The sequence below is a fragment of the Pseudorca crassidens genome, chromosome 2, assembly GCF_039906515.1.
Source record: "Pseudorca crassidens isolate mPseCra1 chromosome 2, mPseCra1.hap1, whole genome shotgun sequence".
Taxonomy (NCBI): domain Eukaryota; kingdom Metazoa; phylum Chordata; class Mammalia; order Artiodactyla; family Delphinidae; genus Pseudorca; species Pseudorca crassidens.
In genome coordinates, this window is record NC_090297.1 from 83,097,612 (window position 1) to 83,241,790 (window position 144,179).

Here is a 144,179-nt window from a genome sequence, read left to right on the forward strand (position 1 = left end):
AGGTAGGTAGGTATGGGGAAGGAGGGCTTTCCAGGTGCTTGAAAATAATTCCATCCATTCTAAGACCCTGAATATTTCAACACAAGTTAAGTTTGCCATGTTCTCCAAAAATGTATAGTCCCTAACAGCACTTCCCAAAGCAGTGTTATAGTTGTTGACACATACACACACATACATTGTGGTCCAGATACACTGGTGCACAGTGTGATGCTCTGAGAAGGGTGTAGAGAATACTTCCAAAACGTATCCAACCACAGGACATCTCCTTCAAGTAGCATCTGCAGGTCTGCAGTGGGTAAATAATGGCACCCCCTCCCCCCAAAATAAAGACACATCTACCTGGAACCTCAAAATGTGACTTTACTTGGAATGAAGATAATTAAGGTAAGAATCTGGAGATAAGGTCATTCTGAATTGACTAGGGTGGGCCCTGAATCCAATGATGGGTGTTCTTACAAAAGACAGAAAAAAGACACATTGCGACCCAGAAAAGAAGGCCACGGGAAGAGAGGCAGAGATTGGAGAGATCTCCACAAGCCAAGGGACACTAAAGCCACTAGAATCTGAAAGGAAGACTCCTCGCCTTCTAGAGCCTTCGGAGTGAGTATGGTCCTGCTGGCACCTTGATTTCAGGCTTCTAGGCTCCAGAACTGGGAGAAAATAAATTTCTGTTGTTTTAAGCTACCAAACGTGTGGTAATTAATTGCAACGGCCCTGGGAAAGTAATACAAGGCAAGAGGAATCAGGTCATAAACTTCCTTCCGCTCAGTCTCCAGCCCCATCAAAGAACCATTCTGAAGGCTTTCCTATGGCTTTGCCCTTAGAACTCTCAGTAACCATCATAAGACACAGAAAGAAGGAAATGGTTTCTGAAGACCTGCATGGACATAAAAGGCTTTGGCAAGTGGTGTCCTAGAGACAGGTACAAACGCTTGGTGAGGGGAAGCAGGAAGTGTCTCAAAGTCATTCATAGGATGGCTCTGCACCGCCCAAATATAGAAACCTGGGAGGTAAGAGATCTGATTACTACACAACATTACAATCAGACTAAGTGAAAGTGGTGGGACAAAGGAAAGCCAGCAAATGAGACCCAGCAGTCAGCCCCTCACAGCACAAGCATTTTATCTTCAACAGAATTTGAGAACTCGGGAATCTGATTGTCCTGCTCTTCCACATTAGTCAGAAAGTCTGTGCTTAAATTGATTAAGCCTGTGAAGAACCAGCCTCACTTTTAAAACCAAGCATGAAAAAAAAAAAAACCCAATTATGAGTGAAAAAGTTCCAAATAACTCTATACCATATACCACCATTTTTATAACATCCCCTGAAAAGCAAACTAAATTATTATAAGGAACAGGATAATGTGAGATAAGTAGGCTCCAGCAGGAGATTGATAAACAAAATTCAGAACATTGTTTACCTCTGAGATTGAAGGTTTGGCAGGGGTGTGTTCAAGGAGGAACATCATGGTAATATTCCAGCTCTGAGATTGGCTGGTGGACTCTGAGTGTTCATGTTAACATGCCTTAGAACTCGCACATGTGAAATATGTAACATATATATGTTACATACAATGCTATTCAACACTTGATGCATACAAAGGAATACATTAACACAATGTAATTTAATATATAGAACATTTTGTAATAAAAAAAAATTACCAAACTGAAAGCCCTTTGGGCTTGAGGACAGCTGTGTTCCAAGGACCACATTTCGTTGGGAGCCTGGAGGCTGTACTATCTCACTTCCCCATGAGAGTTTTCTCACTTGATTATTGCTGCCCTCACCAAGCCCAGCCCCAAGGTTGTCACTCTTGCTTCCGGCTCTGCTGAGGTACAAGGAGAACACAAGCCCCCCTCCTTCAAGTCCTCTGAGCACAACCAGGGCAGGGCAGCATTCTCTAAAAGCTGTCCTACAAAGTGAGGGTGAATGGGAAAGACATAACCACAGGACAAGCAGCTCCTTGTTGTGGCAGGCCGGACCTGACACTCTCTGCCGTTAGACTCACCACACCCTCCTTCCCTCACTTCACACTCCTCCAATCATGCTACACTGCTTGGGGTTCTCTGTGTGGTTCCATGCAGCCAGGCCTCTATCCCTGCTGTGTCCCCTGCCTGGAATGCCCTCCCTACCTTTCTGTGTCTCGCCATCTCTTACTCATCCTTTGACCCTCCACTCAGGCAGCCTTTCCCAGGAAGGTTTCAAGAAACATCACGCTGGGCAAAGAACCCTCATCACGTGTCTCATATCTCATCACCAACCCTCAAGTAAGCGTGACCTTGAAGGGCCACATCTTCCTGCTTGGTGTTTGTGCCCCTAGGGTTGGCCAAGTCCTGGTACAAAGTAAATGCTTAGTCAATCCTTGCTGAACAGAGATGGGCTAAAAAGAATCAAGGTCCCAGAGACCAGATTTCTGTCCAAAGATTTAAAGGAGAAAAGAAAGACTTTTCTGAGCCTCCAACTCTTTCATCCTGAAATTACCTCAACCCAGCTCCAAAGGGCTGAGACTCCTTTACACATACCTTTCGTGGCTCCCTTCTCCCACCCCCTTCCCTATCTCATAGCCAAATGGCCTCTTGCAGCCCCCTTATCTATCAAGTGCATCTTGAACCATTCCTGGACCAACTACAAAGACCAAAGTTCAAACCCAAGACCCCTTGTATCCAACTTACTTCTGGCTTCCAATCTGAGGGATGAGTCTTCACAACTGACAGGAAAGGCAAGAATGATGAAAGATCCCACAGGCCTGGGTTGACAGTCCTGGCCCCCCTGGAGCCTCTACTAATTGCCTCTCTAAGGTGAGCCATAATTCCTGGAAGGGAAATTGCTTTATCACAGTCCAACATCACAGTATTTTAACCATAGGGTGTCAGGCTATGGTTCAAAGCAGGCTGGGAACTCAGCCACGGGAGCTGGTGAGGAAGGGAAGGAAGCTTGAGAAACATGGAATGAAGGCTGGGAAACCAGACCTTTCCCAGGTGCTGGCCCCAAAGCACAGCATCAATAAGACACACCAGCTGAAGCTTAGCTCAAGCCTTAATCTGCACCTGGAGTACCTGACCCAAAGGGTAATGGTCAGACACTTGAAAGCAAAGCAGGCAACTTGAGTGGTTCTAGTTGCATCCCTGGCTGGACTGGGACAGGAGCAAGGGTCCAGGATCTTTGGCTAGAAGTTAAGGAAGGTGCCAAAGCATTGGATTAGAATATCAGGAAAGACAAGTGCGAGAATCATGAGAAACCTAGGGATAGATTGGCAAAAGAGGCAGCGTGAGGGAGAGGATGAAGAGATTCACGTAGAAGAGGAGAAAATGTTACGACCAAAGTGCTCCAGAAGCACTGGGGGCCCAGATGGGGTCGGAGAGGAGACTGAGGGGGAGGGAAACCATGAGAGCTGGCACCTTGGCTATGCTAAGAGCCAGACACAACCATCCTAAGGCCCAGCAGGGAGTGTTGCTCCTGAGGAACGGATGGGCTCAGGTTGAGGGAGTAGGGAGTAAAAAAGGAGAGAAGGCAAGTATGTTCAATAACAGGTACATGCATACAGGTTAGAAGCTTCCTATGTGGAGACTAGGAGGTGGCACGTGTTGTTATTTTCTCTCTGTGTGTGTGTGTGTGTGTGTGTGTGTGTGTAACACATAAAAGTAGAAAAAAAAATTTAATGGACCCCCATGTATACTGCTCCCAACTTCAGCAAGTATCAATTGATGGTCCATCTTGTTTCCCCCACACCTCCACCCATTGCCCTTTGCCCTGGATTTTTAAAAGCAAATCCCAGATATTGTATCATCTTGTAAAAGTTTCAGTATGTAAATCTAAGAGATAAGGACTTTCCTTTTTAAACTTGACCCCAATGACATCATCAGATCCCCAAATTCCTTAATAGAAGTTACTTAAAGTTATCAAATATCCAATCGGGATTCACATTTCCTAGACGGTCCTCTGAATGGTCTTCTTTCCTTTTATTTTCCCAGTTGTTTAATCTGGATCTAAACAATGGCCATACATCGTCATTAGTTAAAATATCCCCCAAGTCTCTTTTAATTTACAGGTTTCCCCTCCCTGTCCTTTTTCTTATAATCTTTTTGCTGCTGTTGCTACTGTTGTTTTTGTTGTTGATGTTAAAACCCTAGGTCGTGCGTCTGAAGATGTTCCCATTCTTGGTTTTGCTGATGGCATCCCTGTGGTGTCATTTGACTTGTTTCCTCTATTTCCTATATTTCTTATAAATCGATAGTCAGATTCATGTGAACTTTTCTGGCACAATTCTTTCACAGGTGACAGTGTGTTCTTCACTGAGAGGAGGCTGATGTCTGATTGTCAGCCTTCCAAACATTGTTTTGTGATGTTTGGAAAACTGTGAGGTCCTAAATTCTATCATTCCTTCTGCACTTAGAAGCCAGAATACTTCTGTAAAGAGAAGCCTCCTTTATCAGTTATGTGATTACCCTGATGTATGGTTCAGGTAGAAGAGACAGAATATGTGCTTGATTCTTTCCCTTTATTTACCAGTTTTTGAAATAATAAGTTTGTCCCCTAGAACCTTCTAAGGGCAGTCAATGCAGCTTTATTTCTATTTGGTATTACTGTAAATTCATGAACATAAATATATTTGATGTGTTTCAAGAATAGGATATTTATAAGATTTTTAGGGTCTGGTATAAGATGGGTCTTTCAATGCAAGGAGGCTGATTAGATTGGGCAAGTTTGTCATTCAACAGTTGAGGATTGATGGTCACAGCAAGGGGCAGGTTTGAAGTGAGCCTTGAAGGGCACAGTCATGGGATCACCCAGTTGACTGATCTATGGTTCTGAGGAGAAGCTGTAATTCTGATGAGAATTAGTTGGGTAGTCAGTCTATTGCTCCAATGAATGGATTTTTAAGAAATTCCTAAAACAATAAAGATATTTGGCTTGAGACCTGCCCTTTCAATCTGAGGTTTATGTCTTTCTTTCAACCTTGAAATTTATCTCCACAGTGTCTTCAAATATTTCCTCCTCTCCATTTTTATATCATTCCCTTTCTGTTCTAGTTCTATTCTTGATATTAATTAGAAAATTGTAAAATAAGCTGCCTTATTTGTTTTAACCTTTTCCTGTTGCTTCTGGAGAGCTGCTGAAACTACTCTTTCCAAGCACTGATCCCTCTTCAGCTGCATCTATTCTACTATTTATCCCATGTTAATAAATAGCATCAATGAATATTCATTCCAGTTATCATACCTTTCATGTTTAATGTTTCTATTCATTTTAGTTTTATGATTTTTTTTTCCTGATTCATATTGCTATTGTCATTCCTCACCTTCTTGAATAGATTTATCACGCTTATTTAAAAATCTTGGTCCATCAGTTCTAACAAATCAGTTTCAGATGGTATGCATTGTTCAATTGTGGTTGTTTTATAGTAGTTGTACTCCTCACAGGTCTAGTTATTTGGCCTGTGAATCCATGTTCGCTTGGAGTTTCAGCTACTCTGATAAATATACAACCAGAAGGCCCAGTGAGTTAGGGGTGGGAGGGCGGTGATGAGCCCAGAACTTAAGTCTCAGGCACCAGAGAACCACCGTCTGTCCATCCCACTCTCTGACACTACATCAGATCATTCCTCAGCCAGGTTTCTCCCCTCAGGGAGAAGCAGTGCTGAAAAGAAACAGTAACCTAGCAGCCGTGGGGGTGTGGATGGGAGGAGTAGAGAGTGAAAGGGGGTAGGGGGCCCATTTTCAGTTGTTTTAATGTCTCACCCCGATAGCACTTTTGCACCGGTCAGCTATTACCCGAAGGACTCCTCCACCAGTGGCTTCTGCAGTGGCTATCATTTCAATTGTAAACAGCCTGACAATGATTGTCCCATTATTGGGACAGAGAGGTGAGAACAGAACCTGAAATTCCTTCATCCCAACTAACTCTTTGGCCTCTCCTCCCGCCACCCACTGCCCACATGCTCACAGATTACGGCAGTCCTCAGACTCCCCAGGCTTTTTATTCTTGTTTTACTTCCTGGAACCCGTGGTTCCTCCAGCTGCTTTAGTTTCTCCAGGTCACGCGTTATGGGAGAGAGCCAGCAGCCCCTGGCCGCCATCCTGATGGAAAGAGGACCACCGCGAAAACTCCTCGAGTGTTGTGGCGGGGTTCAACTCCTAGCTCTACGGTTTTCTCGCTGTGTGTCCCCAAGCAAGTTACATGGCTGCTGTCCGTGCCTCAGTTTCCCTCATCTGTAGACTGGGGATAACGGTAGTTTCTGCCTTTTTGATTGTTTAATAATGTCTTAAATCAGTTAAAACAGAATCAGGGGCAGGGTAAGGGCACTCACCTGTTAGCTATGTAGATGTAATTCAGCACCCCACCCCGGCCCGCCCTCTGGAAGGGTTTGTTGAGACTTTCGGCTTCCTGCTCACTGCGGTGGCCGCCGGCTCATTACGCCCCAGAGAGGACGCGCCCAGGGTCGTGGTGGGGCCAGCGGGGGCCTCGCGCTTCAGCGGGCGACACGGGCTTCCCGGGCGCCCCACCGCGCGGAGGTTGAGGCGGGCGGCCCGGGTGCTCGCGGGGGCCGGGGGGCCGGGGGGCCCTCGGGGCAGCGCCAGGGGCGAAGTCCGTGGCGCTCGAAGGCGGCCGCGGGGCGGCGCTGCGCCCCTTCCCCCCGCTTGACTGCCGGGCCCCGGGCCGGCCCGCCGTGGGCTCTGCGTGGGCTCCCAGTGCGCGGACCCTGGGGCGGAGCGCAGGATGCAGTGCCTCCGCACCGAGCACCTGGTAAGGCCTGCACCTGGCCCCGGGGGAGGGACCGGGGGGGAAGGGCCGCGGGGGAAGGCTCGGGCCCCTCCAAGCACCTGCTCGCCCGGACGCTTCCGCCTCCCAGGATCCCCTCGGATCAATACCCACCGCCCCGCCCCCCCCGGCGCCGCCGCGTCCTGGGGGCACCTGGCGGGGAGGACCTCGGACCCCAGTCCTGGGACGGAGGCGCAGGAGAGGCTGGCCGCCCAGCACCAACTTGGGGCCGCCTCTAGGCGCACCTCCAGGTAAGGACTCAGCGACTGGGACCTTAACATCCACTCTGCACAGGACAGGTGTTTCAAAGGCTCCATGAGAGCTTCAGGCGGCCACGTTTAAAAAAAAAAAAAAAAAAAAAGGAATGGGTTATTCCTCAGATTCCTGAGCAGTCTTCAAGTAAGTTTCGATTCATTTTCCAGGTTGGGACCTATATGATTATCCTCTTTTCCTCAATACTCTTCCTTCTTTTTCTGGAAGGTTTCCACGGAGACAACCCCCAGGCAAAGACAGTGGCGACCTCAGATTTATAGGAAATGCACAGATAAGGCCTGGTTGTTCCTGTTCTTTCTCTTTTGGGCTGGTTTGGTAAGTGTGAGCGCCTGGCAGGGAAGAGACCAGAGTATGTGTGTGTGTCCTGAGATAGCTGTGCCCCAAATGTAAATAGCGTCCCCAGGGCCTTTCCTGGGGAGAAGGCTCCGGGTGGTACGAGGTTAAAGTTTGTGCTTCAGGGAGCGATCTATCTGCCAGTACCGCAGGGTAAACAGCAGTTCTCCGAAATTCCTGTCAGGTGTCTCAACCTCCTAGGCTCGGTGAATTGGAGAGGCTGGCTTGTTGCCGTCAGTCACGTTCTAATGCGAGACTCCATTAGGAAATGAGAACCACCGTTTGCAGTGGCATCGTTATTTAATAGGCCAATATGTGGTCTCTTATTATCCCAGCTCACTGAGGGGAAGTTCTTTTACCATCTCATCTCAGCCCCCCCACATATTGATAAAATGTTCCTCTAACAAAGGGAAATCCAGTGCAAGCCTAGAAATATCAATACATTCTTCTTACTTTAGCTGAGTGTAATGCCCTCTCCATATGTTGCGTTTAGCAGCTAATAGGTAAACAAGCCTTTGCTATAAACCCTCTAGTTTGGTAGGTAATGGGATTCCCCCTTCCTACTGTAGTTTCCAGGTGCGTCTGATTGATGGTAGACCTCATCATGCTGTGCCATTTTTGTCCTGGGAGGGTCTCTTGGAAGCTGAATCTTGTAGCCTTTGTACTTATTTTAGAGTTGTAGTTAACAGCAGAAAAAAGCTCACTCAACTTCTTCAAAGAGTATGTTCATGAAAGCATCCATTCCAGACTGAGCCGTGCTATTTGCTGCATGGTAAATGATCAATCTATAAAGCTGGACAGTAGCTATCACATAATTACCTCTGTTGAAAGGAAACAAATTTGAATAAACCCTAAAATATATTTGTTCTTCTTTCCAAGTAAGAAAGGCATTTATTCAGTTGTTGACTTACCGACTGGTTTCTCACAGGCAGATGGGTAACAGGCACAATGGAAGGTTGGTCCTTAAAGGCATAATTGAATGTTCTGTGTTGCTTCTATTATGACCCTTGGAGCTCTTCTCTAGGAGCTGCGAGAAACTGTGCCTACAACACCTCCACCTATACTTGCCCACAGATGCTGGTATTTCTCTCTGGATCTGCTATTATATAAATGCAGGGAGCAGCTGTTCTGCCAGTACCTGGCAGCTTTGAACCTGGGCTGTTAATGATCTTCCCTGGCCCCTCTACAATGCAAACCTAGTGCAGCACTACCAAACCTTCAACCAACGGCTTTCTGAGGAGAGGATTTGTAGATGGCCCATCACAGCCTGAAGAATTAAGAACCATCTGAGAGGTGGTACAGAGCTAGAAGCTGCTTTAAATTTATATGTCCTTTGCAAAATAAATCTGAAATGCCCACATTCTCTTTACTATATTAAATTTGAATAATAATAGTTCTTCCTTAGGTGACTAGCTTTTAGTATCTTTGCAACATTTTTTTAACCACAGCCAAGATAGCAAGGAGTGTTTTTTCTGCCTCTCTGCTGTTCGGCTTTCTGGTCGGTCTTGTGACATCCTGACCAGTGACAAGGCACATGCGGGATGGGATTACTGATGGTGCTGCCCTGAGTTAGGGCTAGACGAAGGAGGTTTGGGGTGAGGGGCCAGAATTACAAGCAGGGACAGTCTATTATAAACAGAAAGAGTGCCAGCCTTTCTTTATATGTGCGTAAGACACAGAACAGAACGGCTCAAATCCTGGACCATCTCTGCCTCTACTACCTCTCCAGTGTCCTCTCCCACCTTGCCTTTTCTTACTCATCTTTCAACACTCCTTTTTCCAGATCTCCCCCAGTACAGTTGACAGTGACCTCCTTGATAACCCACTATAACTGCTATACACGCCTACTCTTTGGAATTGCAATTGTGTGTTTGAAATTGGAAAAAACTTTTGATGGTTTAAAGTAGTAGTAGTATGACAGGGACTCAGGATTACCCAAATCTGTTCCCCCCAGAAACCACCCCCCCAAAAAAAAACCTTCTACTCCTCCCCACAAGCTTCCCAAGGGGGACATTAACATAAAGAATGCTGATAAATGGGAAATATCACTTCATTATTAGATCTCTGGTGAGCCGGGCAAAAGCCCAGGACTCCTTTCCTCCCTCTAAGTCCAAAACCAATCAGGATCTGACCACACTCCAGAAGGAAGGGCAGGAAGGGAACACCCGGGGGCTGGGTCAGCCTATCACGTCAGCCACATGGGCCCACGGTCACACGCAGAACCACAGCCTCAGAGTAAAGGGTAAGGGGTCTGTCCGCCGGCAAGGGTGACCCACTCATCCTGCAGTTTGACCTCAAGACTGAGGAGGTGCTGGCAGAGTAGGAGGGACAGAGAGCCTCCTTCCCCAGGAAGCCAGCTGTTTATAAGCCCTGAGCCCTGCCTGTCTTCTAGGCCGAGTTCCTTGGGGGCAGGGGCTCGGTTGTGTTTGTTTCTATGTCCCTCCGCAACAGAGTCTCTAGCACACACTGGGCACTGTAAGACTGTTATTTTGATTCCTAAATTAGTAATGAATGTAGAGTATCTGAAACATATTTGACTTTGGGACAATGTACCTTTGGAACATATGGTACCAGTGCTATAGATTCCAAGTATTAAATGGTATTCTACTCATTGTAGATTGAGAAACTTACAACACTAAGCTTATGTTATGGGAAGATACAGACTCAATCCGAGTAGAGGGCCCGTCAATGCATATTAAGGGAACAGTCGTTTGAGCTGAATATTTTAAATAGTCCACATTCATTCCGGAATTGGACAAAAGTGACTATAGATCGCGTGATGTTCTTGTCCAGCAGAATTCCTGAGATTCTTTATCTTGTGTATTTTTAAGGACTTACTCCAAAACACCATTTTCTCACTTGTTATGGACAGAGGGTTAGAATCCCCTAAATACAAGACAAAAAGAAAAGTTGAGGGAGGTGGAAGGAAGTAAGGGTTGGACGGATGGATAGAACCTCAGGGAAGGCAGCATAGCCTTGCTTATGACCTTAATAAAACAAGAACCTCAAGTGGAAAAAAATTGAATTATCCTGGTGAACTTAGGCCAAGAAGAAAAAAATGACAGACTCTTGGAGAAGAAGGTGAGAAGCACAAACTGGTGAGAAAATAGAGAGGAATCTGCTTCAGTGTTTTAGAATGTTCTCCCTCCCTAACCTGGTAAAGCACGTACTAGAGGAGCAGCGCGCTAACTGCTCTGATTCGCTGGTATTACTGATGAAGGAGGAAAGTGCAGTGATGCTGGGGAGATTCGTTTCCACCCGGTTCCATTTTATATCAACATCCAAGGATGTGGGGGACCAGTTTCCAGCCCTTGGCCAGGCTCTCATGGCGGCTACTTGGGTTTTGCCAGATGTTCATCATGGGCTACTCAGTGACGGCTGGGGCCACAGGAAGACTCCTCTTCGGCTACGACAGCTTTGGCAACGTGTGTGGCAAGAAGAACTCCCCAGTAGAAGGGGCCCCTCTTTCGGGGCAGGACATGACCCTAAAAAAGTAAGTTTTCAAGTAAGTCCCCAACCTACAGAGGGGCTAGATTTCAAAACTTTGTATCAATTAGTCGTTTGAGCCTGGAAACTGTTTTCCCACTCAAAACTCTGTCCGCCCAACTCATGAGAGGGAGACGTGTGTGGTAGTAAGGACACAAGTTTTAGAGTCAGCCAGCCCTAAATTGAAATTGGGCAGAGTACTTAACCTCTCTGAGCTGAGTTTTCATCTTTTTAAACTGGTTATTAGACCCACCTCACAAGATTGTTTTAAGGATCCACTGAGACACTGCATGAGCTAAGGCTTAATAAATGTTAGTTGTCACTATTATTATCCATAATGTATCAGAATCATGTTACTAATTATACACCATCCACAGTATTGTTTCAGTGTGGAAATACCTGAATCCCACCTGGGAATGCTGGGAACCTGTGTCCCACTCCCTCCCCAGCCTACACTCTCAGCTACGGCACTCTCAGCTTTGGTGTCTCACTTTTCTCCCACCAACTCCAACACAGAAACAAAAAGGGGAGAGAAGAGACGGGAATCCCTGAGGGGAGAGAAATCCCTGGCCATGATTTTCTAAGATGGATACAGCTTTGTGATAATTTCAAGACTTGATAATCAAAAGCAGCTCCTAGGAAAGAAATCTTAAAGGTCTAGATAGGTCCTGAGTATAAGTTTGGAATCACCAAATACAAATCTGCGACCAGGCCTCCTCTACCCCTGAATTTGCTCTTGAGGAGGGGGGCTTTGCACTGCTGAACATGGACTGCCTGAGGGGCATTTCTCCCTGCACTTGTGGGTGTCACTCACAAAGAAGACAGGAGAGGAAGGGGCTCCCCAGATGCACCTGTGCTCCTGTTTAGACATTGTATTCATAATGCAATGCTGGGAAACAGTCATCCTCTTTGAAATGAAAAGTACATATTTTATTATTCTCAATAGCTAAAAGGTAGAAGCAACCAAGTGTCCATCAGCAGATGAATAAATGAACAAAATGTGTATGTATATATATACTGGGATACTGTTCAGCCTTATAAAGGAAAGCAATTATGACACATGTAACAACATAGATGAATCTTGAGGATATTATGCTAAGTGAAACAAGTCAGTCACGAAAAGATATTTTATGATTCCACTTATATGAGATATCTAGAGTAATCACATTCATAGAGACAGAAAGTAGAATGGTGGTTGCCAGGGTTTGGGAGTGATGACTTATTGTTAAATGGGTACAGAGTTTCAGTTTTGCAAGATGAAAAGAGTTCTGGGTGGTAGGGATTGCTGCACAGCAATGTGAATGTTCTTAATGCCACTGCGCACATAAAAGCTTTAAGATGGTAAAATTTTATGTGTATTTTACTACAATTTTTTAAAATTAATAAGTAGAATAAAATACGTATTTATCCTACACCAAGGAAATCTGTTCCCCCATCTCCTGTTACACCACCCACCGTTCTCCCAACCCCAGTTGGAGGAAGAAGAAGCTTCTGGCACCCCTTCTCCAGTCCCTCCCCTGGAGGACTGCCTACAGGGCTCTTGGTCTGACATTCCTCTGATCTCAGCAACCCGGTTAAGTGTAGGGCATGGGCCTGAGAGCTGCCACTGCCAACCAGCATGTGACCCTGTTAATGTCAACAACCAGTTTTGTTCTTGTGCCCAGTGGCTGGGCAGCTGCAGCAGGAAGGGTCTCATGAGTTTCCTGTCTCAAACTGGGAGGCAGGGGGAGGGGTAAGCCTTTAATTCACAGCCTCGGTCTCCTCCTCTCCACGTCTCACTTCCCTGGGTTCAGCTATTCTCTGAGGTATAATTGAACACTCTGGGTGCAAATATGCTTTCTGTGGACTTCATGAGTCGTTCCTGCACTGGCCTCACCTAGCAAACCAGGGACAGTTTAATCAGTCCTTTCCCTTCCTCAGTGACTTGTTTGGAGAACTCCCTAGTGTTAATCAACATCCCAGAAAATGCTGAATCTGGAAAAGGGAAGTTTTGTTAACATTTGAGTATGGTTGCCAAGCTGCACAACTCCATAGATGAACCCAGGTAGGCATAATACATGTTAAATTATGTGGAAGTATTTGATGATGAAAATTTGCCTTAATTATTCCCACATTTGATAGCGTGTGGGTATTTTTAAGTCCCACAATCAAACTCAATGACAGGAAATGCTCTACGACATTCTTCTCCTGTTTCATTTGTCTCCTAGACACGTGTTTTTTATGAATTCCTGCAACCTGGAAGTCAAGGATGTGAGGTTCAGTTCCACCGTTCTCTGTGTGTCCAGCTGTCCTGAAGAGCAGCTTAATACCCTGGAAGAGGTCCAGCTCTTTGCAAACACTACTGGTAGGTACCGAGGGATGGGGTCACTCTTCCTTCTGAGGCTGGGGACCACAGCAGGGTAACCTGTGCAGACCTAGATAACTTGCCCTGCCCTGGCTTTCTCTGCAAAACTGGAAATTGTCCTTCCTGTGGGTGCCTCTCCTTGTGTAGAAAGGGCCATAAACATTTTCTCCTGAGCTGTTCAATTTCATTCAGGTTTATCTGGAATTCATCTGAAACCCTAGCTGTTCTCTGCTAACTGCCAGGGACTGGTCTGCCATAGAGAGCGGGAGGAGACAGCAGACATTTAGGGCCCAAAGGCAAGGTCAGATGGAGGTCAGAGAGCTCTGTGCACTTGGCACATCCAGTCCTAGAGAGGCACCCACAGGCTTTGGGTTGAATTGCCGACAGGTATGTTCTTTCATTAAGATGTTCGGGCCATGGATAGTTTCACTGACCAGTGGGATAGCCTTAAGCTGTTCCAAAAGCATTTGTGTAACTTGCTCTTAGCCTGCTTTTCAGATTTATATTTTAAGCATTAAACAAGCAAAGGAAAGTAAAAAGAAATTCGAGACAACCCACTGCAAATTTCATCTGCTTGTGAAATGGGGTGCCAGAGTTTTAAAAACTGTTTGCAAGGCTGGGTTAAAAATATGAAGCCTATATAATAATTCATCTTCCTATCGTTTTAGTACCTATCGTATAACTTTCAGTTTTGAATTTGGCATTTTGGAGAGAGAAAAAGAGAGGACCTAGCTCAGTCTCAGTTGTGATGCTGATTCTTTTTGTCTTAGGTCACCCAGAGACCTGTTTTCTAAACCTGAGTGATTTATTGGGTTTTTTTTTTTTTTCCTGGTTTGGTAAAATGACTATGGTTTCCTTACTGGCTCCCCTAGAAAGATAAGCACAACGTAGGAAGGTGGTACAGTCTGTGTGTCTTCTGCTTCCAGGGTCCTTCCTGTGTGTTTATAGTTTGAATTCCTTCAACTACACCCAGAATCCAAATGCAGACTCGCTGTGCCCCAGGCTACCAGTTCCTCCAAGGTAAAAGCTTCCATACGTTTTCCTTATCCATTAACAAAAGTTATTGGGTACTTGGTGGGAGGCTGTTACTCCTCTGGGTATCACAGAAAGCAGCTGCAAAGGAGATATCCAGTAGAGCCCCTGCCTGCAGGGAGCTTACGGTTTACAGAAGGCCAGGGATAAACAAGGAGGGGCTGTTTGCAATATACGTATTGGTTTAGGACAATGGATTAGAAACCAGGCTAAATAAGGAGAAAACTCAAACAGTAAAAATACACGTAGTCTTCAAATGACAACCCTGGAGCTAGCAAAAAGTACTATATGAATTATTACCAAATGAATGATTTTATCAAGTAGTTGGTGTGTTTTTTCTACTCCAGCTGTTTATCACAAAGTAGAAATCATTTACTTTTGCTTTTTTATTGCAACCAGACATTGTTAGTTTTTTTTAGCTCTAGATTCCTCCATAAGAAACAGGCCTTGGTGGGCAAGGCCAAATGAGTCCACACCTTTCTTCTCAATGAGAATAGAAAACAGGTCCTTCTCAAGAACACCACTCAGTGAACTGCTTTCAGCATCTTATTCATCCCAATCAACTAGGGCAGTACTTGGCACAGAGGAGGTCCCCTATAGTTAAAGTTGTAATGGTGAAGCAGTAGTTGCACTGCCATGGTAAATGCCTCATGTGTGAGCCATTGAGAAGACTAAAGGGAAAAATGCAGTGAATAATCATTGCCACCATCAGGATGCTGAGATGTACTGAAGGAGGACTTGGGTTTATTTTGCATTGCCATTCTTTTGAAAATTGTACATATGTTTACAGTGAATGAGACCTCTGTGCACAATCCCTTCAAGATAATGACAATTTAAGTAGAACCAAGGCATCATGCCAACCCCCTGCTATAGTGTTCATCAAACTCGTGACTGGGATTCACAGTAAGACATGTATTACATCACAACCCCAGTATACATAGCTTCATGCATACTTCTGTATATAGAACAGAAATAAAAGTCTCACAAAACAAGACTTCCCCTTACTGCATATGATTCACACTAATAGTTTCTATTCTATTTCACTTTTTTAAAAAGTAATCTATTTCATAATCTTCTAACAGGCTGCAGATGCAGCTTGAAAAATGCTGAGATAGCAGGTGCTAAAAAATGAGATTTTAACAGAATAGGAGGAAGAATATAGTTAACCATCCTTGTGCCCTTCTTTTCTAAAATAAATACTTTGTGTTATAAGTAATTGAAAGAGGGGAGAATTATTTCCAGAGGAGAATACCATATCGTTTTTCTATAATATCTTATTTTTTTAATTCTGATTTTTGTTAGATGTCATAAACATGTCTCAATGAAACATAACTAAATCCAGGGGAAAAAACCCAAAAATGTTGTAGTAACTTGAAAGAAAATTATTTAACAGGCGGAGAGAAGTTTTTTTTTAACTTTATACCCTTTGACCAACATCTCCCCTTTTCCCTCCCTCCCCTGTGGTGACTACCATTCTGTTCTCTGCCTCTGTGAGATTAACTATTTTAGATTCCACATATAAGTAATGTAGTGCAGTGTTTGTGTTTTGAGAAGGATTTTTTAAAGAACACTATTTGTAACTGGACCTGCAGAAGGAATTGAAAGAGAAGAGAATTTTTAAGGCTGTAATTTAACCAGAGTTGGATAAACTCTCCTCTTACTGTAAATGGGATGGTAACTGTAATTCCATGGGAAGCTTATATCTTGATATTGATGATGATAACAACAAACATCTATTGAGCTCTGATACTTGCCAGGTACTTTTCTAAGCTCTTTACATGTATTAATTTACTTGGACCTCATAAAACCTCTGTGTTGTGGATATCGTTTCAACCCTATTTTACAGCTGAGAAAGCTGATGCAGAGGTAGGTTAAGGTTGCACAAGTGGAAGAGCTGGCCTTCAAACCCAAACAGCGTCCATATTTGTTCCTATAACCCAAAACAAACAGTCGAGACTTCGTTGGTTTTCTTTTGCCTGGCAAATGGCCTCCTTAGGCTCACACCAAGCTTGGGGGGGGGGGGCGGGGGGGCCGGGAGGTTGGTCCTGTACACTGTGTCCTCGGGGCACCATCTTTTCTACCGCTCCAGCCAATCCTACGCCCTTCACCCCTTAAATGCAGACCTTTCCAACACTAACTTTTCAAGTGAAGACAAAACTGCTGATTGGCTTTTCTTGGATGGAGTTAGGGAGATAGAAATAGGCTCGAGGGCTCCATTTCCTTTTCCTACACAAGCAAGTGGTTGTTTTAAGATGGAAATTATCATATTTATCATGGAAGAGCAGTGCCAAGAGTGAAAAGCTTGAGAACATGAGAAGTGTGGCTATACAGCCAAAGCACATTTTCTAAATACCTCTTTTTGACTAAGCCAATTGTTTCTTCTCTCTGGGTTGGTCACATGAGGTATAACATACCCTTTTAGAGCAATGACTGAGTATCAAGAAGATTTGTGTACCTAGGAATGAGCTTCTAAGAGCAGTGAAAAAATACTGCAGAAGATAACAAGCAAGCATATCTTTTTCCTTTTGGTGTTCAGCGTAATATTTGTATTTTGAGTCCCCCATATATTTAAAATGTAAAAGGCTTGGGCTTTTCTTTTCCCTCCAGTAAATTCTAGCCTCTCACCTTGGTGCCTGTGCATGTCACTGCATTGTTTGCTTGAATAAATTCCATATAGAGAGTCACCTAAATATACAGTCAGCTCTCCAAATTACTTCCAGCATATCTGAGTGGCTTTGCTGGTGGGGAGAGGAAAAGCAGAAGTGGGGAAGAAATCACAGTTTGTGGCCAAGAGACACATCCCCTGCCCCAGCTCATGAGGTACTCCGTAGGCAGCTACCTGGTCAGCCACCTACCAGCTAGCTGGTCACTAGGGGTGACCCACACTTTACATGCCTCTCTCCATCACTCTCTGGGGTAAGATGGGTCATTCTTTACCTGTACAGGGAAGTTAAATGCCTAAAAAGCACCATGTTTAACAAACTATGTTGACAAAATTAAGCTCTTAGGGAAAATTATGTTTGGGGGAATATAAAATGACATTGAATCTATACATCTGACCTTATTTTTCAGAAACACTAAATGAAAGTTCAGAAAACATTTTCTTTCAAAACAGTTCAGATTCTTTGGTATTAAGACTGTTTAGTAAAAGCAAAGAAAAAGAAAATAGAGGTTTAGAAGTTGGAAAGCAGGAGGTAAAATTATTACTCTGTAGGTGGTAAGAAAATTAACTGAAAAGCTACAAATGACAAGAAACTTTGGTGGCAGGGAACAAGATAAATATACTGAAATCTGTAGCATTCATATGTTTTTTGAAAAGACTCCTTTTACCACAGCAAGAAAAAACACCTACAAAAACACAAAAGTGCCTAGAAATAAATTTAACAAGAAATATACAAGAGCCACAGGAAGAAAACTTTCATATATTCCTGAGCTACAAAGAAAGCTTGAACAAATCAGAAGACAGAAATTGTTCTTGACAGTATGACTCAACATTATAAAAATGTTACTTCTCCCTACATTATTAAGATGTTATGTCTGTCTAAGTTGAGCAATAGGTTTATCATGATTAAAATAAAAATAATAGCAGGATTTTTTCAGTAGCTAGATAAGCTGATGTAAGTTTGCAAGGAAAAAAGTTTCTTAAATGGCCAAGAAAAATCTGAAAAAGAAAAACAATGAAGGAAAACCAGCCCTTCCAGTTTTTAAAACAATCTTTAATAATTAAAATGCTGGGTACTAGTACATATGTAGAAAGATCAGTGAAAGATATTATATAATCCAGGAATAGACCCAAATTCTTACAAGAATTTAGTAAATGATAAAAAAAAAAGGCACCTCAAATCAGTGACAAAAAGATGGACTGTTCAACATGTAGGTTGGGACAGCTGGGTAGGCATCCAGAGGGAAGAGCTGGATCTACACCTCGTGGCTTATATGGATAAATTGCAAATGGGTTAAAGATTTTAACTTATAAAGTGAAACCAGGAAGTACTAGAAGGCATGGGAGAATTCTCTTATAGCCTGGAAGTAAGGAAGGCTTCTAACCATGACTTAAAACTCAGGAGGCATAAAATTAAAAATGCATTGACTACATTAAAAACAAATATTTCTGCATGGCAAAACACTAGAAGTAAAATTAACAGGCAAATAAATTGCTATTCATATAAAAAAGATTAATCTCTAATTTATGACAGGCCTTACTAGTCAACTTTTGAAAGACCAATATCTCAATATAAAAATGAAAAAAGAATGTGAATAGATGCTGCAGAGAAAAAGCACAATATTTTTTAAAGATACTAAAAAAGAATGAACCTCCCTCATGATAGGGTAAATTCCATTTAAGACTCTAATGTTTTCACCCCATAGCCTGGCAACATGTTTAAAAACACACCTTTGGCAAGAGTGTAGGGAAATAGGCACTTCCATACAATGCTGAGGCAGGATCCTGAGGGTAATTCATCAATATTCATCAGTCATGAAGGTACATACATTCATTAATTTTTTTACTGAAGTATGGTTGATTTACAATATTGTGTTAGGGGACTTCCCTGGTGGCACAGTGGTTAAGAATCCGCCTGCCAATGCAGGGGACACGGGTTCGAGCCCTGGCCTGGGAAGATCCCACGTGCTGCGGAGCAACTAAGCCCGCGCGCCACAACACTGAGCCTGCGCTCTAGAGCCTGCGAACCACAAGTAATGAAGCCTGCGAGCCTAGAGCCCGTGCTCCGCAACAAGAGAAGCCACCGCAATGAGAAGCCTGCTCACCGCAGCTAGAGAAAGCCCGCGTGCAGCAAGGAAGGCCCGATGCAGCCAAAAATAAATAAATATTTAAAGAACTCTTAAAAAAACAATATTGTGTTAGTTTCGGGTGTACAGCATAGTGATTCAGTTATTTTTTTTCTGATTATATTGATTATATCTTATAAGATATTGAATATAATTCCCTGTGCTATACAGTAAATCCTTGTTGCTTATCTATTTTATGTATAGTAGCTTGTATCTGTTAATCCCATACTCCCTTTCTCTCCCCTTTGGCAACCACAAGTTTGTTTTCTATGTCTATGAGTCTGTTTCTGTTTTGTATATAGATTCATCTGTATTATAATTTTTTTTAGATTCCACATTATAAGTGATATCATATAGTATTTGTCTTTGTCTGGCTTACTTCACTAAGTATAATATTCTCTAGGTCCCTCCATGTTGCTGCAAATGACAGTATTTCACTCTTCTTTATGGCTGAGTAATATTCCATTGTATGTATATACCACATCTTCTTTATCCATTCATCTGTTGATGGACATTTTAGGTTGCTTCCCTGTCCTGGTTATTATAAATAGTGCTGCTATGTACACTGGTGTGCATGTATCTTTTTGAATTAGAGTTTTCATTTTTTCTGGTATATGCAGAGGAGTGGGATTGCTGGATCATATGGTAGCTCTAATTCTAGTTTTTTAAAGGAACCTACATACTGTTTTCCCTAGTGGCTACACCAATTTACATTCCCACCAACAGTGTACAAGTGTTCTCTTTTCTCCACACCCTTTCCAGCATTTATTATTTGTAGACTTTTGATGACGGCACTTCCAACTGGTGCAAGGTGATACCTCACTATGGTTTTGATTTGCATTTCTCTAATAATTAGTGATGTTGAGCATCTTTTCACGTGCTTCTTGGCCATCTACATTTCCTCATTGGAAAAATGTCTATTGAGTTCTCTGCCCATTTTTTAATTGAATTGTTTATCTTTTCAGTATTAAGTTATATGAGCTATTGGTATATTTTGGATATTGACCCCTTGTCAGTCTCATCATTTGCAAATATTTTCTCCGAATCCATAGGTTGTCTTTTCATTTTGTTGATGGTTTCCTTTGCTGTGCAAAAGCATTTAAGTTTAATTAGGTCCCATTTGTTTATTTTTGCTTTTGTTTCCTTTGCTCTAGGAGACAGATGCAAAAAAATATTGCTAAAATTTATGTCAAAGAGTGTTCTGTCTATGTTTTCCTCTGGGAGTTTTTTAGTATCTGGTCTTACATTTAGGTTTTTAATCCATTTTGAGTTTATTTTTGTATATGGTGTTATGGAATGTTCTAATTTTATTCTTTTACAAGTAACTCCAGTTTTCCCAGCACCACTTATTGAAGAGACTGTCTTTTCTCCATTGCATGTTCTTGCATCCTTCGTCGTAGATTAATTGACCATAGGTGTGTGGATTTATTTCTGGGCTCTGTATCCTGTTCCATCAATCTATATGTCTGCTTTTGTGCCAGTACCATGCTGTTTTGATTACCGTTGCTTTGTAGCATTGTCTGAAGTCTGGAAGGGTTGTACCTCTAGCTTTGTTCTTTTTTCTCAGTATTGCTTTGGCAGTATGGGGTCTTTTGTGGTTCCATATAAATTTTAGGATTATTTGTTCTAGTTCTGTGAAAAATGTTATGGATATTTTGATAGGGATCACATTAAGTCTGTAGGTTGCCTTGGGTAATATGGCCATTTTAACAATATTACTTCTCCCAATCCAAAAGCATGGGGTGTCTTTCCATTTCTTTGAATCTTCTTCAGTTTCTTTTTCAATGTTTTATAGTTTTCAGCATATAGTCTTTCACCTCTTTGGTTAATTTTATTCCTATGTGTTTTTTTAATGAGATTTTAAATGGGACTTTTTAAAATTTTTGATATTTTGTTATTAGTGTAAAGAAATACAACAGATTTCTGTATACTAATTTTGTATCCTGCTACCTTGCTGAATTCATTTATTAGTTCTAGTAGTTTTTGTGTGGAAACTTTAGAGTTCTCTACATAGAGTATCATGTCATCTGCAAATAGTGACAGTTTTACCTCTTCCCTTCCAATTTGGATACCTTTTATTTCTTTTTCTTGTCTGATTGCTGTGACTAAGACTTCCAATACTATGTTGAATAGAAGTGGTGAGAGCGGGCATCCTTGTCTTTTTCCTGAATTTAGTGGGAAGGCGTTTGTTTTTCACTGTTGAGTATTGTGTTGGCTGTGGATTTGTCATAAATGGCTTTTATTATATTGAGATATGTCGCCTTTATACCCACTTTGGTGAGTGTTTTTATCATGAATGAATGCTGAATTTTGTCAAATTTTTTTGCATCTATTGAAATGATTATGTGATTTTTGTCTTTTGTTAATGTGGTGAATCACACTGATTGATTTGTATATGTTGAACCTTTCTTGCAACCCTGCAATTAATCCAACTTGATCATGGTGTATGATCCTTTTTATGTATGGATTTGGTTTGCTAATATTTTGTTGAGATTTTTGCATCTATAGTCATCAAAGATACTGGCCTGTAATTTTCTTTTTTGGTAGTGTCTTTGTCTGGTTTTGGCATCAGCGTGATGGTAGCCTCATAGAAAGAATTTGTGAGTGTTCCTCTCTCTTCAACTTTTTGGAATTGTTTGAGAAGGATAGATATAAGTTCATCTTTACATGTTTGGTAAGATTCCCCAGTGAAGCTGTCTGGTCCTAGACTTTTGTTTGCAGGGAGTTTTTTTTTTTTATTATTACATATTCTATTTCACTTCTAGTAATGTCTGTTCAAATTTTCTGTTTCTTCTTGACTCAGCCTTGGCAGGCTGTATGTTTCTAGAAACTTTACCATTTCTTCTAGGTTGTCCAATTTGTTGGCGTATAACTGCTCATAATATTTTCTAATGTTTTAATATTTCTGTGTTATTAAGTTATTTCTTCTCTTTCATTTCTTGTTTTGTTTATTTGGATCCTCTCTCTTTTCCTATTGGTGAGCCTGGCTAGAGGTTTGTTGATTTTGTTTATCTTTAAAAAAACTACCTCTTGGTTTTATTGATCTTTTCAATTCTTTTATCTCTATTTTATGTATTTCCTCTCTGATCTTTATTGTTTCCTTCCTTCTGCTGACTTTGGGTTTTGTTTGTTCTTTTTCTAATTCTTTAAGTGACCGGTTAGGTTGTTTATTTGAGATTTTTCTTGTTTCTTGAAGAAGGCCTGTATCACTATGAACTTCCCCCTTAGAACTGCTTTTACTGCATCCCATAGATTTTGTAAGGTTATATTTTCATTTGTCTCAAGGTAATTTCCAATTTCTTCTTTGATTTCATCATGGCCCATTTTTGTTTGTTTTTTGGGGTTTTTTTTTTTTAGTAGGATGTTGTTTAGTATTTTCCTCTTTTTCTTTCTGTGGTGGATTTCTAGTTTCATACTCTTGTGGTCAGAAAAGATGCTTGAAATAATTTCTGTCCTCTTGAATTTGTTGAGGCTTGCTTTGTGACCTAGTACGTGGTGTATCCTGGAGAACATTCCATGTGCGCTTGAAAAGAACGTGTATTATGGTTTTTTTGGATGTAGTGTCCTGTAGATATCAGTTAGTTACAACTGGTTTATTGTGTCATTTAGGACCTCTGTTGCCTTATTGATTTTCTGTCTGGATGATCTGTCTATTGATGTCAGTGGAGGGTTGAAGTCTCCTACTATTATTGTATTCTTGTCCATTTCTCCCTTTATGCTTGTTAGTATTTGTTTTATGTATTTAGGAGGTCCCATACTGGGTGCATAATATTAAAGAGTGTAATATCCTCTTCTTGTATTGAACCCTTTATCATTATTTAATGTCTTTCTTTATGGCCTTTGTTTTAAAGCCTATTTTGTCTGATATGAGTATTGCTACCCCTGCTTTCTTCTTGTTTCTAGTTACATTAAATATTTTTTTCTATACCCTCATTTTTAGTCTGTGAGTGTCTTTTGCCCTGAAGTGAATCTCTTGCAGGCAGCATATTGTAGTTTCTTGTTTTTTTTATTCAATCTGCCATGCTATGTCTTTTGAGTGGAGCATTTGGTCCATTGACGTTTAAAGTAATAATTGATAGGTATGTATTTATTGCCATTTTAATCCTTGTTTTCCAGTTGTTCTGTAGTTCTTCTTCATTCATTTCTTCTTTTTGTATTTTCTTTTGTGATTTGATGACTTTCTTTTGTAGTATGCTTGAGTTCCTTTCTTTTCGTTTTTTGTGGATCTGTTCTGCTTTTGATTTGTAGTTACCATGAAGTTCAAGCATGTTGACCCACAACTATATCTATTTACTTGCTTTAAACTAATAGTCATTCAAGGTCAAAGACATTCTAAAAGATCTACATTTTTATACTCCTCTCCCTCACATTTTGTGCTTTTGATGTCATATTTTACATCTTCATGCTTATCCTTTTCCTATTTATTGTAAGTACAATTGCTTTTACAATTTTTTATTGTTGTTTAATCTATGTACTGGCTTATTTAAGTAATCGTCAATCCTTTTATATATTTGCCTTTTCTATTATGATTTTCCCTTTCCTATAAATTCTTGCGGGTTTTCTATTTAGAGAAGACTCTTTGATGTTTCTTTTAGGGTAGGTTTAGTATTGCTGGATGATTTTTGTTTTTGCCTCTCTGGGAAATCTTTCTCTCTCCTTCTATTCTAAATGATAATCATGCTGGGTGGAGCATCCTAGGTTTTTCCCTTTCAGGACTTTGAATGCATCTTGCCACTCCCTTCAGGTCCTGCAAAGTTTCTGCAGAGAAATCAGCTGATAGCCTTATGGGGGTTCCCTTGTAACTGACTCTTTGTTTTTCTCTTGCTGCTGTTAGAATCCTCCCTTTAACTTTTGCCATCTTAATTATGATATGTCTTGGTGTGGGTCTGTTTGGGTTCATATTGTTTGGGACCCTCTGTGCTTCCTGCACCTGGTTATATGTTTCCTTCTTAAGGTTTGGCAAGTTTTCAGCCATAATTTCTTCAAATACATTTTCAATCCCCGCTACCTTCTCCTTCTGGAACGCCTATTATGTGTAGGTTGGCACATTTTACATTATCCCATAAGCCTAGTATGTTGCTTTCATTTGTTTTCATTTGTCTTTCTATCTGCTGTTCTGCTTGGGTGATTTCCATTATTCTATCTTCCAGTCACTTATTCATTCTTCTGTGTCATTTATTCTGCTATGAATTGCTTCTAGATTGGTTTTTATCTTGGCAGTTGAATTGTCTCTTTTTGATTGTTTCACCTTTATAGTTTCTAGCTCCTTGTTACAGTGATTTGCATTTCTATCAATAATCTTTCTTAATTCAGTTATCATTTTTATTGCCAACTTTTTTAACTTGGGGTGTAGTGGATTGGAGAGGTCTGTTTCATTGTTTGTTCTTTCAGGGGATTTTTCTTTTTCATTTAATTGGGAGTAGTTCCTTTGCCTTTTCATTTTATTTAACTTTCTCTGTCTTTATAAATCTAGGAGACACAATTATCTACTGTGGTCTTGAAGGGGTGTTTTTATGTGGGAGCATCTCTGTGTAGACTGTCCATGTCCAATGTCTTTGGTGCAAGTTGCTGGCTTGGGTATGGCTGCCAGCCAGGTCTTTCCTCAGAGTTTGCTGGCCATTATCCCCTTGATAGGAGGTGTAGTTCGTGTTGTTGTTTCTAGACCCTGTGCAGGATATGAGGTGGGGCTTCTCTTCTGTTCTGTGGCTGTTGTCACCCTGTCAGGGGCAGGGTCTGCTCCCCAGTTGTTGGATTAGAAGCCCTGAAGGTCAGGTTCAGTCAGGCTCTATTGCTCTTGAGTGCGTGCCCCACCCCTAGGGAGGTGAATACTAAAGCAAGTGAGGCCCGTGCGGTCACAGAGGACCTGTGGGCCCCCATGGCTCTGCTTAGAAGCAGCCCAAGATCGCATCCCTTTCTCTGTTGTGTTCATCCCATATCTAGTGCAAGGCTGTGGTGTGGAGTGGGCTGGGGCTGCAGGTCAGGACGTTGTGGCTGCAGGAGTTTAGGTGGCTATGCTCCTGCCTGCCATCTGTGCTGCTTCGGTGCCAGTTTTCTACCAGGACCTGTCTGCCCCAGGTCTAGGCTAAGCTGTGGTGTGAAGCGGGCTTAGCTGGGGTGCTCTCACTGGGAGATAATCTGCTACTCCTGAATGCACTGACAGTGGCCATCACCGCCCCACCTGGACCGCATTCCAGGCCCTCTGGGCTGTCTCTGTGTAGCTAGATGAATTCCCAGGGCCTGTCTGCCCGAGATTCAGCCCTTAGCCTCTGTGTGCTCTTGTGGCACCTCCCTGTGCTCACCCTGACAGTGGCCACTATGGCTCCACTCGCCCCATCCATGTGCAATGGCCTCTGTGGCTTCCCCTGGATCACCCCCCAGGTGACCTGGTCTGGTTCTGCATAGCTAACCTGAATCATTGCCCTAATCTCGCAGCAGACTGTGGTGTGGAATGAGCAGGGCCAGGGTGTTTGCCCCTTCTGTTTAAGAAGTGCGACGAGGCAGCAGCCACCCGTGCATGGCTCTCTCCACCCTGATTGTCAGCAAGACAGCAGTCGCATACTCCTTGCAAGCAGAGTCTAGGCTTCTCTAGCCCTTCTGTCTGTCGCAGCAGATTTTCCAGCAGGAAAGGGGGCTTGTCTTCTCCACACAGGAGCCCAGGACTCGGATGCCCAGATTGTGGCTTGACCTGCTTGCTTCTCAGGGGCACAGGTCCCAACCCAGTGCCTTTTCTGTCCCAACTGGTTATGTAGAAATCTTTCTTGCAACCTTGGTGGTATAGGAGTTCTTCTGCTGGTTTCCAGTTAGTTTTCCATGAGAATTGCTCCACATGTAGATATATTTTTGATGTGTTTGTGGGGGGAGGTGAGCTCCGCATTCTCCTGCCCTGCCATCTTGATCCCCCTCCCTACATTCATCACTTTTTAATCAAGCATTTCTACTTCTAGAAATTTAATCTTCAGGTATACATGTACCAGTGTGAAATGACATTTGTATAAGGTTATTCACTGCAGCGTTTATAATAGCAAAATAATTAAAGCAATCTAAATGGCTTTCAATAGAGGGCTGCTTAAATAAATAATGGTATATCACTTAATGTAACACTATTTAGCTCTTTTTTTTTAATAAGAGACTAGCTGGGAATAGCTGAGAACTTTCTCAGTCTGATAAAGGGCATCTATGAGAAGTCTGTAGTTAATATTATACATAATGGTGAACTATAAAATGCTTTCTACCTAAAATTAAAAACAAGGCAAGGATATATGCTCTTACCACTTCTACTCACCACTGTAGTAGAGGTCCTAGGAATTGCAATAAAGTAAGGGAAAAAAATAGATTGGAAGAGGCGAAACCATCTTTATTAATAGATGACCTAATTGTTTGCATAGAAAATCCAAAGGAATCTACAAAATAATTACTTAGTGAATTTAGCAAATCTGCAAACTGCAAAGTCAAGTTACATTTCTCTGTATTAGCAGCAAACAACTAGGAAATAATTTTGAAGTCCATCTTCAGCACTATCAAAAATGTATAGAATAACTAGGAATATATTTAACAGAAGACATGTGAGCCCTCAACTGAAAACTTTGATGAGACATTGCTGAGAGAAATTAAAGAACACCTAAATAAGTAGAGAAATATACCTAATTCATGAATTGGAAGTTTTCATATTGTTAGGATGTCTCTTCTCCCTAAATTGTTCTATAGATTCAACACAGTGCCCCAATATAATTTTTGTAGAAATTGACAAGTTTATTCTAAAAAATATAGAAAATGCTAAAGACATAGGTTTACACACACACACACACAAAACTTGAAGAAGAACCAAGTTAGAGAGTTCATAACACCTGATTTCAAAAGTTATTATAAAATTACAGTGATTAAGACAGTGTGGGGGCTTCCCTGGTGGCGCAGTGGTTGAGAGTCCGCCTGCCGATGCAGGGGACAGGGGCTCATGCCCCGTTCCGGGAAGATCCCATATGCCGCGGAGCGGCTGGGCGCGTGATCCATGGCCGCTGAGCCTGCGCGTTTGGAGCCTGTGCTCCGCAACGGGAGAGGCCGCAACAGTGAGAGGCTCGCGTACCACAAAAAAGTGGAATGAGGATAGACAGATAAGTGAATCAGAATAGAGAGCCCAGAAATAGAGTAACATATACATGGCCAATTGATTTTTAGTGAAAGTGGCAAGGCAATTTCATGGGGAGAAGAAGCCTTTTCAACAAATGGTGCTAAAATCAGTGGGAAGACATGGGGGAAAATGACTTGGTCATTTTGATTGAGGACTCTTACCTTATACCACACACAAAAACTAATTTTAGATAGATCCTAGACCTAAACCTAAGAAGCTAAAACTATAAAGCTTCTAGAACAAAAGTAGAAGAATATCTTTGCCGCCTTGAAGTAGGCAAAAATTTGAGAGGGCACACAAAGCACTATACATAAAAGAAAAAAAATGATACATTGGACTTCATCAAAATTAAAAACTTCTATTCATCTAAAGATACCGTGAAGAAAATGCAAAACAAACAAAAAGAAAGAAGCAACAGTCTTGGAGAAAATGTTCACAATATGTATATATGACAAATGCTTAAATCCAGAATATGTGTATAAAGAATTTCTTTAAATCAGCATCTGCAGTCTTTTTCTTTAAAGGGCCATATAGTAGATACTTTAGGCTTTGTGGGCATTATCATCTCAGGAGCCACTAGTACTTAACTGTGCCAGGGCAGGGCAAGGGCAGCCATAGAAAATACATAAAGAAATACATTGTGCTGTGCTCCAATAAAGCTTCATGTACAAAAACAGATGGTGGGCTGAATTTGGCTGATCCCTACTTTAAATCAATAACAAAAAGTCAGACAACCCAATAAAACCAGGCAAAAGACTTGAACAGCCACTTTTCAAAAGAAGATAAACAAAGAGCCAATAGGTACATAAAAAGATGCTTACCATTGTTAGCCATCAGGAGAATGCAACTTGAAAATACCGTGAGATATCACTACATGCTTACTAGAAGGGCTCCCATTGTAAAGGTGAACCATATCAAGTGCTGGTGAGGAGGTAGAACAGCTAGAAGTCTCAGCCATTGCTGGTGGGATATAAATGCTGCAGCCACTTTGGAAAAAGTTTGGTGCTTCTTATAAAGCTAAGCATACACTTTCCATACGACCCAACAATTCCACTTTTAGGTAGTTACTTGGAGAAATGAAAACGTATGTCCCTAAAAAGACATATACGAATGTTGCTAGCAGCTTTTTAAAACTGATGATGATGCATCTTTTTTTAACTGAAGTATAGCTGATTTACAGTGTTTCAGGTATACAGCAAAGTGTTTCAGTGATACACACATATATATGTATGTATATAAATATGGTTTTTTTCAGGTTTCCATGATAGGTTATGACAAGATACTGAATATAGTTCCCTGTGCTATACAGTAGGTCCTGGATAGCAACTTTATTTTTAATAGCTCAAAACTGTAAACAACTCAAATGGCCATCAACAGGAGACTAGACAGACAAGTGGTAGTATATTCATACAGCGGAAGAGTACTCAGCAGTTAAAGGAATGATCTGCTGATACATGTGACAGCTGAGTGTCAGAAGCTGGACACAGAAAAGTGCATACTATGTGATTCCATCTCAATGGGATTAGACAAGAGCCAAAACGAATGTTTAGTTATAGAAATCAGATTAATAGTGCCTGTAAAGGCATGGAGATTGATTGGAAGGGGGCATGAGGGAACTTTCTGGGGTAAAAAAGCTGTTCTGCACCTTGAAAGGGCTGGTGGTTACATTGACATATGTATTTGTCAAAAGCCACCAACTGTATGTTTAAGATCTGTACATTTCACTATATGTAAATTTTACCTCAGTAAAAATAAGAGGAGTCTCTTATATTCTAATATGAGCAGAGCTACAAGATGTATTAAGTTAAAAAAAAAGCAAACTATAAAGCAGTATGCAGTGTACCACCTTTTCCATAAAAAGGAAATATCATAAGTGTGACTTATGTGTTTATATACATATAAGTATGTATACGTGTGTGTGTGTATATTTGCCTGTATAATCATTACATCAAACATAACCTATAGGATGTAGTTAGAAAGCTACTCTAGTTTTGTTTCTCTGTCCCTTTAAATTTATTCAGCCAGACTAGTTTTTTCTCTGCCCCTGAATGAAAACACAGTTCGCAAGACTTCTCTGGTTACTTTTAGGTAGTAAGGACTCAGTCACTTTAAGTGGTAAAAGACACTTTCAATTCAGGGATTAAAATGTTCAGCGCTGTGTGACAGACTTCAAACTTGACCGGAAGCTGAAGCTTCTCCATCCCCCAGGTTGGGTCAGGAGCAGGGGGACGGCTTGGGTCAGGGGAGGTGCAATCCTCTGCTTCTCTCTCCTCTCCTACTTCCTCACCCCTTCCTTTCCCAGCTTTGCTAAAACGGGCTTCTGACTCTTGGGGCTGGCACACCAAAAGTGAAGAGAAGACAGAAGGAGCCAGGAGCATTTTTACTTGACTAGTACTGATTCTAGGATGAGTCTTCTGGGCTTGGGAGATGTTCCAGCCAGCTTTCTCCATGAAGCACTTTTTGGGTTATTTGGAAAGTTCCACCAATGGGCTTTCTCACCAGCAGTGCCCCTTACATGGTCGAGTGCATCTCTGCCCTGGCTGATCATTTCCCTATTCCTCTGGTCGGGCCTTCCTTCCCCTTTCCCGAGGCACTGAGCAGCTACCCACAGCTTCTTTCCGCTGAGGTCCCCACAGTCGTCCATGTAGCCGTCCTGGAGACCAGCCCCACCCCGTTCTCAGGGCTCAGACCTTAACCCATGGGTTAAGATCTGTAAAGCCTCTGAGTTTTCCAGGAAACACTTCTCATCTGACTTAGGAGTAGTATCCCTCGCCCTAAGGGACAGCGATAGACTCACATGGCAGTTCTCTCTCTCAAAACAAAAACAAAAACATCTCTTTAGAATTGCTCTTGTACGTGAGTCTATGCAGTTGCCAACACCTGTACACAGTCAACTGTATCCAAATAAAAAATACAATCAACCAAGGTATCAGGAGATCTCAGGATAAAATGTTGACTGCAACAAATGAATTTAACTTATTATAAATGTGTGACATAACCTAACTGAAGGGGGTAGAGAGAAAAGGAGCTGGCCTAGGTAACTTTGAGAAGTAACCCTGTGACTACATACTGTAAGCTAAAGCCAAAAAAAAAAAAACCACCAAAAAATTTAAAATACTGTACATAAACACTGTGCTCTAGTTGGTAAATTTGTTTCTCATGGGATACTATTTAGCAATTTTGAAGCTACGTACTAGGGTTGATGATAAAGTAAATATCCATGAGTCCATACTTATATAAATAAATGACTGATTAAGTAAATAAATAAATGGGAGAAAGGAGATAAATCTTTACAGAGGATCTCAGATAATGTGTGTAGATATTCCTCCTCCAGGAGGTGGAACTTAATTTCCCTCTTCTTGAGAGCAGGCTGGATTTAGTGAATCACTTCTAAAGAACAGAGTGTAGAAAGAGAAAAATAGTCACATTCCAGTGGAGAAAACTGGCAGGTATCAGCCACCTTAACCAAGTGATTTCGGGCAACTTCAGCAGTGGGGTCATGTTGCTGTCGTGTCCCCTGATGTGATCCTCTGAGAATAGCTCTTCGCCTCTGTGGTTTTCTTCCTATAAACCCATAACTGCAGCCTAATCATGAGAAAATGTGAGGGTCATTCTATAGCTTGAAGGACATTTTATAAAATACCTGACCATGAATCTTCAAAAGTGTCAAAGTTATGAGAAATAGGGAAGAACTAAGAAACTCTCACAAACCAAGAGAGACACAACAAATAAATGCAGTGTGGTGTCCCGGAACACAAAAAGGAATTGGTGGAAAATGGTGACTTCCAAATAAAGACTGTGGTTTAGTTAATAGTGTAGCACCAATGTTTTTTTTGGTTTTTGTTTTGTTTTGTTTTTAGCAGTACGCGGGCCTCTCACTGCTGTGGCCTCTCCCGTTGCGGAGCACAGGCTCCGGACGTGCAGGCCCAGCGGCCATGGCTCACGGGCCCAGCGGCTCCGCGGCATGTGGGATCCTCCCGGACAGGGGCACGAACCCGCGTCCCCTGCATCGGCAGGCAGACTCTCAACCACTGCGCCACCAGGGAAGCCCACCAATGTTGATTTCTTAATTTTCACAAATGTACTGTGGCTATTATGTCAGATGTTAACATTAGGTGGAGGTGAGTGAAGGTCCATGGAAACTCTCTGTACCGTGTTTGCAATTTTTCAGTAACACTAAAGTTATTCCAAAATTAAAAGTTTATTTTATAAAATGCTCTTCTAATCTCCAACTTCCAACACTCTTATATTCAGTGTGGGTGAAGGTTTAAGAGAATAACCAGTTTTCTCCTACCTGTCTTTTGACAAGCCCTGCTTGGTGGGGTCTGGCATCTCATTTGGGGATATAATTTTTATTTTCTTTGAGCCCCAGCAGCAGACTCCTATTTAAATTTCCTGTTACATTCGTGTATGCTAAAAACGTCTCTAGAATGATATACAAGAAACCAAAACAACGGTCGCCTGTGAGGAAATGTATTTCCGTGGCCCAAGGAGAAGAAAGTGCAGTTACTCACAGTTTATCCTATTGCACCTTTTGGAATCTGAAATGTGTGAATGTATCACCCTTGCAAAATTTTTAATGTAAAAAAAAACAACGGCTCGGTTGTATTACTGTTCTCTTAAATCACCATTCAGCGACTCGGGAACTCTCACATACTGTTGTGACTCCTGAGAAAGATCCTGCTGTATGTTCTGTGTTGAGCTTCCCTGGGGTTTCAGAAGGCATTTTGCCTTCATGGCAATGCGATGTTGGCGACCGCCTAATGTTTTAGCAACTTGTCGGGTAATTTAGCACTTCTTGGATCAGGATTATTTCCACTGTTTGGGGCCCACAGAAGGAAAGAAGAGCAGGATGCTGTGAAGGTATGTGTGGCCTCATTAAGATTCATTAGGATGAACATTCCTGGGCATTTTTCCATTTCAGGAAGGGCCCCAAAAGAGGTCAGCTTTTTCATCTACCCAAGGCAGTTATCAACCACAGCTTCGTTCATACATTTATCACTCATTTATTAAGCACTCACTCTGTTTGTAACAAAACTCTCAAGGCTTTTACGTCTTCTTAAAGAGGATAGAAATAAAGCTGGTGGTTTCATTAGTACAGCTTTTGATTGAGCCAGTCCTTATCTCTAATAGTTCCTAAAAGAAAGGTGATTCTTGGCGTTGGAGTTGGTAGTTTGTTATCCAGGAAGGGCCAAGACATGAGAGTCAGCAATGTCACTCCCCAAGATGAGGTTCCTGGTGTCTACGGGTCTCCATAATCAGTTTCCCATCCGGGCATCAGCTGAACACTGTGGCAGCACAGATGCCTGGCTTTGTAAGGTGTAGACTGCAAACAAGATGTTAAACTTCTTTTTATTATTGTAGATCTTATACATTTTGGTTGCTGAGAATTTTAAATAAACATCTTTTTTTAAGATAAGTAATTAAGTAAACATCTTTGCCACTTATTCTTTTATTTTTTAGCAAGTCTTTTCCCTTGTTTAATCGATGCATCCCTCAAACTCCTGAGTGTTATTCCCTGTTTGCATCTGTTTTGATCAATGATGTTGACGCCCTCCATCGAATTCTAAGTGGAATAATGTCAGGAAGAGACACAATCCTCGGTCTCTGTGTCCTCGCCTTCGGTAATTTTCAATTAATTTTATTTCAGTGACTATTTATACCAAAGTTTCTAGCACTTATATATGTTGTACAATGGAAATTAGCCTCTTGACTTAAATATAAAACTTCATATATTTTCTTTGTAGTTATTTTCAGTGTTTCAGGTTCAAGTGGAGCAGGGGGCAGTAAGACTGGGGAGAGGCCAGCTGGCTCTCTGCCCCGAGGCCTCAGTAGGTGGGGCTGCCTTAGAGAGTGACCGCGTTCCAGGGCCTGCCCCTCAGCTCTGCATAAGGATGGATGTGCAGAGCAGATTGCCACTTTGTGAACTGGCCATGATAAGTACCAGGAACGCACGTCCTCTGGCCCGTGTGCCCTCTTCCCCTAGGCAAGCCCGATCACAAGGCTGCTTGGTGAGCAAGGGAAGGAGGTGTGTGCATCACTGCATATAGCATAGAGGGCATAGCATCAGAGGGCATTGGCCTGATGTATCCAGCTCCTCCTAGGAACAGGCCTGCTGGGTTGTAGGAGGGTCAAGGTCTTGAGCCAGACCATGCCTTTTCCCGGCCTTTCTGGAAGCAGCCCCCCAGGCGCTCATCACCATTGGACTTCCCATTTGCTATTTCAGCTCGATGAGCTCCTTTAAGAGTCGACCTTCTCTTTGAACGAATTAGTTCTCTCTGCTGCTGTAGGCAATAGTAGTGGCCTCTTATTTACCCCGTTATTTACAGCGGCTGCCTCCCAACCTTGGAAGGTTGAAAGAAACTCTTTGATCAGCCATTAACATAATTTTGCCAGTTTACAAATTGAGTTTTCCATAATTTCATTACCTAAAGGTTACTAATTCCTGAATGCTTGGGGATGCTTAACTAGCCACCGTTATGTAACTTCCAGACTTCTTATGACCCAGATGGGCCAGACATCCTGCTTGCTGTTAACACATTAAACCTCATCAGAACCCTATCACCATTTGCAGGAGAGGAAGCTGAGGCTTAGAGAGTTCTGAGGCTTGGCCAAGCAGAGGTGCAGAGCTGAGACTCAGCCCCGACCTATCTGATTCTAAACCTATGTTCTTAACCACTATACCCAAATATCTATATGTAATCTTGAATTGTTGTTTAGAAAAAAAAGTAATATAGTATTTATAAATTCACTGAAGTACTTAGAATAAATTCATAGGCTTAAAAACCCCCGAACTGGAAACTGATGTGCCGATTTTTATACATACATCTTATAATCTTAAATTTTTCATTTTTAAAGGCATTCATCTTTCATATTTAATGAGAGTATCTGAGAACACAAAATTAGAACTTTAGGTAAGTTATGAAATCAAAAGAGTTAAGTTTGATAAAAAATTTTAGATGGTTCGTTTGGACTTAAAAGAAAAAAAGAAAGTTTAGGGGTTTTTGGGAATAATACCTGCTTTAAAAGAAATTTTTTTTAAGTCAAGAAGAATGCTAGCACCTTCAGGAAGTGGCACTGTCACAGACCTAACTTGTGTATGCTTCAGAGAGGGGCCTGGGTGTGTCTTGTTTTTTTGTTTGGTAGATGTCCAAGATATCTAGAGATTGAAGGAAGTCCTCAGCCCTCACTCTTTTGGAAGGTTTAGGCATTCCAGCCCCATCATCATCCCCCTCATGCCTTGGTGCTTGTTAGAATTTATATGTTTTGCTTAATTTTCTAGCCTTGTCTTTGGCCATGATGTTCACCTTCCGATTCATCACCACCCTTCTGGTTCACATTTTCATTGCACTGGTTGTTTTGGGATTGCTGTGTAAGTATTTCCACTTGATTGATTTCTTCTTGATTAAATGAAAAGCCTTTCCATTAAGTGTAGAACTTAAAAGCTGGCATTGCTGAGCTACATGGGGTCTTAGAGAGTCTCTCGTCCAACTCCCTCATGTTACATATGAGGAGACCCAGGCCCAGAGAGGTCAGGGAGGACCACAGGATTGCTTCTGTCTCACAGATCACAGCAGAGTTCCTGCTCAGCCTTCTGTCTCTTCTGCACTGTGCCGCCTCTCAGATGAGCTGGCCAGGTGAGTGGTAGTGGTTTCCACACCATTAAAAGTCAGTTCCAATGCCTGTTGGAAGCCCTTTAAAGCAGAGGTCCCCAACCCCCGGTCCGAGGCCTGTTAGGAACCGGGCTGCACAGCAGGAGGCGATGGAGCGAAGCTTCATCTGCCGCTCTCCATCCCCCCCCACATCGCTCGCATTATGGCCTGAACCATCCCCCCACCTCCCACCCTGTGCGTGGAAAAAGTGTCTTCCACAAAACCGGTCCCTGGTGCCAAAAAGGTTGGGGACCGTTGCTTTAAAGGATGTCTTCTGAATTTTCACATCACCTGTGGGTACCCACATTGTCGTGCAAAGGCTCCGGCCAATCTGAAGAGACGCAGGCCCTGAGCTGGGGCAGGGTCCTGGAGACCCTGCCCGGTGCCCACTGTTTTCCTTTTCAGTGCTGGATCCTGGATCCACCCAGAAGATGTCGGGGAAGAAGGTCCGAGGGGCAGAGGCATGCAGGGAGCTCAAGGCAGCAGCTGTTTCCAAACGAGTATAGGATATTTTAATTTTTAATAATTGGCATGACCGTAGGAGTTTCATCCCCTAAACAGTCAGTTCTGCAGCTCACAGGTGCCCAGCGTGCAGGTGCTGGAGGACACGCACTGTGGCTTGTGAGGGTGCCTTCCCCACCTACGGCTAGGAAAGACGACTGTGACCTCCCTGTCGTCGCTGTGGATGCGCTGCAGGTGGTACTGAGTACCTAAATGCAGAGCATGTGCAATGTCGAGGCGTCCGCCCAGTTTTGTAGGTGCCAAGCCAATATCCAGGCTGCCCCTGGAGTTTTCACCCGCAGAGCTCACTTGGAAATTTTAGACTTTAGACTCTAATATTGTTCCTCTCACCATCCCGTCAGTGTGGTTTCCTCCCTGCTCACACCCAGCCCCACCCATGGGCTAGGCTGACAGGACACATCTGTGTTCCGGAGTTACCTCCCTGCATCTCCCAGAGACAGGCAGCCACCCCAGGTCTGGCAGGTCCTCAGCTGGCCCCATCCAGCTGCTTCAGAGGGCCGGTCAGTGCCTGCAAAGCCCCAGGGGTTTGGGACCCACTGCCTGAGCAGGGCCGCCTGGTGTGAAGGGAGGGGCGGGTGCTTACCTCATGGCATGCGCGCTGAGTTCTGCTGGTGTTTTGCTTTCCAGTTGTCTGTGGTGTCTTATGGTGGCTGTATTATGACTACACTAATGACCTCAGCACAGAATTGGACACAGAAAGGGAGAACATGAAGTGTTTGCTGGGGTTTGCTGTTGTGTCTACAGTTATCACGGTAAGAAGCACCCTTCCAGCAGTAGGTCAAGTAGCCAGGCAGAACTCTGAAATCCAAATAATTAGATTTTAACCAAAAAGCAACGAGCACTTGTTTTCTTTCACTGCAGAATGTATATACATGTTAGTGTAGTGAGTGTACACACACGTCTAGTGCCTTTGTGTTTTATTTGAGATACCTACATAGGAATGCATTGCAGCCTTAAAAAAGATGAGTAAACGCTCTGACTTCGTTCCGTCACGTCCGCCATCTCAGAGGTTGGTTCGTTACCCTTGCTGACTCATTACCCTTGAACACAGTAGAACCGCTTGCACCCACAGGTGGCTATAGGGGGGATGCCGCAGCGCGGAGAGGGAGCCAGACATACAACAGTTCCCATTTCCTGGTTTGCGGAGAGTTGCCACCCCTCTAGCCAGTGGATGCTCTGCTCTCAAGGCTGTGACAACTCGCACTGCCCTTGAACACAGAGAGCCCTTTGTTTCCAGACGTGCGGCTGCTAGGCTAAGTTGGTTTGAGAGAACCGCCGCCTCCTTGGTGAATTCCCTAGTTGAGAGCAGGCAAACAGAGAGCATTGAGCCTGGAGATCCTGGTTGTTGGGGGAGGGTGGTTGGCAACTGAAAATCATTCTGGGCCCTCCCCGGGTGCTGATAGCAGTTCTGGAATCATAGGGTCCCGGAAAGGGTCGGGAACTGATTTCAGGTGGCCCACGGGCATCCTTTGGTGTGTTGCTTGCTAACTGTTTCACGCAGGCATGGCAGCCGGGGTTTCCACACGCCCATTAAATCTTTCAGCAAGGGCAGATTCTCCCACCAGCTCAGCTCTCTCCTCTACGGGGATCCTTCGGTTCTCATGTTTGGTACAGGCTTCCCGTTTTCTCCTTTCTAGTGAGGTGTCAGGTTTGCGTTTGTCACGTGAACTGCATCTCAGTGAGCAAGTATCCGATAAAGCAAAGCTCCTGGTTCGTCCCGGGACCAGGCCCGGAGCTGAGCCAGGGCATGTGCAGGAGGCTGGAGAAGAAAGGCCCCCCGCACCCGAGGCCGCGTGCTGGGCTGTTGGCACTAGGGCCAGGGAGGAGAAGGGCTGGGAGCCGGGAGAGCTTGCTTCTCCCCTTCCCCCACCCCCAGCCCTCCACAGGGCTCCCTTTGTCTTCACACACTGAGCCATTAATGGCCGCCCGATGCCAGGGTCGGGGGAATGCTTTTCACCAAGCGAAAGGCTAGGGAAAGGGCAGACCGTGAGAGCAGAGTGAGGAAGCGCACCGCGGCTCGCACACCGTTCATTTAACACACGTGTCACTGCCGCTCAGTCTACCAAGGACTGCTGCTGAGGAGCTGTTCTCATAAGAGCCCTAGCTTCTTCGTCACCGTCACCGTTCACTGAGCGCCTGTTACGCCCAGGGCCCTGCACTAAGCAATGGACCTGGCAAGACACAACACGAAGGTAGCACACGCCCCACGATGAGACGAATTACAGGGCTAGCAACGCCATGACGTGGTACACGGGGAGCGATGGCGGCCTATGAGGGGGGCTGCCTAGGAATATTATTTCAGTGGTTTCAATAAAACCACTAGCAGCGATGAAGAAAATGGGATGAATGGCATCGAATGCTCGCCTCAGTGTGCCAGCCTAGGGGTGCATCTTAGAGCCCAGAAGGGTGAAGTTGAGGCTTGACCCCTGTGGTGAGTCAGCTCTGCTGTCCACCCCGCCCAGCCAGCACCCCTAGCACCATCCCCAGTGGGTAATGCTGATCTCCCTTGAGACTGGGGAAGTGACGGGTTAGAGTTAACTCATCACTTGTGGTCAATATCCTGGTGTACTTTGAACGTGAGGGGAGCATTTTATATATATATATAATATAGTTGAAAGACACACACATTTAAACACACACATTTTACCATTCCACTCAGGAGCTAGAAGCCAAGTTTATTTGCCTAAAGATTGTATCATTTTGCCTCATTAAAATTTTTAGTAAAAAACGATAACAACAAAAAATGTCCCTCTTCCTTGTTGGTTGTGCTAGGCATTGAGGACACAGAGATGGAAATTCCTACCGTCTCCTCCGGGCATCTTCCCTGGCTCCTCAGGCCAGTCCCCACAGCTACGGCAGGAGGCCCTGTTCCCAACCCCTGGAGCAGTTTTGCACAGTTTTATCCCACTGCCCTCTGACTTTCCTCCACTTGATTATGAGGTCCCTGAGGGCAGCAATGCCCAAGCCCAGCTGGAAGAGGAAGGGCATCTTAGGCCAAGGGAGTAGCATGGGAGGGGTCACAGAGACAAGAGAGGAGCCTGCAGAAAGTTCTCTCGACAGGAAGGGACCATGCCAGGAAGATCCTGATTTACAGTGATGATGATTTCGATCTTTATCCAGGAGCTTTGGGGAGATGTTGAAGGATTTTGAGCAGGGAGATGATATCCTTGACTCTACCTTTTACAAAGATCCCTTTAGCTTGGGTTGGAGGAGGGATTGAGGCAAGGGTAGGGGGCTAAGGGGATTAAAAGCAGAAGGTAGTACAGAGGCTACTGGGGTCTGGGTGAGAGATGTTGAGACTTGAGCTGTGGCATCAACGTGGGAATAGAGAGGAGAGGAGAGATTGAGAGCTCTGTCGGGAAACTGAGTCCAAGGTGATTGAGACTGTGCTGTGCGCTGGGACTGTGCCAGTCCTTGGCAGTAACAGACGGCCCTGCCCTCAAGGAGCTTGATGTAATGTGAAATGCAGGCAATAAACATCTACAGGAGAGTATGTTGAGTGCTGCGGTAGGGTAAGCATGGGATAAGATGGAAGCATGCAAGAGAGGAGCCTGATTTTTTTTGGAGAGTCCAGGAAAATTAGGGCCACTGGAGTAGGGAATCCAGGGGACATAAGTTTTTGTATGAAGATAATGAATTTGGTTCAGGACAAGTTGAGTTTGACACACTGTAGGACACCCAACACCTGGTCAGTAACTGAAGTGCTTACTCATCCAGCACCTAGAGAAAGGTGAGGCTGGAGATTTTTTTTTTAACTGGCTGCAGGATCTTAGTTCCCCAACCAGGGATCAAACCCGTGGCCCTCGCAGTGGAAGCGTGGAGTTCTAACCACTGGACCCTGGAGATTTTTATTTAAAGGTTATCAGCATCTAAGAAGGATTCTAAAACCACAGAGGAGTAGGAGAGGCCACCCAAAGGATCCCAAGAAATAGCAACTGAAGAAGTAGAAGGAGAGCCAGAGGAAACAGCAGTCACAGAAGTCGAAGGAGAAAGTTTTAGGAAAAGAGGAGGGGACAAGAGATTCACACGCCATGCTGAGGTCAAACAAGATCTGGAATGTTTGTGGGATTTGACATTCAGGAGGTCAGATGAGGTGACCTTGGGGAGAGCAGTTTCAGGAGAGTCTTGGGGTCCAGAGGTTTACAGGCAGCTGAAGGATGAGTGCAGGTGTGGACGTGCAGATGGCTAGTGTGCACTAGAACTTGAAGAAGCTCGCCTGTGAAGGAGATGAGAGATGACGGTGGCTGGGCCGCGGTGTGAGGGCAGAGGGAGGTTTGTTTCTTTAATATGATATTTATATACAGGGAGGCCAAAGCCAGCAGAGGAGGAGGCACAGAAGGTTGCTTTGAGGCACGATCACTGTCCTCTTCCCTCATACTTGTGTCCCCTTGACCTTCTGCAGTCCTTCTGCATTCTCTGAGCATATTGGGTGCTGTGGAGGGAAAAAGAAATAGACGGTTCCCTGACCCCAGAGGACCTTATTCTCGTTTTCTCTCATTCTCTGACCAGATTGCAAGCTCCTTTAGAGCAGGGGCTGTGTCTTGTCCACTGTTGTAGCAGCAGGATCTAGCATAAGTATCAGCACATAGTAGATGCTCAGTTAGTATTTGAGAATATGGCTCTTCTATTATAATAAAAGTAGGGAGTAACTATCTTAAAAGAGTTGTTTGCTGAGATGTCAATAAAATATTAGGGTTTGTTTTCAGCTCGTCTCAGTTCTTCATTATTTTGAATAATTTAACCCCTTTCTCACCAGGCAGTTCTGCTCGTCTTGATTTTTGTCCTCAGAAAGAGAATAAAATTGACAGTTGAACTTCTCCGAGTCACAAATAAAGCCATCAGCAGCTCTCCTTTCCTGCTGTTCCAGCCACTGTGGACGTTTACCATCCTCATTTTCTTCTGGGTCTCCTGGGTGGCCGTGCTCCTGAGCCTGGGAACTGCAGGTAAGGGCAGTGGGAGTGGGGTCCGTCACCCTGGAGTCGTGCACGGAAGGCCTCACCATTCTGGAACCATTGGCCTGTTTTTGTAAGGACCGAACTTCCCATGCAGCTAAAGGCATCTGATGCCAACAGTGACAGTGCCTGGGTCTCTGTAATGGGAGAAAAAGCAGGAAATTCTTTTTCCTCTTTTGTATCAGTATGTGAAAAAAAGAACCCAGGAAAGACCCTGTTAAAACGTTGTGCTCAGAACAAGCTTTAGTTTAAAGCAAGTGTGCACAGATGTTCACATTGCTTTGCTCCTGAGAAGACAATACTACCCTCCATTCTGCTATCATATCTATACAGTGGTTTTCCACCAGAGATATTCCTCAGAATCAGCTGTGGTGCTTTACTAAAATACAGATGCCTGGGCCCCATCCTCGGAGACTCTGATTCACTTGGTTTGTGGTACGGTTATGTTTTTTTGGATCCCTGTAAGAGAGCAACCACATTCCAGAACAGTGCTATTCAAAGGGGTGTCTGACACCGGATAAGGAGCTTATGCCAGAATGTATATCCCTCCATCACTTCCTCCATCAAGAAAGTCTTGCTGTGAAAAAAAAAAAAGTGAGCAGAATGAGACGATAGGCCTCGTGATGCAGCTGACCTAACTTCTGGCACGAGCTCCTTATCTCACTGTGGACTAATCACATACAGGGTGAGCCCAGACCACTAGTCTGTGGCCCCCACTTTGAGTGATACTGCTCTAGGTCTTCTCTCACTCACTCCTCCATTTGATTTAGTTAAGGCCCAAACTCATACTCCGATGTGAGTACAAAGGGTAAGTTGCTTTTGGAGACTTTCACCAGGCAGATAAGAACCACAGCAGATGTCAAAGCAACAGGCTAACATAATTTCTTAATGTTTATCAAGTTTATTCTGTTCCCTGTAGGCTCCAGTTGTATATGTAGGAATAACTACATGTAGTAGATTCTTAGTAAACTAGGTTCTCTTACCTCTCTTCTGGAGTCAACTGCCCCCATGGAGATTACTTCAAGATGGGCAGCCAGCTCTCGGGAGGTCCAAGCCCTTGAAAGCCCATGTTTCCAGCTTAGAGATGCTCTAGGGGCAGTCTCTTCTGGCGGGGGTCTCTGGAAGCTTGCTGAAGGCCTGCAATGCCCTTCCGAAAATTATCCAGCAGGGAACCTTGTTCAAATTGATTACAGGAGAGTAATCAATCAGGATGAGTTTTGTGTGAGAGTGACAGAAACCTCAAAACAGTGGCTTAAACAAGATGACGGGCAATTCCTCTCTCATGTAAATGAAGCCCACGGGAGGAGACCCCATGCCAGCATGGGCTGCCGGAGGTCACAGACCCACGCACCTTTTTTCTTGTTGCACAGCCTACCACTTGCTTCCAGCTCAGAGCTGAAATAGACACTCGAGTTCCAACCACCCCGTCTTATTGGGCTGTGAGGAAGGTAGCAGGGAAGTCATGACAACACTTCCACCTACACCCATTGGCCAAATCGCAGTTACATGGCAACTCCTCTGTGCAAGGGGGGACAGGAAATGTCATTTCGTTGGTGGCGGCCATGCACAGCCTAAAAATAAGAGGTTCTGTTACCAAGAAAAGATGAAAGAACAGAAATTGCAGGACAGTTGGAAGTTTTAACTAGGGCAACACTGAACAAACATCTTCCAGCTCATTCCCTTGATGTGGTCTTAGTCCTGGCGGAAAGGGAAGCAATGGCTTCAGTGCCTCCAGGAAAGCAAGCGTTTATTGAAAATTTCCCAAATTCTAAGCTCTGCACTAGGTGCTGTCTTATGTTCTCTCCTTTAAGTGTCGCAACCCCCTTTCGATGCCTGTGTTGTTATGTTCAAGTTACAGGCAAGAAAACTGAGGTTCTGAGAAAGCAATTTGCTGAAGGTCCAGCTAGAAAGTGTGATGGCTCTTACTGACGCCAGAGCTCTAGAACAGAGCCTGTGCTCTTTCCACTACGTCGCATGTCCCTTGTGTCTGGGATACAAAGCTAGGAGATCAAATTAGACCTCCTCAGGTTTGTCTGTTCAAGTTGAAGCAGTATTGTGACCACAGCAGCTGGCTGGTGAATGCAAGCTGTGCCTGTAATGTGGTGTTTGGGACCTGTGGCCAGAGGGCAACATGACAGGGCCAGAAGCTAAAACCAGATCAGGCTGGGAGTGAGGTGTGGCAGGAGGTGGCAGGGCTTGACGCCCTGGTGGTGGACTGTGGTGCTGGGCCCTCGCCCTAAAGAATCACAGAGGAGGGCTTCCCTGGTGGTGCCGTGGTTGAGAGTCCTCCTGCCGATGCAGGGGACGTGGGTTCGTGCCCCGGTCCGGGAAGATCCCACATGCCGCGGAGCAGCTGGGCCTGTGAGCCATGGCCGCTGAGCCTGCGCGTCCGGAGCCTGTGCTCCGCAACGGGAGAGGCCACAACAGTGAGAGGCCCGCGTACCGCAAAAAAAAAAAAGAATCACAGAGGAGAGGTGAGGCCCTGGGAAGTACAGCTCAGGACCAGGGAGGGACCTTGCTACTCCAGCCTCCAGGGTACAGCTGCCCGCCCCGCTGTCGTTATGGGCTCTGAGTCTGAGTGAAGGGAATTGTCTCTGTGGTTAAACCCTCAATGATTTGGAGCAGGACACGTTCTTTCGTTCTTTAATGCACAGACGTTAGGTGAGCACTGGGGGGACGAGGCCCTGGCAAGGCGCTGGGGAAGAGTGGTGACCTCTCCCCACGGTGTGGATGGCAAAGGCCGATGAGCATCGCAAGAGGAGACATTTGGGGAGCTGTGGAGCACCACGGTGAGGCTCCAACCCCCTTTGCGAGTCAGGGAAGGCTTCTCAGAGGATGGGCTGGAAATTACCAGAAGATCGGAAAGTACATAAAAAGGCAAAGGGGATTTAGTGGGGTCATGTCCAAGCTCAGGAGGGAGCCTGCTCACAGGGGACAAGGCGAGAGCTGGTCCTGGGAGTTGGGGATATAGCTGGAAGGAACACGCCCCAGGGCCAGCTTGGGGGTGAGCTGCTAGTAGGGCTGTCCTTCAGTTCCCCCACTTCGGCCCCAGCTGGGCCCAGGGCCTGGGCCACAGGACTGAGAGGAGGGGCCGGGAGAGGATGGGCTGCTCTGTAGGGCCGAAGGCAGCACATCAGAGCGTCACATATTAAAGCACAGCCCTTCTCTATCTGTGGAAGGAGCAAAATGAGCAAAAGTGAGAGGAGTTGAAGGGCAAGAAGAGGAAGCCGGGTGCCCAGGACCTACTGTAGGGGTCTGTGGGCAGGTGATGTTCCGCTTCACAGGAGAGGGTGGCGCACAGAGCGACTGCCTTCCCCCTTCCCCGGGGCTGGGCGTCATAGAGACCAGACCCGCCGTCCCCTTAGGCCACCTGCCTCTTCTTTCCACTCACCTGTGGGCTGACCCAGGTGCACAGAACTCCCTTTGACTTCAAAGGCCTTTTCATGCAGGGCCCGGACGATGGGCTCTGCGCCTGGGCAGGTCATCTGCTGCTTGTTTTGATCTTCAGCAGGTGCCCAGGTGATCCGGGTGGTGAGAGATGCCTGCACAGCACCTGACTCTCTCATTTCATGTCCCTCAGGAAGTCCCAGGACCCTCAGGCTCTCTCTTCAGTCTCCACCCAATGTTCCCAATGCTGTGGGGTGTCCTCAGTGGGTAAATACTGTAAGACTTTTATTGTGTCAGATGATTGAATGAGTTAATATTTTAATGTGTAAAAAAGAAAAGAAAATGCAGAAAAAGTGAACTTTAGGTTGATCATTTTTTGCCATTTTTTTGATGAGCTGTTTCTCTAGTGACTGTCAATCAGTCTCTTAACTAGTTGACAAACTCTGGCTTGTTTGAGGATTGTTTCAGTGGAGCATAACCAGGCCCTCAGTAATGATGGTAACGAGTCAGTTGGGACTTGTCTGCCACCAGCAATGTGACAGTGACTACTAAATCCAGTGAAAATAGTAGTTACAGGAAAACGGAAATAACCTTGGGAATCCAGTAGGTGCAGTTGGCAGGTTGGAAAGAGCCCAGTTGATCTGATGACCCCCAGTTACCGTAAGGTGGTCAGGATGCCCCACAGTCGGAACAGTAGAAGAAGGAGGCCCATTTGGGGAAGGGGGGGCTTTCTCTCGCAGTGGTACTGCAGTTAGAAGAGGTCATCGCAGGGATGTGCTCAGCGTGTTTAAAGGCAAAGGACCATGCTTGGAAAGGAGGCAGCAAGGTCAGACAGAGGGTCTCCAGTCAAGGGACCTGGGATCCAGGATGGCTCCGGCCTTCCTTGTACGTTAATCCTCTGGGCTTCATGTTTTCCTTTTATACAGTGGAAAAATGGTGCTTTCCCCAGGCTGCCTCATAATGATGTTAGGAGGCTGAGATGGGACAAGAGCTTTGCTCTGCAGATAAGGGACAGTATGTGTTCCTTATATTAGGAACTAATGTCAACTAGACAATGTCTAGCACTCGCTTCAGCTTTGTGGTTTATTCTCTGCTCTGCCTGTTATATTTGAGAACACAGTCTCAAAGAAAATTGTCCTTTTTTAAGTTATCAGAGATCTAGAAGATGATTAAAGTTATTTCACAAAAGTTTCCTAGTGGCCCAATCCTGTCCTAGGAACAGGGGGAAGGGAGATTGCTCAGGAGAAATTTAAAACAGCCCCTGCTTTTCAGAAGTTTATGGTCCCTGTGGGGAAATGTGAGGGGAAACAATCTCTGTGAACATCTCGGTGCCTTTGCACCTGCTGTGGTCTTTGTCTAGAATCTGCTCCTCTTCCTAACTTTCACCCCAACTTTTTCCCCCAAACTTCATGGAAAACTAGTCATTATCCAAGATTTGTTTTGAGTAATATATTTCTTGGAAAATCTCCGATAAATTGCCCAGGCATACTTAGATATTTCTTCTTCGTTTTTCCCTGCATTTTTTATATTCTTCATTCTTTCAACGGATATTGCTCAAATGCCTGCTATGTGGCTTGGGTACTGAGATACAGCGGTGAACCAGATAAAGGTACTAGTGAGTGGGGAAAGAGAGCATAAATAAGTAGATAGATTATGTCAGGTAGTGATAAGGTCTATAAAAAACAATAATGCAAGATAATGACTTGTGTGTTGTCTTCCCTCAAGAGAATGAACATCTGGAGGGCCTGGACTGTGTCTCTTTCTTTCTGTCTCTGCGGTCAGTGCACAGCCCTTGAGTGAGTTCAGTTACGTGTGTGCTGAGTCAGGAAGTGAATTCACATCAATGTTGTGTTAAATGAGATGTATACACAGAAGGAACTAGGTGAACCACAGGTGCGCTGTCAGTGAGATTTTCTTCTCTTTTTCCCTAACCCTCGTGCTGTCAGAGCAGAAGCTGAACCAGCAGGAGGCACAGGCAGGATGGGTGTCAGCAGAACACTGAGCCCGTTTGCTGGACGAGGCCAAGTGCACAGAATGTGCCAGAATACGGAACCCTTTTAAGTCGGGCCTGCATCCTTTGGGAAATTATCCCAACCAACTGGACTGCCTCCCTTGAGAAACTGCCATTTACATTGATCATTAATATGATATCAGTATCACCTCAGTCTTTCAAAATGCTTTAAAACTTGCTTGTAATACCCAGACTTATAGCTAGCTGCATGATGCATTTCCTCCAGGATATAATGATGATCTCTAGGAAGACTTCTAGAAAGTTGTCTCAAATCTCTATGATAGGATGTATTACTTGAGGAAGGTTGGTTCATTCATTCATACAGTCGTTCATTCAACAAATACTTATTGAATATTTATTATATCAGACCCTGTTACAGATGCTGGAGATACAGCTCTCCTTCTAGTTTGGAAGCTAGAGGAAGACTGGCATTAAATGAGTACGTGAATCTTATAGTATATTAAAAGTTGATAAGTGGTAAGGAGAAAAATAAAGCAGAGAAGAGTAATAGGAAATGCTTAAGGAGGGGGGTCCAATTTTGAATTGAGTGACTGGGGAGGGCCTTGTTGAGAAGATAATTTGTGAGCAAACATTTGAAGGGAGTGAGGGCAGAGCCATGAGACTAAGCAAAGGAAGGGAAAATGTTCTAGGCAAAGGGAACCGCAAGAGGGAGAGGTGCTGGGGACACAGCAAGGAGGCCCATTCAGTGAGAGTGACCTGATCGAGGGAGAGAATGGTTCAGGTGAGTGTCAGAGAGAGCACAGGGTCAGATCCTGGGGTGTTGTAGACCATTGTAGTTACTTTGTTTCTGAAATGGGAAGTCATTACAGCATTTTAAGCAGCATAGTGGCATGACCTGACTTACATTTTCATGGCAGTGCTCCAGGGAGGAGGTGATGGTGGCTTAGAACAGGGTTGTAATGATGGACATGGTGTGACATATCAGATTCTGAAGGATTTCCGGATATTAGATGAAGGGTGTGAAAGAAAGAGGAGTTGGGGATAAAACTGAGGTTTTTTAGCTTGAGCAACTGGAAGATGGGATGGCCATCAGCTGAGATGGGACAAGACTTTGGAGCGTTTTCGGGGAAGAGCAGAAGTTCTTTTTTAGTTGTGTTGATTGAGATGCTTTTTAGACGGCTGGATGGAGATGTCAAGTAGGGAGTTAGCTGTTTGAGTCTGAAGTTTCTGGAGAGGGCGAGCTATAGACCTCCTTTGGGAATTGGGGAACACATGAATAGTATTTAAAACCATGAGATTTGAATGAGTGTAGATAGAAAAGAAATTCAAGGACTGTGCGTTGGAGCATGTCAATGTTAAGAGGTCTTGGAGACGAGGAAGAATAAAGAAAGGAAACTGAATGGGAGCAGCCAGTGGGCAGGAGGAGAAAAATGTGCTGTCCTGGAATTGGGGTGAAGGGTTCAATGTGTCAAGTGCTGCTGACAAATCAGGTAAGAACTAAGTATTGACCATTGCAGTTAGCAACATGGAAGTGAAACAAAGCAGTTTCAGAGAAGCGTGGGGGCTGGATCAGGATTAGAGCCGTTTAAGAGAAAGGTGGAGAAAAAAGAATTGGAAAGAATAAGAGACAGTCTTAGAAGTTTGGCTGTAAATAGGAACAGAGAAATAGAAAGGAAGCTGGAGGAGGAAAGGGAGTCAAAAAGTAGGGTTTGGGGGCTTCCCTGGTGGCTCAATGGTTACAGTCCGCCTGCCAATGCAGGGGACACGGGTTCATGCCCCGGTCCGGGAAGATCCCACATGCCACGGAGCGGCTGGGCCCGTGAGCCATGGCCGCTGAGCCTGCGCGTCCGGAGCCTGTGCTCCGCAACGGGAGAAGCCACAACAGTAAGAGGCCCGTGTACCACACACACACACACACACACACACACAAAAGTAGGGTTGTTTTCTAAAGATGTGAGGTGATTAAAAATGATTCAGTAGAGAGGAATATTCTGATGAAGCAAGAAAGAGAGGGGAAATTTCTGGAGTGATATCTTAAAGTGGGTGAGAAAGGGGATCTAGTGCAGGGGTTGGCCTTAGGATCACAGACAGTTTATCATATTAAGGGGGGGTCCGATTATGGACACATGCCGATAAGGGGTAGAGATGGGGGTAGGTGCTAGCAGAGATTTTCCGATTGCTTCAGTTTTCTCAGAGAAACCGGAAGTGAGGCCACTGACTGAGCGCGAGGATGGGAAAAAACTCTTAGAGGTTGGAGGAGGAACTATAAACAGTCCAGAAGAAGGGGAGATGAATAAACTAATGTAGCAAATGTGATATTCACTCTGATGATATCTGATTTTTGTGTTTGCCTTTTTCATCTTTTCCCCTGATAGCTCATGTCCAGCATAATTCTAGCATGCAGTATATGCTAAATAAATATTTGCTCATTTCAGAACTGGAATCATATCTACTTGTACCTCTACTATAGCTAACCTTATATTGTACTCACTGTTCTAAGCACCTACCTGTTTAATCCTCGTAACAGCTATGTGTATGGCTTTTAGAGCCGTGAGACTAGATGGAATCAACAAGGGAGTGGTGTTAGTGTCTTCAGATTACAGATGATGAAACAGAGATTTTAAAATGTCCCACAACCTCATAACTTGCCTGAGGTTGGTCAGCCATCAGGAGACAGAACGGAGATGTGAATCTCAGCCTGCGTGACTCTCACACTGTATAACTACTGCCCTGGAGTTCATCTCATCTTCCCGCTTCATCTTTAAAATAAGAGAACCGAGGCCCAGGTTGCTTATCACAAACGTCAAAGCTGAGATTGGAACCACGCCCTCTTCCAGTTCAGTGTCCTTTCCACCACCATCCCCCTAGATCAATCTTATCTTGGGATCCAGTTCCCACGCGCGTTAGCTACACTTAGTGGTAGCTATCCACGCGCGTTAGCTACACTTAGTGGTAGCTATATGGTAATGGTCCTTAGTAACCAAGCGACTGGTATTTTGATGAGAGGCTCTTGCCTGCACCGACCCAGCCATCCAGGAGAGGGCAGTCCTGTGCGCATAAACACGCCTGCCCCACCCTAAGCTTCTTCCTGAAGCCAGAGCGCCTGATTCTTCGGAGAATGTTTGCCTAAAGCAGTGGTTCTGAAGCAGCAGTTCTGTCCCCCACCTGGCGTTTGGCAATGTTTGGAGACATTTTGGGTTGTCATAACTGGAGGAGGGGAGGGAAGAAGCTCCTGGCATCTAATGGGTAGAGGCCAAGGAAGCTGCTAAACATCCTACCAATGCACAGGACAGGCCTCCATCCCTCCCGCCCCAACAAAGAATTATCTGACCCAAAATGCCAGTTGCTACGTTGAGAGGTTGAAAATCCCTGTCCTAAAGGAAAACCTTTAAACAGTCTGGTATAATGGAACCAGAAAAATAAGTAGATGATGGCTTCAGTAAAGATGTTCAAAAACAAGTAGGCAGTCAAGAATAATTTATGAATTCTTCTTCTGTGCAGAATGCCAAGGGTGTGAAGGCCTGCGTGGATCATGATTTATCCCTTTAGCCATTCTCTACTTGCTGACTGTCGCCATCTGTGTGCCAAGCTGGGATGTATGTGAATGTGCCCCTGGCAGCACAGGGCAGCCCCAAGGAGAGACGATCCCCCCTTAGCACCCAGGGCCTTTGTACTTACTTGCCTTTTGTCTGTCAAGGAAATCATCCCTCCTGTTCTTTGGAAACGTCGTCCACCCTCCGAACCATGTGTGATGTCATAGACCTGTTCTTGCAAACTGTAGTCTGTCCCCATCACTGGCGACCTTGTGGGGGCATCAGCGTGCATGTTGACTGGCCCCATCACTTCTGCTATTCCAGGAGTGGCTCTCCAAGTCTCCACTCACCTGATCTACCTACACTTGCTCGTTAGTTGGGAGGGGTCACCTCGTTTGGGATTGGGAATGCTTTTCTGAAACACACCCATTTTGGAAAAGCATAAGCATTTATCAGCGCCTTACCTGAATCAGAGGTTGCTTCCAAGCCAGAATGAGCCAACTGTTCAATAAAATATTAACTTCTCTCTGTAAACCAAGCTGCTGCACTATGTCTCACAATGTGACTCTTGTTCAGCAGAACACAGAGCGTGAGTTACTAAGACCAGCCTTAGTCTGTGGAATTAGTTCGCTCTACAGCATGATTATCTTCTCCCACTTCCTTTGCACAGACCCTATTGTGAATGTCTAAAGACGCATGAATTGTGAACCTAAAAGCAATTGATAGCTGTGAAAGGAAATATGAAACTATCTTTAAATTTTCTTCAAGCTGTAGGTTTTGCCAAAGAGCGAAGTGCCGTCTTCTTTCTCACAGTAGTTTATCTAAAACACACAGCAGAGGACGCCTAGAGGTCAAATGCAGCTGCAGAGCTGGGATTTGGTTTTACTAGATCCAAATGGAATTGAACTGAATTGCAGAGCTAATTCAAAGGCTTCTTTAGATGGGAGCAAATAAAGCAGGGTATAACCAGTGAATGGCAGAGCATTGCTGGGGTTGCATCACTGGCCTCGCTTTAATACAGTGTTGTGCTCCTGAAATTTAATAATAATAATAAAAATCGTTAGCACTTACGTAGTGATATTTCTTTGGGCCAGCACTGACCAGGTAATCCCACTCTACTCTCTCTTGAACTACCACCAGCATATGGGTATTACAGATAAGGATACTAAAACTCCAAGAGGCCGAATAACTTGCCCCAAGCTACCCAAGAAGGGGTGAAGCTGAGATTTGAACCTAGAAGCTTAACACTGAGGCCCAGTAGATATTTTAAATGTCCTAGAAGAGTTTGCTCTTGAAATGAAATCTGAAATGAATCCCTTTGAAAAAATGAAGATCCTTGTCTCTTTTATTAAGTCTAAACTTCTGGTGAAGTGGGGTTCTATAACAGAGTCCTAATGGCTTTGTGTGCTTCCATGAACGTAATTTTTATTTGCATCACTAAGTGTTGTGGTAGAAAAACCATGGGTTTTAGAGTCCAGTGTGTCCAGGTTTATATTCTCCCTCCACCAGTCATGAGCAATGAGACTTTGCAAAAGTCACTTGACTCTTCCAAACCTCAGTTTTCATATCTGTAAAGTGGGGCGAGTGTTAGAGTATAGGTCAAGTGTCTTGCAGATTGCCTGCCAATCAGTCATCATAATTATCCCTGTTAATATTATTCATAAGTTAAATGTGTGTGCTCAATTTTTAGTTTTGCTATGAAGATCTTATATCATGGTGGGTATTTCAAAATTTACTTTGGCATCTGTGTTTTGTGTAATGCCAAAGCCCAGGTATGAGGAAGCATGGCCTGTTGAACCTTCTTCCATACTTAGGAAAACATAGGTATAAAGCATGTTTGTGTTTTAAACTTTAGGAGCTGCACAGGTCATCGAAGGCGGCCAAGTGGAATATAAGCCTCTTTCGGGCATTCGGTATATGTGGTGGTACCATTTAATTGGCCTCATCTGGACTAGTGAATTCATCCTTGCATGCCAGCAAATGACTATAGCTGGGGCAGTGGTTACATGGTATTTCAACAGGTAGGTCTAGCATGTTATTCCTATTGATTTGTCTATGTGCTTCATGTTGTGTATCTCAAAAGATATTTTGAAATTTTGACATGACCTCTCAAAAAGGATTGGCAAGAGTAAAAGACCAAGCTCAAAATTAGGAGGGATATTCATTTGGTAGTAAAAAGAAATGTTGTATCTTAAATCTGTCACATTTCCAACCTCTTTTACTTTAAGCTAGAAAATCCAGAAGGAAGCCCAACAGGGAAGTATTTGTACCGCTTAGAATTGAAAGATATCCAAAAGAAGGGGTTGACTTCTCCTGTAAACATCCATTCTTACGGACTTCAAACTTTAAAAACATTACTGATCTATTTGGAGCACACTTCAGGAAATTCTGCAAGCTTCATTTCATCCTATGCAAAATGAGGAGAATGTTTTCTTGAAAAACAATTTTAAATCCTAAGGGAAGTGTACATGACTATAAAATATAATTCATGTTCATATAGTTAAGTGCTAGTGAATTAATTACTTGCTTCTCTGTTCGCTATGATACTTATTTAAGTGTTCATCCTCCTTTACCTCATCAAAATAATTGAGGACATACACACACACACACACACACACACACAATCTCAACCCTTTACCTCTTTTGTGTATGCTACTCTCCATGAGGCAAAGAGAAAGCCACAGGCAAGAAGAACACGGCCAGTAGAATGACAGGGTTGGACTCAGAACAGGAAGTTTACTCCTATGGGGCTGATCCTCCTCTAATCTCTCAGCCTAAATGAGCAGAAAAACACGAGGGTTCGTGGGGGTAAGAAAGTCAACCAGGGATGATTCATGCCATTGAGCAATTACCTCCTGATGGTAAGGGGTACTGTGGGTTTTATTACAGAGGTGCTGTTGGGAGCCTCCGTCATTAGAGAGCCCATAGAACGCACATAGGGCTGTAGACCTTGGCATTGAGAACCTTTGAGCCGTTGGAGGGGGTGATGTGTGCTGCTTACTCCTGAGTAGAGGAGCAGAGATTATTCTAACCAAATTGGCCAGCAGGTCATATCTCTCTGACAGCAGTGATTTTGGGCTATTTTAGTACCACAAAATCAAAGCATTTTCAATGAGAGCTTTTTATTTAAATTCCAGTGAAATGAATATCTCCCTATCTCTGTGCATTCGGTGGGAGAGGAGGCTGGTTTGAGCCACAAAAACTAGAGAGGCTCAGGAATTCAAGTGTAAAATGTGCTTCCAAAGATTAGTTTAAAAAGGTCTTCCTAAGGAGCAGTTGGGCCCCAGGGCCCCTCCTTCACACCAGCAGAAGACAAGACGGGAGCTTTGCTCTCTGGAGAAGTCATCAGAGAGGGTCTGGACGTGGGGCATCTGGCACAGCTGAGGCTGGGGCAAGGCTCTGCACTGAAAGAAGGGGGAGCAAGTGAAAGTCTAAATACTGAATAGTGTTCTACCTACTACCAACCCACACTCCACAGCTTAGCCTCCAGGATGTTGACAGCCAGGTTGATATTTCCTTGGCAGGAGATTATCGGATTCTTCTTTGGAGAAATTGTCTAACCCAAAGAAAGGACCTACAGATGGTGCCATGTGGGGGTCCCCCAATGAAATGGCCTGTTTCCCTGACTCTGAACCAGGTCGTGGAACTCACCGGTCAGCAGTCACCCTCATATAGAACCTCTAATTCACTTTTCAGTGCCTCACTCTTAAATGTGAGCTGATAACCAGTGATTGTTAAACATTAGAAGGAGCCTCTAGTGAAAGAAAAAGATCAAAATGAACAAAACAAACAAACAAAAAGAACTTAGGGAAAATAGGGACAATGCAGGCAGCAGAAGAAAACTACAACAACGACAACTATAATATCCTCAGAAAGAACCAAGAAATGTTGCTTCCATAAAATAAGAATTAAAAAAAAAGAATATTGAGACAACAAGAAAGACCTCTTTGTAGTTAAAAATATGATTGCAGAGTGATATTTTTCTATTGAGGGATTAAAATATAAAGTTGAAGAACTCTTTCAGAAGGTAGAACAAAAAGATAAAGAGATGCAAAATGGGAGAAAAAGGATAAAAAATCAGAGGCTAATTTAGGACACCCAACATCTGACTAATATGAGTTCCAGAAATAGAGAACGAAGAAAAAAGAAGGGAAGAAATTATCAAAATTTCCCAGATCTGGAGGACATGAGTAAAGAGAAGATCCCAGAAGCTTTACAGAGAATAACAGATCACAGGCAAAATATCAAGAACTAGAATGGGTAAAAGACCTATATACTGAAAACTATAAAACTTTGATGAAGGAAATTGAAAATGAAACAAATAAATGGAAAGATATCCTGTGTTCATGGATTGAAAGAATTAATATTGTAAAAATGTCCATACTACCCAAAGCAATCTACAGATTTAATGCAATCCTGATCAAAATACCCATGACATTTTTCACAGAAGTAAAACAAATAATCCTAAAATTTATATGGAACCACAGAAGACCCCAAATAGCCAGAGCAATCTTGAAAAAAAGAACAAAGGTGGAGGTTTCACACTCCGTGACTTCAGACTGTACTGCAAAGCTACAGTAATCAAAACTACAAAGCTACAGTGGCATTAAAACAGACACATAGATCAATGGAACAGAATAGAGAGCCCAGAAATAAACTTATGCACTTATGTTCAATTAATTTATGACAAAGGAGGCAAAAATATACAGTGGGGAAAAGAAAGTCTCTTTAATAAGTGATGCCAGGAAATGGACAGCTACATGTAAAAGAATGAAATTAGAACATTTTTGCATACTGTATACCAAAATAAACTAAAAAGGATTACAGACCTAAATGTAAGACTGGAAACCATAAAACTCCCAGAAGAAAACAGGCAGAACACTCTCTGACATAAGCCATAGTAATAGTTTTTGGATCTATTGCCTCAAGCAAAGGAAACAAAAGCAAAAATAAACAAATTAAACTTAAAAGCTTTTGCACAACAAAGGAAACCATCAGCAAAATGAAAAGACAACCTACTGAATGGGAAAGATATTTGTAAATGATATGACCAATAAGGAGTTAATATCCAAAATATATAAAGAAGTCATAAAACTCAATATCAAAAAAAAAACCCAATTTAAAGATGGGCAGAAGACCTGAATAGATATTCTTCCAAAGAAGTCATAGAGATGGCCAACAGGCACATGAAAAGATGCCCAACATTGCTAATCATCAGAGAAATACAAATCAAGACCATGAGAGATCACCTCACACCTGTCAGAATGGCTGTAGTCAAAAGGACCACAAATATCCAGTGTTGGCAAGGACATGGAGAAAATGGAACCCAAGTACACTGTTGGTGGGAATGTAAATTGGTGCAGCCACTATGGAGAACAGTATGGAGGTTCCTTAAAAAACTAAAAATAGAAGTACCATATGATCCCACAATTCCACTGCTGGGTATACATCCAAAGAAAATGAAAACACTGATTCCAAAAGATATATGCACCCCAGTGTTCAGGCAGCATTATTTACAACAGCCAAGATATTGAAGCTACCTAAGTGTCCATCAGTAGATGAATGGATAAAGAAGAGGTGGCATATTTATACAATGGAATATTAGCCATAAAAAAGAATGAGATTTTGCTATTTTGAAACAACATGGGTGGACCTGGAGGGGATTATACTTAGTGAAATAAATTAGAGAAAGACAAATACTATATGTTATCACTTATATGTGGAATCTAAAACATAAAACAAGTGAATGACTATAACAAAACAGAAACAGACCTACAGATTTAGAGAAGAAACTAGTGGTTTCCATTTGGGAGAGGGAAGTGGAGAGGGTTAAGGTAGGGATAGGGAATTAAGAGGTACACACTGCTATGTATAAGATAAATAAGTTACAAGATATATTGTACAACACAGGGAATACAGCCAATATTTTATAATAACCTTAATGGAGTATAATTTTTAAAAATATTGAATCACTGTGTTGTACACCTGAAACTAATATTGTAAATCAACTGTACTTCAATAAAAAGTAAAATTAAATTTAAAAAAAACTAGAATGAGATCTGATGTTCAACAGCAACTCTGAAGCAGGGAGACAGTAGGACAAGGCTGTCAAAATTCTAAGGAAAGATTATTTCCAACCTAAAGTTCTAGACCTACTCATACTATCAGTCAAGGGTAAAGGAGGATAAAGTCCTGTTCAGACATACAACATCCCAAAAGATTTCCTCCCCACATCCTTTCTCCACTGAAACTAATGAGTAAGCCAGGGAGGAAAACATGAGCTTCAGGAAATGGGCTCCAACACAGTGAAGAAAAGAAGGGAATCCCCAGGAGGGTAGCTAGTCAGCAGGTAAAGAGCACAACCAGTCCAAGAAGGAGCTGGAGAGCAGTGGGCTCCAGGAGGGATGTCTCTAAGAAAAAATAAAAAGCAAACTGAGAGAATATCAGATGTGTTGTTTGAATATGTGGAGAAAAAATTTATACTTTGGTGAAGCATTTGGTGAAGTCCATGGAAAACCAAGCAAATAAAAAGTGTGAAACATTATCAACTTAAGGAAAAACCAAAAGTTGTACAGAAAAGGAAATATAATCAGAATACACTGTTTGGATCAGTTGTATTTTTTTTTATGTACTGATTTTAGTTTATTTATGTACTGATAATGTAAACCCTAAACATTAACTAAAACATAGTGGTGAAAGATTGAAAGTTTTTTCTCTAAGATCAGAAACAAGACAAGAGTGCCCACTCTTACCATTTCTATTCAACATAGTACAGGAAGACCTAGCCAGAGCAATCAGGCAAGAAAAAGGGGGGGGAAATGCATCTAAATCAGAAAAGAAGAAGTAAAATTGCCTTTGTTTGCAGATGATATGATCTTATATATAGAAAATCCTAAAGATTTCATCAGAAAACTGTTAGACTAAATCAATGAATTCAGTAAAGTTTCAGGATACAAAATCAGCATACAGAAAATGGGTGCATTTCTATACTCTAAGAACAAAATACAACAATCCCATTCACGATAGCATCAAAAACAATAAAATATTTAGGAGTGAATTTAACTAAGGAGGTGAAATATGTGTTTACTGAAAAGTACAAGACTGATGAAAGAAAGACACAAACAAATGGAAATATATCCTGTGTTCATGGATCAGAAGAATTAATATTGTTAAAATATCCATATTACCCAAAGCCATCTATAGATTTAATACATTCCCTATCAAAATTTCAATTATATTTTCCACAGAAATAGAAAAAGAATCCTAAAATTTGTAGGGAATCACAAAAGATCCCAAATGGCCAAAACCATCCTGAGAAAGAAGAACACACCTGGAGGCATCATACTTTCTGATTTCAGACTATACAACAGAGCTATAGTGTTGTATGGTACTATATGAACAGTATGGTACTGGCATAAAAATAGACCCATAGATCAATAGAAGAGAACTGAGATCCCAGAAAGGAGAAAGGATAATATCTTCAATAAATGGTTCTGGAAAAACTGGATAACCCCATGAAGAATAAAAAAATTAAACCTCTGTATTATACTGTTCACAGAAGTTAATTCAAAATGGTTTAAAGACTTAAAACATAAGAACTAAAACCATAAAACTCCTAGAAGAAAACGTAAGGGAAAAGCTCCTTGACATCAGTCTTAGAAATGATTTTTTGAATATGACACCAAAAGCACAAGTGACAACAGCAAAAATTAGTGAGACTACATCAGACTAAAAATCTCTACACAGTAAAAGAACCAGTCAACAAAATGAAAGGGCAACCTATGGAGTGGGAGAAAATATTTGCAAATTGCATGTCTGATAAGCTGTTAAAAACCAAAATATATAAAGAACTCACACAAATCAATAGTAAAAAAAAAAAAAAAAAAAAAAAAATCCAGTTAAAAAATCGGCAGAGGAACTGAACTTCTTTTCCAAAGAAGACATACAAATAACCAACAGGCACATGAAAATGTGCTCAACATCACTAATCATCAGGGAATGCAAATCAAAACCACAATGAGATATCACCTTATACCTGTCAGAATGTCTATCATCAAAAAGACAAGAAGGCTTCCCTGGTGGCGCAGTGGTTGAGAATCTGCCTGCTAATGCAGGGGACACGGGTTCGAGCCCTGGTCTGGGAAGATCCCACATGCCGCGGAGCAACTAGGCCCATGAGCCACAACTACTGAGCCTGCGCATCTGGAGCCTGTGCTCCGCAACAAGAGAGGCTGCGATAGTAAGAGGCCTGCGCACTGCGATGAAGAGTGGCCCCCGTTTGCCACAACTAGAGAAAGCCCTCGCACAGAAATGAAGACCCAACACAGCCAAAAATAAATAAATAAATAAAGCCAAGCATTTAAAAAAAAAAGACAAGAGATAACTGTTGGCAAGGATGTAGAAAAGAAGGAACCCTTGTGCACTGTTGGTGGGCATGTAAATTGGTACAGCAATTACGGAAACAGTATAACAGTATGGAGGTTCCTCAAGAAATTAAAATCAGAACCGCTATACAGTCCAGCAATCCCACTTCTTGTGTGTATATCCAAAGGAAATAAAAAAATTATCTTGAAGAAATATCTTCACTCCCATGTTCACTGCAGCACTAGTCACAGTAGCCAAGGTATGGGAACAACCTAAGTGTCCATCGAAAGGTGAATGGGTAAAGAAGATGTGATATATATAATGGAATATTATTCAGCCGTGGGAAGGAAATTCTGCCATTTGCAGCAACATGGATGGACCTTGAGGGCATTATGCTAAGTGATATAATTCACAGAAAAACAGTTACTGGATGATATCACTTATATGTGGAATCTAAAAAAGCTGAACTCACAGAAACAGAGTAGAATGGTCGTTACCAGGGGCTGGGGGTAGGGGAAAGGGGAGATAACTGGTTAAAGGGTACAAACTTCTAGATAGAAGATGAATAAGTTCTGGGGATCTAATGTACAACATGGTGATTATGCTTAATAAGACTGTATTATATACTTGAAAGTTGCTAAAAGAGTAGATCTTAAATGTTCACAACCACAAAAAAGAAATGGTTAAATATATGAGGTGATTGAGGTGTTAGCTAACGCTATGGTGGTAATCATTTTTCAATATATAAGTGAATCAAATCAACACATTATGTACCTTGGACTTACATAATGTTATATGTCAATTATATCTCAATAAAGCTGGGAAGAAAACATTAAAAACTTCAGTGTAATTATGTTGAGAAGAAGAGGGGTGGGAAAATGAGTGTGTTGGGGAGTTTAGGCTGTGTAGGAGAATAAAACCTGCATCTTCCATGGTGGGAAGTCAGTTGACAGTCTCTGAGGCTGAAAAAAAAATCAAGAAATAGCAGTAAGAACAAGTAATTTAGAAGTGTGAGGGTGAGTTCCAGAAGAAACAGCTAAAATATTACCTCCAGGGAGAGAAAATTAGTGGTGGGGAAAGAAAACTGTTGTTTTTCCTGTTACGCCTAGCAGTACTATTTGACTTTTTAAGATATTTCATATATTTGATAAAAATAAACAAACTAATTCAAAGTAAAATGCATGCTGATTTATTTTTAGCACTACTGTTTCATTTATTAAAGAGCTCTGCATTCTTTTTGACCGTGTGCTAATTTTGAAACCTCAAGGTTTTTCTTTATCTCAGGGCTCACCATTCTTTAATCTCATGTTCTAGCCTGCACTCAGGGTGAGAATTAAATATAGCCAGAGTGCATTCATCTCTGTCATTCATTTAAGCAGTAAGAGGGCTGAAGAGTTCATACAAAGACCATCAAGTACCAGGACATGGGCAACCTATGTCATTTCCCTCTTACAACCATTTGCTTGAAGAGGGGTCAACTGAGAGCCATAAAGATGTGGCTGAGATGTGATAGGAAGGAACCAGCACCGCTCAGTTTGGAGAAGGGACGCATGAGGCATGACTTCATCGTTTGCAACTATACAAAAGATGGTTTGCAGCTGCTTTGGATTTGCTGAGGAGGAAGTGAGGAAGTGGAATCACAGCGGAGCCTAAGGAATGTAGGTAGGAGACAGATGAGTTTCCTAACCCTGAGAAGAGCCGCCGAGGACCTGTTCCTCAGAGCAAAGAGCTTCCATTTTCTTTGAGACTGGAAAGATGAATCTCACAGCTTCCCCACAGTCATCACAATCCCATCTTGCAGTAGTTTTGCTGAAAGAAATATCAGGAAAGGACAAGGTCTCTGCAGGGACACACCATGCTCCTTTGCTCAGGACCAGGTTGGCACTGGAGGCCATCCATCCATCCTGTGCAGCCCAGTCCTTGTCCAGGAGCCATAGCACAAAATGAATTTTCCATACTGTTGAAGAGTTCTCAATGAGCACTAGGCTGGATCTAACTGGAGCTAAAACGTGCCTCTAGGACCCCGAAGTTGCTGGATTCGACTTATGCTCTACGGTCCCAGCAAATAGTAGTTGCAAAACAGCGCTTACGTACCATGACCCAGAGGAGCTACAGACTTGGATGAATGGAACCATTAAATGCTTTGTCCAGTGACTTGAGCTGATGCAGTGTCCTGGGGCCCTGGCTCCACTGCACAGGGCCAGGCACCTTTAGCACTCAGCAGCCACAAGTTTAAAAGTAGGGGAGCTAGGCGTGTGGGGCGCATCCTCGAGTCTCCTGCTCTCTCACACTGCCCGGGGTCTTCCTACTGCCACCACCCACAGAACCCAGTGGAAGAGGCTCAGCGTGCAGTACTCCCTAGAGACAGAGGCACAGGCCTGACGGGAGGCCCTAGCATCCTCACAAGCCCATCACTGAGCTGCCCAATACACCCCTCGCTGCACTGCAGTCCCGAACGCCAATTCTCAAAATATGGTGAAGTCTCAGTTTAAGCTTCACCAGGTGTAATCAGAGCCTCTTCCTGAAGGCAGTTTTTGCTGGTTGTGAAGGTAACAGAGGTGAAGGCCCCAGCCACATGCATAGCGGAGGAGGGCTGATAAGGTGATGTTACCTTTGAACATGGAAAAAAGGTCTAGGGAGAGAAAGTGGGGACTCCAAGACCCTCCACTGATTGACCTTTCCCTGTGGGGTGGCATTATAGTTCTCAGGGTGGGTATCGAGTGACTCCTGGCTCCACAAGCTAGCCTTCTTTTCAGGTTTTCTCTCTCACGTGGTAACTCAGCTTCTGGAATGTCTACATCTTCTTCCAGCCAAGCCCTGGAGCGGCTGGAGCCATCACTGGGATGCAACATGGATAAGGGCAGTCCAGACAGTGCAGACACTCCTCTGCCTGAAATGGTTAATCCCATCCCAGCAAAGCCTTGGCAATCAGGTGCCTAACCCCAAACTTCAGTACCTGGAGGACCAGCCCCCAAGGCCCAGTTCACAGTGGCCTGTGAATCCTTTGTTTCCCTACCAGATGGAAAGCAGGTGCTGCCTTCTTCTCTCTGCATCCCCTCTTGAGCACCATAATATGTTCTAAGGCACATAAATCTCCTAAATGGGAAAGTAAACATTCTTCCTTTTAAAAAAAAGAATGAGGAAAAGGAAAAAAAATGTGTCAGATTTTCCTGGCTGTGCTACTTTTCTAGTTTATCAGATCTAAATGAATTCATATCAGCAATAGCTTCCCTGGTATTTCCTATTTTCAACAATATTGAGTTGAAACACACATCGCCCTTTTTGTGGCACAACTGGATTGCAGTTATTCTGCTCGCAATATTACTTTCATATTCTCTATTCCTTCCTGGATGATTTAAGTAACAGCAAAATACGGCTGTTGCCAACTCTTGAAACATTTCTGGACAATTTCCTTTTCTTCCCTCAAAACCTAGATTCTTGTCAAAACCTTAATTCATAGTGACTTATTAGCAACCAGAGCAAGTTGTAGAATAATCCATTATGAAGAAAGCAAGCTTCACTTGGAATCAGTGAAGTGGCTTTTCGGAAAGGGCCTCATTTTCTAGAACTGGCATCAGAGTGTCGGGGGAGGGGTTGCATCAGCCCTCCCTCCTTTGTTTTATCTTTCAGGCTTGGGTAGGGGATATGCCCATTCTGTTCTTTTTCACTTTTTTTCCTGCCTGTGAAACTGACTTTTGCATTCTTGAGAGCTGTGTCATGAAGTCCGGTAAATGATTCATAGTGAAGTGACCTTTACAGAGCAGAGCAGAAATCAGCTGGGTTTCAGGAGCTTGGAGCTGTGTGAAAGCCAGAACATTTCCTCCCTTCGCTGTAAGCTGGTTCCTCTCTGGCTGCCAATCCTGGTCATGTGATTTGGTGGTGATTTTAATCACCGAGCTAATACTGGCAATATTTACAGATGCACGTGTGTAATTTAAACCTTGGGGATTATTATATAATTAAACTTCTGAAAATGAAATCAATACGCAATTTAATGGATTGGTGGAGGTGGTAGGCGTGGTAAAGAGGAAAACTTGTTTAACTCATCAGTATTTTTTTTTTAATTTTCTGTTCCATGTTTGTAACATTGAGCGCCACCAAATGGAATTAACTTCGTCCAAGAAATCATTTAACCTTAGCTACCAAGGAGTGTAAAAAACTTGCCAAATGCGGATGGCATCCCTGCTTTCTAAATTGTTAGTACCACAGATGATTTGAACCAGAGAGAAGTTTCTCGTTTCTTTCTAAATAGTGTTTTTTAAATGCTGTCTTTTTTTCTCCTGTTCCCAGAAATAAAAATGACCCTCCTGATCGCCCGATCCTTTCATCTCTCTCCATTCTTTTCTGCTACCATCAGGGAACAGTTGTCAAAGGGTCATTTTTAATCACTGTGGTGAGGATGCCAAGAGCCGTTCTCATGTACATCTATAACACTCTGAAAGAGAAGGTAAGGCAGCACCCTAAAACAGAGTGCGCTCCGTGTTTGGGTTACAGAAAAGTTAATCGCTGGAAAACTACACTGGGTCCTGGGACAGGAATGTGACCTGTGCCAGTGGCCGTTCAGAAAGCTCCAGTGTTCTTCAGGTCCCATCCCCCCACCCCCAGCAATCTTTTTGTCCCGGTCCCTGTTTTGTTCATAGCTTTGTTTGTTGGATTTTCTCCAATGTGGTGGCAGAGGTGGGGTGGAGAGGGCATAGCTCTGAGTTTGCTGGTTTTCCTTCTTATTTAAATGCTGAAAAAATGGGAGGAATTCTTAACATGCAACTTAAGCAAGTTTTTACGGACATTTATCATGCTTTATTTTTTAAAGAAAGAAAAATGCACTATAAGATAAGAATAATGTTTGTTTGTTTCTGTTTTAATGCTAAAATATTCCCCACCTTTTGTGTTTCCTGGAGGGTGACCTGGGAAGTTGCTGGTGTGTGTGTGTGTGTGTGCGCGCGCGCGCGCGTGCACACACACGCACGTGCTTGATAGTTAGAAATGGGCAAGCTGACCTCAATCTCAGCTCCAAAGACAGAAAACTGTGGAGCTTTTGTGCCTGGGGTTTTTTCTCCTCCCTGGTTTTTATTTCCATGCACATTTGGTTATGAATGGCAGTGGAAACCAAAACACCAGGAAAACAGCTGTTCTCATGGTATTTCTGGCCTGCCAAACAAGGGAAGGTTGGATTTTCCCCAACTTCTCTGTTCTCACACAATGTTAATCTCGACCCCATCCCCACCTCAGCGCTGGTGACTTGGTCAGAGTTTCTCAAACGTACATGAGTCCAACCTTTTGGGTATACGTGTGTGCTCTTAGTTAATTGGGGAAGTTTTACATGTGGGTTCATAATTATACTTTAGAATTGTTTTTGTTTGCTCTTTTAAGCAGAAATCTGAATTGTTGATATTTAAGTCTGTAATCAAGGTTTAAGATTAGTATATTAATTAGGAACAATTGATTGAATTTCACATAAAATTATCTAGCTTCCTCATCTTGAAATGCGTGCTAAACCGTTGCCCCTGATCAGAGAGTATTTTCTTGTATTTCTGTTGAAGCACTGCTTAGCTACATGTCTGTGACTTGAAGAAGCATTTGCACATCCAGGACAAATCAAGCTACTCCGGCTCTTGCATTTTGAAATTGATCCTTCAATCTTAGGAAACTTGGGAGAAGGATTTCTTGAAGAACAGAGCAGCTTTTTTATTTTAAATATATTCATATAGTTTATATATATTAAATATATTCATATTTAGGTATTATAGGTATATGTATGCATTAGTAATAGATACTCACAAATTAATGAGCAGCAGGGGACTAACTATCTCCCCTAGAGCTAGACACCTTAAATTCTTTGGGGAAACAGCCTCCATAAATCTGAAAGAGAAGTTACTGGTTCATCCTCTCCGGCAGAGGTCTAAAAGGTTATTTATTACTCGCCAGATCCCATAAGGACTAAGGGGCCAAACTCCCTTTTAGTGGTGTCACTGTTGGAGAAATGTGTCCTTTCTTAGGTTAAAAAAAAATGGTCTTCCTAAGCAGCCTTACAGCCCCATACTGTACCTACAAGTGAAACATTTCACACGGCCACTGTGAGACCCTTCTTACATTAAGTGTCTTATTTACAACCATGGCCAGGCTGAAAAGTATCCAGGTCAAATTTCATCCAATTGAATTAACATTGAGACAAGAAAATGTCCAGGTAAGGCTGAGTTATTCCTGGGGTCCTCAAAGAGAGCTATTTCAGGATTGTTTTCAGGGATCCTCCACTCTGGGTCTGGGCACATTCAATCACCCCTCCCCGCAACAAGTTTCGTTAAATTATTCATTCCTGAGTTATACACAAGTTCAAGTTACATTTCGAAGGACTGATTTATCCCTAAAAATTTAGCCCTGAAAGGCTCACTATAGGATGTATTTCCAAAAAAATTAAACCTGACTCTTTTTACGTGAACACGTAACTAGTATCTACAGTGCATTCGCTTTATTGTCTCAGGGATGTGAATTTTTCATGAATACAGACTTTGGTTTGAAAAAGCAGAGTTTATAATTGAAGACACTTAGGGGAAGGTGAAGAGGGAAGAGAGATTGATTCTTTTTTTTTAACTAGAACCAGGAGGTCTACTTCACCTTTGCTAGTACATATGGACTAACCCATTTCCCTTTCTGCTGAAGTTAACAGCAGTCCTAACAGGTAAGCCCACAGGAGAGAAATCATGCTCATCAGCAGTAGAAATGATAATAATTAGTAGTAGGAGTAGCCTATACAGAATAGAAGAACTTCTCTACCGAGTGAGAACTGCCGCAGTGCTTCCCCGGGTACGTGGGTCTCCAAGTAGGAACACGGTATGTTCACAGAAACTGCCTGCTTACCTCTCTCCTGTGTTGTTTCTGACACTGATCCTTTCGTTCTTAACCTGACCCCAGCAGCACGGCGCCTGGTCGAGTTGTGTGTCCCGATGCTGCTACTGCTGCTTCCGGTGTCTTGACAAATGCCTGGGCCATTTCAACCAGGTATGTCTCCTGCCACGTGCCCCAGGGACACACGGAGGGGCCTGCCAGTGGGCGTCATCTCTTAGGTCGGGGGTTGGCCAGTTTTTCTGTAAAGGCCAGATTGTGTAAAAGTTTTCAGCTTTGGGGTCATTCAGTTTGGGTCACGACTACTCAGCTCCGCCGCGGCAGCAAGAAACAGCCGTAGGCAAGGTGTAACTGGATGGGCCTGACTGTGTTCCAGTAAACTTTTACCTATGGGCACTGAAATCTGAATTTTGTATTTTTCATGTATCAAGAAATATTCTTCTTTTGAATTTTTCCAGCTATCTTTAAAATGTGAAAATTATTCTTAGCTCCGGCCAGAGGGAAGCACTCTGTGTCTGATGGATCTAGTTCCTCAGCTGTAGTTTGCAGACCTTTACCTTAGAACTTTAGGTCATTAATGCCATTCTTCAAATTCTGAAAGAAAAGTGTCTCTCTTTTCAGAAATAAAAAGAGGAGGGGGCTTGAGAAACTCTAACACAAGGCGTGTGTATCAACTGAGAGCTAATTTTCAATGTCTTCTCCAAGAACTATAATTTTCCTGAAATAGGAAAAGAATTGCCTCCCTAATTTTTACATATTTTGCCAGCCTTTCCCTTTCAAGCTATAAATACTCCTTTGAAAATCAGAAAACTTGCATACTGTGATTGTTTGAATTTCGGATTTTTTTTCTCCTGAGTCTTTCAAACTGATGGAAATTTAAATATATGTTTTATTTTTCTGTAGATAATTTAGGAAATTTTAATAACCCTTAGTAAAATTTACACAAAGCATTATTTTTATAAGTCAGCAGGCTGTTTTATACTTTGTCTCACTTAGAAAAGTACTTCCTATTATTGCCCCTCTTCCCAATAAATATGCCAGTAGCAGTAAAGGGACTAATGAGGCCATCTATGTTTAATGTCTTGTAAGTGGCATTAAGAATATCTTTCATTGTTCTGGGGAGACTGTAGTCGTCTTGTTGTAAAACCCTATATTTAAGGCTCTTCTTAAGAATCTTGGAATACATTTTAGAGTGTATTTAGTTTTCACTTGGATCACTTCAAGCCAGTATGTATAAAACACAGTAAAATACCACAGCACCTTCAGAATGGTGGGTCCTGTAGCAAAGTCAGGCCAAACCCTATGAGTGTCTTGTCGCAGTGTAATATGCCAGCCTCTCTCTCCTAGAACTCTGTGCACATATCCAGATACCAACTTATTCCACAAAGATTTTGAGATGCATTACAAAAAAGTACTGTGATAAAATATACTTACATGAAAATCAAGCTAAGAAACATATAGACAGATGAGAAAGACAAAAGCAGTGGGACCGTTGATATACTAATATGTTGGCCACATAGCCCTTTAAGAACTGAAGGTTGAGTTGCAGTGCCCTCATTGTATTATGTAAATTCAGGTTCTTTCCATGTCCCTCGTTCACTGCCCCATGGAAGCCTAGGGGCTCCCTGTGGGTGCGGCAGGGACCACCACTCAGGAGGGGGAAGAAATGGGTGAGGAGGAGGAAAGGTGGGTTCTGGGCCCATAGCGCCACCACCACCACCAGCACCAGCAACACTACCAGCAACACCACCAGCACCACCGGCACCAGCACCAGCACCAGCACCAGCACCACCAACAGCAACAACAGCAACACCATCACCACCACCACCACCACCACCACCACCAATACCACCACCACCACCAGCGCCAGCAACACCACCAGCACCAGCAACACCACCAGCAACACCATCACTAGCACCACCACCACCAGCAAAACCACCAACACCATCACCAGCACCATTACCACCATCACCAGCACCACCACCACCAGCAAAACCACCAACACCACCAGCACCAGCACCAGCACCACCAGCACCAGCACCACCACCAGCAAAACCACCAACACCATCACCAGCACCATTACCACCACCACCACCACACCATCACCACAACCACCACCAGCAGCAACACCATCACCAGCCTCACCAGCACCACCAGCACCAGCACCATCACCAGCACCACCACCACCATCACCAAGACCACCACAACCAGCCTCACCAGCACCAGTACCACCACCAGCACCAGCAACACCATCAGCACCACCAGCACCAGCACCGCCACCACCAGCACTGCCACCACCACCAGCACCACCACAGCCAGTACCAGCACCACCACCAGCACCAGCAACACCATCACCAGCACCATCACCAGCACCACCAGCACCACCACCAGCACCCACCCCTGCCTTGCAACCAGAGCAGCTTCACTTTTATCTGGTTTAGGAGTGGGATTCCACTGAAGGTTTCATTTAAAGACAGGCTCTGCTGCTTGAACATGTTTGAAAGTCACTGTCTCATACCATGTTCATGTTTGTTTTCGCTGCCCTCTTATCCTAAGGGATGTGTTTGCTGCATTCTGAAGTTTCAGCACCTTACATTAGCCCAGTACCTTTTCTTTGGGGAGTTCAAAATGTTTCCAAGATCCTAAGTAGTGTTAGATTTAATCACACTATAATTACCATTATAAAGGGGAGGAATCCTTATAACAGATTTACAGTGGGAATGGTTGTCCCTGAATCACAGGAAGGCTCAGCGAGCCTCGAGGATCCAGCTCATAGTGAATCAGTGCTGCAAACAGGGATAGGTCTTCTGGATTCTGTTCATGGTGCCCGTGCACTAGGCCTGGGCCTAAACCAGCTGTCGGGGCAGCTTTAACGTGGGGTGACTCCTACAGGACTAAGCACTGCCAGCTGATGTGGACACCACTGGGAGGCCTAAGGCTTAGGAGATTGAGAAAGAAGAGAAGGAAGGATGGAGAAGAAAGAAAGAATGCCGTGACTATTGGTGGGGAGGGAAAGGTCACCTCTAGTCTAAATCAACTACTGGAAAGCAGCGTGAACTAAAGATTTGTAAGAATAAAGATAGTTGTTGTATAATGGTAGTCAAAGCTATTGTTGATCTCATTTGGCAGTAGACAAAGGAAAGTGAGCTCAAAGTGAGGGAAGGAATTTAGATTAGCCTCTTGAAAAATGTCCTGGCACGGGAATGAGTTGCTAGGAAAAGGTTTGCTCTGGAAATCAGATTCATAAGAGTTGAGGCTTATTTTTTATTTTGCTAGTTTTGTGCAGAAGGAGCTGGGAAATGCTAGAAGAGAATGAGATCCATTTGTTACCAACAGAACCCAGATGCTCTTCTTTACTTAAGATCAAGTAGCCCGCTGTGTTTCAGCATTGCTGCTTAAAAGCCTAATCCGTCTTCACGGGTCCTGGGAGGGAGGGAGGGAGGCTGGTGGCAGTTGCCACATTTGTGGACACCCAGCCTAAGGCTAAGCGGTAATTCACTTGCGGGGTGGGGGATGAAATCCCACATCCCATCATTTTTCATGACTTGTCTCTCTACATCATAAATACCGAATGTGTAGATAGCTGAAAATATTATGTGTGTACACCTCACACGTTTATTTATCCAACATCTATTTGTTTATGCTGTATTCAAGCCATTTGAACCAGGTTAATGGGGGAGGGGACCGTGGTGAAACAGAGTCAATATAAAGCAAGCCAGGCCTTCAAGGAGCTGACAAGCTAGCGTGGGGAATGAGGAAGATCATGAGGCGCTTGCATGAGACGTTTAAAGAGCAACATGTGCTGGAATGAGGACTGCCAAGTTCAGAAGAGGGGAGTCGGTATGGGGAGGTACTGATGATTAGGAGAGCTTGCACAGAAGAGGTTGGATTTGTCAGGCGTGAGCATAGAGCACCACCGGAGGTCACCGGCTGATAGCGACAACAACAGCCATGGCCTCCTGGCACTCACTGTATGGCCAGTTGTGTGCTCAGCACTTCCCCTGCATTGGATCAGTTTTGAGTTTTAACTGCAGCCCCTGAGCTAGTTATCTCCAATTTATAGGTGAGGAAGCCGAGGCTTAGAGAGGGCGCATAGTTAGTTAGTGGCATAACTAGCGTCTGAATCCATATCTGCCTTGCCTCTGGGACCCAAGCCCATACTTACTGTGCATTTTGAAGCAGTCAGAGCGGGAGTCACACCCACTGTCTGGGGTGGATCGCTTGAGCGCCTGCCCAAGCCAGAGTCCAGACAAGTCAGTTGCTGGCTGTTGAGCAAGCCTGGCTTCAGACAGACTTTTGTAGAGGAGGACAGGAAAGGTGTGGGGACAGTGAAGGCGTCGAAGGCTGCATCGTGCAGAAAAGGCTAGTCAGGGCGGTCTGAGCCCACCTCCTCCCCTCAGGCAAGTCTGTGTCAAAGCTTCTGGGAGGCCAACTGGCCTGGGTGTTCTCAGAGATTTTCAGACGAGGAGATCCTGCAGCCTCCCCGCCCCCCAGCACTTCCCAGGAGCCCGACTGAGAAGTCCCCTCATGGGACTCTGGAGGCTAACCCTTCGGCAGAAACCGCCTGCCCCTTATTCTTTCGGTCCACGCACGGTTCCTCGTGGAAATGTCTCCCTGAGTGCATGTCTTGTTCATGGAGGACACAGATGTCTGTCCCAGAGCTGATGGTGGCTTTAGGTCAGTGTTCCTCTAGGTTTGAAACCCACTGGTGGGCCACAGGACTCTTCCTGATGATTCCAAACTGACTGAATATTCCAGAGTGTTCTTTCTTCAATTCTTACAGGCAAATTCATTCTTCTTCAATTCATGGATTTTCATTTTCGCATACAACTAAAGGCTTTTTACCAATCAATAAAGTGCATAGTGTGTTACTTAAAGCTTACGGAAATGTGTCATTTATGAACCAACATTGATGTTTTACTTGGTTTCCTGAGGACTCAAATTCGTAATTCTGTTAAGATGCCTCTGACTGCCAGGGCGATGCCTGGTGACCATGCAATGCTTGTGAATGAGCCCAGGCAGAGCTGGGATTTTGCAGACTGGGGAGGGAACCCTTTGCTATGAGTGCCACCAGAGTCGCCTTGGATTGGCTGTGTTATTCAACTGCAGTTATACTTGCCTTGTTTACCACCTCACTTCTGGTGCGTATTTGGCTCTTGTTTAATGTGTTGTACTTTTATCATGGTGAGCATTGCGTTCCTTTTCAATTCTTCCTTCTTCCAGCAGAAGTGGGAATGGGTATAGGAAGTGAGCTGTGGACTGAGGTCACACAAGTTTGAGAACGACGATTTCCATTCCGTCTCCTGGGAGGAGCTCTTAGGTAAAGGCGACCCCTAGTCAGGTGTGGCAGCAGTTGGCTTCTGCCGTCTTTGTGGAACTTGGGTGAATCCCTCCGCCTTACTGAGCTTCTGCAGAAGACGATCAGCTTAAATGATCTGAGGTCCTCGTGGGGCGTGCTCAGCCTTGCCGTGGTGCCGGCCAAGAGCTGGGGCACACGGGTACCATGTTGCCGCATCATATCCGTGACACGCTTGGTGCGGGACGTGGGGCAGGATGTGTCCTCCCACTGTGTCCTGAATGGCAGGATCTATTTTTTTTTTAATGTTGGTTTTCTTATCCATGTTGAGGACTTACCCGGGGATCACAAAGGTTAATGATGCTTTATGTTGCCCGGATCTCAAGCCTCCAGAATCTTTGTTGAGTGGACTGAGAATATGAGTGGACCGCTATCTGCATCCCCTTACAGCGATTCTCCCAACACTGCTGCTGTAGTGACAGCAATAAGTACATTGAACTGGTGATGAGATGCTGGTAAAATGCCAGTCAGCTCGGTCATTCTCAACAGCGGAGGGTACTGTGTCGCAGCTTTCACCTCCCATTTCTGCCGTGGGCCATTTGCAGGGTAGCTGGGTGCCCAGTGGATCTCTGCTGTGTCTCCTGGTCAGATCTGCCTTCATGCAGCCCATCAGGCTTCCAGCCTGCTCTATTGTAGCGTCCGTCTAGATACGAGATACCAAGAAATGCATAGATTATTGCCTCTTGGCATTTGATTTGAAATGCCCATAGCTTCCTGGCTTCCTAACTAACAAATATACTGGTCAGAAAGGCTCCAGATAATCTCGTCGAGTCCAGCGCAGAGAAAAACTTGCCGCTACTAGGAAAATATACACATCTCTCCCCTCCCTGCTTCATAGCCCACCCCGACACCCCAGCCCACACTGCCTGCCAGTGCTTGTTTTTCAGGGCACGTAAAGTCGGTCTCTGTCTTCTAAGCCTTTGTGGCAGACTTGACTCTGTAATATCCCAAAGCCTTCTCTCCCCCCTCCACTTCCTTTGCAGTTAGCTCGACTTCAATGCTTCTCTTTCTCACAGTCCATCAGGAGCAAAGGCACTGGGTAACTTTTCCGTGTCTGATTTTGGTTCATCGTCAGCCAGCTGGCAGACCTCCAGGGACTCCTCTCCTCTCCCCAGAAAAATGTGTGCAGCTCAGAAAAGAAAAGTCATGAATATTGTGCAATTTCTCGAACTCGATTATGAAAATGATATAAAGGTTCTTAAGAGGACAGAGTTCTTGGGGTAGTTGACATTGCCTCATCACAGAGCATGCAGACAGCTGTTCTTTCCATGACAGCGGCGGTTCCGAATTCTCCTGCCCCCACCGACTGGCTTAGAGCTATTCTGGGGCAGCCAGCTGATGCTGAGAGCCCCGGAGAGATGCCTCCGTGTGTGCATGTAGAAGAAGCTCGCATGTGTGTCAATATGATAGTTTACATTAAAGCCCATTTCTAGATGATGGTAATCCTCACAGCCCAGCTGCTTTGTGGCAAATGCTCCTGTCCTGACTTTAGATAGAAAGGAATTGAGACGCCTATTTGTCAGAGACCCCAGGCTGTCTGGGAGAAAACCAACTGTATCCTCCTGTTTCCTGGTGCGTGGCTCAGGAGCTACTGGGCTCAGCGCTGTGGCTTTAAGTAGCTTCCTGGGGAGCAGCCTCTCTGGAGCCCGGCTCCCACCTGCTGTGGGTGTGTTGCAAGGCTTGGGGCTCAAGAGGGGGAGCTCAAGCTCACTTCCTATACCCTAAAGCCCTCTGCCCTAAATGGGCCTCAGCAGCCTCTCCTCCTTCTGGGCAGCTGCCATCTGTCCTTTCTGACTTGAAATTCTTCTACCTTCTCGGAGAAACAGTTAATGTTTGTCGAATGAATGATTGCCCCACTATAGGGAAGGGAGGGTGAGTTTTGCAAGGGGCCCTCAGCTAATCAGAAAACCTCTTGGGAGGCAACTGTTAGGCTCCCTCCAAGGTGTGCAGCTCCTCAAGACAGGAATTCCTACCACTTATTGGCCACTTCTGTGCAGCAAGCACCAGGCTAACTGCTTTACATGTATTAACTCCCTTCATCCTCACAAATAATCCTGTGAGAAAGGTACAATCATTATCCTTTTTCTTTTTTTGATAGATGATGACACTTAGGTTCAGAGAGGTTAAGTAGCAACCTGCTCCAGGTTAGACAGGAGGAAAGTAACAGAGTTGAGTGTTAAGGTTTGGGAGCCATAATAAGTCATCCCCTATTCCTCGTAAAGTTCTGAACAACTGAGAGACCCAAGAGGCAGCAGGTGAAGATTAAAAATATCACCTTGAGTACCTAATGGCCGGAAAATACAGTGTAGGAGCAGCTTATTAAAGTTTCAACCTTGAAATGGAGAGACCAACTCACCCTGTCCCAGGCCCAGCCAACAATGTAGACCTGCCCCTGGGGTCTCCCCCGCAAACTCAGCTGAGAAGCTGAGGAGGTGTGTCCTCAGTGCTAGGTAGATCCCAAAGACAATGGCAAAGGGCTGAGCCAGCCTGTGCTCTGCTCTTCCCTCCAAACTCACCCTTAAGTCCCTCAAGTCATCTACCTCCTCTGGGAACGAATGGCCATGGAAATACAAACACAGGGTTACCTCCACCAGGATTTAAAACCAGGTCTTTACCAGTCCACCAGGGTACCCCTTCCCCAGGGAGGAACTCAGACCCCAGAACTTAAGAGATCATGGAAGCCCTGCCCCTCATTACAGCAGAATCTGGGGTCCAGAGGGCTTGAGTGCTTCAACCAGGCTTACACAGTGGGCGGGGCTCTTTCTGATTCTCCTCTTCTCTACCTCGCATCTTCTCTCCCCCCACCCTCCCGAGCTTCACTGAGACACTGGGGACAAACAAGTATGTCACAGTACACAGAATGTCGATGAGAGCTGCCCCGGCTCACCTGATAAAAAGAACTATACGTAGATCACCCCACTCCCTTGGGCAACATGGAAGTCAGGGCCCATGCTCACAGGGCAGAGGGTGGGGAACGCTTGGATCTGGGAAGGATGGGATCGCACCTCTTATTAATGGTACCACTCCTCCAGCTTCCCTCTCCAAGCATCCTCCCTTCTTACACCTTAGCGCTCCCCTTCTTCTGGAAGATGTTTGTCCACCTCTTATGAGAGCTCTTCCTTCCTCCCCCTCCTCCCTCTCTGGACCTGGACCCTCTGTTCATTTCCCAGCAGTGTGATGGAATGGGAAGAAGGCAGACAGGTCGGGGTTTGGATCATAGCTTCTCCACTTACTGTGTGACATTGGGCAGGTCACTTCACCTCTCTTACTTAGCCTTGGTTTCCCCATTTATAAAGCAAAGTTCTTAACACCTACCTCATAGGCAGCTGAGAGGGTTAATTAAACTAATACACATAAACATGGTGTGGTGTCTGGCTCTTAGTATTGCTCCATAAATGTTCGTTTCTTCTGTGAGGGGAAGGAGAGGCCTAGTTATTCACCACATACTGGAAGTCTACCATGTACCAGACAAATTGGGTATAACAATGCCTGTCTCCCAAGATTATTATAAATAATTAAAGAGATAATGTTTGCAAAACTCCTGGTTTTATGCCTAGCATGTTGACGTATGTGCTGAATAAATGGGGGTCATTATCATTACCAACCCACTAAGGGTACAAGCTCTGATTCTATCCTGTGCACTTAGAGCAATGCTGGGTTCCTGGGGTTATTATTCAGCTAGGGGTCTATCAGCATCCACAGGGAACTTCTCCAAGAACACCTTTCCTTCCCCACTGCCCTCAGCCAGAGTCACCACACTCATGACTTGTTGGGGGGAGTTGAATTGCTAAGAGCAGCCCTTCTGGTCCTTGCAGTCCAGGGAACTTAATGACTAAGTTTCCCCTCACAAAGGATGATGGTGAGGGAAAGCCAGTACTCAAATCCAAACCCAGGACCAGAAAATGACTGTGGCCCGAGGTTAAGGAAACATCCCCTGCATAGCACATCGGTTTGGCCCCCTCTTTTCTGCATCTAGCATTCATTTTCTTCCTCTTCACTCCCATTTTCAAGGGTAGTTGTGCCACAGCCTAGGGAGGATGACTGGGACTGTCTCCAACAACATTGGTTCAAAAGGTCATCTGATCCAAGAAATCGCCATTTGCTTATCTGTAAGACTCCTCTCATAAGTCTGAGCTCCATGCAGGACATCAAGCAAACCCTAATTTTCTTTGTCCTTCCCTTCCTGTCATGACATGCTCTAGGTATGCTGCAAATATGCTGAGGGAGATTGCCTGTGTGTTTAACTTTCTATGAAAACTATCTTTGGGGTCAGCAGTTGCCCCAGAAGTAAGGAAGCAGGTGACCCATGAAAACACTGTGCTCTGATGGACAGTGTTCCACGTGGGGCTGAGGCAGCTGCCCATTGGCTTCTCCTGTGTTCTTCTCATCCACAGCCTAGTGTCCGCTGTGGACGCCATGCTTACCACCGACGCTGGCCCATCATCTGTGATGGCAGCCAGGGTGGGGGCCGGGTGGGGGGCTGGTTCAAATGGAAGATAGAACTTTCACAATCCAAGTTCTCAACATTACCCTAAGTGCTTAAGACATGGAAAGACTGTGGATTAGTTTCGACATTTCCCAAATTCATTTAGTGTGGGAAATGAAATTAAACCATTAAATAGCTCCTACCCCAAATCTGATCTTCCTCACGATGGAGAGCAGGTTTCTTCATGTCACTTCTCTTTATCTGCATCTGCTTCTGGAACAGAGTCATTGTCAGAGTGGCCACCTCTGAAGCCCATGCTTCATCCCCTTCCATCCCCTTCTAAGCAAGACACTGTGAATACGGTCCTCAGCTGTCGCTCCCCAGTTGTCTTTGTCTTAGACATTAGACTTGTTGGGAGAAGGTAGTGATTGTTGGCCAGAGACTAGAGAATGCATTCATAAAAATGTTTTTTAAAAAAAAGGAAGGCGGTGTGAGTCACAGTGGTCAAGGGAATAAAAGCCACTTTGATGCAGCGGCTGCGGATTCCATGTTCTGCTCAAAGCTAGAGTCTGACAGTGCTCTGTGCTGCCACTGCCTGAGTCTCATCTCTGACCGACTTCCACCCAGATGTGCGCCTCATCCACAATCTCAGATGTGCAAGAAATACTTTATCATGTCTCTCAACCTAATTTCTGTCTGTGAACTCCCATTCCACTGGATTGGCAGAAAGTTTAATCCATTATTCTCGGGCTGTCCCCCCATGGGGTTATATGAGGTGTCAGGTAGCCCCAGGCGTCAGTACACACAGGTTGCCCTTGAGACATCCATCTTCCCATCTTCATGGCTCCTTCAAGCTCTGCTTGGGAAGCAGGAGTCTTTTGGAAGGCCACCTATGGCCCTGTCTGCCTAGATGTGCTAGTGGTAGGGTAACCAACCCTCCTGCTTTGTCTGGGACTGTTCTGGTTTTAGCAATGAAAGCCCCCCACGTCTCTGGAACCCCCTCACTTCCTGGCAAACTCAGACCCTAGGCGTGGGCACTCGCCTTTAGAGTCTTGCCACTGTTCTGTGCTCTGCTTAAAAAAAAGCAGAGCTGGATGCCTGGTCAGGACCCACAGATCTCTTCCCCTGCTTCTTTCCCCAGTGCAGGGGAGTCTCATTTTCTAATCCGGGGGTGGAGGAAGACCTGCACACCCACCTGTTGCTCCCAGACTCGGATCATATTGGGAAACCCCTTCCTTCACCTTCTCCACTGGTAGGAAGGGCCTGAAGAGCTTAAAATTTTAGAAATCAAAAGCCAGTAAGAATTGCAGACTGGGTGTCTTCTCCTGCACACCCCCCCAGCTCCCTCCCCTCACCTGGGGGAATGAGCCCTCCCAGTCCTGCGGGAATGAGGTGGGCAGAGAGGCAAGAAAGGAGGAAATACATGAGGGAAGCGAAACAGAAGTCAGGATAGCAAAGTGAACGATCACACACACACTGGGGATAGCTGGACAGTCCTCCTTCCGTTTAGAGTCTCATCTCTATAGACATTTCAGAAACGAGGTCTGTGACAAATAGGAGAGGAAGTGACTAAGAATTTTGGCTCCGTTAGCATTCTTATCTAGGCAGGACTAGAAAGTTCCTAAAAGTTTCAGCAAGTGGATCCAGTCTTTGATGCTCTTCAAATGGTTTCATCTTCCCCCTCCTTTTGCCTTTTATAGACGGCCTCAGCTGGCATAGGGGTGAGGCAGAGAGAAGCATTTGCTAGACTTGCATTCATCCAAGCAGTGAGACAGCTGAGGCCAGATGACTTCATGAGGATGAATCTCAGTGGGGGTGAGAAGGTCCCTCTGGGCCTGCTGGCCATGCCCACGTCTTGCCTCCATCAAGGCAGCAACAAAGGAACTTCCTGAGATGCAAGAACACGAGCCTGTCGGTCTGGCTCAGTGGCCTGTGCCCAGCCCCGAGCTTAGTAGAGGCACACTCTCCCTACGCGTCTGTGGATGGAAGGATGAGCCCCTACTTTCTCAGCCCAGCCCTGCTTCGTGCGGCCTTCACAGAGCCTGGAGCATCTGCTAAGAGTAGCAGGGAGACAATAAAGAAAAAGGAAATACAAGCTCAAAGAGCTGCCCTTTCTTGTTGGAGCTGCCCTAACAACACCTAAGACTGACTGCAAGAAAAGCTGCTTTCCAGGCAGAAGTGCCAGTGGATAGAGAAGGCCAGAGTGGAAGGGCTGATAGTCTACGGAGCTTCAGAAAGAAGAGTTCTGTTGTTACAGCCAGTGTCTTTAAATACATGCTTTTTTCTTATAAGAGTTTTCATTGCATGCTGAGCTAAGCCATGCACAAAGCAGTAATTACTCCCAGCAGCCTGCGACCTTTAGTCGACTACCAGGCTCTCTGTCAGCAGGCCTTTCTCGTGCAGCCTAACAGGTCGGCCGTTGCTTCACCAGCCCCACACCCATCAACAGTGTGTTCATGGAGGGACACACACCTGACTTCAAAAGTTATTCCCCCGGATGTGCAATACACGAAAACATGTAAACATTCCCACTGCTGCCCTCCATCTCCCTCTTGCCGTTTCTGCGGGCTGAGCTTCAAATGAGAGATATTTGGCATTCTCTCAACTAAAGAACCAACCTCCTCAGGTCTGTGAATAACATGGCCATTTATTGAGTTTTGCGGGTCTGCCAGGAACCCTGGTACACATTTTACACATGCGGTCTAAGTTCGTCCTCGCAAGGACTCTGTGTGTTAAGTGGGTATTACCCCCGCTGTACAAAGGAGGAAGCTGAGGCCCGGAGGCTGAAGAGTTTATCTAGAACGCTGGCTGCTCTGTGGGGATCCGTATGACGCCAGGTCTGTAGCCTTAATGGCTTCATTGTGCTGCCCGCAGTTCCTTGTCAAGAGTAAGAGTAAGGAGGAGAGGAAGCCAATGGTCATCACTCACAGGGGACAGCCCGTCCATTTAGTCTTCTTTCTAATAAAGCCTAAGATCAAAATACAGTACGAAAAAAAAAATAAAAATAAAATTAAAAAAAAGAAGAAAAAAAATACAGTACGCACATTTCCCATCCCCTGCGCTTTCTGTTTCACAGGCTGCAACTTTAATTTTGCCTTGTGGACGCCCAGGCCTCCCTTCGCCTCTCTCATTTCCTCCGCTGATTATACCCAGGTCGGATGAGGTTGACGCAGGGAGAGCCCTCTGTGGGCCTGTGGGGAGGCAGGCGGCACTTGCTGCGCAGCCCCGTATCCAGGATCTGCTCATCACTAAGCATCACATCCTTGTCCCGGTGGGTTTTCACTGGGAGGGCAGAACTCTGCTAGCACATCAATGATGGCCAAGTTCAGCAAAATGCAGTGGCCTCCTTGGCTTTTTCTGGATTTGGGGGAGGAAGGGGCGTGGCTGTGAATATCTGATTCATGTCCATCTTGGTTACCTCTGTCTGGTCACTTAGCCTGTTGAGACTTCCGTTTCCTCATCAGTAAAATGAGAGGGTTTTCCTGGGTGACGTCTGGGGTAGCCTTTTAATCCTAACATTCTACGGAAGGAACAAATGTACCAGTGAATTGAATTTGGCTTTGCATGAAGAAGTATTATTTGGAGGCCATTCTTGGTTTGCCACAGCATCTTCCTGTAGCCATTCAATGAGCACGAGCCTCACAGGGAGGGCGTCTTGGCCAAGGAATCCCACCCCGCCACCACGTCCTGCAGGAGAGTGTCAGAGCAGCTGGCACAGAGCAGGAATGTAAGGCGGCAGGCACAGTAGCTGTGCTGGGTATACTCCATTAAGTAACTAAAGCCGTCACCACAGAAGAGGCTGTAGATGTTCAAAGCCTGACAAAGTCAGAATAATAACGAAACGCACTAAGTTCGGGACGCGGGAGAAAGCGTAAGACAACTCATCTTTCACCATCCATGCTGCTGAAACTTAAGCCACAGTGTTAAAAAAAAAAAAACAAAATAAGCACTCTAACCTCTTAATATTTTTCATAATAATTTTATAAAGTTTTCTTTAGAAACCTAGGTCTTGTGTGTGAAGATACATGTGTCTGACATTCAAATATTCCTTCAGTTTCAGTTTCCTTTGCTGAAGTCAAATTCACATTCGTACTTTTACTTAAACTGTACTTTTTGTTTCCATTTTTATAACTGTTGCTTGCCTGCCCATACTTCCTCTCTCTGTCTGTCTCCCTTCTGTGTATCTTTGCAGGGAAACATTGGGGTGAGGTCCATGTGATGTGAGGGGTGGGATCAGAGCGATTTTCTTACTTTCTTCTTTGTCTCCATGTTGCTTGATTTTCTTTAATGATGAGCATGAAAATGCTAAAGCCATTATTCTAAAAAATAAGCAAAAAGGAAATACATTTAAAAGGCGCAAACAGGACAGCACTGCCGAGCACCCGGCTTTACAGTGCCTCCACCCCATCTGGTCCCAACCCCGAGGGGCCGGCAGATTCCCCCACTCGCCGTCTCGCCGGACTTTTGCAACTGGTGAGCGGTGAGCTCTTGGACTGATCCAAGCAGCGAGCGCCAGGTCTGGAGGCTGTGCCCCACCTCCCTCAGCATGTGTTTGTGATAAAAACAGGGCTGAGATGAAACTAGCTTGTGACGGTTCCTGCAGGTTTCACCAGAAAAGACCCTTGGATGTACGGGGATCACTCTGGCCTCAGATTTCACTGTATTACTTTTGGTTCTGAGGAAAGGCTGAATACCAGTGTTATTTATTCATCATCCAGTTTCTCAGGTTTGTTTTCGTAGTTCCTGTTTTATTTTGAGTTAATAAATATCAGAATTTTGTTAGGAAGCCATTCCAGAAATAAAGCTGGCTCTTCACGGCATGGCTTTTGGCAAATGCCTTCTCTCCTGTACGGAGGGAAACTGTTTACCTTTTTGAAGAGTCAGCAGAAGCTCGGGTTCACAGTTCTGCCACCAAAAGAAGGGCCCGCTTCAGTTTCGTGGGAGGACGAATGGCTGCCCTTCGCTGATGAAGGATACAGGGTAGACTGGGCTGGCTTCCGGCTTGAGTTAAGGAGGAAAAATGTTCTTTCTGTGTAAAAGCTGCAATTAACATTCTTGGACAACTCTCAAAGTAAAGAGGTAATCCAACTTTTCTGTTACCTAAAAGTACACTTAAATCTCTTTCATTTCTCTTCAAAGATTAGAATTTTCTGTCAAATAGGAATAATATACCCATGGTGGTTATTTCACTGAGTCGTGGTGAGGAGCAGATTAAGTAAGACAATAGCAGGAGGGTGCCTAGTCCACTTTGAAGTACCGCACAGACGTGTAGCATCTTTAGCTAGAACCTGAGGGCTCGTGTAAGTGCGAAGTGACATTACCTAGTGGAAGCCATTCAGCCAGTCTTTGGAGGCAATGTGATTGGAACCCAGCCTCTTTCTACTAAACCATCCTGCTGCATCCTTGGCTCTTTTTAATGACACGTCTCCTAAGAGCACCACTTTATTATTTTGAACCTTTTGGAAGGAAAAGCACAGAGTGCAGCTCAAAGTAAATGTTTTCCTGATGGGCCTGAATGAGTCAGAGGTCCATTTCTTGTAAGTGATGCAACTTCCATCGCATGCGTGTGCCGGGGGTGTGCTACCCAACCTCTCTGCACCCCGGTTTCTGCAGCTACCTCATCGTCCAGTTGTGGTTGTTAACAGGACTAAATGCATTCAGGGGGATATAGAATAGGGCCTGGCACGTAGTCTGCACTCCGTGTTTCTTGCCATTATTAGTTACTATTATTATTTATTTACACACAGAAGTTGCACACCTGCCTACTGAGAGTGAAAGTGAAAAAAAGGCCACAGGGACAAATTAGGAAGCTACTGCCAGGTCTGTGGCAAGCCATTCGGGACATATCACTAAGGCATCTCTTGAAGTGGGGTGGAAGGGAGCAGAGCACCTGGAAAGAGTTACAATTCCTAGTACTCTTTTTTTAAAAAATTTACTATTTTATTTTTGGCTGCGTTGGGTCTTTGTTGCTGCAAGCGGGTTTTCTCTAGTTGTGGTGAGTGGGGGCTACTCTTCGTTGTGGTGCGCGGGCTTCTCATTGTGGTGGCTTCTCTTGTGGAGCACGGGCTCTAGGCGTGTGGGCTTCAGTAGTTGTGGCACGTGGCTCAGTACCTGTGGCTCGTGGGCTCTAGAGCACAGGCTCAGTAGTTGTGGCGCACGGGCTTAGTTGCTCCGTGACATATGGGATCTTCCCGGACCAGCGATCGAACCTGTGTTCCCTGCATTGGCAGGTGGATTCTTAACCACTGCGCCACCAGGGAAGTCCCACAATTCCTAGTACTCTTATTTTCTCCCCACAGAAGAGCTCATTTTCTTTGGGCCTGGCCCCTGGCTTATGACTGCTAATGACTCCAACGCACTCAATGTTTGAGTGGTCACAGGGCATTTATGTGCAGCTCAAGCAGAGCCCAGGAGGCACAGTGGAAGTGCCTTGGGGGGCTCCCCAAGGGCTTTGGTGAGAATGAGCTTTGGGAGGTGCAGGGCTTTGTAGCTCAGCGTTAGACAGTAATGAGAGGTCTGCCCTGAACCTTCACAGGACAGCCTTGGGAGAGCTTCCAGAAGCACAGGCTGAACCTTCCTGTCACTCCCCTTGCTCCACAGCATGGCGTTTCAGCCCCGCCGAGATCTGGGTCTGGAGGAGTCCCACCACAATTCTCTGCTTGACCCCTGAGTCTCAGTCCACCGCATTCTGCTGCTGCCTTGGCCCCATCTGCCCCACGTTCCCTGCAGGGACCCGGCCTAATGCCACTAATGTGACGTCTTCTACCCCCTCCCCTCCCCCATGCGCTCTCCTCTCCCTCACCACAGGCTGGGCTTCCACTCCACATTGCTGTCTCACCTGAGCTTGAGTTGTAGTTCATTGTTCACGAATCCTCCCAGCCACACAAGACCTCCACCCACCCTCCCCTGCAGCTTGTGACAGACCTTGGTGGACAGTGCATGCGAATCTGAAAGCAAAGCTACCTGTGCGTGCAGGGAGTCCTCAGTCCCGGGCAAAGGAATGAGAATGCAACCTAGTGTTGAGGTGCTTCCATAGTCAAGCGGGGAATCCTTCCCTGTATCGATTTTGTGTTTTCACGGGTTCAGTCTCAGGCATAGATGTGTCCACTTGCTTGGTGATGCTAAACAGACACACTGAATTTTGTCTGGTAATAAAAGCCTGGTACCTCTACCTCCTTTTCTCTTGCTTCAGGATCTCCTGATTAACCTTCACAACCAACAAAACGTGTTCCCTCTTCCTTATATCTATCCTTTCCACATATTGTGAGGGTCTGCAGATTGCCTTAGCGTTCTGTCATGCCAGGCAAATGCAAATGCTCCAATCCAGGACTTACAACACTGAACATTTACTGCAGTCCATCTTCCAGCTGCCTGGCAAGGAAGCACTTCTCCTCAGAATAAGTATAAATTAGCTAATGCTGAAACTGCAGAAATTCGCACTCCATATCCTGTGTCATGAGCAATTCTTCCCTCCTCCAGTTCTTCATTCAGACATTAATTCTAGGTCTCTCTGCGGCAATCAGGGTTGAACCTGTGGTCAAATACTAGTGGTGTAGTAGCTGCAGGAAGGCGTATATATAATTTCCCTGTCAGAGTGGTTTTAATGCCGTCTTTCACTGGGCATGATACATTAAAGAAAAGATAAATGGTTATGGGCCCCCAAGATCTGTGGAGTCAACACATGCATGGGAAAGTACTATTTTAACCTTTAATCATTTTAGCCAGGGAGCAAAATCTATTTTTATTGCTTGTAAGCAGTTGTGCTAAACTGACTATGAGGTTACGATCTGTAGGTAAAGGAAGTCCCGCAGAAACTCTGTTCCCAGCCTGAATCAGGAAGAACACCAAGAACCTCAGTTCAGAGGGCAGAAGTGGGGCCGTGGGGGGCTGGGGACAGAGCCCGAATGCAAAGAAAGAGGCTGAGTGGCATGGGGTATTGCTGTGGAGCAAGACCACGTGGGGGCCTGGGACGTGGTCTGGGAAGCAGGTCCTGCCCCTCCTGGGTCCCTGAGAATGTGAGGGATTAAAGTCTACAGATGAAGAAACCACGGGTCCTTTCCGCACCTCCTCCGCGCTTAAAGAATGGCCTCTGTGTTTCCCAGTAGTAAATGAGTTCATCATTGGTGAGGTCTGGAGGAGAATAGCCACCCTTTATTACATGCTTTCTATGTGCCTGCGCTTTGCTAACTGCTTTATAGGGAATCTGTTCTTTAATCCTCCCAACAACCCTTTGCAGTAGGTGCTATAACTCACTTTACAGATCAGGACATTGAAGTCTGAGAGGGGTTAAATCATTTGCCCAAGACCGACAGTCAGTTGGTGGTAAGAACTAGGATTTGAGGGACTTCCCTGGTGGCGCAGTGGTTAAGAATCCGCCTGCCAATGCAGGGGACATGGGTTCGAGCCCTGGTCCAGGAAGATCCCACATGCCAGAGCAACTAAGCCTGTACGCCACAAATACTGAGCCTGCGCTTTAGAGCCTGCGAGCCACAACTACTGAGCCCACGTGCTGCAACTACTGAAGCCCACGCACCTAGAGCCCATGCTCCACAACGAGAAGCCACGACAATAAGAAGCCCACGTATCACAACGAAGAGCCCCTGCTCACCGCAACTAGAGAAAGCCTGCGCACAGCAACAAAGACCCAACGCAGCCAAAAAAAAAAAAAAAAAGAACTAGGATTGGAACCCAGAGACTGGCTACAGGGCCTGTGCTTACCTTAGCCACCATGCTTTTAAATAGCCTTTTGTTCTAATTAAAGTTGCTAGTGTCATGTCCATAAAGTTAGAATGAAAAAACAAAAGTTCCCTGATTTTCCAGAGCACCTGGGACAATGCCTTTGACCTTGGTTTCCAGTCTGTACCTACCCACCCTGCACATGTGTCTTCAGGATGATGAGCTGGTAGTCAGGGCTCTGAGAACCTTAGATGATCAAAGATGCTTGATCAAATTATGAGCAATGAGTTTCCACGTCCCCACTCAAGACTTAAGTCCACCAACAGCCAGTTTGGGATATTAAAAGCAATTTCACATGCATTCTACATAAGTCAGAAATCAAAACTTCTTGTGGAATACCATTAAGGCATTTCTTTTTTTTCTTCTTTTTTGCGGTACGTGGGCCTCTCACTGCTGTGGCCTCTCCTGTTGCGGAGTACAGGCTCCGGACGCGCAGGCTCAGCGGCCATGGCTCACGGGCCCAGCCGCTCCGCGGCATGTGGGATCCTCCCGGACCGGGGCATGAACCCGTGTCCCCTGACATCGGCAGGCGGACTCTCAACCACTGCACCACCAGGGAAGCCCCATTAAGGCATTTCCGCAGGGACCTCATCTGACATCTGACTGAGAATATCCCCTCTGAGGCAAGCAGGGTACCCTGTGTGGGGAGGTGAATACCAGCCTTTCATCTTTAAGAGTCAAATATTCCTCTCTAGTTGGCCTTGGGGAAGAGGGGGTTACCAAGAGAGGGTCAGTTAATTCCACGGCCTTAGTCTCCTTCTCCTCTGTAACTCACCTTGCTTAAGACCTGCATCACTGGGGCTAAATTACTGCAGTAGACTCCAAATTGGTTTCTTTACAATGTTTTTGAATGAGTGTATGAAAGGATTACTTTTATATCATGAGATAAAACTTTCATCCTTTAAGCCAAAAGGCAAGGCAAAACCCAAGCAGGTAGCATTCCAGTGTATTTTCCCAGGGAAGTTATAAATTGTAAACTGCAGTGCAAGTAGCATTTTAAAGATTTCAAGGGAAATGTAAGAAATAGATGGTTTTGAAATTATCGTATAGTTATAAGGAAAAGGTATATTGGAAAAATTACCAAAGAAATCTTCTTATATGAACACATACACCCACTTGTCCTCTTTGACTTAGTAATCTCATTTCTGGAAATTTATCCTTAAGAAATTATCCAAAATGAGGAAATTAAGATGTTCATTGCATAGTTATTTATAATAGCAAAATATTTGAAATAGTCTAAATATGCCCTAGCTACACACACACACACACACACACACCCCTGATAAAATATGTATTTATTAAAAATTAAAATTATAAATAAGCCATGGAGCAACATGAAAATGCTTATTTTCTATATAAAGGAAAATAAGTCAGATATATAACAATGACACTGAACCATTCAAATTGTATATCTTTTCATTTCTAGAATTTCTATTCTGTTTGTTTTCTACACTGCCTCTTCATTTTTTACACCATGCTGTTCATTCTTTATGGTCACTCTTCCTTCTATTATCTCCTTAACATCTTAAACATACTTCCTTGAATGCTTTATTTCAGATTGTTCTCAAGGTGCAGATTCTTTTGTTTGACGTGCTGTTCATTTCCTTGAGTCACCTGTACATTTTTCCTGTGAAGGCTTCTTCATCTTCCTCAAGGATGGTTGTCTGTGGGCCTCCACCATTCCCTGGCCTGGGCGGATGTGGTTTTGCTCTGCCTATGGCCAGACCCTAGTAATTTCAATGGTCCTAGGCAGATGTTGCATTTCTATACCACTTTCCTGGAATGGCTGATTGAGTTTGAATATAAATTCTGTATTTATGCAGACAGCTCAGTTGCCTGGCATGGGCCTGAGCATTGTTTCTTAGCCCCAAGGTGTTAAATCCCCAGCCCCTCACTCCTAAAGCCTTTACTGATTCCCTGCCCATTGAGTCTTTGGGTTCAGCGCTCACCATTAGCTAGGGTCTGCTTTGTTTCTAGCGCCTAAACTTCTTTTCCTCCCCTCAAACTCTGCTGTGCATTAAGATAGTTATGCTTTACGCATCATTTCCATGTGTTTGTAGCGGTGATGCTCAATCCACCATACTGACCAGAAATACTTATTTATCTTTTCCATTTATTACAATTATATGAAAATATATGTGTATATATTCCAGAGACTGGAAGGGACTTTGAAAATGAAATGACCTGTTACGGGTAGAGATAGTGGGTTAATAGTAACTGTTTTTCTCTATTTTGAAAATATTCTGCATTGGCATTATATTGTCTTTACAACAGTAAGACTCATCATCTTTCTCACTATTGTCTTTTGTTTCAGAATGCATACACTACAACTGCCATTAATGGGACAGATTTTTGTACATCAGCAAAAGATGCACTCAAACTCTTATCCAAGAATTCAAGTCATTTTACATCTGTTAACTGCTTTGGAGACTTCGTAATTTTTCTAGGAAAGGTGAGATGTCTTCACTAAAATAATAAAGGAACTTGGGATTCAAAAATTAAGCCAGGGTTTCCCTGGTGGCGCAGTGGTTGAGAGTCCGCCTGCTGATGCAGGGGACATGGGTTCGTGCCCTGGTCCGGGAAGATCCCACATGCCGCGGAGCGGCTGGGCCCGTGAGCCATGGCCACTGAGCCTGCGCGTCCGGAGCCTGTGCTCCGCAACGGGAGAGGCCACAACAGTGAGAGGCCCGTATACCGCAAAAAAAAAAAAAAAAAAAAAAAAAAATTAAGCCATACAACAAGACCGTGAAGGAGAACTACTCTTTCCCAAGTGCTTACTCTGTGGTAGATGCTATGCCTCATCCTCTCATTTAATCCTCAATCCTGTGAAGTAACCCCGTTTCGCAGATGAGGAAACTAAGGTTTAATAACTTGTCCAGGATCCCACGATAGGTAGAGCTAGGATTCGAATCCTAGTCTTACTCTTAGCTATGATCATTTCTTTCTACCATTCTGAATCCTGCTTTCTCATATCTAAAATGAAAATGCTACTAACCTCAGAAAATGAATGTTTAATAGGGGTTGTTTGTCATAACAATATATGGAAATAGTATTGCAACCTGATGATTTTAAGAGCATTGAATCCATAAATATAAAGATAGAATGGTTAATGTCCCAAATGGAGCCAGTTACATTTCTGCTGTCATCTTTTTCCAAGGAGTTGTATGTAGTCTTGTGAAAACCTCATTTTTCCTATCTGTGAACTAAAGATAACACATCCCCTTTCTGGGTTACAGGGAAGAATCCCTAAAAGAGTGATGAAAGTGGTGCTGCAGCCCCTACTTGACCATGCCTCAAGTTGAAGATTCTTTATACTGTACTAGCGTGTCTCTTTCCATGTCACCCACTGGGCTTAATTCTACGCACCTGTTTGGTCCTATTTCCAGTTGACTGCCCTTCAAATTCTTGACCACAGATGTCCTGACCCTCCCTCCACATCTTCCCTCTTCTAAGCTAGACATCCTTGCTTCTTCCAGCCAGTCCTCCACATAGGACACGAATGCCAGGGACATTCGTGGTGCCCTAAAATGAGCAAGATATCAGGCTCCAGTTGTGCCAGTGCCAAATATGGGGACCCTGGGCTCCTTGTTAGCATTTTGTGTTTCTGTGGCATTTGGTGTATATCTCTGGTGCGTTACTGTCTTGGTTAGCTGTCAGTAACAAGTTAGAACATGCATGGACTTCACAGGTGTGTGTTAATTGCACATATATTTTAAGGCACAGCTGGGCCCCAGAGACTTTTCATGGGACAGTAGCTCTAGAAGAACAAACTGATTACGCCTTTCAAAACAGCCCAATAATCTAAGTTGTAGTTGTATCTAAGTGGTATTGTTTACATTAGCTTGGTAGGATTGTGGATGATATATTTTGTAATAACTACTTCCCAGAATTTTTGGAAGGAGGTTTCATTTTTTCTTTTTTTATAAATTTATTTATTTATTTATGGCTGCATTGGGTCTTCCTTGCTGCGTGCGGGCTTTCTCTAGTTGCGGTGGGTGAGCAGGAGCTACTCTTCTGTAACAGACTTGTATTTTATTTTAGGCAGTAATTCATTTTCCTATATTTCCCAAAAGGAACGCATAATTGCTGATTTTTTTTTTTTTTGAATGAAGTGGCATGCAGACATTCGCGTCCATCTTTATGGATATCCAAGTGCAGTGCGGGCTCCAGAGGGGCTCCAATTTGTCTGTTCAACAGTTAGGTACATCATGGCCTGTAATCATATTCCTGAAAATATAATAATCACATATAGCAAAAGCCTATTATCCTATTAGCTCCCTACACCAGCATTGGAAAGCCCATCCACTTTAATCCCCAGGGTAAAAGTACTCACATATTAAACTACGGTATATTCACTCAGTGGGTTGTTGTGCTGTTGTTTTTAAAAATAGCATTTATAGGGCTTCCCTGGTGGCGCAGTGGTTGAGAGTCCACCTGCCAATGCAGGGGACGCGGGTTCGTGCCCTGGTCCGGGAAGATCCCATATGCCGCGGAGCGGCTGGGCCCGTGAGCCATGGCCGCTGAGCCTGCGCGTCCGGAGCCTGTGCTCCGCAACGGGAGAGGCCACAGCAGTGAGAGGCCCGCGTACCGCAAAAATAAATAAAAATTAAAAAATAGCATTTATAAAAAAAATTTTTTTTAATGAAGATGCTTTTTGTCGCATTTAGTGAAAAAAACACTAAAAATTTTGTGAGGTACCATTACATCTGCATAAATACAAAAACTGGGCACAGATAAAATGAAAGTATATATACTCTTCTCATCCTCCAAATTAGCTGGGTTTTCTTTTGGTATCATAGCTTTTCGTTTTTCTTCTTCCTATTTCATTGTACCCAATTTTCTGACAAGCACTCTTTACAGTAAGGCACATACACTCCCACACATGCACATACATGAAAACTATTGCTTATACCTGACAAATGTCTTTTCTAAAATATCCTAACCAACTTATAAACATTTTTAACAAACTCTTGTTCTGGACAGGTGCTAGTGGTGTGTTTCACGGTTTTTGGAGGACTGATGGCATTTAACTACCACCGTGTGCTCCAGGTGTGGGCAATCCCACTACTATTGGTTGCTTTTTTTGCCTACTTAGTAGCCCATAGTTTTTTATCTATGTTTGAAACTGTGCTGGATGCACTTTTCCTGTGTTTTGCTGTTGATCTGGAAACAAATGATGGATCATCAGAAAAGCCCTACTTTATGGACCAAGAGTTTTTGGTAAGTAAACATCTCATTTCCTGTTTTAGACTCCATCCTCACAATCTCAAAAGCGTTGAAGACTCACACATAAAGGAGGCTGGTTCCCGGCTTATTTTCTCTTCCGGAGGGCCACATGACCCCAATGTCCTGAGAGTGAGATTTGGGCCGTATTTTCTGAGGTTGACCCCACCTCCCTTATTGAAACCTTCTCCCTGGAAAGAAGTGAAACTGAGCCATTATCACTAAGCAAATGACCCAGGGTAGGAGCGTCTGGGTGGAGTAGCAGTGCAAGTCTCCTTTGGTGCTAATGGCTTGGTCTGGCCTTTTGGATGGTCTGGAGGTTTCACAGTTGATCTTTTTCTAAGGCATTTTTGCATCCCCAAGCATCGCTGTATTTTAGGGAACACCCACTCCAGTGTAGACCAATCACCTTCAGCGCCAGTATGACAGATCTGCGATTGTGAGGCCCTTTATTAACCACAGCACACAATGTTGAGAAATGTCACACCCTCATTAGAGCCCCCACACTGCTATCTGGAAATAGCAGGCAGCTGTTTCCAACAGCTTTTGCAACACAGTTGTTGCTGATTTGCCTTATCCTGTGTAGACAGGCATATTTTAACAGCTGAATGAAGTCTCTCGTCTCTTTCTGTTGTCTGGGTCAAGTGACATTTTAACAATTTTCTTTCATTCTATTACCCTAAAACATAGGCCCTTTTGCTTTTAAACAGAGCATGCAAAGCACTCCTTAGTCCGGCCAGGCACTGAAGTTTAACAGGCACTTCTACAGTTTTATAATCAAGTGTATCCTCATTCTTCTCCAAATAAAACATAAAAATACAGTAGCACTTTAACATATTTGGTATGTACTCCAAAGAAAATACTTCTGATGGTGGTAGGACGCTAACTAGGTCTTCTTTCTCCAATTTACACTTTTCTGATTAAAAACCGACTTTGAAATCTACCCACCCCCCCTAAGATATTTTAGTTCAACAGGGAAAACTTTAAGGATTAAATTCCCCGAAATGATATGGCCAAGTATATGATTGCCAATCCGTGCAGATACAGAACACTGGTCTAACTCATTCTTTTGTTTTTCAGAGTTTTATAAAAAGGATCAACAAATCAAATAATGCAAGGGCACAGAGAGACGAGAACTCATTAACGAATGAAGAGGGAACAGAACTCCGGCCTCTGTAAGATAAGCGCGCCCATCAGGTATTTGTACCTGGAAAAAGTTTCCTTCTCCTAAGAGCCGTGCGCAGAATAAACGATAGGGCCCAACGTGGACCCTATTCTTCCTGTTTTTGTCCCCACTATTTGACCACATTACAATACTAGAACCATAAAAGTATACAACCTTTTTTGTACCAACAGGGACTGAAAAACCTTTTAACAACATGTTTATGTGGTCAATTAAAAAGCACATTATGTAAAAACTAATTTGAAGGACAGTTCCTCACTCACAACCAGTAAACCTTAGCAAAAATCTCTGGAATGTTGCCCTAGTACAGAGGACTTTTCCCTACTCTTCCTCTCCTGGAAACGTGCTAAATATGTTATAGCTTTTCAAAGTACAATTCTTAGATTTAGGGACAGTTAAAACCGAAAGTGTAAAAGGAACTACCACCTGATGGGCGTGGTATAGAACGGGCAGAAGATTAACCAGATGTGAGGAGTTAAATTTTGTTAAAAGTACAAGGCTAAGTCTTACAAATTAGCAAACGTTCTGCAGAAGCGGGTTTTCAACCACAGCCCCACCTGACATTGCCCGGAGGAAGGTTTAAAGTCCTTCTGCCTGGACCCCATTCCCAGATTTAGATTCAGTGGTGGGTCAGAGGAAAGGGCCACGGTGGGCGTGCACTGGCGGCTTTTCCTTTTTAAAGCTTTAAACAAATAGGAACATCTAACGTGTTGATTGGCAGCCTCGTTTCAACTAGATAACAGGTAAACTGAATTACTAACTCTCCTAACTGGACGCCCAATCTGGCTTATTTGGCAGGGCAAGCAGTGCAATATAAGGTTTCCCTAAACGCCTCTTCCTGGAGGGCAGGAAACAGCATGCTAGCTCAGGTCTCCTTTAACAATGCAAATTACAACTTTCCTCTTAAACAAGACTATTAGTTGAGCTCTGACAGTCTCCTTTAGGAAAAGGATTTAAGACAGAGCAGTTTCTCCGAGGCATTAACCTTAGTCACTGCAGCACGATGAGCAAGTCAACTGTGCTTTTGTGGGTTCATCAAACACCCCTATGTCCTCATTATCTGCCTCAGCAAAAAAACAAGCAGGCACATTTCACCCCCAAGGCCTAATAGAACCAGTGCTATCAGAGGAAATCACTTGGCTGAGAAAATGTCAAAAAGTGTGTTAGCGATTGAATTTTTTATCATTACAACACTTAGCTGTTTGACCTCCTCTAGATCATAACTGAAGGTTAGGTTTTGCTAACACTTCCTACTATAAATCCTAGTTCATTATCAAACAGCGTGTCCTATCCCTGATCCAGTATGTTTCTTAATATTTATTCACGCTAGAATATGAATATAAAATCGCTCCACCCCATCCCCACCAATGTTCCCCAAGATGATTTTCAGATTATTCCAAGTTGGATTTAGAATGAACTGGAGGCAGATGAGTCACAATGGAATAAGCAAAGGTCAGATGATAGTCTGAATCCCGGCTGGCATTTCCTGTGTGCGATGGGCAGGTCCCTTCGTTTTTCTAAGCCTCCCTCTCAAGTACTCAGTGCATTGGTGTAGAGATTCAGTAAAGAAACGTTCAAGTATCTTATAACAACAGTACCTGGGAAAGAATACTTAAAAAAAAAATCTGACTCTACCCATCTGGAAGTTAGCCAGAAAATAATCAGCCTGTGGCTCGTAGGAATGTTCAAAAAAAATATTTATTTATAAAAAATACAATGGGATAAGTTTATGCTGAGAAATGCAGCAATAAATACAGTGGAAGAAAACAGAGCAACTCTACATCGATACATTGGCACAAACAGGAAGAGCAAACGCACCCCCCAGACCTCGATGTCTGCAGGCCAGCTTTGTACATGCTCCTTTCGAAACACCACTCGGAAAAGATCTTGTCGGCTTAGGTAAGAATGAGTACACATATAATCACAAATGCACACTGATCAGGACTTTATTTAAAAATTAGCAAACAATACTGTAGAAACATTGATATATAAATTTCTAAAATGCTGCATCTTAAATTTAGTTGGCAAAGACCACATTTAGCTATAAGCATGAGTTTAGTCTTCCATGGAGAAACCAGACACTACACTGTAAAAAAAAAAAAAAAAAAGCTTCCTATCATCTGAAAATACCAATTTAAGTAGAGGATTGTAAAAATGCATAGATCTTTAATAAAAGAATTGACTGTACAAGAGTACTCCCCTTTCACAGTATTCCTTTTTACTTCATATGTGAGTTATTGGTTATGCTGTAGGATTTAACTGTTACAGCACTAAAAGGCAACTATTTAGGGAAGAGGCAGAAAAAGGAAAAAGGAATGTATGTAAGGCAGTATTTCCTTTAGGTACAATAAGCATAATAGTGTTTTAGGAAGACAAGATAAAAATTACTCAAGGCTAGCTTGGTTCTCACTGAATAAAAACAACGGGCTAAATACTGAGCTCCTCTGTGAATCTAATAATCAATGCCTTGGTCTCCATATTGGTAATCTCTGGGGTAGTCATCTTGGTACTCGCCATGATATTCATCTGGGTATTCTGCCTGATAATCACTATCACTGATTTCCGACCCATTTGTTCCGGTTCCTTGGCTTCCATTGTGAATGACAGGTTCTGTGGGAGCAGCACAGTATTTGGGATCATATACTTGCCGCCCAAGCCCATACACACTCATTCCTTTCTGGGAAGCGACTTTGTTGGTACCCATCTGTAGAGAAATTGTCGAGTTGTCCACGGGTTGTAATGTTAGCTTCTGATCGTAGATGTCTCTTCGGGTACCCGGTGCTAACATCCCCGCCTGGTATTAAAACATAGTATAAAAGTTAAAACAGCAGCTAAAATCTATTCTTGTTCCTTGTATTTTATAAATTATGAAATTCCCATCGAATGTGAACACTAATAACTTTCATTCGGTTCAGGGGTAAAGCTAGCTTACCAAAATATCCTGATGCTGATTCTCTTACAAAGCAATATTCACTGGCTTTCGAGCTAAGGTCAGCCCTTACTTCAAATCCTTGCTCTGCTATAAAATTGCTATGTGGCCTCAGACAAGTTAACTTACTTTCAGTTTTAGGTTTCTCATATGCAAAATGGAGACAATACTACCTACTTTGGAATAAGAAGATTGGACATAACGAATATAAAAACAAAGCATAATGCTGGCATACCTGAAAGCTACATCTGAGTACCTAGTATGACCATACACGCTATCCAGGTTACCAGTTTCAAAAGTCTGTAATACATTCAACAAAAATTATGCTGAGCAGTCCTTAAGGACTTGAGTCTTTCGGAAGGCTCTGAGACACCAAAGAGCCAGCTACTTCAGAACAACTACTCCCACTCCCCTCCTTTTCAGGGTACTGTAACTCACCTCATTTCTCCACTTATGCCAAGCACATGCTTTCAGATTTAATCGGTAAAAAAGCAAACCTGAGTGGTAGCTCTGAGACACTGCCCCGTGTGGCAGGACATATTCCATAAAGGGCACCACCACCACACCTCATGAGGTCATGATGAAAAGCTTTTTCAAACTTTACCCCCACTCCTGTTGGATGTAAGACATGTCCCGCTCTGATATGGTTATGTGCACACCGCCTTGCGAGGTGCTGGTGATCTATTTATTCTTCACAGGAAATACTTCCATCTCGTGTCGTGGTAGAATACTAGCATTCTCACCATGCTGTATTTCCATCTCCTTAGATTCACACATTTTCCATGATGCTAGCTAGAGTTCTTCGTAAAACACCAGATAATTTTACCCACCAAATTAGCTGAGGGCTTCTTTAAAAATAAAAGAAGCATCAGAATGAGCAATTCACTTGGATTTGGAACAAGAACACTGTAATAAACATATCTTTTTCTTCTGGTTAGGTAGAAAGGCCAGCTGTTCTAACTGCCAATAACAGCCATGGGCCACACCATACTTGTGTGGCTACAGAAAAGGCCCTTTGATTCTTCTGCTTTCTCAGCAAATCTTACTTTCCTGAAGGCACATACATATATATATATATATATATCGTACAAAAAATAACCGCTTTGGACTCAGTTAATAAGAATAAGGTAAGTGTGAATTTAAATAGCCCTTTTGTACTCTTTGAAACAAGTACAAAAAGGGATTGCTTACCTGGCTGGCTCCTTTGTTGGTGCCCATCTGCAGACTAATCGTGGTCTGATCAAAAGGTTTGTCAGTTTGCATTTTGGGATCATAAAGATGCCTCCTAGTCCCATAGGCTGTCATACCTGCTTGGCTGGCGCATTTGTTGGTTCCCATCTTTTAAGTTAAAAATAAAATCACTAATTATCAGAAGTCACCAATATACATGACACAAACAAAACTTTCTGTTCTACTGAAGAGATCTCTTAGAAGGGACGCAATCGACAAGCCCCTTCCAATGCTGAGGTTGCAGTCAACTAGATACAAAATCTACGCTTTTACAAATAAATTTCAAGGTGCTCACTTTAAAAAGAAAAATTTCAAAAGCTTCACTGGATATAAAGCCTCACAACATAATTCATCAGATACAAACATGCACATAGAAAGAGAAGGACAGACACGAAAAGTTATTACAGTGGCAGAATGATGAATAATTTCCTCTCCAACTCTTTCCTCTACCCTCTTTAGCACAAATAACCAAATTTACGGGTACCTGCTTCAGCCATTTAAAGGGACAGAGCAATCTTTGGCTAAACAACATGCTTTTCTACTCCAAACATGTTTTGCATAAAATGTGACAGTAAATGCCAGGTGTCTTCTATGGCAGCTTAGCAAGGGCTTAAGTTTCATTAAAATCACCAACATTTTCATGGGAAAAGAACCACATTTTATTCCTCTAGTTCTCATGTCACTAGACAGAGTCAGAGAGGGGCAGAATGGCGAATCTGAACTTAGCAATATTCAGAGGAATAATAATTAACTTTCATTCCCCACTGAGAATAACACGGCTTCAGGACCAACCAGTACACCTTGTTCTTCTACTGGTTGGGGACACATTTCTACTGCTGGTCTTTTTTCCTTATAAAACAAGATTAAAGGAAAACTTTATTACTACAAGTCAAACCTGTCACTGGAGAAGATAAAAAAAGCACATATAAGCAAAAAGGAAGGGAGGGGAAAAAAATCATTGAAATCCTACCATTTAGACATTCATTGTAAAGATTTGTGTATAACCATCTAGCCTTTTTTTTTTGCGGTACACGGGCCTCTCACTGTCGTGGCCTCTCCCGCTGAGGAGCACAGGCTCCGGACGCACAGGCTCAGCGGCCATGGCTCACGGGCCCAGCCGCTCCGCGGCACGTGGGATCTTCCCGGACCAGGGCACGAACCCGTGTCCCCTGCATCGGCAGGCGGACTCTCAACCACTGCGCCACCAGGGAAGCCCAACCATCTAGCTTTTTTAGCTTATGTTTCTGTGTACATATCCAGACACACATACATATACATACAAAAATATGCATGTTCATTTAAAAAATAAAATTGGGATCACACTGACTATATAGTATTGGGTTGGCCAAGAAGTTCATTTGGGTTTTTCGTAACATCTTCTGAAAAACCCCAAACAAACTTCTTAGCCAACCCAATATTTTATGACCTGATTTGTCTTCCTTAATCTTTGAACTCTTGTATATCATTTTCTTCATTACTAGTTCCTTTTATGGAGCTCTCACAATTTAAACAACTGATTACTGTCTGGAAATGCCGGTTTCCAATTTCTCGCCACTGACATGATTTTGTACTGTATAAAAATAAATCCACATGTCAATTATACCCCGATAAAGCTGAAATAAATAAATAAACCCAACTCATGTAGACTCAGTCAACAGTGAGGCATTGTATCCAGCAGGTGTCAGACAGTAAAGCCCTTAGCATATTAGGCATTTAGCAGTGGTGTTTTTGTGACACTCTGCAGGGGAACAACACGAAGGGAAAAAAATAACTGAACAAAGTATTCCGCAGGACTGATAAATCATGCTTTACTAGGGTAAAAAAATGGTATTGAGGTTTTCTAAAATTGCTTCATTTGGTCAATAACATTTAGGAATTTATAAAGTACATTTTCTTAAAAAAATAGGACAGTGTAATTAGGAAAAAAAATCATTTCCTGGAGAAACAATTACTAAGTCAGATGGCACGCCTGAGGCTTCTAAAACCATCATCGTCTCATGGGTTTTAAATGGACATAAATTGTATAAACCACAGATCCATCCCAAAATATACACTATAGTATATCTATCTGTTCCTTACTTATGAGAGATGCTTTGCATGGTAAGAATTAATGACACTGAATAAGTAACTGATATGCAATACATTACTTACCTGCAAACCAATTACACTTTGGCCAGCTTTTAATTTTCCTTCATCAAAACGTCTTGTTTGTTTTTCTGCATACTTAACTCCAATGTCAATGGTTGTATGGAATCCTTTTGTTTTAGCCTAGACGGAAATATACACACTAACTAGTGATTCTGCCAACAGAGTTTTACAGAAGGAACAACAAAGAAATGATACTGTCCATAGATGAAGGTTTCATTTAAGACCCAAGCTAGGGGTAAAAACACATCTAAAGCCATTCAAAAACACCCCAGACCTCTGAAATGTGAGTATTCTGATTAAGCTATCCAGTACTAGGCAGCAGATGTCAGCAGCCTTTCCACAAAGCTAATAATTACGGAAGAGACAGGCTCCTCCCTGCCTAGTCTGAACTCCTATGAGAGCAAAGATGCAATTAATCACCAACACAGTGGGGAATTTTTTTTTTTTTTTTGCGGTACGCGGGCCTCTCACTGCTGTGGCCTCTCCCGTTGCGGAGCACAGGCTCCGGACGCGCAGGCTCAGCAGCCATCGCTCACGGGCCCAGCCGCTCCGCGGCATGTGGGATCTTCCCAGACCGGGGCACGAACCCGCGTCCCCTACATCGTCAGGCGGACTCTCAACCACTGCGCCACCAGGGAAGCCCTATTGTGGGGAATTTTTTAACCAGTCATTAAAGACATATACGTACCAGACCTGCTAGGGCCACCAGCGTAGTCTGAACCTGGGTCATGTTTCCATTCTCAAAAAGATCATTTGCTTCAAATATGTCATGTGGCTTCATACCATAAGCCTGAATAGCTTTGATAAAGTTGCCAATATTCTCCAACTATAAAGAAAAAAAAGCAGACAACTTTTGGAGCTAAATACTGACATTCATATTATCTAAGAATTCTAAGGCTTTATGACTGGGTACAAGATGCCAGGCAGAAAGCTCCTTGGCAAGGATTCTCAACCAGATACACGGTGTGTGTAGCTCTCTCTGGAAAAGGAAGAGTATTTTCATAGTTGGTCACATAATGGTCTTTTTAATATTTTTAAGCAGTCAAGTTTTTTCAGTTCTTTAAAGTCAAGATCTTCCTTGCATGTTTTAAAGAATTCTGTGTCTGACCTATCCAGGGCTGGAATTTTCTCTGTCAAAAGGTACAAAATTAATGCACAATTTATTATGTTTAAATTTTAATTAAAAAAATGTGTGGTTACTAAACGTTTATCCTCATAACTCAAAGCATATGCTCAAGACAAAATATCCAATTTTACTTATCATACACATTCATGAACTAAGACTGTGCTTAATACAGTGCTCTACAGTCAACCCTTAGTTGTTATGTTAAATTCCTTGCTTTTTCCTTCATTTATCTTATGTTCTAGGACCCAGACCATAGGTTGTATTTCTCTGTGTAAGCTGTGTCAAATCCTCTCTGAAAGTACACAGACTAAATACATAATAAGAAAACTTCTAAGCTAAACATCTAATAATCACAGAACTAATTGTAAGTAATTACGGAAACATTTAAAATAACATTGTAAAAAACAACATAGTCATGTGCACAAATTTCTGCTAAAATGTCTATTTTAAAATTGTTATCAAGTTCTCACTGCATAAAGAGTAACCGACTGGAATCAGGGGTTGCTGGTTTGGCTGTTACCTGAGGCCAGTTTAATGAGGACTCGTTGACCTTCTTCACTGAGCCTGGCTGTAGCTTGTTTATGAGTCTGAAAAGAAAAGCATAAGTGATACCATATTTATTGGAACAACAAACAAGGACTGGAATGTAAAGTTGGTTCTTCTGACATCAGTAAAGGAAAGCATTAAAAACATGTGCAGAATATCAAGGTCTGACACCCTGGACTGGCAAGGTGGGCAAGACAGATGCCTGTGGAAAGGACTGGAAGAGTGGCCACATCAGGACCAAAACTCACTCGCAGAGGATTATGCCATCTTTTAGGCCCAGCTGGAAGTTGGTGCCAATGCTCATGCCGGTCACCTCTTCTATCCAATTACGAAGATCTTCTTCTGCCTGATGATCATACTTGGAAGCAATCTGAAATACAAGTTAACTAACTTTAGAAGTTTCACTAAAGCACCCGGAACTGCTGGCTTCTTCTGGTTTAATGATCCATTAAGACCACAGCTGTGACCTGCAGTAAATTACACTCATTGGAGTTCACTGGTGAACCTAACCATTACAGCTTCAGTAACTAATAAACGTTTTTGGTTGAGGAGGTGTCATACACATTTTGAGCAACACATGGAGGGAAGCTGGGACTAAGGGGGAGAAAATATGGATCAAGATAAAACAGATTCCCATTCATGACAGGAAGTGACAGGGGCTAATAGTGCATTACAATATGGCAGCAGCCACAGGAAACGTTAAAGATTAAGCCATCAGTTACCACATTCCAAAAAAGAGTGAGAGGGAGTGAGACTGGCAGCTTTCTGACACATCCAACTATTTTACACAGTATTGCAATACCTACCAGTCTAGTAGTTTTGTTGCCTGGAAAGCTCTGGTGTTTCTATGCCTTCTATTCAGCCAAATACACACTGCACCCTACACACACACACACACGCTTTCCTTGTAATAATTACTGTACTTACACTAGAATACTGAAATTCTGCTTATGTATAGTCTGTGTCATATTAGACTCCTCACAGGAAGGAAAAGCATTTGATTCGCTTTTGGACCCTTAGTACCTACCCAGCATTGCATCTAACACCCAAACATTTAATAAAATTAAAAGTTGTTAACGCTTTACTTACAGAATTCTACGATAAAGGCAACATTACCAACACAGATGCTTTACTATCATACATGCTAAAACTACCTGCTAAACACAGGTTTTGAAAGATCCCTTCATAATAAGACCATAAACCTCAATTAAAAAATAATAAATCAATTTAAGTACTGTTAAAGATCACACGCTCAAGTTCTTATGCTATTCCTCGTCCCAGGGTCAGTCCTTATCAATCAGAGTTATTAAGGAAAAGAACACGCCTGGGAAGAAGGAAAGATTATGTGTCATTTTTCTTCTCATTAGCACAGGTGAAAGTGCCAACAAGCCACAGACAATGCCCAGGGGGACGGTAATGACAGTGAGCTTAGGAGCCAGCTGCAGGGTGGCAGCGTTGCTGGAAATGGAAATAATCAGTAGAAATGTTTGCTTCTGTAACACACGATTAGGTTTAATTACCGAAAGAAATGAGATGGCATGAGGACATTTTCGTCATGGAGAGGCCCTCCAAGTTCCAGTCTACCCCAGTCACAGAGGAAACCTTCCCCCTGCCTCCCACCAAGTGTGGAGGAGGGGCCTCTGCTTCACCAGAGGGCAAATGACTTCACCAAGTGCTGTGTCATTTAAGGAGACAGCAAGTCCTCACCGTGTGCACTGCTTTCCAAGTTAGAGAAATGGCTCTACACCTCTGAAGAATAATGGATAATTTATTTAAGCTGTAGATTTACTCAACCAGCATCACAAATGGAAATTCAGTGCGTTTATATTTTCATGTTAAGATAACTAACACTGTGCAATGTTTCCCGGATCAAGTTTTGGCTTGGAGGTTAGTTTATGAGAGAGATCAGGCAAAATGTTAATGTGTTAATTTCCTGCTCCGGGGACCCCCAACCCCTAAAAATCGCACATCTATTCTGACTTCCTGCCAGTCTGAGTTACACTGGCATCTGGATGTGTGGACAGGGAAGGAGGAGGTAGTGATGCGCGAAGCTTCTGCCACAGGGACTCAGCCTCTGGTGCACAGGAGGGAGCCATCGTTCCTATTACATCCCAGACAACAGTCCTGGATAATGTACCTCCTCAACACATCAAACGCATCCACTTACATACGGCACCTTTAGAAAACGGATAAATAATACATTAGAAAAATTTTAAGATGGCTATATTTTCACACTGGAGTCTTGTTCTAGGTGGCTAGAAAAAGAAATTCTCTCTATATGAATGTGGGGGTAGGGGGAAACAGAAAGGCACAGGCAAGGAAGAAAAGTAGGAAGTAGTACTCCTTAAGCATCAGCTATGAAAAGCAATATCTAAGAGTGAGTTGAATTTTTTTCGAAAGCAAAGCACTCTCAACTAGGAGATGCATTTCAATAAATCTAAAGAAACACAATATGCTAGGGTAGGAGGGGCTCTGCCTTGGCTAGAGCCTGGCTCCCCCCATCTTGCCATGGGACACCGGTTCATTCGTCTCACTTCCGACCCTGTTCCTGTCTGTACGACAGGAAGGCTGGCTGAATAAGGGTACTAGGTCTCCTCCCATTCTAAGCTGTGTGTTAAATAACTTGGTCAATCAGCAGAAATTGTAAAGAAATTCTTTCTCTTCATTTTTTCAAATGTTGAGTTGGAAGTTATGTTGGAGGAGTTTTGTCTTTCTTGGAGGGGTGTTGGTTAGTGGTGGTGGTAATTCTCAACCATTTTTATTTTTTTATTTTTATTATTTTTATTTATTTTTATTCAACCAAAAAAGCATAAAAGCGTATTTATGTTTCCTTTGTTCAAAATGTTTCTGACAGGTTCGGTGCCGTGCCCCAAACCACGGAGTGATTACAGATCTAACATGAAATATCCAAGTAGGAACGCCAGGGAGAATTTTCATCTTCTCTGTTCACCGTTCTAATCAAGGGAATGATGAAAGAAAAATCAAGGGCTGGACTCAGATGAACCCAGGTTCAAACCCTGACTCTGACTAGTTATACGTGGGGCTCTGGGTGGCTCACTGACTCCGTCTCTGAGACTTAATGTAATAGCACATGCACAGAAAAAATTCTTAAGCACGTACATGCAAAGCCAAGAGACCAGGTGGTAAACTAAAAATGAAAACTAGGTATGCTTCCACATCATATTGGTTTTGACTTAGAGTTTTCCTTTAAGTGAAGGAGCAGCAAGGATTTTTCTACCCAAATACTGCTAATAAGTGAGTTTTCTGAAGTCACGTCAGCTAAATAGAATTCAAGATTTAGGAATGTGTCCTTTTTTTAAAATTTATTTATTTATTTGTTTTTTTCGGTACGCGGGCCTCTCACTGTTGTGGCCTCTCCTGTTGCGGAGCACAGGCTCCGTACGCGCAGGCTCAGCGGCCATGGCTCACGGGCCTAGCCGCTCCACGGCATGTGGGATCTTCCCGGACCAGGGCACGAACCCGTGTCCCCTGCATCGGCAGGCGGACTCTCAACCACTGCGCCACCCGGGAAGCCCGTCCTTTTTTTTTTTTTTTTTTTAAGTTCAAAATTAAAAAAGAAAAAAATTCTTCAAAATCATCTAGGGAAAAAAATCTATTTCAAGTTGTCTCTTGGCTTCTGGCCTGCAGCTCTGCTCCATAGGATACAGAAATCATAAGTTTCCTTTAGATGTATACTAGAATACAACCCAAGCTAACATAATTATATTCTTTAACTACACAGGTTATTTTTAAATTGTTTGTTATACACATCTTTTAAAATCAAGGGACTGAGAGCAATTAAAAATAAATGTAAGCTTTGGCCAATAAACTTTATTTACTATTTTCATCTAAAAAGCCTTAATTACTGAACATCAGGCAGGAAGTAAATGCAGGTATTTCCTCCTCAGAACAAGAAAGTTAGCTTCAAAAATTACTTAATCTTATCTCATTAACACCGCATGGAAATTTCACTCCAGTCTGTTTAAAAATCACTCCTCCAAGTTGTTTATAAACATTCACTTCTTTACTATTCTTTAAGATTTATTTTATTTGACCCTCCTAAGTGGATTTCAGAATTTCTGCCTGATGCGTTCAAGTCCACAGCAGCCCCTTCTTCCTCACATGGCCCTGCCTCCTTGCCTAATCACCCACGAATTCTCTGCAGCGAGGCCTCCCAACTCTTCTCACATCAAGACACACTTGCAAATGATTTTTGTATGGTCGCTGAGAACACCTGCTAGAGGCTTTTCGCTAAAGCTCACCAAACGCCTCCCCCCCCCAATACAATAAAAAAGCAAAGAAATGAAGACTAAGAAAAAAGCCTCTAGGGCATCTGATGGGATTGACCATCTCCTGCCATCCAGTGCTTCTGAGCCCAGGGCCCATGCCCAGAGGGGCTGCAGCCTCTGCTCGTCCCTGCATTCTCCTCAGAGCAGCTAAGAGCACCAGTCTGGAGTCACCCTCCAGTACAAAGGCCTTTCTTCTGGATTTCTAAAATAGCACTTGTTTATTTTTATTTATTTTTTTAGGCCACCTGTTGAGGACCTCTTTTTTAAAAAATAAATTTATTTATTTTATTTATTTTTGGCTGCGTTGGCTCTTCGTTGCTGCGCGTGGGCTTTCTCTAGTTGCAGCGAGCGGGGGCTACTCTTTGTTGCGGCGCGCGGGCTTCTCACTGCGGTGGCTTCTCGTTGCGGAGCACGGGCTTTAGGCACGTGGGCTTCAGTAGTTGTGGCACGTGGGCTTCAGCAGCTGTGGCTCGCGGGCTCTAGAGCGCAGGCTCAGTAGTTGTGGCACACGGGCTCAGTTGCTCTGCAGCATGTGGGGTCTTCCTGGACCAGGGCTCAAACCCGTGTCCCCTGCATTGGCAGGTGGACTCTCAACCACTGTGCCACCAGGGAAGTCCCATAGCACTTGTTTTTAAAAAATTAAACAGGTATAAGTATGTAGAGCACGTGTTCTCAATGGGGGTGATACTGCCCCCCAAGGGAGTGAAGACCACCTTAGATATTACAATAATTTGTGACCCTCCCCAACAAACTCTGTTCCTTTGTTTTAAATTTGGTGGAGGTCAGGAGGCAATTAGGAAAAACGTCTAAAAAAAGGCTCTTTGGGAAAGAGATGCGGAAAACAAAGTTGCGAAACACTAGACAGAGCGAAAAAGCACAGGTCCCTCTTCACCCCTCCTCCAAATCCTACTCCCTTTCCCACCTCCCCAGAAGTAAGCTCCTTCCCGTCTGCCAAGTCTTCTTCCAGACCACATGCACATGTCTTACAGTGAATCGTGTACAAAACAGCACTAGAAAAAGATCCCCTTCAACAACACAAGCCCTGAGGGCCTAAACTTCCTAGCAGTAAAGTGAGACACTAGATCAGATAAAAGCCCGCTCCTTCTGGCTGTTAAGAATTGCCCAGCCCTGCCTGGCGCTGAGGTCTGAGAAGTTTCCCTCGCAGAATCCCTAAGAGGGGATACTGAGTAATGAGGGAAACCGAGCTTCAAAAACATCTCCACAGACTGACCCAGTGTGCTGTTCCACACTGTTCTATGGAGCGTTTGGCCAAGACACGATTTAGTAGAAAGAGGGGGCTGTACCTGGCATGAGGCTGAGTGATGATCACATATGTACGAGAACTGTCTGACAGCTGGCTTACACCCAGGATATTGCAGAGTCTGCTAAGGAATTAAGACATGTCTTTCCTCTATATTCCTTCCCACGATACATTTTTTATCCCAGCAGTCGTTAAAACCTGAAGCAGACAGACAGGTTACTGTCTCTGGTGGTTACAAGAGTGTCCCCCAAATGTCAGTCGTGCCTGAACTCTCACTAGATGCCATTCTGAGCCACCAGAATAATCCAGCATTACCCCAAACTCTCTGAGTAAAATCATATTCAGTGTCAGCTTCCCTCTCTTTCAAGTGATCCTTGTGTGTCTTGGTTTCCTCCTTCAACTTCTTTCTGCATTACTCCTTCCTTTTGTCCTTCATTCAAATGGCCACTTCGTAACAAGCATGGTTCAAGGGCAAAGTCTCTGTCCTAAAAGCTGACATTCTAGTGGAAAGAGACAAATATTAAATAAGGTGTGTTATTTGTCAAAAAAAGAATAAAGTAGGGTATTTAAAATAAGGGGAGACTAGAAAGACTGGGTCCACAACAGACTCAAACAAGAAACGAATGGTAAATTTCCATCTGAAATATCAAGATGCCGCTTCCCTTCCTTTGCTTTATCACTTGTCCTTGTTGATATCTCATGCAAGAGAATGAACAGGCTTTAACAGGGTTGACCTACCTTAAACCCTTCCCCCAACAGATCCTCCAAACATGTAAAATACCTTTGCAAAGTTTTAAGTATTCACGTTGGGGATACAACAAACCAAAGATCACATGCTTTGAAGTCAAATTTCAAAAACTTCCAAAAACTGTGTTCCCAGTTCCAGAGTGACATAAGTAAGTAACTTAACCCTGGTGACCTCATTTCTTGCAAGTTGTCTCCTTCCTTCCAGGGCCATTGTGAGGAGGAAGCCCATCTCAGTGCCTGACACACCTCAGAATTAACACTCGCCATTTATATCAGCTTGAGTACAGAACTGGTATGAACCAAACCCCACCGCAACCTGTTCCCTTTACTGTCTACAATTCAAAAAGCATTCCACCACAGACAGGCTCACCTCAGATACTGCCCATCCCCACGGTCCGTTCCCATCACCACACATCTCCACTCTCCTTCCTGCCTGTGTTTGCATCCCAAATTCTCATTCTCTTCCAGATTACTGCTGGTGAAAGAGATGAACTAACTTTTTTTTTTAAGTAAGTTTGTCAAAAAAGAAGCAGACTCACAGACATAGAGAACTAGTAGTTATGGGGGGGGGAGGCAAGTTAGGGGTTGGGGGTGGGAGGTACAAACTACTGGGTGTAAGGCTCAAGGATGTATTGTACAACATGGGGAATACAGCCAATATTTTGTAAAAACTGTAAATGGAAAGGAACATTTAAAAACTGTATAAAATTTTTTTAACTTTTAAAATAAATAATAATAAAAAGTATAAAATTAAAGAAAAAAAAGAAGTAGCTAGTACAAATGTTCAGTCTACTATCATCAACTTTAAACACTGGATTAAAATCAGATCCTGTGGGAATAGTAAATACCAAATGTAAGACAGCAGTTTCTACAGGGAAGAAAGAATGGGATCAGAGAGCAATTGTATTTTTAATATATATTTTTTCTTTAAACTGGAAAACAAATTTTAATTAAAAAAATTAAAAGTGGGTTTGTATTTTATGGGGAGTAGGGGGTAGGAATTCTAGAGAAAATCACTTTACATTGATGTCAAGGTAGATTGCGTGCCTTCTTCAAGTTCACTATAGAATCTGAGACTCATTCTATGGCATGAACTTACTAAATATTTGAGAGGAAATGACTATATATTCCAAAACTAGAGAAAATCACATCTGCCTGGGGTAAACCAGAGTGACGTCTAAGGGCATTTTAAATGTTGGCCCTTCTCTGAGAGGTACGGCCACATCTTCAGATCAAGGTATCAGCAAATTTTTCCCTCCAAACATGTATAGTCAAATAAATACAACGATACTATGGCTCAATGTATGAATACTGTGAAACTAACAAGAAATGAAAGATGTTAAAATAACTTAAGAGGAGTTGGTCCAGTGTCTAAAGCAAATACCGTAACTAACAAACGGTAGGAAAAATGCAGAAACAATAGAAGGTCAACTTTGTCTTCTCTATCTAGAAAATGACCATCAGACTACAAAGCTTAGAACATACATAGTTAAAGGTGGATTTTGAAAGCTGAAACTTAAACAATGAGGAAGTAATCATAGAGGCTGGATTCCCAGAAAAATCTAGACTCAGAAATAATGATTAATAAAGATGTGCACATTGAATAGCTCACAATGTGAGAAATCTTGGCAAACAGTAGTAACAGGAACCTAGAGAGGGGCCCACTCCTCCCCACTCCCACCCGAAGCCAAGGGTGTCTCCACTACAGGCTGAAGAACCTGGCTGTCATATTTGAGTGGACTACAGAGAGAGGGTGTGCACTCGGGGGGGGGGGGGCGGGCAGGGTAGTCATCACCAGGAGCCTGGGTAGGTATGTGAGGCATATCCAAGAACACCTGCCTATGTCTTCTTGAGGTCAAAACAGGCTTCATTCATCTTTCTACCCCTAGAGCCCATGCCTGACCCATAGCGGGTACTCAGTAAATGATTTTTTATTTACCGATAGTATTACCAGACTAGGGAAATGCCACAGATCTAAAGATCTCTCTTGTTACGGAAAGGCATCTGCATTTGAATGCTTGGTTTTTATGGGCGTCACATCTCCTAGATCTCATCTTAGATGGATCACTAGGGACGTATCTGTTTTACTTTCTGATAAAAGTCCCTTATGTCTATGGCACTCCTGAAGTCCAGTTTCGTAACCCTAGAAGTAGGGCCTGGTCAGAAGGAACAACCATGCCCACTGTGCTGATCTACGTCAAGGTGGGAGGAGCTCCTAGGGATGTGTACCCGGAGGCTTAGATTTAGATCTGTGCTCTTCTGTTCTGGTAGCTAACAATCTGAAACTATTGGGCATACTTAATAAACTTATAAAAAATAAATTGGGAATAGTTAAAAAGAAACAAGATTCAGAAAGATCCTAGCTTAATAAAACAAATTCTTCAAGACATATGTAAGATCCTGTCCAATGTTCTAGAACTAACTAGTAATGCTTACTCAGTGAGCCTAAAAAAGCGAATGCTATCTTGGTCTGCACAGGTCTACAATTATTTATAAAATACTATTGCTCATCTTATTTGTTTGATGGAAACAGCCTCATGAGGTAATCAAGGAAAGAATTATTTAAATGAAACAGGTGTGAGAGGAGTATGTGAACTATAAAATCTTAGGCAATTAGTCACCTCTAGACTCAGAAAATCAACTTGCCAAAGCAAGGATTGGAATCCTCCTTCGAACCACCTCACCAGGTGATGGCATTGATCAAAACAGAATGAGTTAGTGCTTTGTAGTCAAACAAAGGAGCTAGTTAATAATCCCACTGTAACCTAGTAGTCAATTCTGTGGGCCACACTCTAAAAGGGGACATTTACAAACTGGCATCAGTTTTGAGAAGGAGCAAACTGGGTGCAGAAAAGATTAGGAGAATCATACACAGCCTATCATGAGAGACTGGTCAGCCAGGAATGGCTACATATGGCCTAGAAGGGACTTTGGGGGCAGGAGAAACAGCTTAGTACCATCTAACTACTTAGATGGAAGTCACACAGAAATTCTGAATGCCACACATAGGGCAGACCACGGATAAAAACGCAGAAATCCTAGGGAGCCGACCAGAGAGGCACACAGGAGTGGAGAGAGCACGTGTGCCAATGCAGCAACGGTGGGAAGGAGACCCATGAGAAAGCTTGCTGGAGGACATCCTCTCTCTCGGGAAGGAGGCCGGCTGGGTCTTGAGTTTTATGTCACTGTAGAGATCTTGCAGAAAGGGGATCTTAACGAAAGCCCCCAGAGATAAAGGAAAACAGAGATGCTCTTCAAGTTTTTGTTTGCTTTGCCTCACCTCTAGAATATTTAAGGGTCTACACCTCACTCATCACAGTATTTGCAGGTATCCACCAGATTTTGCGCTGCTATCCAGGTTTTCAACACTTGTCTCCTCAGCAGGACTCTAGATGCCTCCTAAATAATCTGAGTTGGGCATGTGAATAGCACTGAAGAATCTTCCTTTCTTTTTCCATAATTACAAGGAAAATCATGGCAGTAGCTTGGGAATGTCTATTCATTCCTCATCGATTACTTGGCAAGTCTGCTTCATAGGATGAGTCTCGGAGTCCATTATGACCTGAGGAGGAAGGCAAGAAATCCACCCCCACTGTCCCAAGTGTCAACCGTAAACTCATCTCTCTGGAGCTGGGAAACCCTCTCCGCTCCCAGACCACTGACCACATTCATCCAAGTGCTCCCAGCTGTCTACCCCAGAACAGAGTCAAAACACACACTGCCCCCTGACTCTGAACTACTGATGAGACGAGGGTGGAAAGGAGGCCAAAGGAGGAACAGACCCCAGCATCTCAGTCAGCTTTCAGTACATCTGGAGCTCCTCTTGGGGACCCTCTTCTGCTTACTACAGCTGAGTTGGCCCATAGGAGAGATGGCTTTATCCAACCAGTGAAGAACAGAATTGAAACACCTCCTTTTAAATGTAGGATAGATGCTGGCTAGAGAGATTTCAATGGAGTTTTACAGAGGTATTAACTGTGCTAGATATCACTGCTGTTTTCTCCCCAATGAAAACTAGAGGGTGTGAAATTTCAGTGAGGTCACATGCTACTCTCCACATCTCAACAGTAAAAACTAACTCCACATTTTACCTGATTGTAATGTCATCTGAGAGCACAGAAATGTGGGGAGAAAGTGAGTGTCTCTGGAAGCATTGCACCCTCCATCAGAGTGCTGCACCGCAACACCAAGGTCCCCTGGACATGATGTCATGAAGGCTTGCTAGGGGACACCCAAGCACAAAGAACAAAATAAGCCCAGCTTCGCATCCTTTCCAGGTCAAGGGCCGAGGGACTGAGGAGACAGCAGTACCCAGGCTGCAAAGGGGCCCCAGCAGGACTCAGCAGAGAGAAGCAACTGAATCAACAGTGTATTCCACGAGCAGGCCTTGGCCTGGACGCTCTCATCCTACCCCTGGCTGCATACACCATCATACATCAGTGGTTCCATGAGAAGAGGAACACAGCACTTGCAACAGAAAAGGGGAAAAAGGGGATGTCTTATCCACCTCAGTTCTGTTTTCCTGTTCCTTTTCCTTTCCCAACTTTTCATGGCGAAGAAGCTTCTTTGCTGCTTTGCTCCCACCCACCCTGTGTATCGAGCCCTTCCTGTATTTGGTCCGTCAGTGGGCACAGACTACCCCCTATCTTGTCTGAAACAAGCACATCTTTGAACCTGCTGCCAGCCTCAAACACTGTCCTGTTTCTCTTTTATTTCAAGACAAACCTCTCCATTTCCTCACTTATTACTCCTTCCTAACCCCCACCGGAAATTTGCTCTACTGAAAACAATCTCTTAAAAGGTCACCAGTGATCTCTCTGTGGCCAAGTCCAGTGGCCTGTTTCCTCTTCCTGGCCTCTCTGCAGCACTCCTGGGGCCCCCTCCAGTCTCTCTTCCCTCTGGCTTCTTGTTAAAGGACCTGGAGCTTCCCTCTCTGGTCTGCCTTCTCCTCCTCCCCTGAAAGATGCCGATTCCCCGAGTTCTGGCCTCAAATTAAAATGGTTAGGGGCGTGGGCTCTGGAAACTGAATGCTCTGTTTAGAATTCCATCTCCACCATGCCTCAGTTTCCTCACCAGTAAATCAGAGATCATTAATAGCGCTTCCATCAGAAGCTGCTGAGAAGAATCAATGACTTAATTTACATAAATCTTAAGAACTCAATAAATGTCCACCCCTAACCTTCTATCTACACTTTGCTGGCCACTTCTGTCCAGATACTAGAAAGATTTCCTCGTTCAAATCCAATATACTATAAAAACCATTTACTTGATACTACTATTTGATAGCTATTTTGATAAGAGGTCATTGTGATGCTGTCTGAGCTTTCTATTTAAAAAATTATCTCATCATATAATTTGTAAGAGTTGCCCTCGCCCCATTCTTTGGCCTCATCTCATTGCCAACTCCCACTTGAGTCTGGTGGGGGTGACAGATGGCGTAGGGGTCACAAATGTCACTGACTCAAGACTTGAAAATAAAGAACTAAAGCAAGTGACTTGAATTTTGACAAGGCTGCTTTGATAGTTTTATTTGTTCTTAACATCAAGAGGAGATCTTCCTTCTCTTCTGAACCTTTGGTGGGAACTATACAACTGTTTAGACAGCAAGTTGGTAATACCTATAAACACATTTAAATGTTAGGTCAAAACTTACACACTTTTCCACACAAGTACGTTTTACGACAATATCCACCAGTAGGGAAGTAATGAATAAATACGTAGTGGAAATCCACACAGTAATTCACTTTCTAAAATGTTCAAATGATATTTAAAGCTGTACAAGCAGTTGGGTAGGGGTAAGGGATGCAGGATGCTTTCACTTCTTTACTTTTGTATTTTGGTACGGTTTGCATTCTTCCTGACAAATATTTCATTCACAAAATAAGGATCAAAAAAGAGAAGAGGTTCTCATAGGCAAGGAAGGTGGCATCCCAAGGTAGATGCATCATCTTCATGCAGAGATGACCTGTCCATGGTCATGGGCTCAGCAGGGATTCGGACCCAGGTCTGGCTCCGAAGTCTAAGGCTTTTCCACCACTGGACGTTCTCCCACTCACCCCACCCCTCTAACCAAACTGAGATAGGAACTCTAAGCTATACACAGAGAATACAGCACAGGCAACTACGCCGAGGATCAAGAACCAGGAACAGGGTGGTGCCTTAGACACTGTGGCTTAACATAAAGTCCTTCCAACTCACGGAGAAATGAGAGTGCAACCAAAAGTAACCACCACCACCATCACTGTAGCAGACCGATACACCGTGAACTTGCTGCGGCTTTGATTCAAACCAGCCCCGGAATCTGTAGTCTCAAAGGGCGTTGCCAGCATGGTTCAAAAGTTCACAGTAAGAGATTTGGCAGAGATGCCTCAGACTTTAATTCTTCCCCTGGCCCCTATAAAAAGTAGCTTCCTACCACACGCATGTTTTAGAAAATGCTGTAAAACCGACTGCAGAAGAGGATGTCAATAGCAGAGTTGTCACTGAAAGGAGGAAAAGAAAATGGAAAAATGAAGCCCACAGAGGAAGAAATTTAGGAACGAAAGCCTGACTGGCAAAGCCCACACCTGTGTGTGTGTGTGTGTGTGTGTGTGTGTGTGTGGCCGAGGTGAGGTTGGGGGACGGGGGGTTATTCAACATCCAGGCCTCTGAGGAAAGGGAAAAGAAGAGACAAATGCATGTCCATTCAGGGGGAGAGATCTGGCTGTGTGTGGACTCTGAAGAGCAGCCCTAAGGTTCCAGCTCAGCTGCTAAGGGCTAAGGACTCCAACAAGCTCAAAATATGCTATTTAATATAAGTATAATTTCTATACTCGATTATAAGTATGATTGCTGTTGCTATTTTTGCATCCAAAGTAGAATCACATGTTTGAATGATGAGAGACTCACTACACATGGTATTGATTATTTTCTCTATTTCCTCCCACGTGAAATGAAAGGAAGGAGGGAAAACTGCAATGATAAAGCACTCTCTCTATCCATTTGTAGGGCCTTCTGCAGTGCTAAGCAGCCAGAGAGGCTTGAGATAATGAAGAAAGATTAGTGTGCAAACATTTGAGAAGGGGAGAGAAGAAACAACAGTGATATCATAGCCAGCATGCCTAGCCACCACTCAGCAGCTAGGATCCCTTAGAAAATGTGTGGGGGAAGAGAGGAAAAGGGCCATAAATGCTTAGCTTATGACTTGCCCAGAAGAGTCCTTCCCAGCCCAGAGGGCCTTCTCTTTTCTCTGCACTCACATCCCTAATTCCTGGCCTTCCCACTGCAGATGTGCCTGCCCAACAGTGCCCGTGCTCACACCCTGAAGCTTCCTGGTCCTGGGAGGAAGGAAGATGTTGAAGAGGTCCTCTCCCTACCACCCGGGGGAAAGCTAGGAATTAGGCTTCTCTACTCATGGACTTCCTTCAGGTCCACACAGGTCTAGGTAGATCCTTGCAAAGACCATTTAAAACTGGAGGCCTCCAATGACAACACTACAAGGTAAATATGTTTATCAGTCCACTGTGGATGAAGGAATACGAGCCCTGTCTGAACCAAGAAATGAAAGATGTGTCTTGTCTAACAGAAATCGACTTCTTAGGAAGAAAAACCCAAGTAATGGCATGCCCAGAAAACAAGGCCTCTAGCTCTACAAAGAAGTCCGTGGCCCTGTGGGCAATGTGGACAGAGTGAGAACAGGGAGAGAGACCCCAGGATTTCACTGCAGGAATGCATCACAGGCTGCCGGGGTAGGAGGCTTGGATCACGACTCTGGGGGCAGATCACAGTCCTGACACAGAAGTGAAATCGAGAGGTACTGCTTGGCTCCTTAGTCCCCTATTTGCCAGAAGCCTCATTCAGATACAAACAGATTCGTGCCTGAATGTCCAAGTCCTGGCGATAATCTCAAAATCTAGAAGACTAATCAGGAGAACACGGGACTGAACCTACCCAGCAGAGCAAAATGGAACAATTGCTAACATTTACATAATGTGTACTTTTGGTTCTAGGCATTATTTGAAACACATTACGTGGATTGTCTATCTTGCTTATTTCTCCCCAAAGCCCTATAAACGTAGGAACTAGCACATCCTCATTTTACAGATGAGACACAGACAGGTTATTGGCCCAAAGTCACAGGCTAAGAGGCAGAACCAAGATTACAACCCAGTCAGTCTCCAAGGCCCCCAGGTTCTACTTTCTCACTGAGAGGAACCTAGAGGGGACCTACCCGACATCTTCAAGTTCACAAAGATTCCCATGGTCATGTTTTTATAAAACGTGCAAAATTCTTTTGTACTTTTTGTAATGATAAACCCTAAACTATATAAGCTTCAGGCCCCACAAACAGTGTGGATCAACCCCAGGCTCAAAAAACCCTTAACAAAAACTTGAGCACAAGTACATATGAGTAATAGCTAAGAGCCCACCATGGCTACAAGTTCAGAGTTAAGGAAAGCCAATGCACGTGGTATATGCTATAGAAGGCTAATGCCTAGAAGAAAATGAAACTTGCAGAAAATTCTAAGAACAAGCTCCTTTCCACCACCTAGTCATATTGAGACGAGAAATAAACATTTCCTCTCTCTCTTAGATATAATGCTCATAATTGGCTGAAAAACCAATTGTGCTTCTTCTTCTTCTTTTAAAAATTTTTTTTTAATGTAACAGATAATATTAACTGTGGTTCCCGATATACTGTTAAGTGAAAAGACACTAACCTCATGATTCCACCTGGAAGGGGAAAAGGCATAGGGAAATAGAGGAGATGCCTCTGCTTGATGATGGTAGCAGCAAGGTCTTCATCGTCAAGCTTATTTTTGGAATCTTAAAGAACAGAGGCAAAGGAAAGAGTGTAAAAAGCTGTAGACCACAGGGCAGAGAGCTTGATGATGATCCCCACTACTTACTATTCCAGAGTAAGTAAGTCTGAGTATTTTTAAAGGGGTAGCATGGTACCTCTTCTCAATTCAGCAAACTGTCTATTTCTTTAACTGTTTTGGCCAAGACAGGAAAACAAACCAAAAAAGCAGGCAAACCACAATGGCACATCCCTACCTGGAGGAGCACAGTACCCTGGCAGGCTAAATGGCCACTTCGAAGGAGGTCTTTTGGGAGATGCATCTGACAGAGCCTTGCAGAAGGGGCCTCTACTGTTCCTCCCTAATCTGGGAGTCTAAGAAAGAACTTCAGCAACAAAGAAGGAATTATCTTACTGATAAGTTTTCAGTGTAATATTAACTAATAAAAGAAACTGCTCAAGAAAAGCAAACTATAAAAATCACCATGTCCTTCAAAAGCATCACACTTGCACCACAGAATTCCTTTACACAGACTTGTCAAATATGGTTACTTTCCAGTTTCTAAAGATGGTAAAATGTATTCCTGATGGGTAAATTCATTAAATCAGCGAATATTTATTGGGCATCTACTATGTGCCAAGTTATATTCTAAAATATAGATCTTGATATATCTCATCAGTGAATAAGACCGAGATCTTATTGCTGGTGGAAAGAAACAATAAACAAAAAGTTCTGAATTAAAAACCTATTTCTGGGGACTGACTTCCCTGGCGGTCCAGTGGTTAAGACTTCCTTCACCTTCCAATGCAGGAGGTCAGGTTTCGATCCCTGGTCCTGGTCGGGGAACTAAGATACCAAATGCCTTGCAGCCAAAAAACCAAAACCTGATGGCGCAGTGGTTAAGAATCCACCTGCCAATGCAGGGGACACAGGTTCAAGCCCTGGTCCGAGAAGATCCCACATGCCGCAGAGCAACTAAGCCCATGCGCCACAACTACTGAGCCTGTGCTCTACAGCCCACGAGCTACAACTACTGAGCCTGCACGCCTAGAGCTGGTGCTCCACAACAAGAGAAGCCACTGTAATGAGAAGCCCGTGCACTGCAATGAAGAGTAGCCTCCCTCCCCCACTCGCCACAACTAGAGAAGACCCAACGCAGCCAAAAATAAATTAATTTTTAAAAAAGCAATGTTGTAACAAATTCAATAAAGACTTTAAAAACGGTCCACATGAAAAAAAATCTTAAAAAACCTATTTCTGAACTGTAAAGTTAAAAAAAAAAAAGCTAAAGCTAAACCCATCAATACATTTTTACCATGCTTCTGTTCCTCTAGCAGAAAACAAGGCAGACTATCTTTGGATACAGTTTACAACAGGAGTCCACAGACACCCTGGGGTTACTCTGATCCGCAGAGCATACCGGTTGTCCAAGTGGCACTGGGCTGGTAGGCCAGCATGGCCTCATGGGACATTTGGTCCTATTTAATTATTACTATATGATTGTTTAACTTACTCTTCAATGACTTACAATTTTGGTAAAGACTTCAAAAGGCTTATTAGCCTTCCAAAGTGGTTTTTATCTGTTGAGGGATACCATTTTGAAACCAAGATTCTGTGAGAAGCTACTTTGCTCAAATCAGACATTCCCTGGGAGCAGAAACTGTTAGAATGTGCATTCCAATTCCATTCTTCTTAGTATCTCAGTTAGACTCCTCCTAAGAAACATGCCCAGGTAAGATCATTTCAGCTCCACCCACTCCCACCCCACAACTAATTTCCTCCACGTTCCCTGAGACCTGTAAGAAAGCTCCCGGCAGCATGTGCTCTAAGACTGGTGAGGGTATGCTTCACTGCATCCTCAGCTCTACAGGAAAGTACCTGACTCCAACATCTTGTTCAGAGCCAAGTGTCAGGAAATGCTGTGCTTCCTTTTGGGACCTGTCATGTTTCCATGGCTTATAAGGCACAGAGGTATTTACCTTTGGTCCCCAAGATGCAGTCAAGGGCCTGGCGTAACCTGTGTGATACATGTAAGACCTTACTACTTTACGAATGTTTCCATCCCTCACTGAACTATCTACACCAGCTTCCATGTATTCCCTGACCTTCTACTCCATTATAGTCTTTGTAGATTGCAAGTTATGATCCTTTACTTGTCATTAGAGACATATTGATTATATCGCAGGCTGAAGGATTCTACTTTTTTTAGGCTGTTCTCAAACATCTTCTTGCCTATTAAAAAAAAAGTAAGTTTGTATGTTCTACCAGGCATTATTATCTTATCAAACAAGTATCTTAAATTTACTGACTTTTCCCTGAAATTTTACTAACTAAAACTATCTAAGATCAAATACTTCCTCAATTCAAATATAAAAAGACCAAAGGCTTTTTTAATAGAAATGGAATACTTAAAGAGGCAGTGACATACAAGTCTAAGAAATATAATACCAATACTAGTTTTCTATTACTAAGAACTGATAGCCACAACATAGTCATTGAGTACTTACTGCAAGCCAGATACATCTCAACAATGCAGAGTTTAGAGGTGGTAACTATCGCTTCCCCCATTTTACTGATTAGGAAACTAGGACAGAAATACCAAATAATTTGCCCAACATCATCCAAGGCAGTAAGTGGCAGAAGGGGGATTAGAACCCACATCTGCATCACTCCAAGGTCCATTCCACACTATCTCCCCCCACTTTGTTAAAGAGGTTTTAAGAAAAAAAATTAATATTTAAGCAACATATCAGTTATGCAATACATAAAGAAAAAGCAGGAAGAAATCAAAAGGTGTCCAAACCAAGCAATGACAAAGATCATGTTCCACAGACCCACTCAATCAGGTGGTTCTGAGCCCTCAAATGAAATGCAGTATCTCATACAAAGGACTAGCAAACATGGATATTTGATTTCCAAGCCCAGAAGAGATTAAAACAGCATTAAATGAATAATCATGATGCCAGGAACTGACAGGTGAACAGTAAAAATAGCAGGGAGGAGGGTGCACAATAGTGACATGTAGCAGAACATCCCTAAGTACCTCACTAAACTAAGATTTCACAGAATTAAAATTCTTAGAATATTCCAACATTTTTCTGTGATCTTGAGCAAATCCCATCTTTCTGAGCTTCAGCATTCTGATCTGTAAATGTTGGATAATCCCAGGAATCCTCGGAGGTCTGCTCTACTGCTGAGATCAAAAGACTTCCTATGGGGCTTCACTGGTGGCGCAGTGGTTGAGAATCCGCCTGCCAAAGCAGAGGACACGGGTTCGAGCCCTGGTCGGGGAAGATCCCACATGCGCGGAGCAACTAAGCCGGTGCGCCACAGCTACTGAGCCTGTGCTCTAGAGCCCGCAAGCCACAATTATTGAAGGCCGCGACTCTAGAGCCGTGCTCGCAACAAGAGAAGCCACCGCAATGAGAAGCCCGCGCACCGCAACGAAGAGTAGCCCCTGCTCGCCACAACTAGAGAAAGCGCGCGCAGCAACGAAGACCCAGTGCAGCCAAAAATAAATAAATAAATTTATATATATATAAAAAAGACTTCCTATGAAAGAACTGTATGAAAGAACCATATAAATGAAAGGGGTTATTAAGGATGGTTTGATGCTTAAAGGGATAAACCCACAGTTATATAAACCTAAAGTTAAAACTAACTTTCCAAAGGTTCTGAAAGCTGAGGTTTTACTATTTTTAAAAACGTATAATAATTACAATGATCTAGCCTCAGTCCACGCATTTCCTTCAGTCTGCTCAATGATAAGTAGGCAAAGGGCAGAAGTTGCTTCATTAGTCAGCCAGAAGAAATTAACATGGATATTAACGTCCAAGAAAAGTAAGTCTCTAAAAGGACTGCCAAAGTTATCAGTACCTCATTTACAATGCAAAAGGTAGAGACTCAACGGTTGCCAGCCAAGAATCACAAGGGCAAATTAAAATTAATGTGCACAAGCCAGGCCAGGGTATCACATCCAGCAGTTTGGACATGCTGAGTACTCTGAAAGGATTCCTAAAGCTCCGCTTGCAAACCTTGGAAAGAAGTGAACAATATTCTGCAAGTTTTCAATTGGTGGGGTTTGTAATCAATCATACACAAACCACTCACTTTTCTGTTCTTTACAAAAATGGTCAGAAAATCGTCTTCTAAAATGGGCAACACACTTGACAAGGTAAAAGATCTAAATTTCAATTCTGGATACCTAGACTAAAATCAACTCCTTGCTTCAGAGATTGTTTAGAACTTATTAACAACTGAATTATAATATGATCTGGAGACTATATAACGGGGTGAGAAGAGCCACAATTCTCCCTTGGGGTGTGACAATGGTGCGCTTCTTGGCCTCTACATAATTCACTCCACAGCGCGTACACCCCCAACGCTGGGATGTTACAGCTCTGACAATGCCAGTGAATTCTACAAGCGGTAGGACGGTGCGGTGGCAATCCTGACATGCTTCGGCTCCCGGGAGGTTAATGGGAATTAAACCACAGCAGCCCTCCTTTGTGGCGCTTTGGCCAGAACAGCAGAAAGGAGACAATGAGCGTTCTGTGAGCAGTTCCGCGCCGATTGGCTGCTCTCTCCCCCCAGAAACCCCTGATGTCATGGGCTTGGAATGCAGGGAGGGAGGAAGGAAGGAGAGGATTTGGGGAGGGGGACGCCTCTCATCTCTTTCCCAGACCGAAAGTACTAAAGATAAACCCAACGCATTCTTATGCTGGGCAAAGTGGCAGAACCGAGCGTTACCAAAGCCCAATCACTCCAAACTACAGCCCGCCTCAGCAAATAAACCCGAAACAAAAGCAACCCACAAAGATTTCCTTGATATCGTTGAAGTCTAACGTACTACAAACTTCTCAGTGTTTTATAAAAATAAATCTCAAGTCTACAGCAGATATTCCCAAAGCGGCGCACTCAGGCTTTGTCTCCGCTTCCCGCAGAAGCAGCAGCAATTGGCACCGGTATTCGACAACCGTGAAGGGTTCTGGACGGCTCCCGTTCTTCCGGTGGTCCCTGAGGTCTGTGCGTGGGATGCTCAGCGGTCTCCCACCCGGGAAGAGGCGAAGAACAATGGGGGACCCAGTTTGGCCACGTAACCGCCTAACTTTACTCGCGCACTTGAATTCGGCCTGGGGTTTGGAGAGCGAAAAGGTTCAGGGTCCGCCAGGAGCCCGGGCCGGAGCGGGTGGCGAAGGCTGCTTGCTGGGTCCCCAGCCGCGCGGACTGACCCCACCTAAGGGCGAATGACCACGCAGGAGCGCCCCCTTCCCGGAAGGGTGCGTCCTGCAGCCGCAGACCCGCTCCTGGAGCCGAAGGCAGGCGCTGCGGGATTCCAGGAGCCCAGGAACCCACCGCCCGCCGCCAGTCCCGGCCCGCGGCGCTGGAACAAAGCCAGAAGAGAGCCCGGGAGGCGGCGCTTGGAGCCGGGGATAGGTCGGGGACGCGCGGCGACTCTCGCGCCGCCCCGACATCTCCTCTCCGCGAAGCCCGCCAGAGACAAGACGCACTGGGCGAAGTGCCCACGCCACCCCCGTCCCAGGGTCCCCTGGGCGGCGCCCTGCATCCCACCTCTGGCCTCGGGGTCCCGCCCCACCCTTGCCCAGGCGTACCTTGTTCTTGACTTCGGCCGAGAGCCCATAGGAAGGGCCCTTGTTGAAGTGGGTCATGATGATTCGGTAGGCGGGAAGAGGCTGAGCTCTGGTCCGCGGGTTTCTCGCACTCGGCTTCCCCGCTCCTGGCCCCGAGGAGTGGCCGCACCACAAGATGCTCGGAGCTCGCTCCCCTGGGCGGCGCAGGAATCGCCCGGACTCGGCGGCCGGTCGCGGGCGGTGCCTCCGCTACTCAGTCGGACGAGGTCCCGCAGAGCCTCCCGGTCGGCTCCGGAGTCCCGCACGAACTGCCCCCCACCGCCTCCTCCGGACCTTCAGGGATTGGCCGGCTAGCCCGACCAATGGAGGGCCTCCTCCTCCCGCCTCTCCCGCGAAGGGGCGGCGCGGCCAATTGAAGGGCGGCGGGCGCGGCGCTCCCTCCCCGCGCGGGTCCCTGGACCCCGTCCCCGCCCTCACGCCATACAGGCCCACGGCGAGGCTGCCCCTCCTCCAGACCCGGCCGACGGGGCAGCGCAGGCGGAAGCCAGCCCCGCGATGGGAGCCGGCCCTGCCCCCGCGCCCGGGGGCTTCCCAGCGGCCCGGAGTTCGCGTCAACTTCCAGGCATTCGCTCGGGGGCCGGCGGAGGGGAGGGAAGCCCACGACGGCTGGCCCGCCGCCGACCCGCCACCTCCTTCTGTCTCTTCCCCGCCTCCAGGCCCAGCGGGCGCAGGTGGCGGGCAGGACCCTTCCACCCGCTGCGGGAAGCACCAGGAGCAGCCTTGGGGCCCCTCTGCCTGAGAAAAGGGGCCCGTCCTCCGACACCTGCTTCTTCCTCCCATACCTAGCAGCTTCCCACGCCTGTTGGTCTGACCTCTCCCCTGCTGCCGCCATGGGAACAGTCAAGGCTTTGGGCCAAATTCGAGTTCACTCTGTGTGTGCCGTGCGGAAAATACTGGGGAATGTGCTATGGCAGAGCCTGGGCATTTCAAGTCCTTTTCTGTATTCGCACCAGCTCCTTTTTACAAGCATCTTTATACGGGGTTCAGCTAATCCAAAAACCCAGGTGGCTGTTTTTTTTAAAAAAAATCTGTAGGCTTCTTTGAACCAGATCTTTGTGTAGAGATAAATATCCTTGTATCCTTTCGGCCAAAAGTGGCCTCCATTCTTTAGTGGTCCTGCTTCCAACCCACCACTTTCTTTCCCTCTGATCTCGAAGTAATTTGATAGAGAGGAGGAAAGGAACAGAACTTTGGTCACTCGCCTGAGCGCCTGGCACTGTTCTAGATGCCTTCCAAACTTTCTCATTTACTACCCCCAAACAACCGGTAGGTAGACATCATGTCCGTTGTAGAGGTGAGAAAGCTGAAACCCAGAGACCTAAGTATCCTGGCACAGGTCTGCCAGCTTCCAAAGCTGTGCCTCCTGCCATCACTTTCTCCTGCACACTTAGGACATGTTTCCATCCCTGAGACCCTAGTATAAGAGTTTTGTTTATCAAACACCAGCTACTGTGCCAGGACAGACCATGGAACCAGGTGTGGCAACCTGCTTGAGAAGAGGAACCAAATATTTTACCGTAGTTGAGCCATCCTGGAGCAGAAATGAATAAGTCAACTTTAAAAGAAAATGCACAAGACTGCTATTAGCTTTTCAAGGACTTTTGAATGACTGGGGGGTGGGGGGAGAAGGTGAAGGAGGCTAATAGGGAGGAAGGTGAATGATTTATATGTGATTTGCTAATTTAGTAAGGAGGTAGGAATGATAATTAGCTCAGTCTTCCCACACAAATATGACACAGGATGAGTGAGGCAAGCCGTTTGGGCTGTTTTTCCAGTAGTGTGATAGTGGCCAAGTGTCATGGACAAGACCTTACCCACTTTTCTTTGGGAGTAAAGAGTGTGGGAAATGGTGGCCAGATCTGAGGTACAAATCACAGTTCTATCACATTCCGCTCCTGCTATGATGTAAGCCTGTCTCACTACAGTGGCGACGGAGAACACAGGGTCAAAATCACTTTAATCTGCTTCAAGGTCATTCCTTGTAGAATGTACAAGAATCATATTCAATTTTGTCATGAAAACTTGACAGAAATGTGAGTTTTGTGTAACGGGAGTTATTGTTTAACGGGTACAAAGGTTTAGTTTGGGATGATAAAAAATTTTAGAGATGGATAGTGCTGATAGTCGCAGAACAATGAAAATGTACTTAATGCCACTACATACTTAAAAGTGGGTCTTTTTTAATCCCTCCCTCTTTCTCCTCCTTGCTACCCAACCTGGTCAAGCAACCACGGATACATTTTCTGTCTCTACATATCAGTTTGTGTTTCCTAGGATTTTACATAAATGGGACCATACAGTGTGTCCATTTTAAATGGCTTCTTTCAGCAAAATTATTTTGAAATTCATTGACATTGTAGCATATATCAGTAGTTCATACCTTTTTACTACTGAGTAGTATTCCATTGTAAGGATATATCACTATATATATATATATATATATATACCCATCCCCTTGTTGATGAACATTTGTGTTGCTTCCCATTTTTAGCTATTGCAAATAAAACTATGAACATTCATGTACAAGTCTTTTTATGGATATATGCTTTCATTTTTCTTGGATAAATACCTATGAGTGGAATGGCTGGATCATATGAAAGTTATACATTTAACTTTTTAAGAAATTGCCAACTTTTCCCCAAATAATTGTACTATTTTACATTCCCACCAGCAGTGTATGAGAGTTGTAGCTTCTCTACATCTTCACCAACACTTATTATGGTCAATATTTTTAAGTTTAGCCACTCTAATAGGTGTGAGGTGGTATCTCATTGTGGCTTAAATTTTAATTTTTCAAATAAGTAATGATGTTAGGCATCTTTTCATGTGCTTATTTTTTCATGTGTATATCTTTTTCATGGAGTATCTGTTCAATCTTTTCTCCATTTTTTGTGTTTTCCTATTATAGAATACATCTTTAACTTATCATTGCCAGGACAGATTTAGAAAATCCTGACCAAAGTCTAACAATCAAATGTGTCAGCAAATGTTAGAGTTTAAGTAAAATTTCACATTACAAAATAGCTACCAGGGTATGTCCCAACAATCTCAAGTATTTTAACTGGAGCTGTCTTTAATATGCAGAATGCTTTGAATTGAAATAAATGCTCTTAAAGAGGTCAATGCTACCTTTCCAAATGCCCATTAATTAAAAGCAGTTGGTGGGAAGCTTTAAGAAAGTGCTTTCACAGATACAAGTCTGTAGATCGTATTGTCATGTACCTTCCCACCAGGACAATAGTAAAAAATATTTTGGAGAATATCCCCTGTAGAAACACAATGCCAGAGAATTACAAAGAAGTATAATAAGTAGGAAACAGTCAGTTCTATTAGAAGGCTCAGAGGAGGCTAAGCGACTTTTCAGCAGCTACTATGTGCTAAACAATATTAGAGGTGCATCATGGGCAGAGAGATCATACAATTTATCACCCAGATAGGGATACTTTTGAGAGTGAAAGGGGGTACTGCTAATATTTTTTGTCTCAGGCAGTCCTGATAAGGCTCCTTGACAGTGTTCCTTTTTGCTCTCAAAAGTGTCCCTGTTTAGATGATAAATAAAATGGTCATTCATTTATAGGCATCCCTCACAACAATCCTAAAATGGTAAATATTATCTATACCCATTTTACACTCAGAAACTGACTCAGTAAGAAAGGATGCACAACCTGGCCAAAAGCAGATGGTTAATAGAGAGCAAAATTAGGATTTGAAACTGGGCTTGCTTTAGGATGATTTCTGAAGAACCAACTTCCTAGATCCCTCAAGAATCTAAAATCACCCTTTGTAAGGCGCATCTACTCCTTTTTAAAAATTTTTGGCTTCATCTCGGGAGTACCCACCACTCACTTCATGGGATACTGTCAGTCGCTCAATCTCAGAGCCACCTCCTTCCCCACCAGAGGCTTTCACGTGGCCGACTTGTCAAAGTGTTTGCCCTATCCCCCGAGGCACAGTTACTGGGTCCAAGGAGGCATGTGATCCAAGCAGGGCCCACCATTGTTCTTTTTGGTGAACAGATACAGAAGGTGCATATTTTGGTTAGAGCAGACAGAAGACTAACTCAAAGTGACATAGACAAAAATGGCTGAAGTCGTTCTAACTTTAGGCATGACTGGACCCAGGGACTCAATCAAAGTGTATCACAAGCCAGTGTATCCCCATATACCTCTTCTCTTCCACTGACTCTTCCCTTTTGGCGTCAGATTTACCACCAAAAGGTTCAGGCTTACATCCTAACCTCTCAGTAGCCACAAAGAAAAGAAAAGAAAAAAAAGGCATAATAGAAAAATGAACCATTGTAGGTCTCACTGACCTACTTTGGGTCACCTACCCCTCTCCACAGCAATGTCTTAGCCACAGGGAGAAAAGCCCTGACTGGGAGGTCTGGACCTGAGATGGTATGGAAGGTGAGTAGGCAGCTCCTCCATCACCACAGGAGCTGAGAAAGGGGAGACGCATAACCCCAGAGGAAAAGGATGTCGGCAGGCCAGATAAAATGATGCCCATGTCATCTGCACGTGCTCTTCTCCCTCAGGTGTACATTAGAAGGGCCCCCTCACTTCCATGGACCCCTTTCAGAACCTTGCACTTAATTTTTTAGTTCATTTTAAAAATTCTTTTTCTCAAAGGGGGTCCCTAAACTTATATACACTTCAGGCAAAAAGTCTGGAGATACCCTGTAAGGGAGTCATCCAGAATCCCCTTCTCTTCCCGCCAGTTAGGCACCAAGATCTTGTCAATTGCTTACCTACACTCCCTTCTCTTCATTCCCAATAGCCTGAAGTTGAGGTTCTTACCATCTCTAGTCAGGGAATGGCATCCTGCCCACAGGCTTCCTCTTCCAGATTTATCTTCAAACCTGATGACTTTCAGCATGGATTTCCTCAAAAAAAAAAAAAAAAAAAGAATATTACTAGGAATTCCCTGGCGGTCCAGTGGTTAGGACTCCATGCTCTCACTGCCAAGGGCCCGGGTTCAATCCCTGGTGGGGGAACTAAGATCCCGCAAGCCATGCAGCATGGCCAAAAAAATAAAAATAAAAATAAAAATAGAATATTACTATATGATCCAGCAATTCCACTTCTGTGTATATACCCAAAAGACCTGAAAGCAGGACCTTGAAGAGATATTTGTACACCCAAGTTCACAGCAGCATTATTCACAATAGTTAAGAGGTGAAAGCAACCCAGGTGTCTATCGATGGATGAATGGAAAAGCAAAATGTGGTATATACATACAATAGAATATCACTCAGCTTAAAAAGAAATAAAAAGAAATTCTGAAACATGCTACAACATGGACAACCCTTGAGGACATTATGCTAAATGAAATAAGTCAGTCACTAAAGGAAAAATACTGTATGATTCCACTTATATTAGGTACCTAGAGTAGTCAAATTCACAGAGACAGAAAGTAGGATGGTGGTTGCCACGGGCTGCGGGGAGGGAGAAATGAGTTCTTGTTCAATGGGTACAGAGTTTCAGTTTTACAAGATGAAGAGTTCTGTGGATGAATGGTGTGATGGTAGCACAACAATGTGAATATACTTAATGCTACTGAACAGTATACTTAAAAATGAATAAAATGGGGCTTCCCTGGTGGCGCAGTGGTTGAGAGTCCGCCTGCCGATGCAGGGGACAGGAGTTCGTGCCCCGGTCCGGGAGGATCCCACATGCCGCGGAGCGGCTGGGCCCGTGAGCCATGGCCGCTGAGCCTGCGCGTCCGGAGCCTGTGCTCCGCAACGGGAGAGGCCACAACAGTGAGAGGCCCGCATACCCCCCAAAAAAATAAATAAATAAATAAAATGTATGTTATGTGTACTTCACCATGATTAAAAAATCCCTGATGCCTTAATCACTTTTCTAAATACACTATGATCATAGTATCCGCCCTACTTAAAAGTCTAGTGGCTCTTCATTTGGCCACAGGGCCAAGCCCCAAGCTCTTCCGCTCACAGGGTTGTTGTAATGAGGATTGCAAGAAATCACGTGTGCAAGTGCTTAATTACATGGCAGTGCCTGGCACAGAGCAATCTGTCAATAATTGGGTGTTATCACCATTATCATCACCGCAGTATTTTCTGGCCTCTCCACACTTTTCCAGCCTGAGTAGTCCCTGCTGTTTCACAGTTAGGTGCCTCTACATGACCTGATTTTTTCTGCTTCTATTGTTTAACATTTATCCTTCAAAATCCAACTCAAATATCACCTTTCCCCAGAAGCCTTCCTTGTATCACAAACCTCCTGTAGATGTATTTATTCCCTTTCCTGTGTGTCCTTTCTAAATATTTTGTAAATATTCCTATTGTTGCTCCTGACACAGTGTATTTAATTTACTTGTTTACATGCCAATCATCTTCCTAGACTGTGAGTAGATTTAGGGCAGAAAATTGTGTATTGTTGATTGCACCATCTTATATTGAGGCTGGCATATACTCGATGGTCAAGATGCTTACTCAGTGAAAGACTATGACAAGCACTTTCTTACAAATCTTAACCCATTGAATCTTCACGATAAGAATTTTAGAGATATATTATTGTCCTCAGTTTTTTTCAGATGGAAGAAGCAGAGGCTCAGAGAGGTTAGTGACTTGTTCAAGGTTGCACAGCAGTGATATTAGAACCAGAATTTAGGGCTTTTTTCTGCTTCTGAACCCCATGTTTTTCTTACCACACTATACTACATCATTATAATCCATAGTTTCCTCAGGGAGGGAGTGTAAAGAAAACAGAAAAGTGAGAGCTAAACTCTGGGATTGCTCAGTTTTGGAGGGGAAAAGAGAGATGGAGCAAGTGAAACAACGAAGAAGTGCAAAAAAGTCACTAAAATGAACCCAGAAAACAAGGTAGAAGAGAGTTTTAAGGCAAAGGTGAGTAACTATATATAAAATAAGTGAAGACAAGAAAAAACATTTTATTTTTCACTATGGTCCTTCTTGATGAGAAGCCCCAAGACCACGGTACAAATCAAATAACTGGGTAAGACAGGGAAGGGTTGGTAAAGAAATGGAGGCAGCAGGAGTAGAAACCCCATCTCTCGCGGGAAGAAGCAGAGAAGTGCAGCGGTCCTTAATAATAAGGCAGGTGGGCTGAGAGAAGCAGAGCAAAGAAACCCTAGGCTTCCAATGGAAGGGGCCCGGGAGAGCTGGACAGATTGACTGGTCATGGACCAGAGGGGCCAGGAGGAGCTGAGGGAGTAAGTGCTTCCTCTGGAGGTCTGGACGGGAAGGCTGCCCCCCTCTCCCTATCCCCCACCTCCTGCCTCTGTCTCCCTTTCTCTCTCTCCTTCCTCTCTTCACTCCCATATTCATTCACTCCTCATTCATTCACTCCTCATTCATTTTCTCCCTGTGTCTCCTCTGCCCTTCTCTCTCCTTTGGCCTTTATTCTTGCCTTATTCCTGCTTGAAGCCACTGCTAAATCCCAGTCATTTTATCCATTGTCATTCAGGATCAAAGAAATTGCCGACTGTTGAAGTTTGGTGTTCAAAATCAAACCAATCCTTCAACAGCTGCCAGAACTTGGCAGTCTGTGGCAAGAGTTTAGGAAGAGCAGTGAGGTCCCAATCAGGGATTCATAACCTTCGCAAGACTGTTATGCAAGTGATTTTTGTGTATGTGCTCAGGGACACTTTTCTGGGAGAGGATCCTACTGCTTTCGTCGATTCTCAAAGGGAATGAGGATCATAAAGTTTCAGAGTCTCATTGCCTTTCACCTTCATCAAATACAGTTGCTTCTTTTGAGATTCTTTATAATGATTGCGTTCTTGATTTTGATAAGGATGTAGTTAAAAGCTTCGGTTTGCAGCGAGTAGGGTAAACATCAAGAATCGCAGCTAAGCAACCATTTTGAAGCGCAAAATGACTCACATTCCAATCTTTGTTGCTTTTCGGAAAGCTTAGATAATTTAAGATGGTATCAAAATACTAATACAGTTTAATTCCTCTGTAAACTTGTTCACTCAGAAATGCAAAGACCAGAGCTCCCTATTGAAATGCAATTCCTTTTCACTCTTTGAGGCAGCAGGAATCATTTTCTCAATGGTCTGAATTTCAGCACACAGCTATTCTAACAAAGGAGAGTATTTCCACAGAAAGTTGCTTAGCACCTGTTTCTTGAAATAAACATGTTTACTTTTGGCAATGAAGGCATTTGGGAAAGAGGCATTTTATTCAATAGTATTAAAAACATTAACATAGTAAACTAAACTAACTGGTTTTTCTTTTACCTCTCATTAGATTATAAACTCCAGGAGGGCAGGAACCAATCTGTTCAACATTGTTATCTCCCACACTTTGTACACCGTAGCTATTCAATAAATATCTAATAAATGAATGAAAAATAAGCTGATAACAATGTATTTTATAGAATGCATTTTTGAAGGTACGCCATTTGATCAACCTTTCCTTCACCCCATTCATTAGCTATTTGTTGAGTGCCCATCCTGTACTGGGGGCTCTTCTAGGCCCAGGAAATACAATGGTAAATGAGACAGTTAAGATCCTTCTTTTTATTTATGTATTTATTTATTTAGGCCGTGTCGTGCGGCCTGTGGGATCTTAGTTCCCCAATCAGGAATCAAACCCGTGCCCCCTGCATTGGAAGCATGGAGTCTTAACCACTGGGCAGCCAGGGAAGTCCCAATGGAAAAAGAAATTGAAAAAGAATAGAAAAAAAATTTTTAAGTAAAATTTTAAAAAATTTATAAAATAAAAATCACCCCAAAACCTCAAAAACAAAAATCCTTCTTTAGGAGCTTTCAGTCTCCTGGGAGGGGGCGGGGGCGGGGGGACGATGACACAGGCCTTAATCAAGCAAATACAATAGGGAAGATAACTTCTTGTAGTCATGAAGACAGCAAATCGATATTGTGCTAGAGAGTCTGTGTGCAGCTTCCGAGAGGGTGGTCAGGGAGCAGGTGATATTTAAGTTGAGATCTGAATGGTGAGATGAGCTGGAGGATTCAAGAAACAGAGAGAAGTGGCTGGAGGTCTGGAGCAAGAGGGAGAAGGATGACGTGGGAGAGGTAGGCAGAGGGCCAGATCAAGCAAGGTATTGAAGGCTGTGAGGAATTTGGCCTTAAAAGAGTAACAATGGTGATCTGAGGCCCTAAAAATTCTTTTGTGCTTGTTTTCTGAATTAAAGGAAGATTAAAATAAGCCCAGAGAAGTGAAGTATTGAGGTGACTTAAAAATAGAAATTCTTGGGCTTCCCTGGTGGCGCAGTGGTTGAGAGTCCGCCTGCCGATGCAGGGGACACGGGTTTGTGCCCCGGTCCTAGAGGATCCCACATGCCGCGGAGCGGCTGGGCCCGTGAGCCATGGCCACTGAGCCTGCGCGTCCGGAGCCTGTGCTCCGCAACGGGAGAGGCCACAGCAGTGAGAGGCCTGCGTACCACAAAAAAAAAAAAAAAAAAGAAAGAAAGAAAGAAATTCTTGAGTGAGTTATCTGATAACTCATCCAAAAAATGAAATTAAGTAGGTGGGCCCATTTCCCAGCCATTCTAGATAAATAACCACCTATTATATTATAATGCTTGTTCAAGTAAAATCCTTATTACTTAGGGGAGAATGTAGTCAACATAACAGGAAAACATTTTTCCACTCTTTTTTGTGTGTTTAGAATTGGCTACTCTACTAGTTTCCATTTCTTTCTCCAATTTTGCATTTTAAAATGCTTGGATCATGATCACAGATTTTAACAATATTTTGACCTCACTCAGCCTTTGTTTCAAAAAGTTTTCAGAGAAACTGCTTTGTAAAGTGATGGAAGCACTCTTTACTTTCAGCTTGAAGCAGGTATAGGTATGATTTATAGGCCTTACAGGCACACCTCAAAGATACCGTGGGTTCAGTTCCAGACCACCACAATAAAGCAAATGTTGCAATAGAGCAAGTCACACAATTCTTTTGGTTTCCCCGTGCATAGAAAAGTTATGTTTACACTGCACTGTAGTCTATGAAGTGTGCAACAGCATTATGTCTAAAAACACAATGTACCCACCTTAATTAAAAAATACTTTATTGCTGAAAAATGCTGGTCATCATCTGAGCCTTCAGCGAACCGTAATCTGTTTGCTGGTAGAGGATGCTGTCTCGATGCTGATGGCTGCTGACTGATCAGGGTGGTGATTGCTGAACATTGAAGTGGCCGTGACAGCTCCTTAACATAAAGCAATGAAGTTCGCCACACAGATGGACTCTTCCTTTCATGAACGGTTTCTCTGTAGCAGGCAGTGCTGTTTGACAGCATTTTACCCACAGTAGAACTTTTAAAATGGGAGTCAGTCCTCTCAAGCCCTGCTGCTGCTTTATCAACTCAGTGTACGTGATATTCTAAATCTTTGGCTTTCATTTCAACAATCTTCACAGCAGCTTCACCAGGAGTAGATTCCATCTCAAAAAATTAATTTCTTTGCTCATCCATAAGAAGCAACTCTTTATCCATTCAAGTTTTATCTTGAGATTACATCAATTCAGTCACATCTTCAGGCTCCACTTCTAATTCTAGTTCTCTTGCTATTCCCACCACAACTGCAGTTACTTCCTCCACTGAAGTCTTGAACCTCTCAAAGGCATCCATGAGGGTTGGAATCAACCTCTCCCAAATTCCTGTGAGGGTTGATATTTTCACCGCTTCCCATGAATCACAACAGTCTTGATGGCATCTAGAATGGTGAATCCTCTCCAGAAGGTTTTCAATTCACTTTGCCCAGATCCAGCAGAGGAATCCCTATCGATGGCAGCTATGGACTTATGAAATGTATTTCTTAAATAATAAGACTTGAAAGTTGAAATTACTCCTTGATCTGTGGGCTGCAGAATGAATGCTGTGTTAGCAGGCTTGAAAACAACATTAATCTCATTTTACATCTCCATCAGAGCTCTTGGTGACCAGGTGCATTGTCAATGAGCAGTAACATTTCCAAAGTAATCTTTTTTTCTGGGCAGTAGCTCTCAACAGTGGGCTTAAAATATTCAGTAAACCATGTTGTAAACAGATGTGCTGTCATCCAGGCTTTGTTGTTCCATTTATAGAGCACAGGCAGAGTAGATTTAGCCTAATTCTTAAGGACCCTAGGATTTTGGGATTGGTAAATGAGCACTGGTTTCGACTTCAAGTCACCAGCTGCATTAGCCCCTAACCGAGTCAGCCTGCCTTGGAAGCTCTGAAGTCAGGCATTGAAAACCTGTCATTTAGTGTGGCACCTTCATTCATGATCTTAGCTAGATCTTCTGGATAACTTGCTGCAGCTTCGACATCAGCACTTGCTGGTTCATCTTGTACTTTTAAGTTATTGGATATGGCTTCTTTCCTTAAACCTCTGCTAGCTTTAAGCTTTTCTTCTGCAGCTTCTCACCTCTCTCAGCCTTCACGGAACTGAAGAGAGTTAAGGCCTGCTCTGGATTAGCCTTTGGCTTAAGGGAACGTCATGGGTGGTCTGATCTATCCAGACCACTAAAACTTTCTTTCTATCCAGACCACTAAAACTTTCTATGTATCAGCAATAAGCCTGTTTCGCTTTCTTATCATTTGTGTGTTCACTGGAGTAGCACTTTTAATTTTCTTCAAGAACTTTTCCTTTGCCTTCACAACTTGCCTAACTGGCACAAGAGGCCTAGTTTTCAGCCGTTCTCTGTTTTCAACATGCCTTCCTCACTAAGCTTAATTATTTCCAGCTTCTGATTTAAAGTCTCACATCTTTAAGAAAGATGTGGGGCTCTTCCTTTCACTTGAACACTTAGAGGCCATTGCAGGGTTATTAATTGGCCTAATTTCAATATTGCTGTGTTTCAGGGAATAGGGAGGCCCAAGGAAAGGGAGAGTGTTGGGGAGTGGCTGGTCAGTGGAGCTGTCAGAACACGTACAACATTTATCAGTTAAGTTCACCGCCTTATATGGGTGTCTTATGTTATACAATTACAACAGTAACATCAAGAATCACCATCATAAATATAATAATAACGAAATGGTTTGAAATATTGGGAGAATTACCCAAATGGGACACAGAGACATGGAGTAAATGTTATTGGAAAAATGGTACCATAGATTTACTCGATGCAGGGTTGCCACAAACCATCAATTTATATAAAATGCAGTATCTTCAAAGCACAATAAATGAAGTGCAATAAAACAATGCATTCTTGTATTCCAAATCCAAAAACAAAAATCAATTTCAGCTGTTGTAATTTGCCTTTGAATTATTCGGTTTTACTACTGTCCTGCCAGAAGTTATACAAGAAAAAAAGGATATTTTTCCTCCAATGGTTTCATGAGATTTAAATGATCATATACTATTATTTTTAAGCATATGTTCCCAAGGTGAAATTGCACGTACTTCATTAAAAACTATCCCTCAGTTATTTACATTTATTCACATACTCTTATCTTTGCATATCAGTTAAACCACCATTAGTCATTATCACACAGTTAGCACTGATAATGATCACCCTTTCTTTTTTTAACATCTTTATTGCTTTACAATGGTGTGTTAGTTTCTGCTTTATAACAAAGTGAATCAGCTATACATATACATATATCCCTATATCTCTTCCCTCTTGCGTCTCTCTCCCTCCCACCCTCCCTATCCCACCCTTCTAGGTGGTCACAAAGCACGGAGCTGATCTCCCTGCGCTATGCGGCTGCTTCCCACTAGCTATCTATTTTACATTTGGTAGTGTATATATGTCCATGCCACTCTCTCACTTCTTCCCAGCTTACCCTTCCCCCTCCCCGTGTCCTCAAGTCCATTCTCTACGTCTGCATCTTTATTCCTGTCCTGCCCCTAGGTTCTTCAGAACCTTTTTTTTTTTTTAGATTCCATATATATGTGTTGGCATATGTTATTTTTCTCTTTCTGACTTACTTCACTCTGTATGACAGACTCTAGGTCCATCCACCTAACTACAAATAACTCAATTTCATTTCTTTTTTTTTTTTTTTCTGCGGTACGCGGGCCTCTCACTGTTGTGGCCTCTCCTGTTGCGGAGCACAGGCTCCGGACGCGCAGGCTCAGTGGCCATGGCTCACGGGCCCAGCCGCTCCGCGGCATGTGGGATCTTCCCGGACCGGGGCACGAACCTGTGTCCCCTGCATCGGCAGGCGGACTCTTAACCACTGCGCCACCAGGGAAGCCCGCTTATATACCATTTTAACATAGGGCCATGAATATGGAAGAGTGACATGACAAAAGTAAAGAGGTTCTGGCTTCTAGTGGCATAAAATTGGGGGAAGGTAAGTATATGGGGGAAATGAATGCAGATAAGGGTTATTTTAGTAAGGCTTGCTATGCAAACTCCAGTGATAAGAATCTCTTGTGATTAAGGGTCTCTTCTTAGTACAGGAGAGGGAAGGGTGGTGACACCTTCACAAAGGGAAACTTATGCCCTGATTTTAGTCAGAAAACGGGAAGGCAGCAGGTTCCTCCTGTGTCTGTTGTTTCTTAATTGCCTTCACTTCAAAATAATCCTCATGCCAAAGCAACATATTTGGTGGGGGCGGCATATTCTGATCCTCTTCACATGTTATCCCCATCTATTACATCTTACATCCATGGGATGGGGTCATGTTTTATCCCTAGTTGAGTTCTGAGTGCAAAGCAGGTGCCCACTTCTTATTTATGAGTTCAAATTGCAGTATAGTCAATTATACTGCATACACCTCAGTTTAAAAATGCCGTGTTACCTCCTGAAGACTACTGAGTTATGTATATAACCATCCAAAAGAGTGATTAATATGTAACTTATCAGCTCCTTCAGATGTAAGCCAAAAATACTGTTCTAATCAGCATCAATCCACAAAGGATAACTGAAGGTTGGCAAACAGTGCTCTTAAAATGCACACATCTTTTCATCCAGTTCATTTATTCACTCAACAAATATCTGTTGGGTGGTTACTGTGCGCCAGGTTCTGTTTTAGACTCTAGAGAGACAGCAGTGTGCAAGACACAGTACATGCCTTCCAAGTCATGGCTTTCCCTGCTTGGATTTTACTATTTGAACTGATTCATGAAAAGTCAAGATGTTTGTTTTTATATCTTTGATTTAACGAAAAACACACGTGCCCCAAGATAGCAGCACACCCAGTCTTGTCCTACTCTCGTGGGACTCACCTGTGCTTCCAGGATGAATGCACACATCTTTGAGTTTACAAAGCTCTCCTCACGTGGAATGTCTCACTGATAACTACTGGGGTAGGGAGGGGGACACTCTCTGAGCCTCATATATTTCACCTTCACATTCTTTGTTCTAGGCAATGACTTGCTTTTAGTTATTTAGTAAACCATCTGTGTCCAGAAAGCCTTTTTCCATGTCATCTTCTGCTTTACCTGCTCTCTCTCTCTCACTAAGCTCACTAGTCATTTTCTTCAGGAAGGCTCCCTGGCTCCCCCTAATCCGGTTAAGTACCTCCTCTGGGCTCCTATGACTTTTAGTTTTTAACCTCTGTCATAGAAATTATTGCATATTATAATTGTCTAGCCTCTCTTTTCACTAGACTGTGTGCTCCTTTAATTTAGAGATTAATTCTTTTACATCTTTGATGACCATATTAAAAGAAAGAGAAAAAAGGGACTTCCCTGGTGGTCCAGTGGTTAAGGCTCCACACTCCCAATGCAGGGGGGCCTGGGTTCGATCCCTGGTCAGGGAACTAGATCCCGCATGCAGCAACTAAAGATCCTGCACACTGCAACGAAGATCCCGCATACCACAACCAAAGACCCGGTGCAGCCAAATAAATAAATAAATAAGTATTTTAAATAAAGAGACAGAGAGAGAGAAAAAGAAAGAAGAAAGGGAACATGTGGGGCGAAACTGATAAGAATTCCCCTCAGAGCCCATTTGGTCCAAACCCACTTGGTCTAAACCCAGCATCAATAATTCTTAGTTGTGAAACTTTGGGCAAGTTACTTAACTCAGCTGGGTCTCTTGTTCTCAGCGCTAAGCAGGGGCTTAATAAGCATTTGCTTAATGAAAGGATAATAATGATTATTACGGGCTTAATAATGATAGCTAACATCCATAGCACTTACTTTGTGCCAGGCACTGTTCTGAGCACTTTCCCCATATTATTACCTCCCTTAGTCCTCACATAATGCTGTGAGGTGGGTGCTACTGTATTCCTTCTACAGATGAAAGTGAAGAAATTGTGGCCCAGAGAGGGCGACCTGCCAGCTTACTCAGGGGAGCTCCAGAGTCCATTCCCTTAACTATTACGCCCTGCTGCTGGCTGCTGGCTGAGAGGGAAAATAGGGGAAGAGAGAAGATGATGAACACAAAGAATCCCCTGCCTCATTCTTCCTTGCTGTTATCTCAGTCCCTGGGGGTGACACACCCATATACCCAAAGTGCTGCTCTCCACTCTGGCATCCTTTCCTTTCATCCCAAACTCTCACCTACCTACCAAACATACCTCATAGTTACTCTGTCTGGTTTGAGAGTCTAGCAGGAGAACACAGCTCCTGGGATACCCTTCACTGAAGAGTCTTTCTTCTCTACTTGGGATCATTCTCCTCCTTGGCAGAACCAGCAGCTTTGGAAGATCCACGTGGGAGGACGGGTCCACAGGAGACCTTATTAATTGGGAGAGAGATGTTGGTTCCCCTTCCAATTTCTGAGCTTTCCTTCTCACTCACTAATCCACTTAATGCATATGCTTTACGTTTACATATTACACATTATTTATTTCTAAAACAGTACATATATGCCTCTAGGAATGGTTAGTCTCAGTACGGAAGCCTGGGTCAATAAAGTAGATGGGCGTCTCTGAGGACCCCTGAAATCCACCCCACCCACAGGGTGAGCCCAGCCCCTAGGCCTGTATCCTTCAACTCTCCCCTCTCAGTTTAGCTGACTAGAAAACCAAGATGGGGCAATCAATTCTCTTGCTTGGGAGTTTGATCCTTGGTTGGTCATTTCAACTTAGGTCTTATAAATTTAGAAGATATGAGGTGGTCATTTTCCATTTTATATGTAGAAAAGCAGAGAAAGCAGGTTTATATGTTAGGTTCCAGGCTCCAGCTTCTTTCATAAAGACCAAAATAACACCAGCTTAAACAAGATAGAAGCATGTTTCTCTTTCCTAAAAGTGTCTGAACCTAGGCTGTCCAAGGCTAGCCTGATGACTCCACGGAGTTGGACACCCAGGCTCCTTCTACCTCGTGTCTCTGCCACTTTCTACTGGCAGTTTCCATCTCCAGGTCGAAGACATAGCTTTAGATCTGCCATCTTCAGCCACACCTAGGCAGTGAGGAGGGAAAATGAGGAGAGGAGCTCACGCCTTTCTATGTAAGAGCATAACCTGGAAGTTGTACACATACGTCACTCCTGTCTGTATCACATTTGGCCAGAGCCTAGTCAGCAGCTGCAACTAGCAGCAAGGGAGGCGTGGAAGCATAGCCTTTGGCTGGTAGCTTTGTGTCCAGCTAAAACGCTATTCCCATGGAAGGGGAGGAATGATCTCGCAGATACAACAAGCAGTCTCAGCTGGTTTCAAGCTCACACAGCTGGTCAGCATGGAGTTACCACGAAATAGAAACTCAGAGAAAAAGAGGCAGCGAGAGACTTGAGACCTACAAGGAGAGCCACACTGGTTCCTGTTGGCACTCAGTCCTCGGTTTCAGGCTCTTAGTGAGACCCAGCAACTTTCTTTCTCTCACTTATAATAAAGGCTTGGTTTTGCATAAGCCAGCCCAAGGGTGCTTTCTGTTCCCTGACACCAAAAAGCCTTGTCTTAGACAGTCAACCAGATTATATGCTCCATGAATGCAACATTTTACTTTCTTACTCCTGACTCAGCCTTTCCACAGCTTCCGTGCTCAGTAGACAAACATTGATTTGACTTAATGTATTGCTTCCTTTTGCAACTGGATGTATTGACTGTCTGTCTCCATCATTTTTGCCAGTTACAGACTGTAGGCTTCCAAATTACTTCAGAGAACAGAAAGGGTGGGCCTCCGAGGGGATCGGGAATGTTTCAGTTTGAGGCTTGAAGTGGAAATACTAACAGCTTTGGCACGGGCCTTTCCCCGAAATCTGTCACCACTCAGAGGGAGGCGCCGTCATCAGCGGCAATAATGCAACAGCAGCGTTCACCCACCGTTATGCAAACTGGGAGGACCAGCAGGGCTTGGGCCCCTCGTGTGAAGGGACAAACGATTGTAGATATGTGAGTTAAATACAAACTCATCCAGCTCACCCTCAAATTGAAAATACTCCAGCCCAGTCTTGGAGAAGAGTCTTTTATGAAACTTTTTTTTTCAGTGTTCTAAATTTAACCAGCTGGAAAGAGTACCATGCTATTAAACGTTTTTTTGTTTTTTTTTTTAAACGAAGGATTTGCTTTTTTACTGGGAAAGCTGCTGTCATCAAAAGGATGGAAAACAATACTTCTGCCTAATTCATTTGATACAAAGCCCAGCACAACAACATACCCAAATACATGGTTTGATGATCAGCTTCAAGAGAAAATAAAGCAAGGGGTTTTGAGAGGCTCGCCTAACCAGGGCCAGTAAGCTGCATTCCGTGGTATCATAATGAAAACAGCAGGACGGAAGTTAAACTAAAGATTTTACATGTCTGCCTGGCACATAGAAGGTATTCGATCAATTCTTGTTGAATGAATACGTTTCAAAACTGATGCTGAAGCAGTTAGTCTAGAAATATCTGTAACACGATACATTTACATTTATCTCTTAAAACACAGGACTTGTGAGTGAATATCAAAATTAATTTATACTGACAATGAAATCAAGTCCCTTAGGGGGTAAATTGTGTGAAGGGAGCAGGAGGACTTTTTTTTTTTTTTTTTTTTTTTTTGCGGTACGCGGGCCTCTCACTGCTGTGGCCTCTCCCGTTGCGGAGCACAGGCTCCGGACGCGCAGGCTCAGCGGCCATGGCTCACGGGCCCAGCCGCTCCGCGGCATGTGGGATCTTCCCAGACCGGGGCACGAACCCGTGTCCCCTGCATCGGCAAGCGGACTCTCAACCACTGCGCCACCAGGGAAGCCCCTAGGCGGACTTTTAAAGTGTGAAGATTTAAAAATGATCAATTACAGCACTGCCATGTTCTGCCTTCCTCTACACATTGCAGTTAACTTTTACAGCGCTGAAAGATTCCTATATCTTTACAATTTTACAGAGGGGTTATTGAGGACAGAACGCTGCTTGGTAGCATTTTTATCCTTTACTCTTTCAAGAACATTTTTTTCAAGTCCTATGTTTCTGTGTCTTTTTATGAAAATGATATGTTCATTTATTGACGTTAAGTTAGATAATACCCTGGTACCAGTATTTTCCAAAAAAATATTTTCCCTTCAGAGGCAACTAGTCTACCACTGTATCCGGAGGTCTCTAAGACCACTCCCAAGTTTGATGATTTATGAGAGGGACTCACAGGACTCAGTATCCCGTCCTGCTCATGGCTCTGACTTATTACCGTGAAAGGACACCAAGCACAGTCAGCAAAGGGAAGAGCAGGTAGGCGAAGTCTGGGGAAAGCCAGGCACAAGCATCTATGGGTCCTCTCCCAATGGAGTCCCAAAGGACACACTTGGTTCTTTGATTAAGCAAAGAATTCTGCACGTGAGAGAGACGCCAACCAGATCTCCTTGGAGACTCGGTGCCCAAGGTTTTGATTGTGCACGCAGGCAGCCTCTGCCTGGAACAAGCCCAAATTCCAGACTCTCAGAAGGAAAGCGGGGGTTGAGCATAAACCACGTTGTTTGTATAAACAGTTTGGACACAGCAAGCCGGTCTTATCAGTTAAGGGTGGGAACCTTCTTAAAATCTATGTTCCCAGACACCAACCAAGGGCCAACCTTGCAAGCAGACCTCTCCGTGTATAGCAGTTTAGGCCCGTGTATTGGTTTCACATGATTTCAAACCCACTTTTTTTTTTTTGATCTAAGACTGAAGTTTTGATCCAAGAGTGAAGTTGTTTACATCGAGGAAGCTGTGTTCTGATGTCATAAACATCTATTGTCGTCTCTAAGCGCTCAGTAGCTCAGCTGTCGGCAGGCACTGCTGGGGGCCTATGGATAAGAACGCGTGAGGAGCCACTCTGGCTAGGGGACATTTCAGCCTTAAACACCAAGAGTTGGTGAGGACTTACCAAGACCATTCGGTCTGGGCAAGGCTACCCTTTGCTGATCTTAATAGCTCTCTGAAGACCTTGGGGCACTAGCCCCTGCCTCGGCAAGGTGACTCTTTGCCAGCAGTAGTGAAAACTGTGCAGCAGCCTCATGAAGGGGAGCATCTTGCCCGCCAACACCAATGCTTGCATCCCTAGCAACAAGGGACTTCCACTTCTCTAGCAGCTGGAAGTCAGCTCTTGGCTGGCTAAGCTGAACCAGCTCGTGCAAAGGCACACCTCAACTAAATTTGGACTTTATTCGTTTCATCTCCCCCCTTACCTGGAACAATACTGTAATTAATCTATCATTGGTTTGGACTATGTTATTTTTTTACTGGCTTATTAAGAGACTTATCCTCTATGTTATCGGCTTGTGAAATTATTATAATTCCCACAGTGAACCTATGTTAGATAAATTATTGGCAAACACATTCTCAGTCTCTGAGCATAATTTGTCTGAAAATAAAAGAGCCTGCTATGTTAACTCTTTTCTGCACAAATATCATCAGAAGAACATCAATAAGCATGATAATGACATTAATAAGTTTGAAGTTTTTTCTCCTAAGTTGATGTCTAGTTCCTCTCTTTGATCGTTATGTAATTAACATTTATGGAGTCCTTATCACATACTAGGCACATGGTTTAAGACATTTAATTTTTACAGTAAACCTAAAAAGCAGGTCATGTTTTTGTCCCCATTGTACAGATGAAAACATTTATATCCAGTGCAATTAAGTAACTTACCCAGTCTTACAACTAATAACTGGTAGTACTAGGATTGGCCAGGAAGGTCTGACCCTAGAACATGTGCTCTGGGGGGAGTTCTTAAAAATTTCACTATACCCCTTTGATATCTTCTCTTTCTTTAATGTGGTTACTGAAAAACCTACACACAAACACAAACACACACACACACACACACACACACACATCTATATCTCTCCATGTTGTACTAGTAGGTCACAAGGACAACCAAGAACAGAACCTGGTGTGGGCCAGCCTTTAAAGACATACTTAAATGAACAAATGATTAACCTTAACAACTGAATGCCTAGTGTTTATGAAATTCATCCTTAAAAATAACATCATGTTGATTCTTGAAACTCAGCAGAAGGAGCCCAATGCAAGAAACCTGGGCCCGCCACACGCATAAGTACTTTCCTTACCTGTCCATTTGGACATTTTGTGAAATGCTGTGTATTTTTCAAAGTTTAGAAGACTTAATATCTTACAAAATAATGCATGTATTTTTCATCACTTTTTGAGTTTTTCCAACGTGTAGACCACAGGATTTCTGCTTTTTTTCCTAAAAAAAAAAGAGCCATGAGCAATGGAAAGTGTACTGGAGGCCTGCCTATACACTGTTCACAGATTTCTCTGGAGCTCAGCTTCCGCCCAGGTGAAGCCAGAACACTGTTGTTACACAGCACAATTGGATTTGTGAGAAAGTCACGTTGGCAACCCCAGTGCCTTTTGAAAGAGGCCAACTGTCCTAGAGAGGTTGTAAGGGGCCTGGAGGACCCAGCATCTGGGTCCTAGGGCAGGGAGGAAAGCAAGTTTGAAGAAGAAGAACCAAGAAGCGTGAGGCTGCCAGGAAATTAGAGTTGAAAATATTCCAGAAAGTATGAAACTGAGGAAATGATAATTGTTTGCTTCTTTGTAATCGATTCTTTCAGGGCTCTACCCCAAGGTTATAAAAATACCTAATTTTTAGATGGTGCTTTACTGTTTTTTCAAAGTACTTTCACATTCATCATCACACATCCTCCTCACAGCAGCCTGGAAGGGAGGCCACATCTGTATTATTATGCCCATTTTGCTGATTAGAAACTAAGACTCAAGGATAAGGTGACTTTCCCAATACCTTGGGACTAGAGATTTATGGTCTTTTAAGCTTGGACAGTGCTTCTCAATCTTTAATGTGCAGACAAACCACTGGGGCTCAGTAGGTCTAGTAGGTCTAAGGTAGGGTCCAGATTCTTCATTTCTAACAAGCTTCCAGGTGACATGATAAGAAATCAGAATGCAGAAGGCACTACTTTTAAATTATTTTTTTATGGTGAAATAAAACCTACATTCACAAAAGTATACAAATTACGTGCAGAATGGGAGAAAATATTTGCAAAAATGCAACTGACAAGGGATTAATTTCCAAAATATACAAACAGCTCATATCAAAACAATATCAAAACAACAAATAACACAGTCAAAAAATGGGCAGAACACGCGGAGCGGCTGGGCCCGTTAGCCATGGCCACTGAGCCTGCGCGTCCGGAGCCTGTGCTCCGCAACGGGAGAGGCCACAGCAGTGAGAGGCCCGCGTACCGCAAAAAAACAAAAAAAAAAACAAAAAGGGCAGAACACCTAAATGGATGTTTCTCCAAAGAAGACATACACATGGCCAACAGGCTCATGAAAAAATGCTCAGGGTCGCTAATTATTAGAGAAATGCAAATCAAAACTACAATGAGGTATCACCTCATACCAGTCAAAATGGCCACCATCAAACATCTACAAATAATAAATGCTGGAGAGGGTGTGGAGAAAAGGGAACCCTCCTACACTGTTGGTGGGAATGTGAATTAGTGCAGCCGCTATGGAGAACAGTATGGAGGTTCCTTAAAAAACTAAAAATAGAACTGCCATATGACCCAGCAATCCCACTCTTGGGCATATATGTGGAAAAGATGAAAACTCTAATTTGAAAAGATACATGTACCCCAATGTTCAGAGCAGCACTATTTGTAACACTTAAGACATGGAAGCAACCTAAGTGTCCATCGACAGATGAATGAATAAAGAAGATGTGGTGTATATGTATATACATGTACATATATATATATATATATATAAAATGAAATATTACTCAGCCATAAAAAAGAATAAAATAATGTCATTTGCAGCAACACGGATGGACCTAGAGATGATCATACTAAGTGAAGTAATTCAGACAGAGAAAGACAAATATCATATGATATCATTTATATGTGGAATTTAAATAAATTATAAAAATGAATTATTTACAAAACAGAAACAGACTCACAGACATAGAAAACAAACAAGACCAGAGGGCAGGCAGCAGAAGCAAGAAGAACTACAATTCTGCAGCCTGTGGAACGAAAACCACATTCACAGAAAGATAGACAAAATGAAAAGGCAGAGGACTCTGTACCAGATGAAGGAACAAGATAAAACCCCAGAAAAACAACTAAATGAAGTGGAGATGGGCAACATTCCAGAAAAAGAATTCAGAATAATGACAGTGAAGATGATCCAGGACCTCGGAAAAAGGATGGAGGCAAAGATCGAGAAGATGCGAGAAATGTTTAACAAAGGCCTAGAAGAATTAAAGGACAAACACCTAGAAGAATTAAAGAACAAACAAACAGAGATGAACAATACAATAACTGAAATAAAAAATACACTAGAAGGAACCAATAGCAGAATGACTGACGCAGAAGGATGGATAAGTAACCTGGAAGACAGAATGGTGGAATTCACTGCTGCAGAACAAAATAAAGAAAACAGAATGAAAAGAAATGAAGACCGCTTAAGAGACCTCTGGGAAAACATTAAATGCAACAACATTCACATTACAGGGGTCCCAGAACAAGAAGAAAGAGAGAAAGGACCCGAGAAAATATTTGAAGAGATTATAGTCTAAAACTTCCCTAACATGGGAAAGGAAATAGCCACCCAAGTCCAGGAAGTGCAGAGAGTCCCATGAAGGATAAACCCAAGGAGAAACAAGCTGAGACACATAGTAATCAAACTGACAAAAATTAAAGACAAAGAAAAATTATTGAAAGCAACAAGGGAAAATGACAAATAACATATAAGGCAACTCCCATAAGGTTAACAGCTGATTTCTCAGCAGAAACTCTACAAGCCAGAAGGGAGTAGCACAATATATTTAAAGTGATGAAAAGGAAGAATCTACAACCAAGATTACTCTACCTGGCAAGGATCTCATTCGGATTCGATGGACAAATCAAAAGCTTTACAGACAAGCAAAAGCTAAGACAATTTAGCACCACTAAACCAACTCTACAACAAATGATAAAGGAGCTTCTCTAAGTGGGAAACACAAGAGAAGAAAAGGACCTACAAAGACAAACCCATAACAATTAAGAAAATGGTAATAGGAACATACATATCGATAATTATCTTAAACGTGAATGGATTAAATGCTCCAACCAAAAGACACAGGCTTGCTGAATTGATACAAAACAAGACCCATAAATTTGCTGTCTATAAGAGATCCACTTCAGACCTAGAGACACATACAGACTGAAAGTGAGGGGATGGAAAAAGATATTCCATGCAAATGGAAATCAAAAGAAAGCTGGAGTAGCAACACTCATATCAGATAAAATAGACTTTAAAATAAAGAATGTTACAAGAGACAAGGAAGGACACTACATAATGATCAAGGGATCAATCCAAGAAGAAGATATAACAATTATAAATATATATGCACCCAACATAGGAGCACCTCAATACATAAGGCAACTGCTAACAGCTATAAAAGAGGAAATTGACAGTAACACAATAATAGTGGGGGACTTTAACACCTTACTTACACCAATGGACAGATCATTCAGACAGAAAATTAATAAGGAAACACAAGTTTTAAATGACACAATAGACCAGAAAGATTTAACTGATATTTATAGGACATTCCGTCCAGAAAAAACAGATTACAATTTCGGGTCACAAATCAAGCCTTGGTAAATTTAAGAAAATTGAAATCATATCAAGCATCTTTTCCGACCACAATGCTATGAGATTAGAAATCAATTACAGGGAAAAAAAGTAAAAACCACAAAGACATGGAGTCTAAACATTACTAAATAACCAAGAGATCACTGAAGAAATCAAAGAGGAAATCAAAAACTACGTAGAGACAAAAGACAATGAAAACACGACGATCGAAAACCTATGGGATGCAGCAAAAGCAGTTCTAAGAGGGAAGTTTAGAGCAGCACAATCCTACCTCAAGAAACAAGAAAAATTTCAAATAAACAAACTAACCTTACACCTAAAGGAACCAGACAAAGGAATAAGAACAAACAAAACCCAAAGGTAGTAGAAGGAAAGAAATCATAAAGATCCAAGCAGAAATAAATGAAATAGAAACAAAGAAATCAATAGCAAAGATCAATAAAACTAAAACCTGGTTCTTTGAGAAGATAAAAAAAATTGATAAACCTTTAGCCAGACTCACCAAGAAAAAGCAGGAGAGGACTCAAATCAATAAAATTAAAAATGAAAAAGTAGAAGTTACAATGGACAACACAGAAATAAAAAGCATCACGAGCGACTACTACAAGAAATTCTATGCCAATAAAATGGACAACCTGGAAGAAATGGACAAATTCTTAGAAAGGTATAACCTTCCAAGACTGAACCAGGAAGAAGTAGAAAATATGAACAGACCAATCACAAGTAATGAAATTGAAACTGTGATTAAAAATCTTCCAACAAACAAAAGTCCAGGGCCAGATGGTTTCACAGGTGAATTCTATCAAACATTTAAAGAAGAGCTAACACCTATCCTTCTCAAACTCTTCCAAAAACTTGTAGAGCATGGAACACTCCCAAACTCATTCTACGAGTCCACCATCACCCTGATACCAAAACCAGACAGAGATACTACAAAAAAAGAAAATTACAGAACAATATCACTGATGAATATAGATGCAAAAGTCCTCAACAAAATACTAGCAAACAGAATCCAACAACACATTAAAAGGATCATACACCAGGATCAAGTGGGATTTATCCCAGGGATGCAAGGATTCTTCAATATATGCAAATCAATCAATGTGATACACCATATTAACAAACTGAAGAATAAAAACCATATGATTATCTCAGTAGGTGCAGAAAAAGCTTTTGACAAAATTCAACACCCATTTATGATAAAAAGTCTCTAGAAAGTGGGCATAGAGGGAACCTACCTTAACATAATAAAGGCCACATTGGGCCTTCCCTGGTGGCGCAGTGATTGAGAGTCCGCCTGCCGATGGAGGGGACGCGGATTCATGCCCCGGTCCGGGAAGATCCCACATGCTGCGTAGCGGCTGGGCCCGTGAACCATGGCCGCTGAGCCTGCGCGTCTGGAGCCTGTGCTCCGCAACGGGAGAGGCCGCAACAGTGAGAGGCCCGCGTACCGCAAAAACAAAAACAAAGGCCACATACACGGCAAACCCACAGCAAACATCATTCTCAATGGTGAAAAAGTGAAAGCATTTCCTCTAAGGTGAGGAGCAAGACAAGGATGTTCACTCTCACCACTATTATTCAACATAGTTTTGGAAGTCCTAGTCACAGCAATCAAAGAAGAAAAAGGAATAAAAGGAATACAAATTGGAAAAGAAGAAGTAAAACTGTCACTGTTTGCAGATGACATGATACTATACATACAGAATCCTAAGGATGCCACCAGAAAACTACTAGAGCTAATCAATGAATGTAGTAAGGTTGCAGAATACAAAATTAATGTACAGAAATCTCTTGCATTCCTATACACTAACAATGGAAGATCAGAAAGAGAAATTAAGGAAACAATTGCATTCACCACTGCAACAAAAAGAATAAAATACCTAGGAATACCTTGTACCCTGTACTCAGGAATACCTTGTACTCAGAAAACTATAAGACCCTGATGAAAGTAATCAAAGATGACACAAACAGATGGAGAGATAAAGCATGTTCTTGGATTGGAAGAATCAATAACATGAAAATGACTACACTACCCAAAGCAATCTACAGATTCAATGCAATCCCTATCAAATTACCAATGGCTGGCTTCCCTGGTGGCACAGTGGTTGAGCGTCCGCCTGCCGATGCAGGGGACGTGGGTTCGTGCCCCGGTCCAGGGGGATCCCACATGCTGCGGAGCGGCTGGGCTCGTGGTCCATGGCCGCTGGGCCTGCGCGTCCGGAGCCTGTGTTCTGCGACAGGGGAGGCCGCAGCAGTGAGAGGCCCGCGTACCGCAAAAAAAAAAAATTACCAATGGCATTTTTTATGGAAGTAGAACAACAAAGCTTACAAT

General features: G+C 43.5%; 2 protein-coding genes across 4 annotated transcripts; one reads left to right on the forward strand and one right to left on the reverse strand.

The window, feature by feature from the left end:
• Nucleotides 1-6,354: 6,354 nt before the first annotated feature.
• SLC44A3 (solute carrier family 44 member 3) lies at nucleotides 6,355-101,319 on the forward strand. 3 transcript variants are annotated; one of them, XM_067726968.1, is made up of 16 exons: nucleotides 6,355-6,744; nucleotides 7,240-7,347; nucleotides 10,716-10,858; nucleotides 13,059-13,195; nucleotides 14,122-14,215; nucleotides 32,604-32,764; nucleotides 34,423-34,512; nucleotides 35,942-36,066; nucleotides 40,071-40,257; nucleotides 51,014-51,179; nucleotides 61,813-61,969; nucleotides 64,432-64,518; nucleotides 85,195-85,332; nucleotides 87,864-88,100; nucleotides 89,184-89,300; nucleotides 100,120-101,319. In XM_067726968.1, the coding sequence occupies exons 1-15, from the start codon at nucleotides 6,718-6,720 to the stop codon at nucleotides 89,280-89,282; spliced, it is 1,956 nt and encodes a 651-aa protein (XP_067583069.1). In that variant the 5' UTR covers nucleotides 6,355-6,717; the 3' UTR covers nucleotides 89,283-89,300; nucleotides 100,120-101,319. The 3 variants fall into 3 exon arrangements, with proteins under 3 accessions (XP_067583069.1, XP_067583070.1, XP_067583068.1); XM_067726969.1 differs by lacking the exon at nucleotides 100,120-101,319 and having other exon boundaries at nucleotides 64,435-64,518; nucleotides 89,184-89,370; XM_067726967.1 differs by lacking the exon at nucleotides 100,120-101,319 and having other exon boundaries at nucleotides 6,356-6,744; nucleotides 89,184-89,370.
• On the reverse strand, nucleotides 90,967-118,252 carry CNN3 (calponin 3). The gene is made up of 7 exons (XM_067726970.1): nucleotides 117,955-118,252; nucleotides 97,514-97,635; nucleotides 97,240-97,306; nucleotides 96,282-96,419; nucleotides 95,597-95,713; nucleotides 93,407-93,553; nucleotides 90,967-92,080 (listed from the first exon to the last, which is right to left on the reverse strand). Exons 1-7 carry the CDS (start codon nucleotides 118,009-118,011, stop codon nucleotides 91,739-91,741), a joined length of 990 nt encoding a protein of 329 aa, XP_067583071.1. The 5' UTR covers nucleotides 118,012-118,252; the 3' UTR covers nucleotides 90,967-91,738.
• Nucleotides 118,253-144,179: the final 25,927 nt, after the last annotated feature.

Coding starts and splice junctions, on each gene's coding strand:
- CNN3 (XM_067726970.1), bottom strand. CDS start 118,011: ATGACCCACTTCAACAAGGGCCCTTCCTATGGGCTCTCGGCCGAAGTC. Junction 96,420..97,239: donor CCTCATTAAACTGGCCTCAG/GTAACAGCCAAA, acceptor TTTTCTTTATAG/TTGGAGAATATTGGCAACTT. Junction 95,714..96,281: donor TGGTGGCCCTAGCAGGTCTG/GTACGTATATGT, acceptor ATTTCCGTCTAG/GCTAAAACAAAAGGATTCCA.
- SLC44A3 (XM_067726968.1), top strand. CDS start 6,718: ATGCAGTGCCTCCGCACCGAGCACCTG. Junction 36,067..40,070: donor TTGTGTCTACAGTTATCACG/GTAAGAAGCACC, acceptor CTTTCTCACCAG/GCAGTTCTGCTCGTCTTGAT. Junction 40,258..51,013: donor CCTGAGCCTGGGAACTGCAG/GTAAGGGCAGTG, acceptor TTTAAACTTTAG/GAGCTGCACAGGTCATCGAA.